The sequence below is a fragment of the Cyprinus carpio genome, chromosome B8 (genome assembly GCF_018340385.1).
Source record: "Cyprinus carpio isolate SPL01 chromosome B8, ASM1834038v1, whole genome shotgun sequence".
NCBI lineage: Eukaryota > Metazoa > Chordata > Actinopteri > Cypriniformes > Cyprinidae > Cyprinus > Cyprinus carpio.
The window spans coordinates 23,914,079-24,021,578 of NC_056604.1; the positions used below are offsets into that span (position 1 = coordinate 23,914,079).

Below are 107,500 nucleotides of genomic sequence, written 5' to 3' on the forward strand. Positions count from 1 at the left end.
AAACACGCCAGGGAAAACCTAGACCACAAATACACATCTTCCCCATAAACCACACAACCTACTACACTCCCACGTAACACCTCCCCACCAGAAAGATGCTAACAGGAAGTTTGTATCTGCTACACTGCACTACTGGAATTATTTTACACTTCAGCACCATAAACTCGAGACAGCGCATCCGCGACAATATTCTGCGAGCCTTTTTTATGTCGGATATCCAAATTAAACTCTTGAATTATTAATGCCCAGCGCATTAAACGTTGATTCGAATTAGACATCCGAGCCAAAAAAAACAAGTGGGTTGTGGTCGGTATACACCACAATTGGAAATGAACTTCCACCTAAATACACCTCGAAATGTTGCAACGCTAATAGCAACGCAAGAGCCTCTTTTTCGATGGTACTATATCTGCGTTGACATAACGTGAACTTTTTCGAGAAGTAACAAACTGGGTGATCAACCTCGAACTCACTCTCTTGAAGTAAAACCGCACCAGCTCCAGTAGCAGAGGCATCCACTTCCAACTTGAAAAAGCGTGCAAACTCTGGGGCTGCCAAAACAGGAGCATTACACAGCAAATCCTTAGCTGCTCGAAAAGCCTGCTCACAAGCAGGAGACCACACAAAAACTCGAGCTGTGCTGAGAAGATCGGTTAATGGTGATACAACACTGGCAAAATTACGACAAAACCCTCTGTAGTATCCGGCCATCCCCAAAAATCGACGCAGTTCTCTTTTATTCACTGGTACTGGAAACTTCATGACAGATGCAATCTTCGCGTCAACCGGACATACCTGACCTTGACCCACTCTTTTCCCCAAGTAAACCACTGTTGCCTTGGCGAACTCACATTTGGCTAGGTTCAAAGTCAAAGATGCACCACAAAAGCGTGAAAGTACTTCACGTAAAGAACTTAGATGTTCTTCCAAACTAGAAGAATATATTACCACATCGTCCAAATAAGCCTCACACTTCTGAACTCCATCTAGTACAATATGCATTAAGCGTTGAAATGTTGAAGGCGCATTACGCATTCCAAACGCCATAACAGAGTACTGCATAAAGTCATCAGGAGTTACAAACGCTGAAATCTCTGAGGCCCGAGGGGTAAGAGGAACTTGCCAGTACCCCTTAAGAAGATCTAGTTTTGTAACAAACTTTGCGGGACCCACTCGATCTATGCAGTCTTCCATACGTGGAAGCGGGGAAAAGAGTCAGGTTTAGTTACTGCATTGACTTTGCGATAGTCAGTGCAGAACCGAACCGATGAATCAGCCTTGGGAACTAACAAACAAGGCGAACTCCATGCACTCTGACTGGGACTTGCAAAATTATTCTGACGTAAATACTCGACCTCAGCTTTCCATTAACTCACGCTTCCTTGGATTAATCCGAAAGGGGTGCTGTTTTATGGGCTGCGCATTTCCGACATCAATATCATGCTGAAGCACTATAGTCTGAGATGGAATGTCACCAAAGAGTGAGTGATGACTTTCAATTAGCTCAACGATATCCTTCCTTTGATTCGGAGCTAAATAACTTAAGTGAGAGTCCAACTCCTTCAAAATCACAGAATTCGACAAATAACCACAAGGTACAGAAAAACTCCTGTTCAACCTCATTTGCTCCCGCTGACACAACAGCGGCACTCGGCTTGACAATAAGAGCAGACTCGTCTTGCATATAAGACTTCAACATGTTAACATGAACCATCCGCAATTTCCTCCGCCGTTCAGGCGTGCAAATCAAATAATTCGTATCACTCAACTTTTTCGTCACCCTAAAAGGACCTGAAAATCTTGGTTGTAGAGCAGACCCTGGCACTGACATTAACAGCAAAACAGAATCACCAGGCTGAAAAGAACGAGCAACACTCTTGCGGTCATAATGCTCCTTCATCTCACTCTGTGACTCAGCCAAATTTACCTTCGCCATCTCACAAACCCTACGAAGCCGTTCACGAATAGAACTAACATACTCTGATACGAGAACCAGCGGCGTATTATCAAGAACAAGTTCCTCGCGTAACAGCTTTAAAGGTCCCCGAACCGTATGTCCAAAAATTAGCTCTGCAGGACTAAACCCTAACGATTCTTGAACCGTTTCCCTTATCGCAAATAAAAGTAAAGGGAGATCATCAGCCCAGTCCTTACCAGCTTCTACACAGTGCGCCCGCATCATTGACTTGAGCGTCTGGTGAAATCTCTCTAGAGCCCCCTGCGACTGTGGATGATATGCACTTGACACTACATGATTAACGGAAACCCCTTTCAACATTTGCTCAAACACTTTAGATTTAAAATTTGTTCCCTGATCGGTCTGGATCACACGAGGTAACCCAAACGTTGAAAAAAATTTAATCAACTCTTTAACAATGGTTTTCGCTTTGATGTTACGCAATGGTATTGCCTCTGGAAAACGAGTCACCGCACACATTAACGTTAAGATATACTGAAAACCCGCTTTCGATTTCGGCAGGGGCCCAACACAGTCTAGAATGAGTCGCTCGAATGGTTCTCCCATCACTGGAATAGGCTGCAAAGGAGCCGGACGAATTGTTTGATTGGGTTTACCAGCGAGTTGACACACGTGACATGAACGACAATGGTTTGACACAGCAGATCTTAAACCAGGCCAATAAAAATATTTAGCCACACGCATGAATGTTTTAGTACTGCCTAAATGACCAGACAGGGGGTGGTCATGAGAAAGTTTAAGCACAGCCTTTCGATAACCAACAGGTAATACAATCTGATACTCTGGACTTAATCCAGCCTCTTTTGCTTTACGAGACAGCCACTCACGCATTAAGATGCCTTGGTCCCAGAAATACCGTACCCCATCAGCACTACCTCCTTCCCTTTTATTCTCCACGGCCTCAATACAGCACGTTAGAGAAGGGTCGGACTTTTGGGCTCTACCAAGTTGTTCTCTCCCCATTGTCAAAGAAGATTCTTTCTCAGGAATCTCATCATCTGCATTACCCACACTGGAAACAAACAGATAACCTTAACTCAGAGGGAGAATCTGGAGAAGCAAGAAAAGTGTCAGACAAATCAATCACATCCTCATTTTTTACGTGCCTGTGCACGAGTGACTGCACATACTGAAAATACTGAGGGGAATCGACTGGCAAGCTCCGCATCACAAACCGGAGTCTTCGCTACAATTGGGTGATGAAAAACTTTAGCACCGGCCAGGTCATTTCCCAAGATTAAACTTACGCCCTCTACAGGCAATCTGGAACGTACCCCTATTTTTACCGGACCTGAAACCAGATCAGAGGTCAAAAAACACAGTATGAAGAGGAACTTTAACACAATTCAATTCGATTCCACGAACTAACACATCAGTTCCAGTGTACGTCACCTCTGAAAATGGTAATGCACTTTCCAGTATAAACGATTGGGCTGACCCCGTATCCCTCAAAATAGAGATTGAATTCCTCGTACCATCCAGAGAAAAACTGACACACTCCCTTCAAATACAAAGGGAGTAAATACAGAATTGTCTGAAAAATTCTCAACCCCAAACTCGCGCTCAAGAACAATATTAGCCACACTTTTAGGCTTAGAGGCAGCATTTTCTATTCTTCCAGGCTTTACAATCAACAATAAGATGATTTGGGTCTAGGCAGTAAAAGCAAACTCTTTTATTCTCAACATTCTTGCTCTCTTCCTTACCCTCTACCGCAGAGTGCCCCATAGTTTTCGTTGAGCGAGTGTACATCAAAGGTTTCTGCACACCTGAAAACATTGAAGTACCATGATTCAGGCCAACCGCAGAAGAAAATACAGTCTTATGTGTCAAAATATATTCATCCGCCAATACTGCAGCTTCTGAAAGGGACTTAACCTTTTGCTCATTTAGGTAAATCACTAAATTGTCTGAGAAACAATTTTTAAAGTCCTCCAACAGAATCAGTTCTTGAAATTGCTCAAACGTAGTCGTTTTCGAAGCAGCGCACCACTTTTCTAACAGAGCTCTCTTATCGCGTGCAAACTGCACAAACGTTTGTTTAGCCGATTTAGTATAGTTACGAAACTTTTGCCTGTATGCTTCAGGTACAAGTTCATAAACCCGCAAAACAGCAGCTTTCACCAAATCATAATTAAGAGACTCCTCGATAGGCAAAGCAGAACACACTTCTTGAGCTTTACCAACTAAACTGCATTGTAACATTAACCCCCACATATCTTTCGGCCAGTTAAGTTTAGCAGCAATACGCTAAAATGCGATGAAATAAGCATCTGCTTCTGATTCTCGAAAAGGAGGCACAAGCTTAATATACTTACTGGGATCAAACAAATTAACAGCAGCAGGCTGAAGTAGGTGAAGGCATGCTTGCATGCACTGGAGTTACGACAGATGGACTAGCAGTAAACGCACGCGCTCTTTCCTTTTCCTTATGCACCATCTCTAACTCACGTAAATGCAACATACGATTCTCATGTTCTTGCCGCTTTATCTGTAACTCCACTTCTTTTACTTTTAATAAGAGCAACGGATCTGATTGAGATGTCAGATCAGTTTCAGCAGTCTCACACACACTCTTCTCAATTTCACCATCAGCAGACAAAAAAACCTTGCTCAACCAGTTTAGCATAAACTTCAGCTTTAACTACCTGCTTAGGTGCAGAACTTACTACAGAAACCTTCAAAATTTCAGCAATCTGTATTAGATCTTTTTTTTCGAAATGCATCAAACTGCTGTATAGTGGGTTTTGACATAAATGATCCAACATCTAACTCCATTATTAGTGTTCGTTACTGCTTTACACTAAATCAGCAAGACAAAAACAGGAGTAAATTTTACTCACCAAGACGACAGAAAATGGTACCACTTAGACTTGTTCGTTATCCACAAAAATTAACGAGCGGTCACTTCCACTTGTACTCAAAACAAGAAAGAGAAATTCATTCATTAAATTAACAAAAAACAAGCGGACGAGCCCCCATTTGTTACGAATGAGGTCAAATCTCTAGTCAAAGAGGATTTCAAAACCCATTCATAACAATAATCAGGGAGCCGATCAACAGACTCCCTGGAGTCCCCGCTCTCACTCCCAAGGCTTCAAAACACCAAAAAACACACTCTTTAAAGTGAAAAAAGTGAATTTATTAAACAAAAAGTAGATAAGGAGCAACATAAGCTTCAGGAGGGGGAAGAGCCAAAACAAATAACAAAACAAAGCTAACTCATTTTAGAGATACTAACCTAGAATTAAAAGAAACTAAACAAAAGTACAAAAGCTTCCCTCCCTAAATATCATAACCAGGAGAAAAAACGAATAATAAAAGAAAGGCACCCACCTCCCTACCATGCTCCAATTAGGTAAGGATCAGGATTTAACAAAAAGAGTCATAACATAGCAAAAGATAGTGGTTTACAACAAAGGTCTCATAACAAACAGTTAACAAACACTATGGGCACCATACTACATAGAAAACACATCTGTCTATCAGTCAAGGAAGCCATGAGAGCGGGGAGCCCTAGATCCATGGTTCAGGAGACTTAAATACAGCGCCAATCACTCCAGTCACCAATCAGGGCACTCGTTAGCAGCTCCACCTGTGAGTCATTGCAGTGAGAGTAACAAAAGAGGGAGGAAGAAAAACACGCCAGGGAAAACTAGACCACAAATACACATCTTCCCCATAAACCACACAACCTACTACACTCCCACGTAACATGTATTTATGTATGATAACCCCTCAGCTTTCAGTGGGCCGGACAGTTTTAAATTAAATGTATGCATTTAGCAGACGCTTTTATCCAAAGCGACTTACAGTGCATTCAGGCTATCAATTTTTACCTATCAAATGTTCCCGGGGAATCGAACCCCCAACCTTGCGCTTGGTAACGCAATGCTCTACCACTTGAGCTACAGGAGCACTTAAATTAAATTATTAATAAAGAAACATGGATGAATGACAGAGTAAAGAGTGGAATGTGCTTGATTAAAAAGAAACATTCCTATTGAAGCCGTGAAAGACAACTGATCACGGACAAGCATTGTGGAACGCAGAGTGGGCGAGGTCTTTAAACTGAACTGAAAGCATAGTTCTGCGCGCCTAAATGGTCAAATGCACACATAATGCACTTAGTGACGTCACAATGACGCGCATTCGAATGATTCGGGGCTCAGTTGAATTCTTTTTTGCACGGACTGTTGTCAAAATATCACTTGTGATTATTTACGAATTAAAAAATGGGGATAATATATTTTTACATGTTTTTTAAATTGTTGGGGGTTCCACTAATTACAGTGATGTTAGAATAAAAACACAAAAAAAAAAAAAACCAAAAAAAATAAAAAATAAAAAATATCAAAAACAAAAAACATAAAAAAACAATAATAAAAAAAAAATCATCTTTATAAAAACATTAAAAAAAAATAATACAATAAATATGAGAACATGTGATAAATAAAACTGCATTTAAAAGAAATATGTTTAGTATTTTGTATTTAACATTTTCACAGACTGTGAGAACAGTAACTACAACTCAATTTTATGTTTATGTTTTTGGAAATGGATCTTTTCTATCCCAAACCAGGTGTAGGATATTATTTAGTAGTTTAGGCTCATTTTGACAAATACTCAAATGAAAGCAGCACCCTCAGTTAAAGATGTAATAACCCAGCTCTCTAATATATTAGTGTTTGCACATCAGATGTTTCTATTTATAACGTATTCATGCAGCGTTGAGCAAGTAGCCAATCACAGAGAGAGCTGTTGATTTCTTGAAGGCAATAGCCAATCAGGATCATTTAAGTTAGAATAAGCTTACCGCTAAAAATGCTGTTTGTTTGTTTGTTTGTTTTCGTCCAAAGCATAGACACAATAAGACATTAATTGTGAGAGAAAAATATGACAAAAAGCGAGTGAGTAGTCACATAAAAATACACACACTGAAGAGGATTTATGCTCCTCAGGTAGTAAGTCAAGCTATTTTGAAAATAAATAAATAAATAAATCCTTAACCAAAAAGGAGAATTCATCACAAATGCATCACATTAATTAATCACATGATAAATAAGTTTGGTATAATATCAGTATGGGACCTTAAACACTAGACTTCTGTTACAGAGTAACTTTGGAGATGTTGCTAAAAAGCATGTTAAAGCACATAATTGGATGAGGAAGTTTTGGGAATAGTTCGAGAGAAGTTGGTGGAGGTTTGTCCCGGGGCAGGCTGACGTCAGAGGGGGAGCGAGGGCGTGTTTGTGAGAGGGGCTGACACTGGCTCCGGGGTCCGGGAGGGATTTACCACAGTCTGAGGAGAAGAGACAAACTTTCGGAGGACGGGACCCAGATTCCACACACAGGTAAGAGCCAGTTTCTTAAAACTCCCACAAACCATGTAGGCTATAAATGCAGCGATTTCGTACAAAAGTAGAAAAGCCACCGTAGTTGCTAAAAATATGTAGAATTTCAAAAGACGGAAGAAGCTGCCGCATTTATCAATGGAAACCCCATTCATTCATTCATTCATTCATCATTCACTCACTCAGTCGCTCATTCGGTCTGTTTAGCATCACATCAGTGCTTTAATGTGAATTTAACCTTCACACATCGTCTTCTGAGTGAGTGAAATGATATATATGACATTTATTTTGTCACATTTCACTTACATTTTGGCATCAGCGCGTGACACGTGCACGTATTTTGTAAACAGGTAACGTTACAGGCGCGCTCTCATAAATGCAAAAATTACTTATAAATGGGCCACTTTTAAACACTATTACTTAAGAGATCTAATCTAATCTAATATATTGTTAATAGAGTTTCCTTATAATTCATATCAGTGCTGGATTAATAATCACATTTCTCTTTTGAAAACACATGGGTACGCTACTTATTTAGCCTATACTGTGTTTGTATATACCATGTTATGTAATCCAATGATATTCAGACATTTTAAATGACTCTAAACGATTTAAATGATTTTTTGGGACAACTGTATGTTTTTTCATTTTATTCTTATGTGAGTCTTGCGTTTTTATGTGATCTACAGTAAGTGCACAGCTACTTTAAGTTAGTAGTTTTATGCACTGATGCATTTCTCTGTCTTCATGTCATTCCGGGTCATTTTGGGTTTGTTTTTGTCAATTATGAAATGAGGTGAGGGTGTGTTTTCTGAATGTCAAGGAAACAAAACTTTAAAATGCTGCCGGCAAAACAGTGCTGTTGAGATGCACTGCTTTAGAACAAAAGAGAGTTTTGCCTGCCAAGCAGAAGACTGGCGAAGCATTGCAGATGTTGTGCATGTGTGTGGCATGTCTAGTCATGCTGAATAAACTTGTGCTGGTGTAACACATTCCCACAAAATTCCAAAATCTAAAGGTTTGTTTTGTAGTCAGGTTGGTGTTGGTAGGGGATATGCTTTAAAATGACTCATAGTTTGAGAGTAACACATTTCTGAGCAGCACAAAAAGCCATGACGACAAATGTTGTGAGGTGTGTCTTCAGGATACCATTCTGATATTTAATATAGTGATATTGTGAAATTTTGGAATGAAGTAAAAAATGTATTTCCACTACAGGCTGACATATTTACCTTTCACTGTATATTACATCAGACATAAGGATGCATCACTGCTTTTCCACATTTCTCTTCCGCTCCCAGACAGTTAATTTGTCCGCTGTGATGCAACACCCTCCCCATTCCCTCTTCCCTCTCCTCTCCAAACCTTTTCAGTGTGATTCTATGTTCATTTGGGAATCACAGCCAGAGAACACCCGGGCCATTCTCTCACTCACCCCCTCCTTTATTCATTAACCATTGGATAGGTGTCTCATTCCCTGCCTCCTCATTATATTCCCTTTCAAATCCTCTGGAATGCCACTTCCAGAGTCCACTTCATGTGACATCATATCCTGTGAACCTGCTATTTCATCGGCTGCCAGAGGTACAGGTTTTTGCTCAAAGGCTGCTCGTTTGTGGCTTAGGAGACTTACAGTAATTAAGAGGTTTACATTTCAGTGATGTTTTTGCTAATAAAACCTATTTACAAATATTTTAATTGATTGAAAAAAGGCAAAAAATAAAATATAAATAATTGATGAAAAGGTATTTAAGAAAGCGTAAATTAAAATTAGAAATGCTGTATTTTCTGAAATAAGTACCAAAATTATAGAAACTGAAAAAAAGTAAATTAAAGATGAATAAAAAATAAAAACAAAACCTCATAAAAACGCAATAAACGCATAAGACATCACGTAAAATGATATAAACACAATTACTAAAACTAAGTTTAACATGAAAACTGAAAATATAAAACGTTAAATAAAAAAGCTGATACATTGAATATCAAATACTAAAATAATATAAAAAATAACTCTGATTTTTCTACTAAATTTTCTTCAAATAAAAAAGGAAATTAAAAGGTTTTCATTCCAAGAGTTTCAAATGGCTGAAACTAAAATAATAGCAAATAGAAATAAAAAGAGTTAAAAAAACAATAAAAACATGTAATATTTATTAAAAAACACATGAACAGGACATGACAAAGTTACAACAGAACACAATTACCAAAGTTAAAATAAAATATGAAAAAGCTAATTCAAAACAGTAAATAATAGTAGCTATAAACAATACTAAAATAACTATCTCAGAGTTTTTAACTTCTAATAACGTCTTTAAATTAAAAAATAAATAAATAAACAAATAAAATAGACAAATACATTTGTAGACGTATATAGCACAATAAAATGATACAGATATTCAATGACTTATTAAAATGAATGAATTTGTCACAGAGACATTTCTAAAACTCTAGAAGAGACACACTTTTTCTCAAGAGGTAAATTTGAGAAGCATTTGAGTCTTGATTTATCGCCATTGCTGTCAATGAGCAATAATTGCGAAAGATTAATATCAAAGATGTCGTTAAGGTTTTCTCTCCAGTGAGCTTATTCACTTCTTGTGATTCTCCATCCTCACACGACTGAACATTAGGTTTTTCCTCAGGAGCTCCTCAGAATCCGTACACACTTGGGAACTGATATTAGTCCTGGATCCTGAATGTCTTTAGTCTAACAATGTGCCTGTTGTTCTGAGGTTTTCTCAGCATTGCAAGAGCTAGGTTCAGACCATGTGTGTGTGACAACTGGGTTATAAATCAAATACAACTTTGTTCTCAGTTCCTAATGAAATAATAATTATCTGTTGAACTATTGGGTGATTGCCAGGGTGTTTAAAGAGAAGTTTAAAGTTGTTTTCAGCCTGTGGTTGCCAGGACTGTGCTGCTAAGATGTTCTGAGTAAAAGTAAATATAGCTTGAGTTCAACTTTCAGTGTAAGTTTGTTGAATTGTTTTAAATTATTTGATCATCCACTAGGCAAAACTGTCAGTCCGATCACTTAGAACAGCAATACCACACCTCTGAGCAATAAGACACCTGCTCTGAGGGGTCATTCAATCATGTTAGCAGCACAAACGAACCGTTTCTCCATTCATCACATTGTGTGTACAGGAGCTCCGCCTGAGGTTTCCTCTCTCAGCTACAGCTTATAATGTTAAGTGGGTGCAATTTTACGACCTAAAGAACAAACTAAAATGCCGTTTAACTGTTCCGCAGAGGAAACAACACCCTCCTGATATCACAACTGCAAAATGTATGCTTCCCGTGGCCCCATGAGACACTAATAATGCTCTTCAGTAATGGACCTGAGTCAGGGTAGACACCTTACATAACTGGACACGACTGAAAACAAGGCTGTGAGGGATGTACAGTCTCAGTGCTGTCTCAAGGTCAGGCATCACAGCTCTTTATTTCTGGAACTTTTTGGGAAGATATATTTTCACTGCAGAATATTACACACTAAGCGCCTCACAGCCTCGTTTTCATATTAAATATGCTTTAAAACTCTCCAATATGCTCAACTTTTACTGTTTACTCTCAGACAAAAAGGTACATTTATACCTTATTTACCCCTAACAGGGGCATATGAGTACCTTAAAAGTACATATTAGTACCTGAATTAGTAACAAAATGTGCAGATTAGTATCTAAAGTGTACATATTAATACAAAATGGTGCATATTAGTATCTAAAGTGTATCTGTTACATAACATGTATGTGACCCTGGACCACAAAACCAGTCTTAAGTCGCTGGGGTATATTTTTAGCAATAGCCAAAAGAACATTGTATGGGTCAAAATTATCGATTCTTCTTTTATGCCAAAAAATCATTAGGATATTAAGTAAAAATCGTGTTCCATGAAGATAAATTGTCAATTTCCTACCATAAATATATCAAAACTTAATTTTTGGTTAGTAATATGCATTTTCTCAGTATTTAGATTTTTTTGCGCCCTCAGATTCCAGATCTTCAAATAGTTGTATCTCGGCCAAATATTGTCTGAACAAACCATACATCAACGGAAAGCTTATTTATTCAGCTTTCATATGATGTATAAATCTCAATTTCGACAAAAAGTTGACACTTAAGACTGATTTTGTGGTCCAGGGTCACACATTAGTACCAAAATGTACATATTAGTACATACAGTGTTCCAAAAAGGGTATAAATTAGTACCTAAAGTGTAAATATTAGTATCCAAAATGGTACATATTAGTATCTAAAGTTAAAAAATTGTAACAAAAATTAAAATAACCAAAATTTAATTAATTAACAAAAAATGGTACATATTATTAGTACCTAAAGTGTACACTTGTCAACATTTGAAGTGGATCAAAGTTATCCTAAGACCTGAAACAGAATGTGTTCTTGTCAACTTTGATGAACTTTCTGATCCACTTCAGATGTTGACTACTAGATATATTATTACATAAAGTGTAAATATAGTACGGAAATGGAACATATTAGTACCTGAAGTGTACATAATTGTACCAAAATGTACATATTATTAATGGTACATATTAATACTTAAAGTATACATATTATTACCAAAAATGAAACATACTAAAGTGTGTATATTGTTACTAAAGTCTACAGTCCCAATGACAGCTTTTGTACCTTTTTTCTGAGAGTGTAAGTACATAACAGTACAGACAAGTTGTTTGGTTTTACAAACAAGTCAAAACAGTTTTTGTGTCTAGATAAACCTATAAAAGACACTTGTCGTCTCATCTCTGCTCTTTGTGAGTTGTTGATATCTGCCGTGCTTGAGTTTTCTTCAGCGACGGAGGCTGTAAATCTGTAGGCTTTTCTTTGAAACCCGCTTTAGTTCTTTTAGCAGCAGTTTGAGTAATAGCTTCTGTCGCTCTCTCCCCTCTTTGTTCTGTTTAAGTTCCCAAGTGAGTGCCAGAAGCACACAATGGTGCCTGTCTACCTCTGACAATGGCCCTTATGAATGAGGGAGGGAGGGAGAGAAAGAGAGAGGTCTGTCCTCATCTGTGATGCGTAATCATTTTCAGATGTCATCTCCGCTAAATCCATTTATCTCCAGCTTTTGTGGACCTGTGACAGAGAGAGGGATGTGAAGAGATGCTCAGATGAAAGGGATTTCCCTGTTTACTGTTGTGTTGCTTTAACCTTTGACTCTAAAGTGACCACATGGGGTTTAGTAAGACCCTTTCCAATTTAGAAAGTTTATTTTCTAATTCCTTGTTAATCTGAAAAAAAAAAAAAGCATGGCTCTACTGTTTAAAATAATTTTATTAAGCATTAAAGTGTCACATTAAAGAGAATGTCAAAAGTGTCAAAGACATTTATAAAGTTAGAAAAGGTTTCTTTTTCAAATATTGTTTTTCCTGCAAAATCTTCCTGAAAATATATAATGGTTTCCACAAAAATATTAAGTGCTACTTTTTTTTAGCCGGTTAAACACCAAATTGAGAATTATTTCTGAAGGATCAAGTGACTGAAATATATGAAATTATAAAAATAACATTTTAAAACATATAATGTATTAAATATACGAGAATGTATTATGTTAAATATGTAGTAAATCAAATATTTAAATAGATTAGATAAAAAATAATTTTTTTATTTACTTATTTACACATTTATTTAGTTTTGATCTGTGTTTTTATACAGTATAATGCAACAAAAAATACTGCAAATCTTAACAAATCCAGACTTTGGAAAGGTAGTGTGTATGTATCATATGACATCATATAACATTTTAAAATATACAATATATTGAAAAATAATAATAGTTTATATAATATAATATAACATTTAAACATGTATATACTAATATATACTAAATAGAATATAATAGAAAAATTAAAATAATTCACAATATTCCAGTTTTTACTTTGTTTGATCAAATAAAACTGAAAATACCCAAAATCTTTCCTGCCTCAAACTTTGTTGTTTATACGTGACATATCATATATTTATCATTTATATATATGAATATATATACATAAAAAAAAAACGTTTTGGATGTGTGCTGTTTGGAAATGTATTTTAATTATTCTAAATAGTACTTTGTATAAAATTGTATACATACATTTTACTAAAATTTAATGTTTAATATTCTTACCAACTACTGACTTTTCTCGGAAGTTTTAAAAAGGCTGATATGCACATGAATTAAATTTTAGTGCCAAATAAGGCTATAAAAAAAGAAGACTTTTTGAACATGACAGCATAGATTAATTAGGATAATAAACTAAACCTCTTTTGTTTGTGAAAATTGTATTATTATTATTATTTTATCAATGATTATGGTTTAAATTGTGACTTGAAGGTTTTGTGGTCTGGACACTCTGTCTTTAAATTTGAGTGTATCTTGAATCCATATATAATTATACTATTATTGTAAATATTAGTCATATACTGATATATATGTAAGTTGTCTTATGTCATTATAGAGTTGTATTGTGTGCATATCATCATCCGTGGTTATTATAAACCCCGTACACTGAGATGAAGTTGTGACGCTGGCTGGTTTCGGCGTCTCTAGAGTTAAGTATTCTGGAGACAAACATCACGGCACTTGCTGTGGTGGCATTTAAAGAGAGAGGAGGGAGGGCATTTTCCCTCTCTGTGGGAATACCACTGCAGGGCGAGGGGTGATGACGTCATCCTTTGTCCTCCTGTGCTTTTAATGGGGGGAGGAAGTGGGTGAGAGGTTAGAGAAGAGAGAGAGAGGCTGTGAATTGAGTCCCGGGATGTGAGCGTGTTTGGGTCGTCTCATTGGCAAACGTGTTCACACTGGGGCCTCCCAGTCACCCCATCTCAGCACCAAATCAGTGCGACTGTACTCGCTTCAGTGTCATCTTCTGCTGCGGGATGCCATTAAAATTCATTTGCAGCCTGTCAGTGAGAAAACACACCTCTCGTCATCTCCACCTGTCCTTCTGTGTGTCCTGCAACACTTCCACACCTGTGCTGTGTTTATGTTCCGGCTGCGTGTGTGTCCTGGCTCCTCGAAAATGGCCGAGAGTAACCCGAGCGCCTGTTGTGTGTCGGCCAATCATCATTACTTCCTCCTGGCATTCAGATGAGGCCCGAAACATTAGTTGGCTTCTCTAAGAGCTGAGTGCTTTTCATTCAGGTTTTGTTCTCAGACCTCTTTACAAGAAATCATTGAGAGCGGTTAGTAATTTAGAGTCACTGCACATTAATTTAATTCAATGTTAATGCACCAGATCTTTTCAGCATTGAGTTAGAATAGTGGACTATAATTCCTGGTGGTTTTTGTAATGATTATTATTATCTTTTAGCATATTGGAGTCGTTGGATTGTTATTTTTTAATAACAGTAGGTCACTCAAGGCTGTGCCTATACAGTGATTTGTACCTAGGGCTGCAAAGGGGTGGAAAATTTCCATAAACTTTCCAAAATTGTCAAAAAAAATCCTGGAAAGCTTCCTAAAATTCCAGAAATTTACCAAAAATGTTCTGCCTCTTTGCAACCCTAATTTTACAACAGTTAACTGCTCTTCTTTGTTTTGTGTCTTGACTTGATTTTCTATTCTAACAATTAATGAAATATGTTTTACAATAAAATGCAATTTTAGTTTTTCTACTGCAAAATGTCATGTGTCTCTGGAAAATAGCGATCCATGATATAGTTTTAAAGTTTGTTTGTTAATGAGTGGTTTGAGTGATTTGTGGACACACTATTGTTTTTGTTTTTGGTGTGAAAATTATTTCTGTTTACTTCAAAATAAAAACGAGCCCTGCCCAGAATTTGCACAGATGACGTGTTGTTATTACTATTATTTAAAAATAAATACTTTTTGTAATTGATGGGCTTGTTGTTCAGTATTTCAACAAATAAGATGTACATTTGAGAAATGTTTTTGCTTTTCTTTGCAAACTATAGACTAACTGAGTTAAATTATTTCATTTGCATTTATAATGTTGCTGTTATGACATATCTACAATTAAAATATGGGCAATTAAATATGTAAATATTCAAATGCCTGTACATGAATAATAGAAAACAAATTTCCTTATGATGAATGTCTTTTTACTGTCTGTCATTGTTATTCAACTAATACATAAATGTATAAAACAAATAAAATGTATAATATTAATAAGTATATAAACAAAAACAAATCAAAAACAATACACAGACCTGGCTGGGATATGTTTTAACATTCTGATCATATGATTCCCTAGCTTTTTTTTTCTTCTTTTTTTTAGCCTAAATAAGCTGATGAAATACCACACAATGTGAAACATTATGTAAGCTGAATACTTTTACTTAACATAAAAAAATCAACCACGGTTTTACTATTAAAATAAATAAATAAATAAATAGCCTCTCTCTCTCTCTCTCTCTCTCTCTCTCTCTCTCTCTCTATATATATATAAATATATGTGTGTGTGTGTGTGTGTGTGTGTATTATTATTATCATTATAATATAAAAATAAATACAAAAAATGTTTACTATGGTTAAACCATGGTAAGTAAACCCTGCTAACATAGTTTAGCCATGGTATTTGTACAGCTGTGGTTATACAATTGGTAATCAAAACATGTTTACTACATTTACTATAATAAAATCATGGTTAATTTTCGTAAACATTGTTGAGGTCCCCCTCTGTGGGCTGTGCGTTTCTATTTTTACAGCACGTTTCTGGTCGTGTTGTGAGTATTTGCAGCGTGTTGCTATATTTGGTTGTTTTGCGAGTATTTGCAACACATCTGCTATCAAACTGATGAAGACGTATTCTTAATTTGCTGGTGTTTTTCTATTTGCATGTGTTTTAGGTTGCAGCTCTCTTAGCCACCAGTTAAAAACACATTGGCTGATACATCATCATCATCCTGCATATGCAAAACTTATATCTAAATATGTTACAAATTGAAAGTAAATGCACATTATTCTTAAAGTAAGTGGGGCATCTTCCCTCATCTTACCATTAAAAATTTATAAATATATAAATTGTAAAGCGTGTCAGGGCTGGTGTTTGACTGCTCTGGTTAACAGCCATTTATTATCTTTGCAATTATATAGTGGAAAAATGGCACATTTCTAACAGCTTTAATAAGGGTTATTTGGCGAGCTGCTATTAAAAGGGCCAGTTTGGGAAAACTGCCATATTTGACATTAATAAATAGAATGACAGTGTTGTGATGTTCTTTGTCTATGGTTAAAGGTGAAATGTGTCATTTCTATGCCACTATAGTAGCATACAGAATAGTCATCCTTTTTTTTTTTTTTTTTGGCTGCTTGGTATCAGGTTTGCAGATCAGGATAGAAATACTTACAGTTTGAATCAGATTTTATTTTCCATTTCATTTTCATTTTAGTTCAAGTTTTAGTAGTCTAACTAATATCAACAAATGGATCCTTATTGTAAAGTGTTGCATATTCGACTTTTCTTTTGTGGAATATTAAATAAGATATTTCGAAAGATGCCTTTTTTAATGAATGTCAATATTCATAAAGCCGTTTGGTTACCAACAATTCTAAATGTCTTATTTTGTGCTCTATATATACAGAATATTGGTGAACAACAAAGCAGGCTTTTAGTTTGGGCTGCTTTTGGATCTAAATATGTATTTTGCTGCTGTGGGTGCGTAACGGCTCTCATCCAGTAGCCCTTGTCCTTTTTCATATAATGTGGAGAGATGTGGGAGACTGTGAAGTGTTGGACTCTTATGATGATGCTGATGGCAGTGAATCTGTGTGTCTCTCACAGCTATGCAGTTTCAGGATTGGTTACGTTCCTTGCGTTTCACTGGAGGAGATGGCAAGTCTGAAATGGACAATCTGAAGACGCTCCTTCCGTCTCTGCCCACGTCCTTCTCTCTGTCCTCTCTCTCCCTTTCTCCGTCCTCTATCATAGGCTTAGGAGCGCTAGCCTCTCTCACAACCTACTGGCTGGTGACCAGACCTCGACCAACCCAGCCTCCATGTGACCTACAGGCTCAGTCCATACCTGTGCAGGTAACTGTGTTGTGACTGCAAAACTAAAACTCACATCTATCCAATAAAATATAAATATTAGGTGAAAAAAATTAACTGGTTGCCAGTTGGTGGAAAACACAGCGTATTGCAGCCATGGAATCCAGTAAACGAACCGGGTCAGAGATCACAGATTACTACCCGGCCTATCCATCTAAAAACTCTATGACCAGAAGAATATTAAAACGAAGCGAAATTAATTAATCAACTTACAGTGTCATTGTCAGCTGGGCTCATTTCTGTTGCGTGTCCTCAATCTGGCAACCCATGTGAGCATCGAGTCTGAGGAGAAGGAGCCGGGAGAAACAAACTCTCCCCGATATTTTGACAATCATTCCCGCATCACACAACACAACTACAAACATTAAACAAAATTAACAACAATAACACAATAACAGTAACATTTACAGATATTACACATACTTATTTACAGGGAGATCAGAGCTGTAGACGCTCCGCTTTACTGACGGATGACAATCTGCTGGAGTTTTACTATGAGGACACAAAGACAGTGTACGACATGTTCCAGAGAGGACTGCAGATAGCAGGTCTGTGTGATTTCTGTCTGAAAGCTTTGAAAACAGTCTATAAATATACAGGAAAAAAACATTTTGAGTGACTGTTTCATCCGTTGAGCCCAGATGAATTCAATGGCTCTTTCTTTTCATTTACTGCAGAGCTCTGCAAGGCTTTCTCAGATCGATAATGCTTTTATCACACGCAGCTTCCTTCAGTGAATAAATTGTACAATAGTTTCTTGGTCGATTGCTTGAGTTTGAAGTATTTGTATTTTTTTTTGTACTTGGATTCGTGGAACGTAGAAAGCATAAAAATAAAGATGGATAGTTTTAGAACAGCAGATATAAAGCCAAAAAGATGTCATCAGCTGGTCGTCTTTATTTATATAGCACTTTATACAGTAAGATGTTTCAAAGCAGCTTGACAGTAATAAATCAGTGATGCAAACTTCATCAAATATGAGGCAAATCTGCTTTTTTTTTACAGCAGCTCTGAAAAGACAATAGTGTCATTATTCAGCTTCAAGACAATAGAAAGTGATTAATAAACAAGCTTAGACAAGATGATGTGAAGCACGTATAACAGCGGATCAGTCAGTTATACAGTTCAGTAGCTAGTAATCATTATTAAATATAGATTTGACCACAGTATCATATGTTTTGTGCAGGCAATGGTCCTTGTCTTGGCTTCAGGAATCCCGGAGAGCCCTATCAGTGGATCTCTTACACTGAGGTGAGAGCAATGCTTGTTATAACACATTTATTACTGTATAATAGTCATGTAATAAACTCTGAGTGATTTTAATGGCGCTGTGATTGTTACAGGTCTCAGAAAGGGCACAGGTGTTGGGATCAGGTTTGCTGGCGAAGGGTTGCAAACCAAACCCACAGCAGTTTGTGGGCATCTTTGCTCAAAACAGACCAGAGGTATATCATACGCAGATTAATATCTGATTTCCTGGTCTGTTTGTGAACAGTTCTTCAGTGCATGGCATTTTAAAAAAATATGTTCAAAGTTCTTAATCAAATTCACCATTATTTCTGCCTCTGAAATTATGTACGTAACTGCTGATGGAAGACTTAAGTCTTTATGTAGATTGAAAATCTGGGATCTTTTGAGTCATAAAACCATGACATTAAATGACTGAGAAGTACTTAAGGTTTAGCACTATCTCTAGGTCACAAATGTGTGATGTTGATCATGCTTCTTTGTACAAAAGGTCAGAAGAAAACTCTCCAGCGTCAGACTATATTAGTCTTTAACATATGTTTTATTGAAGTCTAATATTTCTGCTCCAAAATACTTTTGATGATACCTTTAAAAATGCAATATCTTGAGAACATTTCACAATACGGTCCTATTACCCTAACCCTAATTTTTAACATCAATAATACATTTTTAACAATTAATTAGTTAATCGTTGTTATTGTTAGTTAAAAAAAAAAACAGCTGTTCATTTGTTCATGTCAGCTCAGTTCAGTTATAGGCCAAATATTAACTATATTAATTAATTATATATTAACATATATATATGATTTTTAGTTCATGTTAACTAATGTTGTTAATAAAGGTGAAAGTGTTAAAGTAATCTTTAGTTTATTTTTAAAATTTTAAACTCAAGTATAGTGTTTGCTATTAAAATCAGATAAGAAAACATGATCTTGCAATTTTTCTCAAAGCAATTCAAAAAATCATAGCATAACTATATCATCATGTGTTGCTCACATTTTTCATGTGAACGTTTCACACAAATTGTTATACAATTTGTAATGAAATTAAGTATTCCATCAAATAAAAAATCAAAATAGAAGCATTTTCACTAATGTGTCTAATATAATAGTTAAATCAGTGAATGCCTGTGAGCAAAGTCACATTTCAGACACTTAGCAGCTGAGCAACTACCATTGAGATGAATACACAGTTCTCCAGGTTTATTATAACTGGATGTTTCTAATATGTTGCCTTTTTGTTTGTCTCCCCCTGCTGGCTGCAGTGGGTCATTGCAGAGCTGGCCTGTTACACCTTCTCTATGGCTCTGGTGCCTCTGTACGATACTCTTGGATTAGAGGCTATGGTTCACATCCTTAACCTGGGTGAGTAATAAAAATAAAGCCCCAAAACGAAGCTGTGATGCTATCATTTACATTTTAAACTTAATAGCACTTTCTGAGATTGATCTCTCTGTCTCGCATCTCTCTCCAGCGGAGATCTCTATGGTGATCTGTGATAAGGAGGATAAGGCAGAATCTCTATCAAAAAAAAAAGAGAATGAATCCACCCCCCCCCTCTCCTGTCCTTTTAACCCCTTCAGCGCTGCTCTGCTGGAGAGAGGAAGGAAGTGCGGTGTGGAGATACTACAGCTGTCACAGATTATGGTCAGGAATATTGTCACACAATAGCTAGTTAAAACAACTGAACATTTGTTGTCATTTTCTACAATTTTATGGCGTTTTTGTATCAATTTACATTTTCATGGCTCCTTTGCGTTTACAGTTAAACAGGCTTTTAAGACTATTGAATGCAAATGATCTTAATAAATTATTGTGATTGATTAATGTCTGTGTAGTGGATACTCAGTAGTTATTGGATGGTAAACATGGATGCCATTTTTATGACTTCTGAGCTTTGAGTTGTGATCCTGTTTTTCATAATGCATTGCCTTTAGAGTCCCTATTTGCTGGTCATAAAAACATTAACAAACTGCTGAAAAAAAAAAAATAGCAAGATATAAATTGCTACCATTTTCACTCAGTAAGTTTCACAAACAATTACAAAACAAACAAAACACCAGTAACACATTGAATTTAACGTTCAGTTTTTGAAGTAGAAATACTGAAATAGTATTTGCTTGTAATTAGTACTCTAATAATGTCTTATTGATAACTTTATTTTTCACAATGCAGTTAAGATATCTGTATTTAAATGCATTGCAGGATCTAGGAAGAGAAAATTTAAAGCCACCTGTGGTAAGAGCTCTTGCTTCTTTTGTCCTCTTTCAGATTAATTTTAATGGATATGACAGTCTTACTGTATTTATTCTTGTCTGACTTGATCTGCTATATGCTCTGCTGCTGTTATTATTGAGTATGGAGATGTGCTATTTCTAGTATGCAGACATGCTGCTGTGAGAATTTAATAGAAAATTCATGCAAAATGTGTTTTTGCATTAAAAATCATGAGAAATGAAACCGTGAGTGGTATGAAAAAAGTAAGGTTGAGCAATGCATTTTTTAAAAAGCTTTTAGACTTCCAAAACACTTCAAAAGACACAATTTGCAAGCATAACTGCCAAACACATCCATCTAGTGCATGTTTACATAAAAAAAAAACAATAACGAGGCAGTGCACTAGAATGAAAAAAAGCATTCTGAGTGAACGAGTCACAAGATTTATGCTGCAGCTGCACAAATAGATGTTCATAATGTTCCCTGTAGCACATCTAGACAGGTGGTGCTGGGGGAGGTGGAGGGTGTCAGATGAACGTGACCGCGTGATGCAGGGCCAGCTTACTGTGAACACTGAACTAGACTGTTTAAATGTGGAGTTTTAGATATTTTAATTTGTTTTATGTTTGTTTTTGTATTGGCTTTAGCCTCCTAAACCTCAGGACCTGGCTGTGGTGTGTTTCACCAGTGGGACCACAGGTACCAACCAGCAGACACTATAAACCCTGGACGGATTACGGGCCGTTTTTTGATCTGTTATTGTAATATACTGTATAACCACATCACACTGTATTTAGTTTATTGTGTTATAGTGACCTGTGAAATTAAATCCCTTTGGTACCCTAACATGACCATGATGTCTAAATATTAGGGTTTAGATGTGATTCTTTGTTTCATGTAGGAAAGCCTAAAGGAGCCATGATCACTCACGGCAACATCGCCTCCAACACCTCCTCTGTCATCAAGATCCTTGAGGTCAGTTCAGAGAGCTTTTAACTTCCTGTATCTCTGCTTTCTTTTCTTTCTTATCCTCCTTCAGCCTGTGACATTTCCCTTCTCTCCATAGCTTTCATCTTATCTTCTGTCCTGTTCCTCTTCCTTCTGTTTCTTCTTTAATAAAGACCTTGTGTTTCCCATGAGACCTCGTTCTCTTTCAAGTCCTGTTTATGAGGCTCTTTGTTCCTTTTATCTTCAGGTTGTGTATTAAAATAGCTTTATGCTGTTCTCTCAGAAATGCTCCTTAATGCAACTGCTACTGAGATTTTGCTCAGAAGTGAAATTCTAAAACCTTATCAACTTATCTAATTACAGCATTTATTGGCCATTTTAAAATATTATTGAAACTATTTGTCATATTTTGTATTCACACATGCCAGGGCTACTTTGTGATTCGTCAGGAGGATGTGTCCATCTCCTATCTGCCACTCGCTCACATGTTTGAGCGTATGATCCAGGTAACCCCTCCTATTTTGACACTCTAGTCAAACTCATTCTGACTCATGTATTATCATTAATTACCGTTAGTAAAATAGTTATTAACTTGTGATGTCAAATGATTAATCGCGATTAATCTCATCCAAAATAAATGTTTTGTTGACAAAATATATGTGTGTATATTTATTATGTATATATAAAGACACACACATATAGTATATATTTTGAAAATATTTACATGCATATATTTATATTCATATAATTTATATTATATATAAATATATTTAATATATAAACATATTTTTCTTAAAAAAATTATATATATATATATTAGATATATAAAAATATTATATATATATATACCGTACACAAAAAAAAAACATAAAAAAATATACCGTACACACACATATATTCTGTAAACAAAAATGTTTATTTTGGAATTTGCATGAATTAAATTAGCACAAAGTGTTACCTTTCATATTGCATATTTAGTGAATACAAAAAAAATGCAGTAACCATCATCCTCTGTTTAGATTCTTGTCCTTTTATGTACTGTAGCTCATTTGAATCCTCTTGTTCTCTATTGTATTGTGCACTCTTTCTCTCTTCTTCAGGTGTCGATGTTTTGTCATGGAGCAAGGGTTGGTTTTTACCAGGGTGACATCTCTCTGCTGATGGATGACATAAAGACCCTGAAGCCCACCTTCTTCCCCGTGGTTCCTCGATTACTCAACCGCATCTATGATAAAGTGAGTGCTACACATCAGTGTTGGACACAAATGGAGAATGATGACTGTTAAATCACTCTGTTCTGTGTGTGTGTAGATTGTGGGCTCGGTTACGTCTCCGCTGAGGAGAGCCCTTCTTCATTACGCCGTGAGGAGGAAACAGGCCGAGCTGAGCAGTGGAGTCGTGAGGAACAACAGCGTGTGGGACCGACTGATCTTCAATAAGATACAGGCACGTCTCTTTCACATTAACACCAAGCTGCAGTTATTGAAAGATCTGATGGAACGCTGTTGAACTGCCCCCTTGTGGATGTGTTATATGTGTGACACGAACTGTGAGCGGAGCAAAATAAAGTCTCTTCATTCGCTCATCTCTCTCTTTCTTCCTGAAGCCAGTCTGGGTGGAAACCTGCGATTCATCCTCACTGCATCCGCTCCGATCTCTCCGACTGTCCTGTCCTTCCTCAGAGCCACCCTCGGCTGTCTGGTGAGTCCCCTCCTAATAACAATTCACTGTCATATTAAAATACTATAAAGCGTTTTAATACATACACAAATGTGTTTACGTGTAGGTTAAGCAAGGCTTTCCATCATCTCTGACATCACACTGATTTTGAGGCGGTGTTGTTACTGTTAACTAAAACTCTGTGAAGAATCAGTTTTGTCATTGAAGTAAAGCTGAAATTAAATAAAGTGCGAATGTTAAATGAAAATCTGAAACTTAAAACTGAAATGAAATAAGTCTAAGATGAAGTATATAAATAACTGAAACTGATATAAAATAAAGCTAAACAGAAACACATTGGTAGTGCTTTACAATAAGGTCCCATTAGTTAGCATTAATTAACGCATTAAAATTAGCTAACAATGAGGAATTCATTTGTAACATTATTTATTCATCTTCGTTAACATGGACATGTTAACAAAGATAACAATGTTATAATGTTAATAATAATGTTATGCAACTTCAATCTTAGTTCCATATCAACTCAATTATGCTAACAGATACAACTTTTGATTTTAATAATAATATGGTGAAATAGACATTAACTAAGATTAGTAAATGCTTTAGAATAATTTTTCATTTTTTAGTTCATGTAAGCTTAAGTAGTTAACGAATGTTAACAAATGAAAACTCGTAGTGTTACTGACAAAAAAAAATTGTGACATTTTATTTTAAGGTGTCCTTGTTACATGTTACATGTACTTACCATTATAATAACAATAAATTATGCATAATTACAGGCAAGTAACCCTAAGCCAAACCCTAATCCTAACCTTAACCATATAGTAAGTTAATTACTATTATTCAGTACTTAAATATATAATTACACTGGACAAGGACACCTTAAAATAAAGTGTAACCATAAATAAGAAAAGCACAAAACAAAATTACTAATAAATACACTAAATTTGAAATAAAATAAAAGCCAACTCTAAATATTAGTAAACAATATAATACTATGCAAATAGCACTAAAATAGCACTACTTGGGTGATGTGTGCACATAGGAGATATTCACCTGTATTGATTGCAATGTTGACATTGTTTAATATGGTTTCAGATTTTCGAGGGTTATGGACAGACGGAGTGCACTGCAGGATGTACCTTTTCTATGCCTGGTGACTGGAGTGCAGGTTTGTGTTCATGTATCTTTATAAACCTGCTTTAGTCATGAATGATGTACTATTTAGTAGTTTTGAAAAAGTAGTACGTAATATGACTTGCTACATTCTCCAAAATGTGCAGTGGTTGACATGCTTGTTTCCAGTGTGAACAGACAATAAGCCAGATAATATTCATGTTCACCTGTGCTTCAGCAGTGTTTCTGAGGAGTCATGTTCGCTGTGTGTCTGATGTGTTTCAGGTCATGTCGGCGCTCCTTTACCCTGTGCTATGGTGAAATTAACCGACATCCCTGACATGAACTACTACGCCAAGAATGGAGAAGGAGAGGTCAGTATCCAGATCACTGTGGAAAATTAACCCACCAGCCAAACATGGATACATTTTATGCAATTAAGGGGAATTCTGGGTCTTATCTACCAGCAATTGTAGAAGGTGACCAGTAACATGGGCCTTACACACTACGTGAGGAACACTTGTCAGATCGATGAGCTGAAATGAATGGACTTCTCTGTCATTTAACACTTTGATTGTGTGTTATACGTGTCAGATCTGTATCCGGGGTCACAGCGTCTTCCGAGGGTATCTGAAGGATGAGGAGAGGACGGGAGAGGCGCTGGACGCTGATGGCTGGCTTCACACTGGAGATGTGGGACAGTGGCTGCCGGTGAGACCCTGCAGCTGCTTCACATCACTTTAAGTCATTATGGGCTGTTTCTATGCAGCACATGTTTCTCCTTTAAAGGGTTAATTAACCAAAAAAAATGGAAATTCTGTTCCCTTAAGTTGTTCCAATCTATGAGATTCTTTCTTCTGTTGAGCACAAAAGAAGAACATGTTTGCTGGTAGCCATAGACTTCCATAGTATCGAAAAAAAAAAAAAAAAAATCTTATGGAAGTCAGTGGTTACCAGCAACTGTTTGGTTACACACATTCTTCAAAATATCTTCTTTTGTGTTCAGCAGAAGAAAGAAACAAATTGAGGGTGAGTAAATGATTTTTAGGTGATATATCCCTTTAAGACTTTCTGAATGAGACCTTGTGTGAACGTTTGCTGTCTCTCTGGTCTTTCAGAACGGGACTTTGCGCATTGTGGACAGGAAGAAGCACATCTTTAAGCTGTCCCAGGGCGAGTACATTGCTCCTGAGAAGATCGAGAACGTCTACACTCGCTGTGTTCCTGTTCTCCAGGTCTTTGTGCACGGAGATAGTCTACAAGTAAGTGTAGACACTTAAAGGGTTAGTTCACCCAAAAATGAAAATACTATCATTAATTACTCACCCTCATGTCGTTCCAAAGTCATCGTTCTTACGCGTTTAGAACAACATGAGGGTGAGTAATTAATGATAGTATTTTCATTTTTGGGTGAACTATCCCTTTAAGTACAGCAGTTTTGGGCATCAAGCTTAAACGGTGTGTTCAGTGCAGTGACACTCACAGCAGTCTTTTGTTTCTCTGTGTGTTCAGTCTTATCTGATAGGAGTTGTAGTTCCAGACCCGGAGGTGTTTGTCGACTGGGCCAAAGAAAGAGGGATCGTTGGGTCATATGAAGAGCTTTGTCAAAATCCTGTGAGCTTTAATGCCATACACAGTGCACACAAATTGATCTCCCTTTTAGGGAACAAACTACATTTAAACATGCTCATATCACTTGTGCACACACTGTAATTTCTCAGTAGTTTTAAAGGAAAAGTTCACCTGAAAATTAAAAATTTGCAGAAAATGCACTCACCCTCAAGCCACCCAAGATGGCAAAAATTTTGTTTCTTCATCAGAAAAGATTTGGAGAAATGTAGGATTGCATCACTTGCTTGACAATGGATGCTCTGCAGTGAATGGGTGCCGTCAGAATGAGAGTCCAATCAGCTGATAAAAACAACACAGTTATCCACTCCAGTCCATCAATGAATGTCTTGTGAAGGGAAAAACTGCATGTTTATAATAATAATAATAATTAAAAAAATCCATCAGTTTTTAACTTCAAACCATTGCTTCTGGCTAAATTCATAATCCATAATATTGCTTTCTCCAGTGAAAAAGTCCTCTTGTATGAATAAGGAGACAAATATGCACAGATCAAGCACCGATTTGAAGTGAAAACAATCCAAAACAGTTCTAACCAAACGTACAAATTGTGGATTATTGTAATGTTTTTATCAGCTGTTTGGACTCTCATTCTGACGGCACCCATTCACTGCAGAGCATCCATTGGTGAGCAAGTAATGGAATGCTACATTTCTCCAAATCGTTTCTGATGAGGTTGAGTAAATTCTCAGCAGATTTTCATTCTTGGGTGAACTGTTCCTTCAATCTGAATGAGGTTTCTTTCCGTCCCGTTTGACCGGCAGGATGTGAAGAAAGCCGTGCTGGAGGACATGACGGCAGTGGGGAAGGAGGCAGGACTGAAGTCATTTGAGCAGGTAGAGGAGCATACTGGGTCGTTTACAGCGTCATGGATAGCATGTGTCAGTTATCACATACAGTATGATAAATGATTCATCATGCATTGTTTTTAAATATGTACAGTATGGAAATACATTTACAAAGGAAGTCTAGCAGGCCAGTGTTCATCAGGATTGGGCAGCTTGTACTGTTGTTAAAGCACTTGCATAAAATATTAAAATATGCATCAGTGCTGTTGAGAAGTCGAGGTTGGACTGCTTTTCGAAGCAGTTGAGTGTTTTGTTATGCATTGCCACTGTAATTCCTGTGGGTGGAGCTGGTTCCATGTTAACCAGGGGGATATGAATGAATAAAAGATTAAACAACTATTACGGAAAAGTCATGGAGCCTTTGGATATTGTTGTGGACACTTGAAGGCAAATGTTTTACACAGACATATAAAGCTGGATAGTTTCATTGATTTTGCTGCTGTGTGTTCATGTATATCAGAGCAGAGCTTCGGGTTCAGCTGTTTTCTCTCTCTTTCTCAGGTGAAGGACTTATATTTGCACCCTGACATGTTTAGCGTGTCAAACGGCCTCCTCACGCCGACCCTGAAGAGCAGGCGTGTGGATCTCAGGCGAGTCTTCAGCGAGCAGATCGCACGGATGTACAGGAAATCATCCGTATAGACCACATCACATTTACAAAGCCATTTTCTCTAAAACAGTAGAACTAACTTAAGCCAGATGCTACTGACAGGAAACTGTTCTCCATAATTTATGATAAATCATCTCGAAGACTCAAGTCATGTAGGGATCTAGATTGTGACAGACACTCCATCCTAATACATAGTTCAGGAATATTTAGTTGCATCTTCCAAGATTTGGGAACTGAGGAACTTATTTTAATGAATAGTCTTACGATCAGCGTCTTAGATATTTTACAGTTTTGTAAAGAACAATCTGTATGAATTGTAATGCTTTGTTTCATTTGTTGTGTCGACAGATGAAATGACTGTTGGACAGTCTGTAAATGAGTGTTTTCAAATGTAAATGTTTGACTAATTGCAGCTGATAGAGATTTTACTGTATTTTACTGACTGATGCCTTATTACAGTTTTTCTTTTTCATACCAATCACAGCTCTAACTGTTGTTGAAGCACAGATCTGATTGGTTCATGTGGATGTCACTCAGGAAACTTTGTACTATGGTGAAAGGCATTAGGATGTTGATCTGTTGCTTACAAGAAAACCTTACTGGTTCATTCCAGAGTAAATCACAATCCTGCCCAGACTACAATACGTGCACTAGACGTCATTTTGGATGAAAAAGGCGAGATAAATGAGTTGATTTCAATTAAAATCAAGAATTTTCAGACACTGAATATCCACAACCAATTTACTGTAAGAATGTTTGACAGGTTAACACAACAGCAAACAATTTGTTTAAAGGAAAACAATTTTACAGACGAAAAATGCACACATTTTTGGGAATCGTAAGGCTGTGGTCCAGAAAATTCTGTGGTTTTCGATTATTTCAGAAGTCAAACATGCATTTATTTTAAAAGCAAAGCAGTAAAAACGTTGTATAATGCTTACATTAAGTTGCTTGGTAGAGAAAGGCACTGAATTTGCTTACACTGGACTATAGTGAACAACATTTTAAATAATGTCAAACCGAACCAATAATCTTTTGTTTATACAATTAAGGCTTTTCCAGTTTAAAAACTTCACTACATCGTGATTGTCAGTAACTGATGCTATTCACATCAACGAGATGAAAATGTGTGGCTTAAATAATTGGCCCTTGTGTATTATGGCTGTAAGACTACTGGTTAATGTATATAAACCGGTCTTTCCTTCATTACAAACACAATGAGCACAAACACAGGTCAGACACAAAAACTGTAAAATGTTTCACGTGTGTCAGTAGAGGGAGGCAGAGTATCATTTAGATGCATGTATTTCATCACAGAATCCACACCAGACTAACATGATTTCTGTTACCTGACGATCGCACTGTAACATTTTTCCAACAATTCTCTGCACTATTCCAGTGTTACACTGTTTTCTGAAGATACTGTAAAAGCATAAAAAAGCTAAAGAACATACTATTGTAGTGTTTGAATGCTACAGAAAACATAAAATGTATAAAAAACTAAGCTTTAGCGTATTATGGTTTGAATATTAATTTAGCCTGTGGTCAATGGGAAAGCTTTAGGATACACATGTAAATGATCTGTTAAAAATTCAATTGTTGGTCAGTTATAGTGACTGTAATAACGAAAAGAAAAGACAAGACTAGAAAAACCAAAACACAGGAAGTCTGATCAACAGAAAGTGACTGGAAAAAAAGAAAAGGTAATTAATTCCAGCTGAGAATCTAAACTTCACGTTAATATGAGAATCTGAACATGTTTAAAAATTCCCGTTAAAAGGTTTTACTGTATCGTTGGTGTTTTCTGATGGCTTCATCTAACAACAAGATATTCAAAACAAGACTTCTACACCATCAACAAAAAAAATAACAAAATAAATTAAATGACTTCATTAAAACATCAGAGCAAGACCCGTGGGTAACAGGATGTCTCAGTCGTCGGCCACGATGGACAGCGCGCGCAACTCGTTCAGTTTGGCCTCGTTCTCTTGCTTTCTCTGTTCATCTGTCAAACCGCCCTGATCAATCTGATCCGTCAGTTCAGTGAAGATCTTGTGCATCTCTGTAAAATACACCACCTGACAGAAAACAATGGGAAAGAAAGGTCAAGTACACACATTTTTTTAACCTAAGAATGACATTTCAAACAGGAGTTTTTCAGAACGTTAAAATGTGATCCAGCATGCCTCTGAACAACTTCCTGTTTCTTTGTAACTTCACACCACAACACAAAGCTACTTATTGAATTATTGTGCATTAGTGGTGTAACTGGTCATTTTTATGTAACTTATCTTCATGTAGCCACAGGGAATGATGGGAAAAGCAGCTCAATACGGTCTTTGCACGCCGAGTCTGAAATTCTCCTCCAAAATTTTCGCACATTAAAAAATAAATCAGACCTCACATTGTGTCAATCACGTTTACACACTTGACTCCGAAACTTTAGTGTCAAAAAAAAAAAAAAATAGGAACAGGTTCGATTTTCTTTGTTTTCACATCTGTTGCAAGCATTTTGATAGGAAAGGATGACGCATACAAAAAAATACAAATAAAAAAATACGCATATGAAATTTTCAGACTCAGTGTGCAAGTACCTTTAGTCTAATCGGGCTTATTTAACAGCATTTTCTGGAAATCTTAATCACTATCACATGAAATGTGTACAAACAGTTAACATTCACAAATCCAGCAGCATATGATCAATGCCACCTATAATCTGACATGATTATAACAGACACGCCCCTAAAAGTCAAAGCCACTCCCCTTAATAATGACACACCCTTTGAGCTGGAAAGTCAGACTTAATAAAACCCCCAAGATTCCCTACTGCGATGGTCTTCATCATGTAATATGCTCATTCTGACAGGACACAGCCCAGTCGAAACTAAAATAGAAAATGACTGCATATCTGAGGCCTTAATTTGTATGTGAAATCACTTTATGCTAAATAAAGACCTTGACTTTTTCAAAGAAGGGATATTGTTCACTCCCGCTCGCACAGGAAAATGCTACGGCACAGAGATAACGCTCGTGGGTCTGTGGGTAGCAGGTGACCCTGATCTTCTGTGATCGCTGTGTGAGCGAGCGAGTGTCGACTGAAAGCTTTCTTGACACGTCCCGCCCCTGCTCTTCCCCCGGCCCGTGAGTCAGGGGTCCCGCGAGAGACGCTTTGATGATTAATAGCCTTTAATCACATTACAAGACTCCAGGAGGAGTGGGCCGCCATTGAAAGCGCTGGGAAATACAGCTGCTCGGCTCTCAAACCTACACACAGCACATTTATTCAAGCTGCTTACTGTATGTGCACTCGCAAACAAATCCACATCTACTATGGCCTTAAAATCCAGTGAGGAAAAAAACACATTCTCAGGACAGTACGAGTGGTGCAAAACTCATACTACAGTATGTGGCTGCTAAAGTTTTCAAAGCGGTTTTTAGCTTGTGGTTGCCAGGGGGTTCTGAATGGTTGCTAGGTGGTTTCGAACCCTGATGACTTTCCTTAAACAGACAAAACAAAAATACAAAAACTACAAAATAAAGGTTCGTTCAGATCACTGACCCTAAATAGAAGCAATAATAATAAGCAATACATCATTTAGCGATACCAGTATGAAGCTTTCTGAAAAGCAGAGCCTGTAAAAGCAAAATCTGAGTTGGAAAAGGTTTGTCTTTTACATGGGGCGATCAAACTGAAAAGCCATTTCCTCTTTGGTCTTGTTAGCTAGAGATATGCAGCAGAAATTTGATTGATGGACACAACTCAACTCCATTGTTCACACAGAAGCCATCGGGTTCAGACACCCACGGATTGCAAAGACACTTTTTAAGGTTTTGGTAGGGGAGATGTATAAATGCGGCACCAAACACTGTGATGAAGCACATCTCTTTTGAATAGATTGTGTAAACTGCCTCTGGGATTGCTCGAAATGACTTCAGACTCTAATCAAAGACTCCACGCTGGCCGTCAGTGGCACTCTGTGATCTATGAGAGGCCAGTTCCTGCCCAGTGCTGAATGGAAGCGGATACTGGTCTGTCCTGTTTATGGTGGTCTCACCACATGAAGAGCGGAGAGGGGATCTGTTTGCCGTGCAGCACGTGGGGCTGGAAGGAAAACTAGTTCAGAGGAAAATCCGCCTTGGACCTGTCAGAGATCAATCAAAACAACCAATGAATGATGCCGCCACACACAAGCTAAAACGCAGGTATGGCACCGTATTTATGTCTCAGCTTCAGGCGGCACGCCCACGGACCATTCATGAGCCTTGTGATACATGTTGGACAGACAGGAGCTTTCTCGAAATACCAAGCTCCAATTTGATTGGTTGGTTTTAAAGCAGCTTTTTGTAGTCAAGGCACACGGTCTGTAGAAGCTACTTTCCAAAGATTCAAGTTGGCATAGTTCATGACATCACAGGTTTCAGTAGTTTAAGGCAGTTAGTAGCAAGAAAACGTGGCATCTTCAATAACTGCCCAATCCTGCTTTCATTCAGAGTTAAGTCCATTAAACAATCTGTACTTATTACTTTCAGATGGAAGGATATTCTGACCGCAAAGTCAACACACATTTCCAATCATTCCTTTGCTGCTGTCTGTTTAACTTTTTGCGGAGACAGCTGTGCCATGATTCGAACGAGATACCACACCAATCTATTATTGTGGTTTCACCGATTTTAGATTTATCGCTCTTTAAAAATCACACACAGAAAAAACTAAATCAACTGTGGTCGTCGTTGAACACATCATCCAGACAGACCCTTCCTGTTTAAGCGGGTGATTCTTGACCAGAAAAAGCTTCAAAGGGAATTAGTATTTATGCTTCCGTCACACACACATTAATATATTCTAATCACACAGCTAATTAACTAATTAAACATATACACACACAAATTGTAACAGTCTACACTGTAAGCCACAGATGTCCAAAACTGAGTCTGTCTACACATTTAGCATCATGTCACCTCAGAATACTCAATAACCATGGACCAATAAGCTGTAAACAAAAGGCTACCTTTTAAGCAACAATAAAGTTAAAGCAGAATTTGGTAAAAATATGTCAGCTTTGTAATGGAAGTCCATTTGGAACAATTATTGAATTTGTAAAACTGTCCATTCATCCATTCTCCACACCACTTGTCCTCTACAGACCGAGGCTGGGAAATACTCCCTGGATGGATGGCCAGTACATTGCATGGCTAAAGTACAGCTAAAGTCTAGGACAACAGCACATGTGTGAGTAATTTGGGTGCTCAAAAACAAAAGGTAGTGTGAATACACACAGCGAGTCCATCAGTGCTCATGGTCGATAGAGAATACTCTGTTGGAGATGTAGGAGAACACAGAGAATGAAGTATTGCCAGGCCTTAACAAACACAGACTTACACGCATTCATATTCACACCTACTGACAATTTAGTGGGTTCCAATTCAGCTGACTTGCATGTCTTTGGATTATGTGGGAAACTGAAGGAAGCTGGGACTTGAACCTGAGACATTCTTGCTGTGAGGTGGCAGTGCTACACACTGAGGCACTGCGCCCCTTGTAAAGTTGTTGATATTGTAAAATTACTTAGTATCCCAGTAATCAATGGAACTGCAGGATTAGGTCTCAAGCTGTTCTTTAGCATTGTTCAATTTGACGCGCCACCTTTGGAGCACAAAGTATTTCTCTTCATTCCAGCACTCTGTCTAGCTCGGGGTTTCCAACCCTGCTCCTGGAGAACTTCCTTCCTTCCTGCAGGCTTCATTTCCAACCCTGCTTCATCACACTTGCCTGTAATTTTCAAGTAATCTCGAACACCTTGATTAGCTAGTTCAAGAGTATTTGATTAGAGTTGGAAGTAAACTCTCCATGATGGTATCCATCCAGGAATAGGGATGGCAACTCCTGGTCCAGCAGTTCCTGAATCCCAGAAAGTGTTATATGTAAATGCCTAGCAGGGTGACAATGTAATGATCTGTGTCATTCACTCTGAGTAATCTCCATGTGGAGCCAGCTTTTGCTCAATGCACCCAGTATAGACTATGCATGCATTGTTGAACAGGTTTAGACCATTTCACAGCACTGAAACTACGCTTATTAGAGTAACATATCGCTTGCTCTCGTGTGATCATGGATGCAACTCTCCTATTAGTGTTACTGGACCTTAGTGCTGTCTTTGAAAATATTGACCACATCATTCTCTTGGACAGGCTCAAAAATTATGTTGGAATTACTGTGATTGCATTGGCATAGTTCAATTTGTACTTATCAATTTACCATTATCAATTTGTAGCAGTAAATGAAGAGGTATCATATCAATCAATTCAGTATGGAGTACCGCAAGGCTCAGTACTAGGACCACCATTCGTTTTCACCATTCTGAAGATGAGGTTTCCTACTCATATAAGTCGTCAAGACTCAAAGCAGTGGCTTCTGGCAAACAAGTCTACATGTGAAAATTTGGCTCATTCCGAGGCCATCCAGGATGTTTGTGCATGCATCTTTCTTTAGGCCAAATTTCTATTTGTCCTCATCTCCTGATATAAGGCTGTGTGTGTATGTGTGCGAATGACTCAGCAGGATGAGGGACTCTCAGCATGACTGAATGTTCGATGAGTCAAACTGTGTCCCACTCCAGGACTACTGGAAACACAAACACACACTGCCTAATGTGACGTCCATCAGATACAGAGGGAGGCAGCGTCTCTACACCGCACCTATAGTAAGCGGTCTCGGGAGTCCACCTACACCCTCTATCTGACACCCTCGTCACAGAGAGCTGCTGTTGGTTGACTGTGTCTTGGAGTATGTGGGTGTTGGAGGTATGGCACTCCGGGTTACTGAAAATGCTTGATGAATGAGACTCGGTCATCTGCTAGGCCTCTCTCTCACTCTCTCTCTCTGCTGCCCATCTGTTAGCTGAGAGCTCGAGGAAAGACTGCATTTCAGGCCTGATCTATGATCAGCTTAATGCATTCATGTGTTCATTTATTTATAACCTTTATTTTTTTCCACAGAGCACCCACATCTGGTTTTCAATAGAGCAAATGACAAAAGCGTAGCATCACAAAGTGTTGTTATACAAAAACAATCACAAAAGACTGTTGTCTCCATAAAGTTTGCAATGGTTTTAGCTCAAGGAAGTTTGATGTTGTTCCATCCATGACATTTACAAGCTGAATTCAACTGCTGCTTACTAGTCCTGTCCATACTAGTAGACCAGAAGACAAAATCAGTTACTAGATGACTCCAGTTATTCAAATGCATATCCTGTAATCAAATAAAAAGTTCCAGTTCTGGATGCTGATTGGATAATACAGTGCTCTAGTCTTTCTAAAATACATGAGTGATGATGTATAATCAGATGGTAATCTTTGTGAAAAATAACTGACTGGTTCATCAGCCACTTTTTTGGCATTACCGAAAGGTGAAAATATTATCATTTTTTATTTTTCTCGCAGTGATGCCATTAAAGAAATATTTTTGGTTCCTTAAATTTTCAGTGAACAGTTCTTAAAAGAACCATTTTTCTTAGTGTGAACAGCACTTCATAATCTAAAGAAACTCTTTCCACTATAAAGAATGTATGATTGAAGGGTTCCATTAATGTTAAAGGTTCTTGATGGAACCATGACAACATAGAACCTTTATTTTTAAGATTGTGAGGATGGAATGAGATGCGATGCAGGCCAGATTCAAACATGCATGCCCTACACAAGCAGTACAAGCTACCAAACACTGTGTGTATGACGGCATTGTTTGTCGTCATGAAGGCTGTTTCCTGTTTGCTTAATCCTTATCAGGTTAATCAGATAACACAAAATCAAACCTATTAACACTTGACGCATTCACATTAAGAATCATCTCCTAAATTAAGTAAACGCATAAAACGAGCAAAGAAAAATCTTAACACTTCATTTAAACTTTCTAGAAAGTAATGATTGCTACGTGGGTAAATCTCAAACCCAGTCAGAAACATTTCAGATGTAAAATATTCTCATTTTGGTTATTGTAATATAGCATCATTTTTTTTTTTTTTTTTGTATAAATGTAGTTATTATTCTTCATTCTAATAAAATTTTAAATAATAATAATTTTAATACAATTTACTATGTAATTCATTGGTTATACCAGACCTATAACAACATGCATGTTCAAGTAGACAGTTAGGAGAGGCTTCCTCTCAAGATGGCATTTTTTGGGATCATAGGGCACTGGATCAGGTCCTGACAGACTCAGACCTGACAGATCTCGACTGCCCGCTCTGCCCTGAGCCATGAAGATTATGGCTTTTAAATATGTGATTAACCCACCAAGAAAAGGCCTGCTTGGACTATTCCACTTTAACACCAGCTCACAGTTAAGTCAGTGTTGTAAAGCACATTGTGTAAAATAGGTTATATACACCGTACTTACAGGATACGTTTGACTCAAGAGGCAGATGACAGCAGGGGTGATCCATTAGTTTAAAAATTACTATTGTTTATGCTTCTTAATGCAAGGGGCTCTGTACAGACACACATGCAAAATAACATCATGGCATGGGAATAATATTAACATCCTAACACTGTGAAAATGTCAGAGAGGGGGTAAATGCGTATGTCCTGAAGATGAGACTGTGTGTGTTGACTTGGCTTTTCCACTTTATCTAAATTCATTAGATTCTATTGTTTAGCTCTCTCTCACACACACTTTCCTTAAAATAACAGTCTGAGCTGTGGACATAAGCAGGCAGGATTGTGGGGGTTAATCACATTAGAGAGAGGGGAAGTGTGTAGAGTGAGACAGTGTGTGAGTGCAGCATAAAGGAGTGTTTTTTTTGTGTGTGTGTGTATGTGTGTGTGTGTGTTACTCAGGGTTAATCACATTAGATCTGGGTGGAGGGAGCGTAAGCTTTAAAATTTACTACTGTGCATGTGTAAGGGTGTTTCTTCAGACTTGATTTTTATTGATTTCGATTTTTGGCTTTTGATTCTTATTAAAAACAACACATTTTATAAATTAAACTTTTTGTTAAATGAATACCATATAACATTTTAACATGACAACTTTAAAATGGTCTTTTATGCATATATTTTGTTAAACCCTTGTCTCAGACTTTTATCAAACCAGCCGTAAATATTTAATAACAGCTACAACACTGAATTTTGTATTATTTCCTTATTTTTATATAAGTAAAATATGTAAAATATTTTTGTTTGTGTAGATTTAAAACTACATCATCCAGGTGTTAAAGCTTTCAAAAAATAACATTTTTATTGAAATCATTGCACTATAAAATAATCAATAAGACGTTTCAGTGTCTATCCAAACACCTTCATCAGTTGTAAAAACAGGAAATTACTCTGGCAATTATACACAGAAGTCACATGATCAACAGACCTATAGAGGTAACGTGACTACTATTTTTGTCGAATATGTTTCTTTTTCCAATATACATAATTTGCACAGTACTTGATCAGCATCATAAGGGCCTTTTGCACCACGGGAATCTTTTCATAGTACCAGAACTAATTGTGGAACTACCCACTTTTTGGCGTTTTCGCACCGCCGTAACTGGGTACGATTTTATTACCAGACTGCCTTTTTCGAGAACCAGATTAGCTCCTACTCCGGAGCAGGGTCTAACCAGCACAACTGGTACTACCCGTGATGTAAGTAGACACTGATTGGCCAGACGCAAAAAATGCCATCTTGAGAGGAAGCCTCTCCTAACTGTCTACTTGAACATGCATTCTTTGTTGATGATTAAATAGCGCATATATAACCAGCAGTGAAATGTAAGGAGTCAAATGTGAAATGTGAGTTTTCGTTGTTGAACGCTACGCACAAATGACGTCGCTGTCGACCGGGTTACGTCACTTCCTAGTACACACTGTCGTTGCGAATGCAACTCTTTAAATGGTACTGGGAAATAGTTCACACAAAATCGTCCCAGTAGTTTAGTACTGTACATTTAGATCTGCAAGTGGTGCGAAAGGCCCTATATATTGTACAGTGAGAGGTTATAGTATTTCTCCTACTTCATTCTTGATTGTCTATTGTCATACTTGATCTTCTACTTTTATCATATAAAAAAATGTTTTAAAAGCTACCAGCCAGCTCACCAGTTAGTCATCATTTGGAAGTTTGCAAGTATTAATTTTATCATCTACTTTTGTATGAGGTGAGGACTGAGGTGACTGAGGAAGGAATCTTCTGTGTTGTGTTAAACAAAATAAAGTATGTTCCCAGAAAATCCATGATATGGCCCACATAATCGACATGCTGTATTTTAGTTCGAGTTATTTTGCGTCTGAGCTGGTTGCATTTGAGGCTCACCTGAGCTCGTATCAGAGCCTCAAAGCTGGGCTGAAAGTAGTCGATGCGGCTGTTGTAGAACTTGGGCATCTCGTCCAACAGCTGCTTGTTCTTGGCTTCAAAGTCTTCCCTGACAGGCTTCAGTTCTTCCCTGGCCTAAAAGCAAAACACACACACATGTAATCCAGCAATGAATAAAACCAAGACTACTGCCTACTCCAGAATGACTTGCCAATTATTAAAGCATGCTGTTATGGTGTGTCATTAAAATAATAACTAAAAAATTGTATGAGGGCAGGATATTTTGAAGGGTGTGGAGGTGGGGAAGAGCATTGTTGATGATGCAATCACCAATCAGCACAGCGGAAGGGAGGGGAAGCGATCTATAAGTGCTGACCTCTGCTAGGATATGACCTGCTTTCTACGGTATAGATGACACAGGCCATGTGTAAATGTGATTGCACACACACTATCAGTTCTCCTATCCTCTATGGCCCCGCTGAGTCCTTCAGTGTGTGTGTGTGGGCGATGGGGTGTATATGTATGTTAAAGTTTTCCAGGCATCCGTCTCTATCTGTTTGCGCACGCACGGTCCTTCACGTGTCAACATACACATGCATAATGACCCAGAAGTGTGCAACAAAAAGAACAAACAATTATTGTTTGCTCGCGTTTGCTGGATCGTGTTACCTTGCGCGAGTGAGTGAGTGTGTGTGTGTGTGTGTGCGAAACCCAATTATCCCATAGTGTGTGTTGAACGCAGCCTCTTGAAAAAGTGCAGTGGAGTTGAGAGGCTGTTTCTCTTGCGTGGGTGAGTTCGCTCGCATGTATACATGTGCTCTGAATACTTCTGCGCCCATCCAGCGCAGCTTCCTTCACTTGTTGCTGCGTGCTAAAAAAATCCCGCCAGAACTGTACGCGAGAGGACGGATGATAACAAACCCGATGACTCTTAAGGTCCAGCATACTCGAGTACAAGCATCCACTACAGGAAGATGTATGAAGACTGGAGAAAAACTGTGCTGTGTGAAGTGTTTCATAGTTCAGGTGAAATACAATTAAAAAATACAATATGATCTCTGGTTATTTATGTGCTTAAATAGGGGTATGGCAGGACATAACATTGTGTGTTTATATGTGCATATGCAAATTTTTTAATAAACAACTGTACGGCAATAATAGTGATCTACTACAGCAAAAATATGGTGTTAACTCAATGCATATTATGTATTAAAAATAGCTGTATTTTGTCAGCAGTCATATGCCATATGACCTTTCTGATACATGTTTGTTGTGGATATGGTTTTATAATCTATAGCTCCTCATACACAGGGTGAATTTTAAGACAGAAGCTCAGAGATTAATTAAAAAAAACTTGTCCCAATGAATATTTGTGCTGAAAAGTCACACTCGGAACAAACAAGCCTTAAGATGTGAGATTTATCCCTATATAAGGAGCCAGAATAAACCTTGTGAAAATAAGCAACTGTATGTGGTCTATTAAGACAGAATATAGTGTGATGAAGGCAATGATGGTAAAGTATTTGCAACTCTCATTATGGTGGCAGAAGGAATCTTTGAGTTAAAAACAAAATCATCTTTTATACAGAGTTTATTTAGTGTAGATTATGCATAAGCATTAGCTGGGCAAGTCTGAAACATAATAATCTGTCATTTGATTTAAGGGTTACCTTGTATTTTAATGTGTCCTTGTTACAGTGTAATTACACAAATAAATACTGAGTAATATTAATTAACAACATGTACATACCAAAGGGTTAGGGTTTGGTTTTTAATTTATTGTTTTTGCTATAGTAAATAGATTTAATGTGTAACAAGGTTGCATTAAATTAAAATGCTACCGATTTTATTTCTATCTTTCCCTATTCAAGTAAGCAATTTGTATGTATTTTTTATCTACACAGTATGTTTTATCTACACAGAAAACAGCTACCTGGGGCGTAACCGACATGACCGCTGAGTGAACTAACTTGGGGAGAGTCGTGGCCTAATGGTTAGAGAGTCGGACTCCCAATCGAAGGGTTGTGAGTTCGAGTCCCGGGCCGGCAGGAATTGTGGGTGGGGGGAGTGCATGTACAGTTCTCTCTCCACCTTCAATACCACGACTTAGGTGCCCTTGAGCAAGGCATCGAACCCCCAACTGCTCCCCGGGCGCCGCAGCATAAAATGGCTGCCCACTGCTCCGGGTGTGTGTTCACAGTGTGTGTGTGTGTTCACTGCTCTGTGTGTGTGCACTTCGGATGGGTTAAATGCAGAGCACTAATTCTGAGTATGGGTCACCATACTTGGCTGAATGTCACGTCACTTTGAATTAAAGGATTTCTGGTATTAGTAGGCGATCAGTCACTCGTCGAAAAATGAATGGCTGAAATTGTGACGCTGTCAGAAAGGAAGTCCTGCCTTGAATGGAAGAACTGGTTGTACCTGATGGAGTTTGACCATGATGGGCCCCGTCTTCTCTTTTTCTTCATATTTCTCCACTTTAGACTGGAGTCTCTTATAATCTTGAAGAGCCTGTTCCCTGCGTTTTACCGCCATGTTCAGACTGGGAAACACACTGCTGTACCTGCGCACACACAGCACAGACAGAGAAAATTATCCATGTGCACATAACAAAGACATACATTACAAGGCAAATCATTAAAGGGTCAGTTCACACAAAACTGAAAATTCTCTCATCATTTTATGACCCTTATGTTTTTCCAAATTTGTTGAGTTTCTTTCATCAGCTGAAAACTAAAGAAGATATTTTAAAGAATGTGTGTTACCAAACAGTTGCTGTTCCCCATTGACTTCCATAGTATTTTTTTGTTCCATACTATGGAAGTCAACGGGGACCAACAGGTGTTTGGTGTTACACACATTCTTCAAAACATCTTCTTTTACAATCTATAGACGAAAGAAACTCATACAGGTTTGGAACAACTTGAGGGTGAGAAAATGATGACAGGATTTTCAGTTTTGTGTGAACTATCCCTTTAATAAGCCAAAGACAACGTTAACAAAGTCACAAGCAGAAAAAAAAATAGTATAAATTGTTAATAAAACCATCTGTGAATTGTCACATTCAAAGATTTACACAGATATTTGCCATGTTTGCGTTATGTTTTCTATGACAAGAAACTATTATAACCACAGCTCAAATGAACAAAAACAGCTAAAGGCTGCCACGCACTAAAAGATTAAAGGTGCTGTATGTAGGATTGATGCCGAGTGGTTGAACAAGGTATTGCAGTCCAAATTAAAAATATTGGAGAGGGGTTTTTTTTTTTCACCTGGCTCCTCCTCCTCAGTCTTGATGCAAACCAGGTTGCCAGATTGATGACACAAACAGGAACGAGCGCACTTGATGATGAATGAAATAAAATACGCTGTGGTCCGCCAACTTGCAATCCAGGATGCCGAAATACAATTGGGTAAACTGGCAATGGGCGGGTTTCACAAACCAAATAAAAGACATTCCGTGCCGACATTCCAGCACGGAACGCACATTTTCAAATGAGAATAAGTGACTGTAGCACTGTTTTCTGATAAACGAGTATGTTACTTAAATATCTGTAAACATATTATGGTATTTTTATGCTTTAGTAGAGTCAAAATCTTACATACAGCACCTTTAAAATCTTCTCCGATTTTCAAAATGTGAGAGACCATAAACATAACAATAAAAAATTCATAGATTTAACAGCTTTGTTCCTATTAGTGCGTGGAGACCTGCAATGTGACCAAGATGGCACACCAAACACAAACAGATTCCATTCACAAACAAACCAGAGTCCCGACTGTGAACACGGGAAAACATCTCGCGGTCAAACGTGACTTTAGAATAAACAAATGGCGGATGAAGAGCAAGAAGAAGGAGGACTGTTTTTTACAGAAAATTTGTGGCAATAACAGAGATGCATGAAAATGTTACAGCTTGAGCTGGAGGCAGGGTTGCCAGGTCCGAGAAACAAAACCAGACCAAAAGATATTAAAAACTAGCCCAATCGCATTTTTTCCATGGTTTTCCTGTCTATCGGGTGTCTGCTTCAATGTTCCGGGGAGAAGACGTCTACATCCTCCATCATCCGCTGGAATACCGCTCTCTTGTGAACGCGACAGTTAGAGAAAGCTAGGGATTATGGTTTATGAATTTTTAAATATGGTTATTTTTCTTACACAAATGCATAATTTCACTTCAGAAGGCCTTTATTAAAACCCGTAGCGGTGTGAAACACTTTTTATGATGGACCATTCACTGCCATTAAAAACTTGGAAGAGCCAGGGCATTTTTTTTATTATAACTCAGATTGTATTCGTCTGAAAGAAGAAAGTCATATACACCTGGCTTGAGGGGGAGTAAATCGAGTGAACTATCCCTTTAACACGTCTCTCACCACAGGGAAATCTGATAAAACAATCTGTAGAACCATCACAATAATTGGGACTAGGATTGTCAGAAGGGGAGATTTCAGCTCAAAATCGGCTGGATTTTTTTGTAGTGTGTGCACTGCTTAAGACCGTCAACCTCTAGCGGAATTTCCCCAACAAGTAGCTCCGTGACTTACAATTACTCATTTCAGTTTACCAGTTTTAAAAACGCAAATTTTGTTTTTCTGAACAACAACAACTACAACACTTGCCTCTCTGCTGCCCCCACCAGCTCCGGAGGAGCCACTGAATTTTCACAACAGGTTGATAAATATAAAAAACCATGTAGTTTGTATGAGGTATGCTTGTCTGAGGTTTGAATTTATTGTTTGATCTAAACATGTTGACCATTAAGAGGGATCGACCAGTCATAATGCATTTTCTAGGAGTATTCATCTTATCTTCACATCATTTTAAAAATATCTATTCATTCCTTTAGGTGTTAAACTTCCTTTAAACGAAACACTACATGGAGCGGGAAATCAATAGAGTGTGTTGAACACAGAACAAACGCTGTGGTTTGTTATGACAAAAATCATTTAACAATGTGAAGAGGAGGTTCATGCAGCATTAGCCCATTTTAACAGGATCACTTAATTACAGCCACACAAATGGCACGGAGGCAATTCACTTGGATTCTTTTATTGTTTCTATTCCAAATGAAAATATAATCTCTGGGTGAGAAGCCTGGTCTCGGGAAACTAAAAATAGGAAAACTCTAAACTGTAACTTAGCAACAGAGACGGCCGCTTTGGTTTGAGGCCTGACTGCGTTTCGACTTTGCATCGCCTGGGAGCACTGAGGAACAGTACAAACACATGACCCACACCGTTTTGTTCTTTGCAACTACTGAAAAAAGCGACTTCGCAAAAGCTACAAGCCTTAAAGTAGGAGGACAGTTTTAGGGTCAAGGAGCTATAAATGCACGTTCTTATGTGGATTATTTGGGGGATTTCGGTGAAGAAACTCTGTAAGGTGCATCTGTAGGTCTTCTGCAGTCGCCTGTGTGTGACGCATCTTCAGTAGGAGAAGATGCGATGCGTGAAGTGGCCTGCGGTTAAACTGAAATGGCCAACGATGCTGAATTGCTGATTTTATTGAGGTTTTTAACTACTGAGTCTACTTAAATAAACCACTAATTAAATTATTTGTCACATTAGCCGGATGTTTCAAGAAAATAATTATGAAAACACTGTGTGGGGGAAGAAAAAAAAAAAAAAAAAACAACACAAAAAACCTAAGAATATTAAACAACAAAAAAAAAAAAATAAAGATTTTTCCAAGAGATCAGCATTTGCATTTAATGCACTGCACTTCTGAAAGAAACAATATTCAGGAAGTAATGTAGCGGTCTGAATTTATAGAGATTTTATTGGAAGACAAATGATTTATGCTTTTGGTAACATTTTCTTCATGAGCACTGATGATAAAAGCCATTCAATAATTGATAATACTGGACTTGCAGTTAAAAAGATTAATAAGTATTTGAATAAGGATGTCAACATTTCATTATGAGAAAAATCATGATTCAATTCAATTCAAGTTTATTTGTATAGTGCTTTTTAAGATACAAATCATTGCAAAGCAACTTTACAGAAAATTAAGTTTCTACAATATTTAGCTTATCAGTGATGACTGTCAGTTTATGTGCATACGGCAGAAATGAAAAATCATGACATTAATAGTGACTATTTTATTCTACTGACAGCCGTATGCTTTAACAGTAAAAATAACTACCAAAAAAGTGTTTATTATATAATTCCAGATAGTTTTGATCATCTTCAGCTGCTTTCTGAAGGTTTTATGAGAATATTCTCCATAAAGCTACTTAGTAGCAATATTTAAGCCTATTACTCAATCGTTATACAAATTAATTTTTAATTAAATAGTGCGCAGAAAAAGATTTTTCTAAAAAAACATTCTAAAAAAAATCAATTAATTTAATCAACCATAAATAAAACAAAAAAAAAAAAATCCTATTACTTCTTTTAAAAAAAAACAAAACAAAACAAAAAAACAACAACTTTGTCTTCATAAAAATTACAAATAACAAATGAATCTCACACAATGTAAATGAGTCTTTAAACATGAAAATATACAGCCACATTTACATTTTAGGAATTACAGTGTCTTTGGCATCAAAAAGTCTGAAAATGACTGACTTAGTGGATTAAGATCTGGAACCGTAACCAAAGTTTTGCAAGTTTAAACCCTGCAAGAGGAGATCCATAAACTTTTGGGTCAGGTAAGACAAATCTGTCAAATTAGTAAGAAAGTGATGAGCTACAGGAGGTAAAAGTGAAGGAAAACTACAAGAGAAGAAGAGAATCACAGAGAGAGAGAGAAAGTGAGTGGCTTCACCATGCGGAGCTGTGTTAAGACAAGCCCTAAACTGTTTCCCACAGGAAGTAAAGAAGGGAGCGGCACAATATCACTGTGGCAACGTCACAGGACCCAGCCCCACAACCCACGCGCACCCTCTATTTATAAAACACCACCTTGGAGCGCAATGACTCTTTTCTATCTCTCTTCTTGGCACGAATGTCAAGTGTGACAGCTGGATAAAACATCATGCAAACATAATACTACTGTACCTTAAAATGAGAAAAACTCAAATAGATTCATAATATTATGGCCACTTAATAACACCAAACATGCAAAACAAATTTAAGAGAAAAAAATAAAAAGCATCAGAATTAGACTTAAAGATGACTGATGGATAAAATAATGTCCATCAGTCATCAGTCATGTTATTCCACTTTTTAAATTATTTTTTCAGCCATTTTTGCTTATTAATCAATAGTTTTTAAAATAATAAATCATTCAGTAATTTATTTGACCAATTCGAGAAAATAATTGAAAATAATACATTTAAAAAATAAAATAAAATAACTAGATTTGGCCAGCGGGATGCATGCATTATGTTTGACCATAAGATCAAATTTCAGTACGATGAGCATTAATTTAAGATGCATAAAATGTTTGTAGTAATTCACAATAAGCCAGCAACTTAAAATTTTTAAAAAATAAATATGTAAATAATATTTTAAGCCTAAGCTGTCAAATATAATCAAATAAAGACGAAAGTAATGTTAAAATAATACAAAACAGTTTAATAGATGGCTTTATCATCTGTACATTTCCTTAAAAATCGCATGCCATTAGTAGACATGGTAAAAACATTAAAAGGAATAATTTGTATAACTGAAAATTAAGTCAGAAAATCACTGAAAATCTTTACTGCAAATAAAACAAATTTAAAATTTGAGGAGCAAAGACCTGTCACATACGCACAGGCATCATTTATTTATCTATTCTACATCCAGCCACACTATGTTTGTGCAATAAAATCTTGATCATGTAACATGGAATATTACAGGTGTAATTTGCATCTTTTGTCCCCTAAAAGCAGGTTTAGTGCAGGTCAGTGCCTGCTCTGTCTATAATGACAGTTCACGGGTGTTGTTCTTGGAAATAAGTGATCTAAAAACACTCGCTGTAATCTAGATGAACGCTTCAGACGGACTAGAGGACGGCCCGTCTGACTCGGCACAACCCAAACACACGGTCATGTGCCTGGCTCGTCTAAAAGCTCTCTTGATGTTTCGCTGAACTTCTGCATGACTGCACACACACACACACTCCACCTCGCTGGTCGGCTGTATAATTTAACACCCGTCTAGTCTGGCTACGGGTGTGGTGGCCGCTTGACAGAGAATGACAGAAATAACAGTTGGACGAAATCGCAGCCGGCTGTTTGCAACAGCGGCAGACTCACACACACAGCTCCGTGAGCCAAACCAGAGTCTGGACGGGATGACCGCTGCAGCTACCCGTGCTCTGTCCACGGGACAGGGTGACAGTACGTCTGTGCAAGAGTTTACAGAGTTCACTGTAATGTGGGGTGTAACGCTGGGTGCTGTGTCACGCCTGAGAAGCGAGGCCTTTATTATAGATTTTCTGTTTCTATAAATCAGATCCGCGTGTTTGACCAGCCCTGCGTCTCTTTTAAGCGGCACAGGAGACACTAAACACAGCGTATGGCATCTCTCTGCTTGCGTTTGTCAGTGCCAGGGTGTTTGCTGTAGGGTGGTTACGTACTGGCCCAAGTCACAAGAGCCCACCCAAGTCCCTATGACATTCTGGTATTTAGTTATGGCTCAGGTCACTCCTTCAAATATAAGTTTATGGGAATGTTCCACCCATTTTATTGTCTGGAAGGTGAAAATCATTAAGGGATAGTGCAGGCAAAATGAAAATTATCATTATTCATTCATCCTAATGTCAGTCCAAACATTTAAGACTGTCTTCAGCACAGGACACAAAAGATGATATTTTGAAAAATGTTTACATTTTCTTGTTTTATGTTTTTGTGTTTGTGTGCATTCATCTTGTTTTTGCATAGTGTTTCGTTTGTTTTGATTTTTTTTTTTAAATTGCATTGTCATTTTTAGTTTAATCTGTTGTTTTTATTTATTTATTTTTATTTTTTATTATTATTGTGTCATCCTTTTTTGTTTTGTTATGCTTTTGTTGTGTTGTTTTTATTTTTGCATTGTGTTATTCTTCAGTTTTTTGGGGGGAAGGGGGGTTGCTTTGTGTTGTGTTTTGTTGTTCTTTGGTATTTTTGCATATGCTTTTTCTGTTTGTTTTTTTGCTTTTGTGTTTGTTTTGTTGAGTTGTTTTTTGGTTATTTTTGCATAGTGTTTTTTTTTGTTTTGTTTTTCTGTTTGCTTTTATTGAGTAATTTTTTATTTTTTGTTCATTTGTTTTTTGTGTTTGTCCATAATGTTATTTGTTTGTTTGTTTTGTTTTTATGTTGTGTTGCTTTTGTTTAAATTTTGCATTGTGAGTTGTTATTGTTTTGTTTGATGAGATGTGTTTGTTTTGTGTGCTTTTTTTTTTGCCGATTTGCTTCTTCTTCTTCTTTTTTTTTAGTTGCTTTTGTTTTGTTTTAGTGTTCTATTGCATTTTTGTCTGCTGTTGTCTATGCAATGAAAGTCAATGGGGTCCATGTACGTACAAAAACAGCTGAAACATTCTTCAAAATACCTGCATGTTCAGACCATGAGGGTGAGTAAATGATGACAATTTAAATATTTGGGTGAATTATCCCTTTAATTCGGATTACTTAAATGATTAAAACTGTACTAGTATCTCTCTTCAACAGGTCACATGATTTGAGGTATCGTATCGTCCATGTCTGCAGCACACTGCAGGATGAGTTAAGCACCCAAAGCTGAACACTTAGTTGGGATTTGAATAAAGCCTTACAGATGAGCAATAGTTAGTGGTGTTTGCTAAGACAAGCATCACTATTACTAAGAAATCTTAAAACATATCAGAAAAACAGCATTCCATCTTGATCAACAAAGACTTCAATGAACCGAATCAAAACAACCTCCCCTAATGCATATCGCCCAGCAGATATAATGGAGTGCTACTCGTTCGATTCAAAACTGTTGCTGACTTCTGTTAGCGCAGACAAAACACACTCAAAGCAAGAGGCACGCACTCACCTGGTTTAGAAATGAGTTATCACATTAAGAGATCTGACATCTGTCTGAAGCCATTAGAGTTTTAACAGCTTTTCAGAAGGATCACATTATAAATACTTTCCTCCCATGAACACTGGGAGAACAACGAGAAAGGAACGAGAAACGCTGAGCTATTCATGCACTAATGGAATCTTGCCTTTCATGGTATCTTGGCTTATGGCTGATTAAATGTGCTGTGGCGCAGCAGAAAACAAAGCATGTGTGTTTTAAGGATTCCACTGGAGGCGAGACTAAAAGAATGCTGTTTTGTTTAAAGCTAAACATGAGATTTCTAGCTTGCTTGATATGGATGCATACTATGTTTGAAAGAGTTGATGCTCTAAAACATCTGTGGGTGACGCTCACAAAAACATGCCCAGGTCATCTTTCACTGACAATTATATTGTGCATGAAGAAAAAAAAAAATTAGGACCATTAACATTTTTTGCATAGTGATATTATCCCGTTATCCCTTTTAATATAATATTGTTCATATTCTAAATTTTTCTTTTATTTAAATTATTATTTTAATTATTATTTAAATTCATTAAATGCAAATGTATATGATGCATAATTCTTCACAATTAAAACAATACATTGACATTTTTCAAAAAAATAAATAAATAATAATAATAAAAAAAAAAAAAAAATATATATATATATATATATATATATATATATATATATATATATATATATATATCACACTAAATAATTGAGCACCAATAATAATTTATTATAACTGAGCACCAAATAAGCATATTACATTGATTTCCAAGGGATGGTCTAAAATAATAAAATATTAATGTCCTAAAAACACTTTATTTCTTTAAAGCATAGTTATGTTCTTTTGGTTTTGAGAAACATGATCTAGATACTTCTCAAGAATTGTGAGAGTCAATCAAGAATTAGTGTTCAATATCTCCAGTTATGTTCAAGCAGTCATATTTGTTAGCTTGAGGAAGGGAAGTGGTCAGCTGTAAGTTTGTATGTGTATGAGCAAGAGTGTGTGTATGCTGAGCAGGGTTCACTCTGCTGTTTAAAGCCTCAACTGTGCTCATAGTATTTGCGTGTACATGAGAGTGTGTGTGTGTTTCTGGGCTTGAGGCCACAGTAAGAGCCTACACACACGTCCGCCACACACCCACCAGCCAGCGGAAATGAGAACCATTCCATCCTGCCACCAAATACACACACACACCACCAGAAAACACTTTCTATCCATCTTCCTCTGACTCGCTGTCTTAACACACACAACAGCTGACGGCTTCACCAAAGCTGACCAAAACCTCTTTGTGGTCAAGTGTAAAGTAACAAAAAAACAATATAATTATTTCTTATATAATTTAACACGAATCAGCACATCCTTCAGGAACAAAAGTGGAGTAAGAAGTCACTTCAAGAATCCTCAAACACACACACACACACACACACACACAGAGGCGTTTGTTAGGAGTGTCTCCGCACCCACTCCTCTTCCTAGTCGCTCGTTAAGGCCTGCTTCCTGTTCCGGCCCGTCCCACGAGAGAACGGAGGCATGGAATAGCACTCATGGGGGCGAGAGAGGAGTGGAGGGGCGGACAGCCAAATAAACTTTCCTCCAGACGCACTCTTTCATTCAGGACAGACCTGCAGCCGTCAGAACATTTCTCATATAACGCTTGGCGCTTTTAATGTGCACAGCTGAGAGGAAGTCTGGCGACCTGAAAGAGAGTCATTAACACACCTTCCACATATTCATTAACTGCAGCAGCCTGACTGTAGTTCTGTTATGCAATAAACATATCGGTTCCGACTGAAATAGAATAGCGCAGATTTTTTCCGCAGAGGACGCGCAGATTGATTCCAGGTGTTTAAAGACAATAACACAATTCCAGCCAGCATTCATAAATATCTTCAGATCACACATATATGGACTGTTAATGAACAGTGACTCAAAAGGCATAATCAGTTCCAGGACAGATGTCCAGTGGAAGATGATGCCTCAGATGGAAAATATTTGAAGTCCAACATCAATTTTTTTTCCATTAAAAAAAAAAAAGGATTGAAACAGACAGATAAAATAGCTCTGCTCCAAATCCTGAACTGCCTCATTGTCTACTCCCTACATAAGCAGCATACTTAACCCCCCCAAAAAAAGCACAGGTGACTTTTACATCAGTTTCAGCAATTTCACACAAGACACAAATCACTTTACTTGTGAGACTTAAAGAGATAGTTCACCCAAAAATAAAAATTTTGTCATCATTTACTCCCCTCAAGTTGTTCCAACTTTAGTTTTTTTCAGCTGTTGAGCACAAAAGAAAATATTTGGAATAATGCTGGTAACCAAACAGTTGACAGTAGCCATTGACTTCAACAGTATGAAAAAAAATAAAAAATACTATGGTATTTGGTTACCAACATAGTTTCGATTTTTTTTCTTCTCCCAAAGAGCAAAATTTGGCATTAGAAAAGGAAGACTAGAATATTATATGTCTGCGCAGTAGAGCTTCGTTTGGAGCCCGAGTCTGCACAGTAGTGAATCATTTGGAGCCCGACTCTGCGCAGTAGTGAATCATTTGGAGCCCGAGTCTGCACAGTAGTGAATCATTTGGAGCCCGAGTCTGTGCAGTAGTGAATCATTTGGAGCCCGACTCTGCGCAGTAGAGATTCGTTTGGAGCCAGAGTCTTGGCAGTAGAGTTTCGTTTGGAGCCCAAGTCTGCGCAGTAGTGAATCATTTGGAGCCCGAGTCTGCACAGTAGTGAATCATTAGGAGCCCGACTCTGCGCAGTAGAGATTCGTTTGGAGCCAGAGTCTACGCAGTAGAGATTCGTTTGGAGCCAGAGTCTTGGCAGTAGAGCTTCGTTTGGAGCCCAAGTCTGCGCAGTAGTGAATCATTAGGAGCCCGACTCTGCGCAGTAGAGGTTCGTTTGGAGCCAGAGTCTGCGCAGTAGTGAATCGTTTGGAGCCCGAGTCTGTGCAGTAGAGATTCGTTTGGAGCCAGAGTCTGCGCAGTAGAGATTCGTTTGGAGCCCGAGTCTACGTAGTAGAGGCATGGAGCCAGAGTCTGCGCAGTAGAGATTCGTTTGGAGCCAGAGTCTGCGCAGTAGAGATTCGTTTGGAGCCCGAGTCTACGTAGTAGAGGTTCGTTTGGAGCCCGAGTCTGTGCAGTAGAGATTCGTTTGGAGCCCGAGTCTGTGCAGTAGAGATTCGTTTGGAGCCAGAGTCTGCGCAGTAGAGATTCGTTTAGAGCCAGAGTCTGCGCAGTAGAGATTCGTTTGGAGCCCGAGTCTACGTAGTAGAGGTTCGTTTGGAGCCCGAGTCTGCGCAGTAGAGATTCGTTTGGAGCCCATGTCTACGCAGTAGAGATTCGTTTGGAGCCCATGTCTACGCAGTAGAGATTCGTTTGGAGCCCGAGTCTGCGCAGTAGAGATTCTTTTGGAGCCCATGTCTACGCAGTAGAGATTCGTTTGGAGCCCGAGTCTGCGCAGTAGTGAATCGTTTGGAGCCCGAGTCTGCGCAGTAGAGATTCGTTTGGAGCCCATGTCTACGCAGTAGAGATTCGTTTGGAGCCCATGTCTACGCAGTAGAGATTCTTTTGGAGCCTGAGGCTATGCAGTCCTATGCGTTTAAAGCAGTTTTTGCCCTCAGTGCACTTGCACAAAGTTTCTCAGGTAGCTTTACAGGTAGGTTTCCTGAAGCATCTTTGCATCACAGAAATAAAGTATATTTTAAATTATATTTACATATAAATCAGTTATTTTACACTGTAATAATATTTTGCAATATATATGCTTTTTTCTGTATTTTTAATCATATAAATGCAGCCTTGATGAAGAGATTTCTTAAAAAAATAAAAAAAAAATAAAAAAAAACATTAAATCTTACTGATTCCAAACTTTTGAACAGCAGTGTAACATATAAATTCATCCACTCAAGTCTATTGGATTAAAATCATGATGGCTGTATCTGATTTTTGGAGCTTTGATATTGTGGCTTCCCTTATATGGACTCACAGAGATGGATTATTTTTCAAAAAAAGAAAGTCATATACATCTTGTTTGAAAAAAGGGGGAGTAACTGATGAGAGAATTTGTGGGTGGCGTATCCCTTTACTCTGTTAAATAGCCTAAAGAATAAATTTGTCTAAATAGCAGGTTACTAGTTTTTGGAACAGAACCTGCTTTAAAATGTTTCAAAAAGAGCAAAAACAGCACTCACTTTTTCAAAGGGTCGATCACGGTCTTCTGAACCTGATTGACCTGCATAATCAGAAAAGAAAAAAACAAACACATTAGCTGAAAAAATAAATAGTTAATATCACAGCTGAATGACAACCATCAAAATAAATTACATTGATCATTATGGTCGAACACAACAAAACAATCAAAATAAATAAATAACAACGGCTCAGTGAAACTAATTGGCAGCAGGATCTGACGTGACCCCCACGTTTAAAAGATCAACAGCTGTCGCCGCTCCCTTTCCATGTGAAGAGCATTTGGCGTTCAACTGAGAAGTATGGAGAAAAAGTTTATCTTTATTGTGCTCCCGGCCTGAGGAAAGCAGCGAGAAAGACGTGAATATTAATTGTGCAGTGAATACAAAAGGCTGGAATCGTCGAGGGACGGCACATGAAAGCGCAGCCCCGGCTGGGGTTGAAAACGCTGAAGAGGGTGGGCCGCCGTTCGAGATGAAAGTTCTTTGCAAACAAACATTTTTAACAATAACAGTTTATATTCCCCTCGTTCCTCCATGTGGTGTCAGGGCTGGAGAGGAGAAGAGGAGGAGGAGGAAGAGGAGAGAAGGGGGGTGTTTGAGTTAAACGGGTGTAAACGAACGTCGCATTGCCGCCTCGAGCCCCAAACCAACAAAGTCTTAAAAGTTGCCACACAATTAAAACCTTAAACTCGCAAAACATCATTTACATTGCAGATCTGAGATGCCAATAGGATGTGGTTGGCTGACAGAATGCTAACCTAACCTGGCAAACAATGCAAGAAGAGAGCAAACAGGGAACATTAAACCAGAACACGAAGAGGGAAGCCAACACAAGCTGACAGGCCCATCAGAGGATCGTAGCTTATGGAGCTAATCAACAACTCACTCGCTATTGAGAGCAGAGTCAGTCACTGAGAGCAAATACAACGCGACCCCAGAACAGAGCGATTCATTTAAGATGAGATAGCCTGCTTCCAAATGACATCTTTAATCCACAAAGTCCAAAATAGCATTAACTAACTAATAGGGCTGCACGATTATGACAAAAATCATAATTGTCAATTATTCCCTTGAAATTGTAATAGTGATTATTAATTACGATTATCACAATTTACATTGAATGATGTTTATGCAATTGTTTGATGCAACAGCATGCTGTATTTTTATATGAAAATAAACAAGCTGAAAAACTTTTTGTGCTTTTCTATAGCATTAAGCCTCAAATATCAACTATACATCAGATTGGTTTCTTCTTTAAATTATAAAAAAGTAAAAATATGAATGGTATTATAATGTTATACTAAAAATAAATTAAAATAATGTGAAAAACACTTAAGATAACGTTTAGAAAGAAAAAAAATGCATCTTAAGCACGCCGAATAACTTAAGTGGACTTTGAACGATTAAGTAATTGTGGCATCCATAATTGTAATCGCGATTAAAAATTTGATTAATTGTGCAGCCCTACTAAGTAAAACGTGTAAGGAGGCTGAGTGATTCAAAATGCCTGCCAATGCAGCTCTTAAATAAATAAGTAAAGTGCCCCAATTTTCTTTTTTAATAAATGTTTCTAGTCTTGAGGCAAATTATTAAATACTTAGGGTAAGTTGTAGCTGTAAATTAACTCTAAACCTAACAATAAATAAACAAACAAACAAATACGTATATAAATCCCTAATTACTTTCTTAATAAAAGTTTCTAGTCTTAACGTAAATTGTTATAAACTTAATGTTAAATATAAATTAACTCAAATAAATAAATACATACATAAAAATCTAATTGCTTTCTTAATAAATGTTTCTAATTTTAATGCAAAGTATTGTAAACTTATGGTAAGTTGTATTTGTAAAATACCTCTAACCATAACAATAAATACATTAAGTAAATAAATACATACATACACAACTAGTGATATACATTTCCTATACAGATATACAGTGATATTTACCTTGATTTTTATTTTTCTGCACACGTTACATCTAATATTTCATCTCAAATATGCTCTTCATCAACACTGTTGTCCCCAGGTAGGAAAATACACTAATTTTACACACACACACACACACACACACACACACACACACACACACACACACACACACACACACACACACACACACACACCTTTTAAATGGATAAATTACTTAAACACATTAAAAACTGATGTTATATAGTAGTTACTTCTTTCATTTTATAATAGATTCTCATATTCAGGCATTTAGGCATATTATATTTTCATTCAGGCATTTGAAAAGCAGCAGGATTAAATTAAAACATAATAACCAAACACAGATAACTTTAAATCAAAGTTAAAAAAAAAAAATAATTCTCAGCTGAAAGAGGCAATGGATAGTTCAGGCAAACAAGAGGAGAAAAAAAGAGCGATACAGTAAAGATAGAGTAGATGGTGGGAATGATGGGGAAATATATCTATATGATGAGAGAACAGCCTGAGGAAAGCACTCCAGAGAGAGAGAGTGTGTGTGTGAATCAGAGGCCAGAGATCAACCACAAACACACACATACAATACATAACACCCAAAAATACATACAATGCATACCAACCCTGGAAAATCGATATTCCTCCACACCATAGCTGCTAGTTACTAACCATTAAAACTCTAAAAATACCCAGCGCAGGCCTAGAATCAAGCTACACTTATTACCATAACATTTCCCTGCCTATTCACATCCACCCTGGGGCAATCCATCTTTCCCTCGACGGAGTGGGGAAGACGACGGTTTGGTTATCTTTATAAAACACAAATATGATTTGCTTGGCTACCGTGACAAAACCTCTCAATCTGAAGAACAGGGGGAGTTTGTTGCAGGTTTGCGATGTGATTCATGGGAGTCTTATTAACCATTCAAGCATCCCAGGGTGGTAATTCACACCAGCACACTGCAAAATGCAGAGCTGAAAAATCAGCTGTGCTAACATCTCTCGTCGCCCACGGATAGAGCGCTGCTCGCTTGCCAAGTGCCCATACAGTAGAGTATGAGAAAACGGTGCTCAGGCGAAGAGGAGAGCGTTGTAGAAAGCATTTGGCTTTGGTGAATCTGACAGAGGGGTCAGCGGAGAGCAAGGATATTTGCATCAGGCTTCAATCTGCTATTTCTGAGATCTGCCGAGCTGTGGATTGCATTACAGCTAGAGGCACTCGTGGTGTATTTCGCACTGGCAGGTTTGTGCATGAGTGAATATCCACAACGTTTTTTACTGAGCAGCTATTGATGGCTTTGATTATCAGCTGAGGGCAACCATATTCAAAAATATGGAGTAAATTAAACCCTATCAAGACTACAAAAGGATCCATTTGCATTATGTAAATAGGGATCATGTAGTCAAACATAACATAAAAAACAAGCTTCAAAAACAACTAGGCCTAAAAAAAAAAAACACTCCGATATCAGTCTATGTGATTTTTGTGCCATATTGCAAACCAGAGGTTACAGATTATTCACACATAATCTTTCTCTCTAGTGAGTTTTTAAATAAAAAACCTGCGATCGAATAACTGAATCAGTGAATTAAACTCAAAAACTGGACCAATAAATGAATAATTCTTTTGAGTTGATTTTTTTAAATTAGTTCATCTGATTCAGACTGAACGATTACTCACAAATTAGACTGATTGTAGATTTAAAATTCCAGTTAAAGTGTTAGTTCACCCAAAAATGAAAAGTCTGTCATTAATTACTCACCCTCATGTCGTTCCAAACCCGTAAAACCTTCGTTCATCTTCAGAACACAAATTAAGATATTTTTGATGGAATCTGAGAGCTCTCTGACCCTCCATAGACAGCAATGGTATCGCCATTAACAAAGGTTTCTTAATTCTAAATAAAATGTAATTTACTCCTGTGATGGAGGCTAAATTTTCAGTAGCCATTACTCCAGTCTTCAAACTTATTTTCTCTGAAAGTCATTGGTGTTTTACAGAAAAAATTCAGTGTAGCTACTTGCAGAGAATCAGCCTCTCTTCCTTCATTTTTTTGATGTTTGTTCCAGCTCTGTCCACATAATACGTTATGAAAACTGTTCGGTAAACAATAGCTGAGCTTTGAATGGTCAGCAGAAAAAGTCAAAGTTCTGAAATGTCTGAACTTTGCGCATCATGTTACAATGCCTGACACTGGGAGTAGTGCTGTGGTTTGACGCTTCAGTACTTTGGGAAAGTTGAAGGGCCCAGTTTCCAGGGCGGAGGTTGTAGGCGATAGACCAGAAAAGATGAGCGCTACTCTTCTGACATGCAGTCAGTGCTAAGTGTATCGCTTAAGGGCTCTTAACCACTTTCAAAAGAAAAGACTGACTCCAAAGTGGGAAAATAAAAGGGAATAAGGGAAAAAGACAACAATCAGTACCACCAGCAGCAGGAAACAGAAGATAGCAGCGCAGAGATGGGATTCATTTGAAGATGCATGTGCACGCTGAGTGTGGAAGGGCGTGGGGTCTGCTGTGAGAAAAACTTACTCATACCCAATCTGCTGGAGGGAAGACAGAACGTACTTCTGCCAAAGTCAGAAACGCAACTATTTCTCTTGGCCAAAAGTAGAAAATAAACACGGGTTAGAAGGCGTTGCAAGGCAAAAATGAAGTTAGTCTATGGTTCATTTTTGAGACGTACTAAACAGAGTCAAGTTATACATAAACATTCGCCAACTTCATATGGTCATATGGACAGTTATTGGGAAGACCAATATAAACAGCTACTGGGGAATAAAAACATTGCACAGGAATTTCAAATATATGCATTTAAGTGGTCGCATTAACAAAGCTCTTGCAAAATTACACGGGCAACAGAGAAAAAACCCACTGAACAACAGTGAACACACCTTAAAACAACTTAAGTGTGTCTAGTATTGCTGTTTTTAAGCAACTCGCACCATGAGCACCACATTAAGATGTTAGATAAAGGTTAAAACAACCTCTGAAGGTGTTGTGGAGAAGTCACTAATGATTTGAATGGATAACCAAAGGCATAAAATGCTTGAGTTATAACCATTGTACCCTTAAACATGAAAGAGATAAGCTAAAATGGTTAACAAAACACTAGATGACTTGCAGCTGAGCCCATAATCTGTGTGTGTTCTGAGTGGAGATTCAGAAAGGCTGACACACACTTGTGGGTGTGTAAATGTGTTAAGCAGGATTTTATAAAGAAACATTCTGCATTTTCCTGTGCATTATCACTTGATTTGGAAAGTGGGATGAAGAAAGAAATGTATAGAACATCGTTGGTTCCCATTCCCAGTGTTTGAGAGACTTTAATGCATAATGTTGGTTTGTTTTAAAGCATGTGTGTGGACATTATTAAATATTTTTTGGGTATTCGATCATGCTTTCAACTACCAATACAAGTGCAACACATACACATTTTACCATAGTGAAATCCATTCTGCAGAACTCCACTGATCCCCACCCCACCCCACAATTAGCACAGAAAATACGGAAGGAAAAAAAGTGTACAGATTCTGTGTGGGCCTAGAGGTGAGTAAGCCAGATCTAGTGGCGGCAATATATGCTCAAAACATAAACATGTCTCACACCCACTTGCTTATTATGCAAATGAGCATCACTGCCTAATAAGATGCATCTTACAAAGCCTAAATACTTCTGGTCGAAGTGGGGGCGGAGCATATGATATTTAAAGATGGAAGAAAGTAACTTTTCCTCATTAAAAAGTTTTAGCCATACAGAAATGAGTATTAATTAAATGTGAACAATTAAATGCTCACTTGCATGAGATTTCGCTCATATTTTACATGGGAGCGAGTCGCCTCGTGGAAGCAGACATTTTCAGATCAGCTAAATATTACGCACTATTTGACACTTGCACTCACAGAATAAACAAATCCTGACTTGCTGCAAATTTTGTATGAAGATATCAGTAACTGAAAATATTTGTGTGATGCTGCATCCGCAGCACTAGGTGTCAGTATAAGTCTAAGACAACATATTGGCCAAAACAAAATAAACAAAAAAGTACCAAGCAATGATTACACTCTGCAGAGTTTGGCTGCCTAATCAAACACACCTGAATGGCTAATCAAGGTCTGCAGGATTACTTTGAATTATATGCAGCTATGTTTGATTAAAGTTGATGCTACACTTTGCAGGACAGTGGCCCTCCAAGAACAGAGTTGAATAGGTTTGATGTAGAATGAGGCTGGAATGGTATTTGGGGATATTTCACAGCTGTGATTATTGGTTGGTCAGACTTTGTGCTGCGAGGGCCAATTCAGCACCAGCCTGCCCAAGAAAACAATCTGAAAACATGCCTAAACCCACAACTGGCATTTCCAGCCCAAGAAGAAAAAAAGGTAACAGAATGGAGCACCAATGAGCCATCAAGATGGCAGATTTTAAATCGAATACTTTCACTGGGTCATGTGCCAGCCAAGCAACTGCTATTGAGATAAATGGGATTGTTTAGTATTTATAATCCAACATAATACCATTTCAATTAAATGTAAAAGTCATAAGAAGAATAGAAGATGTTTTATGCATTGGGAAACACTGCCATTTATAACTGAATCTAACCTTCTCCTGATTGAAGGCATCCATTCTCTTCATGGCTGTATCCAGAGCAGTCATGGATTCAAGGAAAGCCAGATCCTGCTCACACAACGGATTGCTCAACAAGTCCCCTGAGATCTTCACTCCTGCTTTAGACATTGCTGGAAAACAAACAAAACCAGTTATCATTCAGCCTAAAAACAAAAGAATGGCCAAAATAGCAGAACAATGTCTGGACAGTCAACTTTTTTACATGTCTGGAATTTCAACTCATCTACAAACAATGTATATTGGTTTAAAACGATCAGCAATCATCATCTGCATAGGTGCCAAGTACTTAAAGAGTGCTTAGTGGTTTCAAACATATGGCAGAATAGGACTCCTGTTTATTTCCACACTAAACCACAGAAGAAAGACATGCAGCAGATGCTGGAATTATTACTGTTAAAATGAAATAATATATAAAATGATAAAAATAACATAAAAAAAAAAAATATTGTAATAAATAAATAAAAATATTAAATAATAGAATAATAATAATTATCATTATCATCAGTAATAATAATAATAATAATAAAAATAATAATCAAATCATCATCAACAAAAAGGAGTTTGGAAAATTGATGGATAGACGCATTACAACACTTCTACTACTATAATAATAATAATAATAATAAAAACTCCACCATTCCTGTGACTGTACATAGGACAAGTGGTTTCAATAAGGGATATATGAATAATATACAAATGATAAATACTAAAAATAATGACGACAACTACAAAAAACAACAGTAACAATTTAAATAACTACAATAATAAAGTAAAATTATATTTACGACATAAATAATTATATGTATACATATTTCTCCAATTTAAAATGGAAGACATCCATATCCAGCATAGGGGGACTGAAATTAAGAAACTTTCCCCTTCTTTCTTGACTTTGCCCCAATTAGCTCAAGTAAATCAAGTCTTTCCTGTGTTTGGGCTGTGGGGTGTGGAGGGGTGGGTGTTTTATCTGGCTTCCTGCCTGGTGTGCGTCTGATCTGGATTGACGGTGACGTGCTCATCTGATCAGCATTCTGACTTTAAGCAGCTCTGGCAGGGAAGGCGACGGACTGTAATTGGCGTTGGCACTATTGAGGCATCAGTACACGATCAGAGCTCTTTAGTGAATATTCATCATCTCCGTCAACTCTCTAACGACCCCTTCCGACATGCACGGAACCAACTTGTGAAGCGGCTCTACAAATCTTTGTTCTTTCGCAGGTGTTTTGCCTCGCATCTTATGGATTGGAAAGATTTCTGTCCTGCCGGCAGCACAGAAAGCATTTCAATATTCTGAGGCTAAATATTTGGAACTTTTGTTAACTTATGGTTTCTGTCTGTTGATAAAGGATGCACGTTTGACCGCTGATGTGCCTCCATGTGGTGGAGGACTGATGCAGCAAGTGGAGCTCAGCTGTGTGGCGCACATAATCACAGCTACATGTTCAGCGCATCTGATTGACACCCAGCAAAATAATCTTCCTTGTCATAGCCAGGCCATGGAAATCCCACAGAAAATTCTATTAGAATTCTGTGGGAATCGGCATTTACTGGTTGACCCTTGTATAAATATTTTGGCACATTCCAAGGAATATTACAATATCAGTACAGACATTTGAGCCTTAAAACCACAGAAAATAATTATGACTCACGTCTGACTAATTCTGAAACATCAAAAGCCACAATACTTGTTAAAAAGATCACCTACCATCTTAAATTTCACTCTCTGCAAACAACACTCGATTTGAGGGAGTGTTACCTCTTGGAAAGGGAGTAAATGCCCACTGCTGTGATTGGCTAACTTCATCACACCGTATCCAACCTTCCTTTACGGCATGTTGTCAAGTCAAGTCACCGTTATTTATATAGCACTTTTTCCAATACAGATTGTGTCGAAGCAGCTTTACAGTATTAAACAGGAAAATAGTTGTGTTTTTGATCCTCGAGATCGCAAGCGCTGTGATAGAGCCATAAATGTTTGATCCCGAAGAAGAAGAAAAAAAAAGACACTGAAACCACTCAACGACAATGATTATAACAGTTTTATCATGGTAAATGCTTTTGCTTTCTTAACTGCTTAATTTTCAGTATATAGTGCTATTACTTATCATATTATGAAACATGCGGCATATACGCAGGTGTGTGATTTTATTAGTAACACTCAAACAATGAAACGGCCTTAAACGCTGGTTTGGTTTTATTACAAACACGCTGTAAGATTAAAAATAAAAGTACTTTCCTGCATATGCTTGGCACTGCGGTATCTTTCAATAACAGATTTAAAATACTTTACGAAATGTGAAGAACAAATGAAAACTTTATCTTTCAGTCACATCATTAAGGAGAAACTTTAGCGATGCATTACTAATGCTCAGATCAAGTGTTTGGATGTGCAGTTTCTTTACATCCATTGACAAAACAACGGTCTTAATCAACATCTTGTGATTGATGGACAGACTTGAGTTGTTCAGAACATGCCTCCTTCATTACATGCAGAGATGATGTGTGCTAAGGGCCGTGTCAAGGGGAAATCGTGACAAATCCTGGGGTTTCAAAAGAGTAGAAACAAATCATTTTAAAGTGGGAAGTTAGTTTAAGTTTTGAAACTTGTAGTATGTTTTTACTGCAGAATAACATCATGATTCTGCATTTCATGACCACTTAAAAACATTATATAATCCGTATTAAAATAGTATAACAGAATTACTTTCAGTGTAACTGTGATAACGGCAATACATTTTGCAACTTTCAACATTATGTGAAAAGATACCAAGAAAGGGACATGACATAACTGTCTGTAAAGCACCGTTTAAGGGCTGGAATATACCACATGGCCTGATTTTTGCCCTGATTTTCAGTCTGGATGCGCTGACACTATAGGTGGAAAAAGTCCGAGTCAGTCTGCAGATCCTGCAGTCAGAGTTGATAGATTTAACAGAAAAGTGTCTCATTTTTTTGCTTCAGACTATTATTTATTTATTTAGCTTCTATCCTGTCAGAGGATATTAAACATGTTTAGTAGTTTGAACTGATTTTAGAACGCACATTGTTTACATTTGTCACGTGTTTTCATCCGAGGCGCATGATTCCGCGTGAGTTTGTTGTGTTTGGAACGACTTGAAAAGTCTGGAAGTGTGTGATCTTCAGTCATTAAGTGTATGATGCACAGTTTTTCCTCTGTAATTATTTACAAAGTCAGCAAGGGTATGATGACTAGTGTTTTACAATCTGTTCAGGTTTTAAACTGCATCATGTAACCGCAGTTTAAATGATTTTCTGTTAATCAGCATTGTGCAACAAACGCTGTTTTACTAGATGCAGGACATTCCTTTAAAAATGCTGTCAGTGACCCAACGTGTATAACTTTCAGCTCTGTAATACATATTTAAAAATGTTTAATTAATGTTCACTGAATTCCATGGATTTCTGTTAATATCAGAGGAGAAAATACAAAAGTGACGAATGTGACAGCTCAGTGCAGGTCTAGTGTTGAGGGAAGCTCAATTTACAACAGTATATGGTTTCATTTTGACATTACAGCAGTTATATTTAGCGAAGAGTCAACATTAGCAGAGAGGAGAGGGGATCATCACAAACCTAAATCAGCCTCTGTGCTTTTCTTCATGTCTTTATGCAGCTTCTTTGTCTGTTCTTCCAACCTAAAACAAATACAAATAAAAAGCACAATATTAAACTTATTTTCAACATTAACATTTTTTCTTCTTTCTTTCTAATTATCAACACCACCTTCGGTTTGTCAAAAGTGACATTAGAGTTTCAAGTCCATTAACGATTTCAAATTACATGGCCAAAATTCCATTACATTACACATCTGACTTGTTTTTGATTCTTCTTAGATTACTTTGACTTAACTCATTATCACACTGACTTAAATAAAAATCTTGTACAATCTTGAAAATTCAAAGAAAAAGAAAATATATTACATTTGTTGTTGTTATTAACAACAACATTAAGTTAGTAACTGCAGAGTAATTACAAGTATTCAAAAATGTAATCTAATCTAATTACAATTACTTATTCTGTGGAATTTGATTTGTAATCCAGATTACATGTAATCAGTTACTACCCAACATTGTGTGTATATTTATGTGCATGATTGCTAGGGCATTGCTTTGCAGTTGCAAAGATGTAAAAAGCCCATCCTCAGTTGTCCATGAGATTGCGGTTCAGCATCAAATGCTCTTATCATATATAAATAAGAGATAAAACAACCTGAGTTATTTTACTACGCTCATCTGCGAGCATCCATTCATGTTTCTGTACAACAGTAATATTTCCAGAGAGGCAGAAGAGATCATTCACAGGGTCTTTCACAGTGTTGATCCATTCACACCCGCTGGAGGTGTTAACAACTGCAATTACCGCACTACTGCATCCGACTCGCGCTCACACGAGTGTGTGTTTGCGCCGCTGATGGGGGAGCTGTTCATTATAATCAATTAGGTGGAAAATTAGACATGGACTGGGAGACACCCTTGAGGCACCTCACATCGCACTTATTACAGCAATTAAGGAAACCGGAGATCTGGAGGTGAAACTGGTAATTTCATTTTTTATTTTTGGCTGTATGGCATTAGAAGAATAAAAAGGTGGAAAGAAAAGGGTGTGGGGAAGTATATCACCTTTATATCAGGATGCCGAAAGAATGAAGAAAAAAAAACAATTGAGAGATAAAGAGGAGGAGGTGGTGGGGAATCATGGTTAACTGGCAAGAAATGGAAAGAGAGACTCCTAACAAGATGAGATAAAGGGTCCATTACGGTAGGTGCTAATAGAGTAGCACTGGCCCAGCTGCTCCAGACGGCTGTCATGCGAACATGAAGCACGCCGCCTCCTTACATGTGAATGGCATTTAGAGTTAGCGCAAGTTACAAGCCAACACATTAGCACCAAACCCCCACATTCTGATGGAGGAATGCTGGGGGCAGAAGGAGGAGAACAGACAATGCATTGGGGGCTATGACTACATGTAAGTCCTATTGGCACAAAGTGTGAATTTTCTTGCCAAAATGCACAACGACGATGTTAATAAAGCAATGAGCCACTTGAGACAAAGTGGTTTTACTAGTAAAGAATATTCTTGGATGCTTTAACCCGCTTTCATCAGCCGCTTTAAATGCTTGAGCATCACCCGCTTTAAAAGCTTGAGCTCTTTTAAGCAGAATTGATTCTGACTGGCTCTCAATATTTTTGTTGTTCATCATTTCGTGGAAACAAAAAAAAAATTGTGAAAGTGATTCCAAGCAATAATATTGTTGCTCTGTGTCATTATCATAGTTTATCAATAGTTGTGGTGTCGACTGCTATTCTTTTACATTTTAGAATGATTTTTACAACTACATCATTATAGTTATTATCTATGTGAATGGACCTTTAGTCTTCATTCATCGCAACTGCATAGAAAACAATAACCAGCTCAATTTACAAAATATCTTCATTTGCATTCAACAGAAGAAAGAAGGTGATACAGGTTTGGAACAACATGAGGGTGATTACATTTTCATTTTTTAAATCTACAGTAAATGAATGAATGAATGAATGAATATGGATCAATGTAGTGCACTGACTTATCCATATTGCACTGACTGATCCCCCCCCCCGTACTATGTACTAAGTATTATGACCACAAAAGAGTTTCACGAAGACAACGGGCATCACGTACTCGGGGTGTGTGTGTTGTTGCGTAATCTGTGGTATTCTGATAGCAATCAAACCAAAGGAGCGGCCCTCTCAGACAAGAGTTCAGGCCCCTACATGTCCGTGCCCACACCACAAGCACTTGCGTGTGTGATATATGCCTTTTAACGCTTTGTACCGGGACTCCACCTACACAAGCGAAACTAAGGCGACAGAGTTAGGTCACTACAGGTGACCTTCGAACTTATACACACAAGACAACCGACATTAAAAAACAAGACAAGGGATACGACAAGCATGCAAAACAAGTAGTATGCAATACTACTTTCTACAATGTACACGATTTTCATGATTTTATGCGTTTTCCAAAGCCATACATTGTAAAAAAAAAGAAAAGTTTTTCTAAGTTGTAAATACATTGAAGTAATTGAAGAAAATACAGTTTCTGTTTTTCTAATTCATCATTGTTTAAGTCAATGTGTTACTGTTTAAATGTAATTGTTTGTGAAATTTACAAGCTGTTTTTAAATGAAAATACTAGTTTCTACACACAAAATTACATACAAGCACACACAGAGACATTATTTATTTCATGGGAATTCACATTACTGTAATGTTTTTTCTTGTAATATTCAAAATTTAATTTGTTTATATAAAATGTTAATTTTGATTTATTATTACCAGTAAAAATAAAATAAAAAAAAAATAATTAAAAAAATTAAATTTTAAATGTTTTTTTTACATTAAATATCAATTTAAATTGTTTAAATTATTTTACATTTATTTAAATCATTACTTTTTTGCATTGAAATTTCAAATATGTATACATACATAAGCATACACACACACACACAATATTGCATATATTGTATTGTAAATATATGCATTTCTTTTTCATTTTGGGGTGAAATATGACCTAGATATGTTCTTGACAGGTTTTGTGAGATTTACACATCCACATTAATCAAAACCCAAGGATTAAGTGGTCTATACAGTCCTAAAGTGTACTGGCTAGGTAGGTACAGGTCTGTGCGTGAAAATGCACATGGATTAAGGCTGGACGCATTTCAGTCAACCTTTCATTTAGAGCACTGAAACCCCCATAACCATGCTTCCATTGTGTCATATACAAGAATCACTTCACTTTTGTCATGATTGGGGAGAAACAAATGATGCATCAGGGTCTCGTCGACAACGTCGCAATCCTTTGGAACACCTCGACTGGCGCCATGGTTTTGATCAAAACAAAAGGTTCCAAATCCGATCTATTTTTAAAATCGATGTACTACTTGGGCTTGCTCTTGTTGGGAAAACAAATATTTTGAGAGCTTGTCTGCTGGGGAATTTCAGGCAAGCTAATGATACTCAGAAACATTCAAAGCTCTGTGGGCAACAGAACACATCGAATAAAAATAAAAACAACGACATCGGACATGTCAACTTACTTTTGGAGCTTCTCATATTCCCGCTCAAAGTCCCTTTCAACCTGTGGAGAAATGGAGGAGACATGTAGAGAGATATGAGAAGAACGGATAGAAAGTCTCTTTAAAGAAGTGTGTGGGCAAACTGCTCTAGTTTTCTACAAGCTCTCTTGGGTGTGTAATCATAAAAACAGGATCTACAGGGCTGCAGAACCTAAGAGCGAGTCAAGAAACCTAAAGCCAGTAGAGGAAAAAAAGCGAGCTGGATATCAGTTTGGGACGTTTTAGCTATTAGGCGAGATCTCTGAAGAACGCCAACGAGATCAAATGAAAAAAAAAAAAAAAAAAAAAAAAGATTAAGAAAACAGAACAAGCAGAATCTTTCATTTGGAAATCAGCAGTTGCAGGAGGTCCTGTAATTATTGCAGTGGCCTTCTGTTGCCACATTAGCTTGTGTCCATGCCACCCTACCGCTGTGTGTAGGGGGTTAATGATGCCATAATTGCAGCAGTAGGGGTTCCTGTCCTGTGGTTCGGTGGGCAAAGTCTGTAAATAAACAATATTTGGGAAGGCAGGCAGTAGGTACCCCGTTTAGAGCAATACGTCCGGCCTGTGGCCTGCCCACTCATGGGTGACCATGGAAGTGTGGTGTAACAGGAAAGGAGGCGAGTTAGGGAACGAGGTCATGAGGGGAAAATAAGAACAAAAAAAAAAAAAGATGTTGATTGACCTCCCCAAAACGAGGAAGAGATCAGGACGCCCACTCATGGACACACAAGTGTACGGTGTCCACAACAGAGAGGCGCTTATGAACTCACAGTTGATCTTTTCAAACAATGACTCAATCCCAGACCACAGCACTGGAGTCAAATGGACTAGAAAACTAGACATTTGCTGGAGAGAATGTGAGTGGCGTGTGCCTGAGAAAACCCCTTGTGCTGATGCTAGAGTGTTCGGAGGGGTTTTTAGCTTGTTGCTGGTGCTACGTTGCAGATGTTTGCATACAGAATCAACTTAAAAGAACACATTCTCAAGTTTCCATAAAATTATGCTCTCTAGATACAGCAAATATGTAAATGCTGTACAACAGTAAAAACCCCATTCATTTTCTCCACAGCAGAATTGATTTTTAACAATACACTTTCAACCTTTTAAAGACAGACCTACTGTGTGCTACGGGGTTGTTAATCGATAGAATATGATTTTGTTGAAGCCATCAGCCATATAATTTTAACTTTAAAGAATTGTGTTTAACAGCAGACTTCCCGGTGGAAAAAAATTTCCCATGATCCTACAATCAACAGTTTTAGGTCACACTTTATGTTAAGGTCCAATTAATTCGCCATTAATTTGTTAAATTGTTTAGGTATTGGGTATGGCTGGGGACATAAAATATTGTCATGGGGAATACGTGCTTTATAAGTACTAATAAACAGCCAATATGTTAATAATAGGCATGCTAATAAGCAACTAGTTAATAGTGAGAATAGGTCCCTATTCTAAAGTGTTACCTAGTTTTGTATTTCTACATAATTTTTAATTTGATTGTGTCTTTTGCATTGCTTTAAGGGATTGTAGCTCTTTCCATCATTAAAGCTGTTTGTAATGCTTTGATTGACCTTATAGCTTTTTTTTTTTTTTTTACTTTTACACAAAACTTATTTTTTAATCAAAATGGGAAAACACATCACTCAAATATGTAGTTATATTATTAAAACAATAAATTATATCAATCTTTTAAAAAAGTTTGTTTTTCAAATTTATTTTAAATGAAACTATTTTTTTTTTTTTTGTAAATATAAATATATAAAATTGCATTACTATCATTTTATCAGTGCTGTGCATGGGTTATATAAATTAAACTGTTATATCATATCTATCGGCTTTATACCGGCAAGATATTGGCATCATTAAAAATGTTTTAGAGTCTGGTTTGAAAACAATCATTATTTTTGCAATCACATTTTGTGGCACAGAATTCATCAGTACAAATGGAAGAGAAAAGTCCTGTGGATTTCTTACCGTTTTCGAAACAATCTGTTTCCTTGGTTGTCCAATTTTGAAAGGAATCCTAGAAAAAAAGAAATGCACAATTATAAGGTGGATCACATTTAGACAGAAAGAACGCATTTCATTTATTATCTTAAATGAACTTTATTTAACATTTAGAACATTAAGTACAACTTTATTACTACATGTTTACTCAGTCCATTTTTATTTTCGAAAGAAAGGCTGAATGCTTCATTTAAAGGTCATAGCATTTCATAGACAGTTTTGAGGTGCACTATGAAAACCCCAGCAGCTAATCAAATCATCTCATATGGGCCACATAAATCCATCTCAGAAGCTATCACAGGCGGATGTGCATAATTAGAAGTGGCTGTCGCCGCTGCCGCAAGTCTTCCTGTGGTCTGCCGGGGGGAGATCACTACATGTGCACATCTTACACACATGCACTTTCCTGTGGTCTGCTACTGCAAGCAGGCATTCCCTCAGAGCCCTGCAGACTCAGGTGTTCACAGGAAGCAGTCTCACATACACAAGTGTGCAACACACAGCAGCAAATCAATAGCAACCACAGGTCACCTTCACGAATGAACCCGAATAATGAGTTCACAGTCCTCCACGGATCGTAAGAGATCGTTTATACTCAGTTCGGTGGTGATTCCACTACATATCACGACCAAACAGTTCTGAATTTCTTTAAAGTCACAAAAGAACTAACCTTTTTAGTTCTATACTGATTCTTCATTAGGACAGTAAGGGTCAGATAAGCCTAGAAACGAGTTCAGATCTAATAATGTCAATCTTTTCATGATGTCTGACAATCAATTTTCACTTTTTAGCAGACCTCAACAGATCCTAACACTGACACCCAAGCCCTCTGTGGTGTGAAGGTATGTTAACTTCAGACTGGTTTTCTTCCAATTCAACAAATGCAAAAAAAAGAGATACGCCTACAGATCGTCCTTCAGTTAGGTCACAACGGTTGGTTTTGTCTCCTGATAAAATCTCATTCAAAGTTCAACTTGTTTAATTTGATACTTTGTGCCATTCTGTCTCACCTTTTCTAACTTATTTTATGTTGCTGTTAACTGTCAAGTTTAAAGAGAGGAATGTGTCAAAACAATGCTGTTTGGAATTGAAGAACTTCCTTCTGGTGAATTGATTTCTGACTTAAACAATCTCTCAAAATCAGGAGACTAGTTCACTTCAAAACTTCTAACGAAATCACACCAAAGGCCTCAAGCTAATGTAGCAGAGCCGTGGAGCTTCAACGAATGAAACTGTTCACATGGATGACCAAGGTTCAAGTCCAGCCTGCAACACGACCCAATCTCCAAATATACAGAAATATTTATCTACATATATGTATATGTATATATATATATATATATATATATATATATATATATGTATATATATATATATATATATATATATATATATATAATTAAAATGGAAAAAAAGTAAAGAAGGGATCTCCCTGATTATTTATGAGTGATGAAATCAAATCATGTCAAAGTTTTGAATTAATTCATGCAAAGCAGAGTTAGTGTTAGGACAAGGCCTTCTAATAATCACAATATTGCTTATCAACCAGCCCTAAACCTTGTATTATCTGCAGCCATATCAGACCAATCGTAAACAATAAACAAATAATATTGGTCAATGCTGATACGATCACATAACTGTGCACTCCTAATTGTGTGGGTTTGAAAAAAAAGAAAGAAACAAAAACAGCAGGATTGACACCCCATTCAACCCGTTTCTTTGGGAATGGCAGGCCTTCCAGTCAAACTTGTTAATGTACTAAAGCCGTGGCACAATAGGATCACATTCCCATCTCCTGTTCTCACAACTTCCCTTAAGTGAAGAGTAGCAATTAACCGTTCGGCCCCCTTCTTCTCTGTCTCATGCGTTGTTTAGTAATTACACCTGAGACAGGCTGAGGTAGACCTGAAGAGAGAGGAAAAAATAACACGCTTCCATGGGTGCCATTGCAGGCACCTCTCTCACGCACATCTACACACACTATTATTGATGTGACAGAAGTATGGCTGCAGATGATTGATGGACAGCTGGGGATGACAGGAACAAAGGTGTGTGAGCTAATGAGATAAGCAAAGGTAATGAGATGTGAGCTAGAGTGTGTGTGTGTGTGAGAGAGAACTGGAAAGAGAGGAACAGTGTGTATATAGAGAGCTGGGTAGATCTAGTGTGTGTGATTACATGAGAGAGAGTAACTTTGTTGATAGAGGACGTAAGAATGAAAAATTGAATTAGCCTAATCTGTGGACAGATACAAAGTATGTATGTATGTATACGTATGTATACACTGAATATGATTTTAAAAAAGCATATATACACACAAATAAGTTATAAATATATATATACAAAAAACCATATATATATTCACAGGTATATTGTATATGTATGTGGCTGCGTTCCCCTTTATTTTCCATTATCTTGTTGCTGATTATATGATATTCTACACCCCTCCCCTCTCCGCCGGAAAAAACTACGAACGTATTTTAGCGGCATTTATTATATATAAACGTTATATATATGATTTGTAAACAACTATTGTGTAAATAGTGCTGTCAAATAATTAATCTCATCCAGTAAATAAAAGTTTTATTAAATATAATACAAAATATAAGAATATAAATTGTGTACGGTGTAAACTATATCATATAATATAAATACAAACACATGCATATATACGTTTAAGAACTATATGTTACGTTTATATATTAAATATAATACAAAATATAAGAATATAAATATATAAAGAATATACATATAAATATTTACAAAAATATTACATATACTGTGATATATATTACACATACTGTGTATTTATATACAAATAATAAATATATATCTAAAAAACAAAAATACAAAACACACACATTATGTAAACAAAATTTTTTATTTTGGATATGATTTATCGTAATTAATCGTTTGCATTATATATATATATATATATATATATATATATATATATATATATATATATATATATATATATATATACACACACACACAAACTGAACTACTGAAATGCGATGTGCTAGTAAAACAAAACAAAAAAATTGTAATATATTATAAAATATTAAATCACATTTTTAAGATAAGACACAGCCCTGCTCCAAAGAACACAAAGTTCACCTTTTGTCATGCTGCTGTTATGCCTAAATCATCATGGAAAACTACAAGTCATTACACACACAACTTCCTGAAGTCCTACCGCTGACTCACCCCAAAAACAGTTTACTACTGACAAAATTACATAAACAGCCATCACTCAGAGCTCAGCAAGCAGAAAAAAAAGAGAAAGTAGACTGAAGTCAATTGTTTCATCTGTGTGATGACGTAGTGAGTTGCAACATCAAGTGATCTGTTGTTTCTCCTTTCATGACGTCAGAAAGGTGAGTTTATCCTCGTAAGCAGGTCACGCGTCAGTAAGGATTGCTCAACTAGATCTTCTATATGATTTGACAGAGGAAATCCATTTAACACTCAGAGAAGATGGGTTTTTGTTATGAAAAAAAAAAACTTGTCAGCAGTAGTTCTCATTTTCATACTAAATAACTAAAACCAATAAATAAAAATTAATAATAAATATTATTACTAGGGATGTGCCCAAATTTCGAATCCGTATTCGGAAAGGCACGGAAAACTAATAATGCGTTCTACAGAGCCACTAAAGGGACATGGTTAGCAACGTGCTAGTGGTTGCCTTTAACAGTACATAAAATTTCACTTAACACATAAACAGAGAGAGGTAATGAGAGATGACTGATGGGTCGATGACGAATGATTTGCACATCCTGAGCACCACTAACAAACATCTAATCTTGTGAAATGTGTGCTAAGTAGTGCCACTCCATAGTAGAGTAGGCTACGTGTGAACGCGATATATTAAAAATAAATCTAATTATAAGTGTTAACAAAAAGTGCAACAATATTAACAAAAATAATATTTGTACACACACACACACACACAAGTTTTAAATACTGGTAAAACCATTTTTCTCAAACAAATCAATACATTTATTTAGGTACAATAAAAACAATAGGTTCGGGCGTGTTTATGCAAATTATTAACATTTAGTACTTGCTTATTTAGAATACCACAAAAAAAAAAGAAAAACTCATTAACAGAGTTAAAAACAAATTAAGAATTCAGAAGTCCTTCCTGCACAATAAATACAAATCAACACAATTATTTATGAATAAGACTCAACGAGTTTTTAAATTAAAAACTATGAAAACCCTTAATTTCTATTACTTATTTATGCCCACTATCTTAACAATAACATTAATTTTTGTATTTATTTTGTATAAAGAAAAAGATGAGTGATTAACTCGTTCGTATGGCATAATGTGCCATAAAAATACAGCTCGGAAAATGAAAGCAATTTGCAAAATTCCTTCATTAACATTACAACAGACTTGTAGAAGGCTCTTCCAAAGTCACAACTCACATAAAGCAATGTATAAAGTTAAAAACTACTTGCATGTCCGTTTCACAGAAAGTTATTATTTGACTTCAGAAGATTGTGAATATAGCACATGAGTCATCTAAACTGATTTTACGGGTTTTTTTTAATGGTGCATTTCTGGATTTTGACAGCATCTGTCATCATTTACTTTCATGGTATGGAAAAAGAGAAGTACGAATGTGCTGACAAACGTCTTTTGTGTTCCACGAAAGTCTGTCATGAGCCAGAAAAACAGGGGAAATATATAATGACAATTTTCATTTGGTGATCAACTATCCCTTCACAATCTACTAATCAGGATTAGCATATTAACACCTGAGCTGTAGGGTAGTTTAAGCAGCCTGCTATAAGTCAGGATGTCAAGGCTTGACAGGATGTCAAGGTTCTGACAGGAAGGAAGAAATTCAGTGGGATGATTTTGTACTGTGGGAATCTGCAGCGAAAGTTCTTCGCATACAAGGCCATTTTTACATGCACCCTTATTTAAGCAAGTGGTCAAGCCATGAGATCCCGATCCCATGCTCTTGAAGAGGTCACATAAAAAGAAAGAAGGAAAAAACTGGACTTAGGTCTTTTTGAAGGTAGAATGTTTACAAACTTATCGTCTTATTGCAGACAATAAAATGGATTTAAGTTGGACCGTAAACTGCTCAGTTCTGTAAAAGCAAGCAGGCACTTGTCCAAATTTGTCCTAAATTAATAAATAAAATATTTGATAAATATTATACAATATTTTCAAAAATAATTAATGCATTTAAATAAATAAGTGACAGTTGTGTCTTTCTATGTATGCTTTTAGCATCAAACTTTCAAGTAATCTGACATCAGATATATTTAAAGAATTATGGGAAAATACCAGGGGTTTATTGCAGGAACTTCCTGTCTGCGGTACAGTGAGAGAGAATATGATATAATATTTTCACAATAGTATCCTGTCTGGCATTAGTTCATTTTGGTTTGCAAATTTGTGCATGATATCATTACAGGGACGCTGCTGCTTCTGCTGCTAAATACTGAGTTTATTATGTCAACCAATGGCGCCTTTTGGACATCAAAACAAGACGTAATGAGCGGTAATTAACCTTCCATTTTAATCGGTTAATTACAGTGTTGAACATCCAAACTCAGGGTAGAAACCATGGACCTCAGCTGCTGTCTGAAGAGATAACTGTCACATGATGGCTTCTGTCAGAGTATTTTTGGTAATGTTTTGTTTTAGTTTTGAAAATATAGAAACCGTAATTAAAACTGTGCAAGTTTATACAGTTAAAATATACTCTCTAACACTGTCCTATACTGTCATACAGCTATGAGGTGAAAGAACAGACAAACAGGACATATTTAATGCCTAATATGCAGCTATGTGGAGCAGAATTCTGGACCATTGAGTTTTCACTGTGGGCGGGATTTCCCAAGCCAACAAAGCGAAACATTCGTGTGCAACACAGTAGTGGCTGGTCAGGAAACTCGAGATTAACATGGAAGGGTGACGCAATTCATGGTGTCATGTCTGGTTATATTGTAAAATCCATTCCAAGCCAAAACAGAGAACGAACAAGACAAACCTCTGTCACAACAAGACATGCAGCTACTTCAGAGCTCAGTTATGAACTAAAGGAAAGCTACAATCAACAAATGCACATCCTTAGAAAATGTAACACAAGAACAGGGCTGTCAAACTCATTTTAAGTCACAGCTCGTACTGGACTGAACGTCTCCTTGTGGGGGCTGAATATTTAAAAAACTCGGTGTTCCCAATGGAGAGCACATACTCAATAGAGTCTTCTGCAGGTAGTGGAAGTCAACAACAACTTTATATTGCTTTAGTACTCAATATTGAGTAAAACAAAAAACAAACTGGAATTTATTATTTTCAGTCACCAAATGCCTTTAGATCACAATTGCAATTAGGTAGGGAATATTACCCAAACTGTTGTTCCCTGATTGATATTAATTGTTTAGTTAGGATTCCTGACCTAATTTCACTCGCATTTACAGTGGTGGCCAAAATGATTAGAACACTAGTATTTTCGCCAGCTAAAAAAATGGTTTTAAGTCAGTCAGTAAGTTTTTATTTCCAAACATTAATTCTAATAATCCAGTGAGATTTTTGTTTGCACAAGGAGTCAGACAGCAGCCAGTGCTCCACACAGAGATCTGATCTGATCATCATCAGTCTGTCTGAAGAAACACAACAAACTGAGACAGACTCAATCCAGAAGAACTGTGGCTTCAAGATGCTTTAAGAAATGTTTTATAGTTTATGCCCCAAATCCCAGATTCATAATTTCATCTGAAAAAGGAAGTCGTAGACATTCATGCTCAAGGCCTGACCTATTGGCCAAATGATGTGACCTTTAGTATTATGTGCATTATGTGACTGGCAATTCTGCAGAGATACTGAAGACTAAATGATTCCTGTTGCTTTCATGTCGACTTAAACAGAATCCTCTCCATTCACGGATACAGCAATTAATGAAAAGTGCCCTGTTCTGAAATCCAAGGCTTTACGCTATCAGCATGATCACCGACGCGCTAGTGACAGACGCGCGAACAAAGCTTCGTTCAGACTTGCAGCAAAAATTATGGCGAGAACAGGCCAACTTGACTCCCGCTACACAGCAGCCCGAGCGGAGAAGCCAGCTAATGGATGCTCTATCTGTCGGGACGGCAGTTTTACGCCGGGATCTTATCTACAAGGAGTACAGAGACTCGGTTGACGGCAATTGTTGTCACAGCGACCCCAGTGTCAGAGCGACCGCGTCACTCTATCTAGCAAGAGGCCCTGCATGAATGCAGCGGGTCAGCCTGGCTCATAAAGGATCCTTTCACCACCGGCTCATTCGGGCCTTCACCCCAACACTAAGCGTACTGGAGTGGAAGCATCCTCTGCCGGCCGCTGACCTTTCAGTAGGGCCTTGTGACGCTGATTCAATTTCCGAAGTCGAACCTCTGACAATGCAAATGGTGGAATGTTTAATATGTCAAAAGGAAAAGCCATAAAAGCAGTCCCCCTCTCTGCTTTGGATCAGACAAAGAATGACGTTTTGACATTCTGTGACGTAAAAAATGCTGAATCGTTTCAGCCAGAGTGGCCAGAGAATTGTGACATTATCTCATTTTTGCATGTAGCAGATCGCTCTAGTGTGGTCACAAAGCCATAAGCCAAAACAAATGCATGTCTGTTCATCTTCACCTCGGTTCTCAAGTTCATTCACATTATGTCAATCGTTCAGTCTGAAAACTGTGACCTTAACAAGCCAAGTCTGCTTTACTGCAAGCAGTGCAATTAAATTATGACATGAATGCTTAAAGTCAGCATGCCATCAGCCTATTTATTTCTTATATTCAGGGTTTCTGCAGGTTTTATAAAGGTATATTTAAGACTTTTTAAGTCTAAAGAAAATTTGAGGAATCAAGTGAATGGAACGCAATATGTCAATAATACGTTTAAATGTCTTGTAGCAATGCTTTAAAGTAGGAAAACACATCTTCCATCATCTCTCATTTTCTTTTTAATTAATTTTACAAACACACACACACACACACAGGATTATATAACTCTGCTTCCAACCACTGGAACATGGAAATAATCATAACTTTTACTAAAAAAAAAAAAAAAAAAAAAAACATGTTCGCTTTCCAGCGCAAACGTCCAAAGATTCTTAAATCAAGATGCATTAACTTGAGAATCAAAACGTCAAAACTCTTGCTTTCTGAGAAACTGATCAAAATGAAGTGAGTTTATGATTAAAATGAGAACAAATATCAGCTAATGGACTCAAAGGTAAACAACTTTTAATACCGCATTGATGGATAAACTCACTTCATTTTGTTCAGTTTCTCAGAAAGCAAGACTTGTTGTGTATATGACCGTATTTTGGTTTAAGGATGTTCAGATATTTGTACTGGAAAACAAGACAAAAATGCTGGGATAACATTGCCTTTTTTGCAATGCATGCAACATTTAATGCTATAACTTTAGGAATTTAAGGCTTTCTGGTCCGATTTGATACCTTTTTAGGCCTTAATTTGTAGAAGGGCATATTGAGAGTTTTTAAGACACGCAGAAACTAATCATCTATGCATAAAGTACAATTCTTTTTTGAACTTTTCAATCTAAATAATTTGGTGACTGGGTTTAAGTCCAGTCTCTCAATCATTCCGCCTCCTTAAACCCAGTCTCTTTCTTACAATCCACTACAAGCTCACAGTCACATACCTCCATCCAACCAATCAACCAACGAGATGCAAATCCCCACTATAGATAGATTCCTCATATTTTTTTCTTTTTTGATAATCTGCTTCACCCAGATGTACGTCAATACAAAAAAAAAAGGTTTGTCACTACTTTAGTTACATTTCGACTTTAAAAACAGACTTTTATATGTATCCACGTAACTCTGAATGCTAGATGTTACTGTAGAGGCCACAACGACTGCAATACAGCACTACGAATCGCATGATGAACATATAAGAGCAACCAACCTTAAAAACTGCAAATCATCACAAAATCACTTTGTGCATTTGTTAAAGCACCATGGCAAATCATTATGTTATCTACAAACAAATCCGCCAAACCTTTGTAGTTTAATGGCAATGTCTTTCCCGAGTTCTCTTACATCTTGACGAAAGCATAACAAACTGACAGGGCAAAACTACACAAGTCGACCGTGGCCCATTGTGTTCAGCCTAAAACAAATGCTCACAAGTCTCTAGTTTCCTGGAATCCAGTGAAAGACAGACTCAGAGACTGATGAAGGGAACTACACTTAAAAACAGGTTCTTCAATGGTTCTCTGAAAAGCCCTCAGCACAGAACCCTCTTGTTATCTCGAGCTGCTACTGTATATAGCAAGTTCTTTGGATTCAAAGTTTGTGATGTTACATTACAGGTTCTTCAGATCAGTCTAGGCTACTAATCTCTAGGACAAGAATACAGAATAAAAAATAAAAGTTCTAAAATGTCATGTAAACAGACTGAGATACATAATCTCTGTCAAACCCATTAGAAATGATTCATACATGCTACACGATATCACAGTGTGCCTACATGTAATAAATACGTTTTAGAATTACATTAGCTTAAAATAAAAATCAAATAACCTTTATTCATTATATAAACATGTATTAAAATATATTCAAAGTGAATCATTGGTACTTCAGACTGTAAACATAGCTGTCTCCGAGGGATTGTGAGCTAGCTACTGAGAGGGGAAGAGCTATGGGCTAACAAGCGAAATAAAATTATATATATACAGAAAACAGGATATTTAAAACATATGTGGAAATCTACACGTCGTTTTTAAGTGTTTATGCAGCGCTTAAACTCATTTGTTACCTCAAACAATGTTAAAATAGTGCTTCGCGAGCTCACTAGCCAGTCAACGGCTCTGTGTCAAAACTTCGCTCGCTGCCTAGCTAGACAGCAATTTAGGTGTACTCGACCGCTCGCAGTGCAGTCTAGCTAGGCGGCTCACTATGTTTTGAGACGCAGTCAGCGACACTTCGAGTCGTCCGAAAACAAACGCGTTATTATTATTTATTAACCCACATAAGCGTTGTGATACATACCAGCTCATCTTGAACTCAAATTCAATCCAAATCAATCGAAATACAATCCCTTTCCTTCAAAACCATCGCCTTTTCAGTCTATAAGACCGAGAGAGCGAGCAGGAAGTAGAGAAGTTTAGTGCAAGTCAGAGGTCGCGAGGATTTAAACTACGGCAAGCGGAGAGGTGAAACTACAGCCGCGCAACAGGTACAGCGGGACACATTCACACACACTGAGATTAGAATGCGTTTGTGAAGACTACGCAATGATACACGATTTCTTAGTTTCTCTTAATAGTTGATCTTCAGCATTATGTATTGTCCATTCTTTAAAGAAAACGTATAATGGCTGTCGAATACATTTAATGTCCTTTACCGATATGTTATTACTCGAAGAGTGGCAGGTATGTTTAATTTGAACTTTATTTCATACTTCTCCTGAAATCTTTAGCTGAAGTATGAATAAACACAAATGAGACAATGTGGATATATGGCTCTTGAGTAACTTGAGTAGGCCTATAAGTAACTTGATAAGAAATTAAATCTCTGATCTTTGTTAAAATCATTGTTGCTGAGGACAAATGAGATATTGAAGAAATCTCATTATCTCATATTATTTAAATATGTCAATGTCTTAAAGGGATACTCCACCCCAAAATGAAAAATTTTGTCATTAATCACTTACCCCCATGTCGTTTCAAACCCATAAAAGCTTTGTTCGTCTTCGGAACACAATTTAAGATATTTTGGATGAAAACCGGGAGGCTTGAGACTGTCCCATAGACTGCCAAGTAAAGAACAGTGTCAAGGTCCAGAAAAGGTATGAAAATCGTCGTCAGAATACTCCATCTGCCATCAGACGTGCAATCTGTGTTATATGAAGCAACAGGAACACTTTTTGTAAGCGAAGAAAACAAACATAACGACTTTATTCAACAATTCCGTTGTCAACAATCTCCTCTGTATCTCTCCATATCACCGTATGCTGCATATGCTCTTCTGTATCATCCGCGCCACAAGGATGCACTGTTTCTACGTGTATTTAGCTTTGATTTGAAAGAAAACAGCGCATCCTTGTGGCGCGGATGATTTCTTTGCTTACAAAAAGTGTTCCCGTAGCTTCATATAACCCAGATTGCACGTCTGATGGAGTATTCTGACGATGACTTTCATACCTTTTATGGACCTTGACACTGTTATTTACTTGGCAGTCTATGGGACAGTCACAGGCCTCCCGGTTTTCATCCAAAATATCTTAAATTGTGTTCAGAAGACAAACAAAACTTTTACGGGTTTGGAACGACATGGGGGTAAGTGATTAATGCCAAAATTTTCATTTTGGGGTGGAGTATCCCTTTAGGGCATAGGCCTATTCACATCAAGGACTATAAGGATAACAGTAACTAAAAAGTTTTAATAATCATTCAGATTCTATGAGAATAGCAGAGTCCACATCACAACTATAATGATAACAACGCAGATGAACAATATTATTGAAATCACTTTCAGAACATTTTTTTTTCTGCTGATAAAATTACAGCCAATCAGAATCCATCCTGCTTTAAAAATGCTCAAGTAAAGCAGCAGAAACAGAACAAATATAACAGAATGGTCCATTGGTGTGGCCGCTGATATAGTTATCAATCTAGATATTTTTATAATTACCGTTTTTTTTCTGAATGTAAAAGAAAAAAAAAAATCTAATTTTTCAAGAATAGATAAGTCCACACCACATCTATAATGATAACGAAACAGGGGAGTGATATTGTTGGAATAACTTTCAGGGCAATTATTTTTTTTTTTTTTTCAATTATTAGAACAAATTTTAAACATTGACAGCCAAACATAATTTACTGGACTTTAAAGAACTTCAGCATTCAATGCAGCAGATGACATAACAGTAGTACAAGCTGATAAAAGCTTTTTTGTCTGTTAGTTGCTCTGGGTGTGGTCTTCCAAGCCAAATCTTAAAAAGAGAATTTTTACATAGAAAAGTTAACAGTAATTGACTACCCTGTGGTAATAAAGCTGATTTATATTTATATACAATTGCTAAATATATTTTTATTCATACAACTTTTTTGTTGTTTTCAATTAGCCACCCACAATTTCAAATTTAGATCATTTATTCCATCTTTTCCAGTTTGTTGACATATTGTTTTTTTCTATATGTGCAACACACACACACAAAGACACATTGGATTCTGTTGTATTTTATTCAGGTGTGTATTCAAGTACGCATCAACTGGAAAACATTTAATTTACAACAAAATGAGAAGCCAAGTGAACATTTCCTCTCCACAAAAGGATAACATCAATTCATTTTTGAGAACAATTAAGAGATTTTACCACTGGGCCTTATTATAAGGCAATGGAAGTAACAGGAGGTAAAAACGTATCAAAACATCCTTTCTGCTAGTGAGTTAAATCCCACGCTTGTGTCCCTCATACGCATAAACGTGACCACAAACAACTCTAAGTGCCTCCATCTGATAAGAGACATGCAAGACATGCAGTAAGAGATACAGTCCAGTAGAAAAAGAATACAGATACCAAAATATTGGCCACACAACAAAGTATTTATCTGCACACTATAAACCGGAAACGTTATGAGAACGGATGAGCATCAGTAAAGATGACTTTCTTCTTTCGCTTGTGTTTTTTTATTTTTTATTTTTTTTGTAGAGGAGATGAGTCACTGATGGTGGACAGCGTCATGGGCCGATGCTGAATGTTTACTCTCAGTCTTTAATGACCGAGGGTTGCAGGGACTAGAATAATCAGGTAAACAACAGTGAATCAGTGTTGTGAAACAGGGCCTGCTTCAGAGCTGACTAGGGCCACATTTACATTTCTGTGCTGCCCTCTGTGCGTATTGTTCTATGGCAGCCAAGTCTGCAACCGAGTTTGGCTCAAACAAGGCTGTTCATCCTGGCTCTGATCCAAAGCCAGACAGTGAATAGTCATGCTGAGACCATGATGAGGGGGGGAGTTGAGTTGTGAGACTTGTCACGATATCCATTTGCCCCAAAAATGGCTAATATTGAGCTAGTTTCTCTGATACTGTACTCCCAGGGTCACAGCAATTTATTTTTGGCTATTCTAGTGAAATTGACTCACATACAAAAATGGAAAATATGGACATGGAAGCACTCCATATACAGGTTCATGCAAGCATGCTCGAAAACAAACACACGCACACAAGTTTTCCAGAGGTCACGATTGCTTGTTGCTTCACAGAACAACATTATGAAGAATACTACTACTTGTTAATAAAAAAATATTAATCACCCCATAATATTTTTTACTACATAATAACCAAAAAAAACACACTAGATAAATTAACTTCCATTCCATCTCTATAGCTTTTCAGCACGCAGCTCCTAACGTAAAATGTTCCCTTCAAACTGAAGAGACGCACACATTGCATGCACACAATTCCGCCGGGTATTGTATCTGATCAGTGAGAACTGCTTCGCTATTTTTACTGATGCAGTTTGGCCCTGCATTCTGATGTGTCTTGGCACAGAAAGAAAGAAAAAAGAAAATAACAGATAAAAAAATTGAGCCAGAAGCTGTTTTTGTATGTATTCCTATTTTAAAAAACAATACTTCTCATACCATGTGTGCTTCAGAAATGAAGATATTTCTCTAAAAAGAAAAGAGGAGAGACCTTGAACAGATCCTGATATTACAGAAACTGTTATAACTCAACATTTACACCCTCCTCCCAGGAATCTAATACGTAATATTCCCTTCTTCACTTACATTAAGAGAGAGGTTAAGAGGTACAAACCTACTTGTGTATACAATTCTGACATTAAGGGCCATATCGATGCATAATTCAAGACAATAATGCCAATGTATACATTCAGAATGCTTGTTTAGCTTTCGGCAGATTTCAGCAGTATGTAGATGAGTTTCTGGATCAATATTGGGTTTGTATCATTTCCGTTTTGCACCCCAGATAAATATTGCATTTATTTTTTTAACTCGGCTGCTAGAGCTGTAACCTGATGAGTGTTTTCTATTTTGCCAATAAGGAGCTGCATTTTTAATTTAAGGACTGTCACATTTTGGGAATTCATTTATTTCTGTATATTTAATTGTTCAAAATGTATTTTAAATATCACTATTCTATTAGTTATTCATGCGTGACCTCACCAAGAGAGAGAGAGAAAAAAAAGGGAATTCTGCCAGAAGATACGTTGCAGAAGTGGTTTGTCCAAGATGGTGAGAACGTGCCAAAAATATGGTATAAAATGTGGATGATTTAATTTTTCTGGGAATGAAAGCCAGGAGTGAGGAGTGCTTATATATGGGACCATATGGTCAAAATTGTTTAGAATTTTTGTTTCATTTTTGTGTAAGTTTGAAATGAAAGCTCAACTTTCTGAAATTAGTTAAATACAACTGTAGTGTTTTGTACGCATATTTTGCTTATAAGATAATGAGAACACAAGTTTTTGCTTTGAGTTTTTCACCAAATAATCTTACTGTTTATTTATTTATTAAACACATCATTCAGTGTGTCCGCAAGTCATCATTTGCAAAATTGCGCTAATAACAGATAATATTTGAAACTCTGAAGAAATGCCGGAGAATGCATCACATTTGACACTGTCAATAGTCGATTTTTCTTGCACACACACATACGCACACGCACACACACACACTTACAAAACATTCTGCACTATGTACAGTACACAATCACAATCTGAAAAAACAGAAGAAAGAAAGAAAACAAAAATGTAAACACACCCTTTGTTTCAACATTCAGTCAATGTAAAATCTGAGTATAGGGGTGTTTGCGTATGCATTAGCATACACGTGTACATACGCGCACACACGCACACACAGGTGCACGGACAAACATTGTAATACTGAAAGACACTGCTTTGTACATTCCAAGTAGAAAACATGTAGTAATATGTTTGTATAATTATCTGTACAAAACTCCCTCTCGTTCTCATCATTAATATTCAGAATCTCTAGGCATGATCCGGATATGAGTAACCGTGGAGATATACCACATTACGGTGCTGCCCCTGAGAGCAGTATAAATGTCGAAACTGTTCCCATCCAAAAACATCTTGAATGGCATGCATATAGCAGGCAGGCCTCAGCCGGTAAAAATGCAAAACAATGACTCCTAAGATCAATCCTGCCCAGTGGTGATGCTCGCAGGCAAGCATTACCATAATTTGGACTGATTTCATTTTTGAAAACCGTGTGTACATGTGTGTTAAAATGCGTGCTGAATATATAATGTGCATAAAAAGGGACCCGATGAAAATTATTGGATGATGAAAGCTGGAAACGCAACTGTCCAGTAAAACAATGACAATAAGGACAACAAAAGGACAATTGTCACATAAAAATAGTCATTTTTAAAGTAGTAACTCTTGTTGACACTCTGCGTGGTTTGAATCGGATGCATATTGCTGTGGGTCTTTAGACATGACTGATGCAATCTTTTTAGTACTAGCAAAGACGTGATACTAGATGCATGCAGGGATACAGGCAGCAAAAACAGAAAGGCAAAATGTTTGGATCGGATCACTGTATCTCACTCTACCAGAAGTAGATATGCAGAACTGCATGTTGGGCGCTTATGCGCACTAAAAGAAGCGAAACAGGTAAAGGCCACAACTGTGTCTTAATTTCAATCCCTACTGTAGAAAGCAAACTTGTGAAAGTGAGCCAGACTGTGTTTTACTGTCGTCGTCGTTGTTGTTGTTTTTCGTTTTTTTATTGCACTGAAAGTATGTTGCGGATAACAAATGCCATCTGCATCACTCACTTGTATATAAGGGATTTGGAAATAGTAAAATAACGCAACTGTATAATGCAACAGACCTTTAACGTCCACCTGAACTCAATCTCCTTGAGCCTTCATAGCTCGTAGGTTTTCCCCAAATCAACATTTGAAATGAAGTTATTAGGTTAAAACAAACAATATATATATATTTTTAATTGTCTGCTGTATTTAAATGCATTTGGCACATTCTGCTGAAAAACAACAACAACACAGAAACATTAAATAATTAACAATCATTTAAAAAGACTGCAACACATTAAGCAAATGAAAGTGCACTTTTTATCTGACAACTCACTGATAAACCAAAATACAAAGGGGAAAAAAAGACTAAAATCTCAAGAGATTGCTCTGGTCCCCAGAGCTGAGAGTTGAACCCTTATGACTGCGCTGTGTCTGCAAGTGCTCTTTCTGTGGATTGACCTGACTGCTTGAACCGTCGTCTTTGACGCCCTCTCCGTCCCATCCATGCAACACGAGTCCACTTACTCCCCACTCATTTGACATAAAACAATAGTGGCTACAGAAAAATGCCACCACAATCAATGAAAACCGTAGGAAACGGATGGATATAGTGAGAGGGAGCGAGTATAAGAGTCAAGTGTATATAAGAGGAGAAAGAAACCTTCTTTTTTTCTCCTCAAAGTCTTACTTTGCAAGTCCATCTCATGCACAAGTGGTGACGGTCATGATGTTGGCACTGCTGGGTCCCGCGCTCCCACAGGAGCTGGGAGGAGAGGTGTGGCTCCCCCCTGCCCCAGCACTACTGCCCTTGTCCGTGGGTTTCTTGTCTTTTTGTTTCAGGTGCACCTTGGCGTGCCTCTTTCGCTCGTCGCTCCGCGCAAACTTGCGTCCGCAGAACTCACAAGAGAAGGGCTTCTCACCGGTGTGCGTGCGGATGTGCGTGGTTAGATGGTCACTGCGACTGAAGGACCGCATGCAGATGCGGCACTGGAAGGGTTTGTGTCCCGTGTGGATGCGCAGGTGACGCGTCAATTCGTCTGATCGTGAAAAGCGACGGTCGCAGTTCTCCGCCGGACAGGCGTGCGGTCGCTCGTGCACGGGAGTTTTGCTCGGCCGGTTGGGGTACTTTCTTGGTCGAATGGGTTTGAGGGCAAGTGTCTGAGAGGGTTGATGGTGTTGGGAAACGTGCTGTTGCCCACCGAGAAAGCTGGGATGGATCTGTTGCTTATCCTTAAAGGCTCGAATGGTCTCGAGGGGAGTTATGGGAGGTGGGTTGACTCTAATAGGGTCCATGGTTTGGAAGGGTTTATGCTCCATCACCCCTACGTCCCCCTGGTGATGGAAGAGGTTGTAGTCTGGGATCATGGAAAAGAGACTTCCGTCCATGCCTGGTTTGGAGGTGGTGTGGTAGTCAGAGCTCGGGTAGGGCAGAGACGAGGATGTGGCCGGGCTGTGGTGGAACGTCACCTGTTCTGGGTATATCTCACCACAGGTCGAGTAGGCAGGAAGGGGTGGTGCGTATACTTGCTCCATGTCTGACGACTGGCCACCCATGTTGCCGCTCGACGAAGACGTCTGGGTGGTGATGTTGCCAGGGGACGGTGACACCCCCAGGATTCCCGCACTCACCAGACTGATGATATTGTTGTCGGGACACCAGCCGGAGCCTCCGATGCTGCCAGATGGAGGGGTGTCGAATGCAAACTTGCCCAGGTAGGTGACGGTTTGCCCGCTTCGACCAGACTGGAAACCGGAGCCATACTGAACTTCTCCACTGCCCTTCTCGCCGCCCATCCCCAAGTCCATGATATTATCTGTGTGACAGGGGGTCAGAATGAACACCGTCAATTCAGCATGCCACATGTTGAACAATAATAGGTCAAAGAAACTATGCATGGGAAAGTGACTAGTGGAAAGTTCTGCTTCTACAGAGAAAGCTTCTAGGAGAGTCTATGCTAGTAGGCACTAACTGACTATCACTTGCTTGTTTTAGAACTTTATTCTTAAGTTGGTCTCAGAAACAACATCTTGGCATACCTCTGTTAATCGCCTGTTCCAAAAAAAGAGAAGAAAGTGAAGCATATCAGTCCGAAAGAAGGCGTGGAAATTGACAAAATCAGAAATGCACAGTGATTTAAGATTCCATTCAATATCTCCCTCCACCCTCGCCAACTTATTGTCTTACTGTCACAAAGTCTAAACGGCTGCGTATTCAGTTGTAGGACTGGAAATTATTTGGCAATCAGGCTTCTCCGTACAACAGGATGTCACGATTGACATCACTGTTACTCTTATATGCACTCGATCTCGCTCTCTCTCTCTCTCTCTCTCCCACACCTTCAGTCTTTTCAGAGAGACACTTGACGGCTGCTCGAAAATGTACCAAACAAGGATCCAATGTATTGTAGTCACTTCAATCACTTTTAATATGTCTGTTGTTGAACACAATTCACTGCTGATCACAACGCATGTCTGTAAATTCAACATTTTACGACGGCTCACTAAGTTTAGTCTTGTACGTGCACTTACAGTAATCGCAGTGTGTACACCAAATTGTGGCTTACGGTAGAAACAAACAGAATGAAAATTACAGATGGTCCTCGCATCTGTTCAACACACATAAGGTACATGTGTGAAGAGATGCTGTGCTGCGTCTGAAGAGAAAGACTCATTCGGGCAGAAATCAGAGAGAAAGAGAGAAGCGTGTATTCCAGTGATAAATAAAAAACACTATTTATTTCATGCTATGCCTGTCATTACAGGATGTGTGTGGAGATGTATTTCACACACTTGTGGGTATCTTTTACAGGGGCGTTTGGTAGGACACTTTGTAAGGACAAGAAGGGTTTGTCACCTTGAAACATTGTGATAAGCAGTCCCACAGAGATAGGGTGCAGATTTAATAAAGTGTGCTTACAGAAAGTTCTCATGGATTCTAAAATCTATAAATACATCTACATAAAATCTATACAAAAAAGTAATTTATATATCACAATAGTGCGTAACGCTAACCTTTTATATATATTCTTTTTTATTCTATTTATATATCTATATTATGTAACTTTTATTTATTTATATAGCCTATTTTTTATTTTTATGATTGAGGAGAAATAATGTCTTTTTAAAATTAGAAGAAAAATCTAAAACGTTTGAGAATTATTGTCCATATTATTCTCAATATTTTCCCTTTTTCAAGAACTCACGCATTTGACAGGGACAAGCATTTTCGGTCGGAAGTTGGCATTCACATTTCGTATTCATTTTCATATTTAATAAACGAAACGAGGTCAATACTCTCCCGCAAGTGTGGGAAGCATAGCCTCTTTTGACCTGCAGAGTTAAAACCACATCAAGAGCTTTGTGAAACTCCTTCAGTATATACAATAAGAGGACGAATGATCTTATGCTTTCACTCTCGATAATAACTGCGATATTTGGACAACTCCTCACCTGATTTTTTTAAGGTCGCAAAATGATAAAGTTATAAGGCTAATGACGTTGCACTAAAAAAAACTGAGCTATATATTCCATCGTAGAGTGTGGGATTTTTAATTGATTTTTCTTGATGTTTATTTTTTAAATCAACTACTTAAGGTTTCAATGAAATATATTTGGAATTTCAAGAGCGAGAGAGGGGGAAAATACAGCGACATTAAGAAAAAAAAAAATAATCTAACAATTTGATGACCTGACTTGAAGGAATTCCTCAATATTCTGGCAGCATTATCTTAGCCAGTAGTCCGATTTAATTCATTTTGTATTGTTTCTAGGCGAAAATACTGCTCCAGAAAACATTTGTTTTAATGTGCGGAGAAAATGTTGCCTAAATTATTTTAAAAAGGACAAACAATTTAAAACGTGCGCGAGTGAAGTGGAAAGAATACAAAGAACACACAATGTGAAGTTCAGGTAATAAACCTAAATATATTTTAATTTAGGGATTTTACATTTCACGTGTTTTCACGAGTGGCCCGAGCTTTTTTAAGAGCAGCACGCATATAAACGCCCACCCACGCGAGTGGAGGGTCAGAAACAGGGTCAATACTGGGTAAAGCACTGACTAATCAAAACCTTTAAATAATAGAATAACTAAACATTATATATATATATATATATATATATATATATATATATATATATATATATATATATATATCACAGAACAGAATAAAGACCGGTGCAATATCATACAACGGAGAGAACTGAAATGAAGAGTTTCCGCGGAAATAAAGCGCTCGGTGAAAAACGAAACGGCTTTTCTCATTATTTGACAGGACTAATATTCAACAAATATACCTTTCACGACTGTGTATGAATTGGGAGTAAATAACGAGGTGTCTCCGCGTGTCCCGTGACGCGTGGGCTCGAAATGATACCTATTACCTGATATTACCTGTCCAGTTCACACTCATATCACGTGACTGGAACATTTGCAGCTACTTTCACACATCTTTTTCATAATAGGCCCTATACAATTTTCCACAAATTAAACGCAATTTCATCGCAGAATTCAATTAAGAAAAAGCGCAGTTGTAGGTCTATTAAATCATAGCTACATTACTTTAGCCTACTTTTAAGGTTCTCATTATAATCTTATGTCATAAATACATTTGATAATAATAACAATATTAGAAAATAACAAATCGTAAGCGATCTCGTACGTTAATTGTGCTACATATCCTATCCATGCCGTTCAGTAGGCTACTTAGGGAGCCTAAATACACTACAAAATAAAGCCTGCACAATCCGAATTGACAATAAAATTTGGAAAACTGTATGAGAGGAGTAACGCTGAACAAATTAGTTTCTAAAGTCTCCAATAGCAGCTGTAGCAGTATGAGGAGTTCTGTTACTAAACTGCTGTATAACTAGTAGCAGGCGCGCGTTAACAGGTGCTGCGGGGCTTCAAGACGACTGATGCCGCACGATAAAACTCTAACCAGCCGACACAACAGCGAACAACCTCCAGCAACAGCCAGCACAAACTTTTCGTCCTTACCTGGATTCATCTGCGAGTAGTGCGAAATAGATTCCGGGTTTGTGAAAATGTTCATAGAAGTGGGAATGTCTTCTTCTGGATAGAGACTGTCGGGGATGGTGTTGATTAAACTGCTCATGGTAATAGGGATCTTGTCCGCTAGTTTACCTGTCATAGCAGTTATTCAGTCTGTCATTAATGAGCACGCACAGGTGTTCCGTCCCGATCAGTCTCTATCAGTCTTCTGAAATCTCTCTAAAAGCGACAGAAAGAGATCTCAATCCCTTCGAAATAGTATCCGAGCGCGCAACGAGCAGCGCGCTGACGTCTCCTCGCGAGGATGATTGTCGACTGGTTTGTGTTTGAGTTCTGTGGAGTGTTATTGTCTCTGGATGAGCAGAGAGAGATGTTGTTGGCGGTGGTGGTGATTGCACAAGTGTAGCGCTGCTCGCTGTGTTGCGAGCGCAGGGAACTCCAACGCTTTCTTGTTCAACTGGGGGACGGAACAACTGCGTGACGTAGATGACCATATATGGACACACAAAGCTAGACGGCCGCTCGACGTCACATGGAATGGAAGCTCCTCATAGTGGAACATTAGAGTCGGTAGCAGGAAGATAAGTGCTTAGTGGAGCAGTGAAGGGGCATTTTCATCGCTTTGGAAGACAGTTGGACCCGGCGAAGAGTAAGAAGTGTTTTGTGAGCATGGATGTTGCTAATTCTGTGAGAGCGCATGACTGTGTAAACCGGGAAACTTTTTATTATTTTATTTTTATGCCAGCACTGCACCTGAAGCGACATATCTATAACATAAAGAGTGCGTTTACACATTGTTTAGTGCAGAAGCGGAAAAAAAATGCATTTGCAATTGCAGTAGCTAGGCAAATATTACTAAATTATTATTATTATTAATATATATATATATATATATATATATATCTTAAAAATTCTAAACATAGACATGGAATTATAAATGAAAAAATACAATTATGAAAAAAAATTAATAATCAATTATAAAAAATAAAATATGTACTCTTAAATAAGTCATTATTTGCACAAAAGCCGTATTTGATACTAAACCCAGTCACTTTTACTCAGCTGGGTAAAGATAGTAAGAAAGGGACTTTTATTAAATTCTCCTGTATGAGGGTTTAAATTGACTAATTCTGTTCAACTAAAAATGTTATATAAGCTAATGAATTATAATAGCCTATATTAGTTATTATGACTGGATACATTAGGTTACACCAACATATCCACTTTTTACAATTCAGAATGGATGGATAACACTGCTAGACTATTTAAATATGCAATTGCCTGTCAATGTACTATAGTGCTTTTTTTTTTTCGTTCTTTACCTTGTGTGTCATTAAATCAATAAATCAATAGTTCTGTCTGTCTATCCACATATAGAAACTCCTTGCGTCCTGTATCTTGATTGTAAAATGATTTCAAATGATAATTAAAACCTGTTTTTACTATATTCTCCATATGGTTAGTGTGGGCTGTCAGACTGCATATAAAGGTCACAGATCGGTCAGAATAGAATATCAATAAAAATAATAATAATAATAATAATAAGACAAAAATAATAATAATAATAATAATAATAATAATAATAATAATAATAATAATAATAATAATAAAAACCTTCAACAGTTTGTGTTGCGAGTTAAATAAAATAAAAATGAAAGCCCAAATGAATCATTTGTAAACGTCAGCTAAGTGGTTTAAGGAATTGACAGCAGCAGATGATCAAGCCCAGGAGAAGCACCAGTAACTGTGCCTGGGTTACACAAAGACTGTAACTGCCAGAGAGTTAATCGCGTGTAAATACTGCAGGCGCGCGGCAAATCTGTAGGCTTGGGTTTGGCCTCGAGCGCCAAGTTCGCCACTGAAGTGGAAACTCCAAATAAGGCCATGATCCGGCCACGCCCCTCGCTGTCTGTATTTGGTTAGCGAGGTTCCGGTTAAAAGCTGCAAAGTGGAAAAGCGATCGGAACCCGCAGCCATTAAAGGAACCGCAGAGGGCAAAACGTCATGGGTTTCACCAATTTAGAAACCAGGGAGAAAATATCTTATCTGAGACTTTTAGAAGAAAAAGAAGAAGAAGAAAAAAAAAAACTGTTCCTTTGTTATAAATGGTTGACTTTGTTTAGGGAGAATAACAGTGAAGGGGAAACACAGACCCTGCCAGCCGGTGGTTCACACAAACATGCTAGAGACCCCTGAAACAAAACATTTTTAATAAAATAAATAAATAAAGAATACATTAATAAATAATTATTTTAGATGCTTGTTTAATTTAAAGTATACTATACATGGCATGGTTACAATGCAAAACAAAATAAATAAATAAATAATATTTTAGATGTTTAATTTAAAGTATACTATACATGGCATGGTTACAATGCAAAACAAAATAAATAAATAATATTTTAGATGTTTAATTTAAAGTATACTATACATGGCATGGTAACAATGCAAAACAAAATAAATAAATAAATAATATTTTAGATGTTTAATTTAAAGTATACTATACATGGCATGGTAACAATGCAAAACAAAATAAATAAATAAATAAATAAATAAATAAATAATATTTTAGATGTTTAATTTAAAGTATACAATACATGGCATGGTAACAATGCAAAATAAATAAATAAATACAATTTTAGACGCTTGTTTAATTTAAAGTATACTATATATGGCATGGTTACAATGCAAACAACAACAACAATAATAATAACAATATAAAAACATTAATAAAAAGCAACAACAACAACACACCTCGCTATATATTATTATACATAGAGGAAAATAGAAAAAGATGACATACTTGTCTGTATGTAATCTTATTAGGAGGCCAGGGTGGCCCATGAGATTTCCCACGTGTCCAACTAAAATTCCTCACCCCTCATCCCAGCCAATCACAGGCACAGTGCTCCTATTACCCAGCGAGAGTAGAAATCCAGCCTGCCATACATGCGCTGAAATGCTCAGAAGATGCTGATGCAACAGACAGAGTGATGAGGTAACAATTTGTACCCGAGACCCGGTTGACATGTGTACGTTGGCCTCGAGCCTAATAAATGATGTACCAAAAATGTGTTCAAAATAATAACTTCATACCCCCCCCCAACACACACACACACTCCAAACCAGATGCCTACGATGCTGTTATAAACAGACACTAAACAAGACACAAACTTTAGTTATATCGCCACATAATCTATTATCTATTTCGAACAAAGTGTATCTACAATTTTATAATTTAAAACCTCAAAAAAAAAAAAAAATATAATAATAATAAATAAACTTACAAACTTAAAGTATATACAAATGGCATTTGATATTGTATTATTGAACACCCAAAAATAAAAATTCTGTCTTCATTTACTCAGCCTCATGTTGCTGGACCCCATTGAATTCCATAGTAGTTTTTTCCATACTATAGAAGCCAATGGGTACCGTCAACTGTTTGGTTACCAACATTTTCAAAATATCTTCTTTTGTGTTCAGCAGAAGAAAGAAAATCACACAGGTTTGGAACAACTTGAGAATGTTCATTTTGGGGTGAACTGTCCCTTTAAGTGTTGAAATGCTTTTTGGACCATATGCATATATCCATATAAAGACAATTCATCGACTGCATCCATCCATCCAGTGAACAACTCCCTCAGTTAACCTCATGGCGTCCCCAGTAATCCCCAACAACCGTACGACTGCCAAATCAACAACACTCCATCCTGAACTCTGGAATTATCCGCCTTGGCAATTGATACATAAACAGTGTGCTAGTATTAGCTGACAGATATGGCCTAATGAAGTAAAAACGGGGTGTGTGGGAGGGGGTCTGAATCATGCTGTGTGTTCTGGGGGCCACGATAAATAAACACACAGACTGATACACACTCGAGGGGATCTCCAAAGGCTAATTTCTACTCAATGGGCAAGATGCAACGTGTGTGTAGGTGAGCTGCTAAAATGACGCTGTGAATCTGTCACTGGGGGAATCTGAAGGGGATCTCCCCCACTCCCACTTTATATCCCACACGTGAATATATGATCTAATCCAATCAGGATGGGAATGTGTCATTGCTCAGGGAGCCAAGAATGTTGACAATGCATCAGGCCGTCTCTGAGGTACACTTGATATCTGGTGTTGTCACATTAAATGGCTGTGAATCAGTACTCTTGAAAGATGTGCTAAAATAAGGTCTCTCTATTCAGAGACAAATTCTGTAGCATCTGTTAAAGTAAGCTTACTTTTCTAAATGAGAACTCTGTCATTCATACCAAATGAGGAAATACACACATACTTCATTAGCATAGCGGCAACAAGCACTGAAAAATAGAATGGAGACTAAGTAATTTGAATATTACTTTTTTATAGACCAAAATAGAGGAAGTAAACACTCTTTTCCACTGACTGAACCCGTGACGTGTGATGAGGCTGTCAGTGTTCATTCAACAGCGCGAAACAGAAATGTGCAAAACAAACAATCATTTTCATATGGCTGATATTTGGAAACATAACCTTAACCGAGTGCTTCTCAACCTGTATGACCCCAAGGCCCTCCATAGTTTTAATACTTCGTAACAATTAAGGATAACAATTTTTCTAAATATTTTTTTGCTACTCGCTTAAATATTTTACAACTTGGCATAGTTAAGTGTCTGCTGGTTTCATCATGAAAACGGAGATTTGATCTGAAAAACAGAACTATTATTTTAAGTACTGTACATCCACACATAGCTAGTGCAGAAAAGACAGAAAAATACAAAATTAAAAGTCAAGCATAGAGAGTTTCAAAGTATTTCATTATAGAACTGATTGCTGCTATCCATATAGCTCTATAATATCTTAAGAAGCAATGTAAGGTAACACTTTATTTTAAGATGTCCTTGTTACATGTACTTACTATTATAATGGCAATAAATAATGCATAATTACATGCAAGTAACCCGAAACCAAACCCTAACCCTATAGTAAGTACAAGAACACCTGAAAATAAAGTGCAACCCAATATAAATCATGCTGTACTTACAGTGACACAGACATTTTTCACAAATTTTCACAGCAGTCCTCCTGAAATACCAAACTGAATCTCCAAAGACCTTCAAGTTAGGTGACCACAAATAAACAAATAAATACATTTCTAAATGTTCATCCTTACGTAGCCGTTGACACTTTTCTCCTCGGTGCCTGATCCCAACTGTTCTTTCAGGGATGCAAAACAGACGAGGGAATTCCCTTAGCATAGGAAAAGCTTGGTCTGTCAGGGCACTTTCCTAAGGGAAGCCTTTTCATGGAGTCCAGACTGGAAAAACTGCCCAACACCTGTCGAGCTCCGCTGGTGTTTATATTTCCGCTACTATTATGAGCGAGCACGCTGTACAATGAATTATTGACTGGAGTTTGACTATGGAACTCTTTTCCAGGTTGCGGTCTGAAAAGGACTCCCCTCATGCATTTTGCATGTAGGGATTCCAGGGAAGCGCTCGCTTATCCTAGATCTTGATCTCGCTAATTTCAATATGTGGCGGAAAAATACAAGGCCGCAACGGGTGTCTAATCAAATTAGTTGTGTGTGTTTCCAGGCTGCGCGAGGGACATTACCAGTAGCTGTTCCTCATTGCTATTATATCCTAGAGCCGAGGCTTATTCCTACAGGCTGATGGGAAGATTATTCTTATAAATAATGGAACACTTATTCAGGGACTGTCAGATGGGACAATACATTCTGTACTGTACAGTGCTTATGGGACAGGACAGCATGCAAAGCAATGGTAAAAATTGTGTAAAAAAAGTTAAAACTATAATAAATGGGATAGAAAAGTCATCAATGTTATTAATTGTTAATTATGAACAAAAAAACTCACTTGAAAGACTGCAACACACACAGACATATTTGTGAAACTGGAGGCAAAACCAGTCATAAGTATCACAGGTATTTTTTTAGCAAAAAGCCAACAATACATTGTTCGGGTCAAAATTATAAATTTTTCTTTTATGCCAAATATATTGAGTAAAGATCATGTTCCATGAAGATATTTTGAAAATTTCCCAAACATATATCAAAACTTAATTTTTGATTAGTAATATGCACTGCTAGGAACTTCATTTGGACAACTTAAAAGGTGATTTTCTCAATAATTAGATTTTTTTGCACCCTCAGATTTTCAAATAGTTGTATCTTGGCCAAATATTGTCCGATCCTAACAAACCATACATCAACGAAAAGCTTATTTATTAAATGATGCATAAAACTCTGTCTCAATGTGTGTGCGTTTGTGTAAATATATACATATATATATATATATATATATATATATATATATATATATATATATATATATGATATATATGGATATATATGTATATATATATATATATATATATATATATATATATATATATATATATATATATATATATATATGTGTGTATGTGTATATATATATGTATATATATATATATATATATATATATATATATATGTGTGTGTATATATATATATGTATATATATATGTGTGTATATATATATATATATATATATATATATATATATATATATATATATATATATATATATATATATATATATATATATATATATATATACACATATATATATATATATATGTGTATAGTTTTTTAATTAAAAACCATTTGAAACTTATGAAGTATGGACAAACACTTGTTTATATTTTATTTTATTTTAGTAATGTCTGCTGTTCAGATTAGTCTAAATGTAGATTAGTTCCACTAAAATGCAATCAAATATATATTTAATAATCTATATATGATAAATACAGTAATATTCTGTTAAAACTTGTTTAAAACTTGTATGTATGTATGTATGTATGTTATGTATATATATATATATATATATATATATATATATATATATATATATATATATATATATATATATATATATATATATACACACATAGTAGAAAAACTATATGTGTAGTATTCAGTTAATAAATAAATAAAAAAGATAAAATCACCTCCAGAACCTTTAACCTTTATAATCTGACTTTTAACCTTAAGTGGTTACAACACATATCTCATGGCTGATCTACTTTCACTACCTGCTGACCTTTAAAAGTATTAATTAATCAGAAAATATTTATTTATATGGCTAGTGTAGCATCTCTGACCTTTCTGTTCTGCCGATCCTTGAGAAGCTTGAGGAACTGAGCTTGGATTTGGTGTGTGTGTGTGTGTGAGAGAGAGAGAGAGAGAGACCATTGAAGTCTGAGAAAATAAACAAATGCAAACAGGACAAACTGATCAATGCTCTGCTGAGTTCATGCAGGGGACATGCTGAGACTCACCAAAGACTGGCTTAACCAGCCGAGGCACAAAGACCTGCAGGAGCCCTGCGTGTGAGTGTGTGTGTGTGTGTGTGTGTGTGTGTGTGGCGCTAGAGGTCGGGGTATGTGAGAGAAATGATCTGCCCGTCTGTGAAAGTATGAATGCATGCGAGAGCGTGCCAGAGCGTGTGTGTGTATGTGTGTTAGATGAGACACTATTGCCTGCTCAATTAAACTACTAACTTACATTGATCATACCCACATCAAAGTACCTTCCCTAAATCCTAGCCCTTTTTTCCAGACATCTGGTGTATTGATATCAAACTGTCCTCTGAGACAGAAATGCTCAAGTGAAGCCGATAGTTATTTTTTCCAGAGAGGAGCTTTTGTGACCCAGCCTCACACACCGGAGTGAAGCGGAGAGGGATTACATGCTATAAACATTTTGAATCGGTTACAGACTTCACACAGTTCAGCTCTCCAATGCACTGTGATCATGTATTATGATGAACAATACAACAATTAATAGTTTGTGTGATTTGTGATGAACTATTACTTTTACATATAGATTCTGTAACAAGTGAAGAGGGATTACATACTATACATAAATTCTATAATAAAATAAATGAATAATAGCAGAAAAATCATCATATGATACTGTAACAGAAAAAAAAGTACATTTATTAATATAGAGTATATCATATTTAGTTATTTGTTTAGTCATAGTTATTATATTTAATATTATTCTTTTAATAATGATCAATACAATAGTATTAATACAGCTGTAAACATACAGCGTAATAATAAATAATAATAATAATAATAATAATAATAATAATAATAATAATAATAATTCTGTACATGCCACAATAAATAAATGAATACTATTTTTCATTCTGCATTAACTAAACTTCATTATTACTACTACTTTATTACTTTTACACTTCTCCTTTTGGAGAATATATTTAATATTATTATCATTATTATTATTGAAACACACACACATATACACACACACGTGTTTCAGTAAATGTGTATAATTATTATTGCAATTATTATAATTATTAAGTGTCACTCTTGTTATATGAATTAATATACAAAATTTAGATAAACAGGTCTGATCCGAATATTACCGTACAGTATGTCGTATGCATGTTATAGTACTGCAGTAGCTGTGCTATTGTAAACATATGTCTGAGATAAACTGAAACTAGTTTTTTCGGAATCGTCTGCCTTTTATTTTGCATGTCTATAATTATTACATAAGCCTGCTCAGAAATAGCGCTCTATGAAAATGCTTTGCCCAATATAAACTAAACTTTACTCAGGCGAGACAAAACCTGCCTGTCTGAGAAACCCAGAGAGGTGAATTTATAAAAAGTTTCTTTTGCTTTTATTGTGAACGTGTGCATACGTAAAACCACAATAATAAAAAAAAGCCTCGGCGTGAACCCGTGCCCCTTCTGTCTGTCCCGAAGTAACACGCGCAGAGTATTTTGGTCATAATTCCACTGCGGCTTCCGTCTGAGTTGTGGCCTTGACACCCCCCCCACCCCCCTTTACTTCCTCTATTGGCCATGACGTACTTCCTGTCTCCAGTTTGACTCTTTCCACACTCTCTTTCTAAACTGTGACAGCGCTGAAGCTACTTTACCACCTCTGTTTCTGTCCATCTTTTATTTTTCATCATCTCGATCTTTCACATGCGGCCTGCAAATTTGCATGAAGTCATGATGTTGAACCTCCAGTGCATGTCTGACCTCAGAGAGCGCACACAGCATTACTGCTGGTTTGTGTGGTGTTGAGCTGTCTGGAAGAGTCCGGGCCTGCTCACGCTGCCAAGAAAACAGGAATGTAACACAAGTGAGGGTGGATTATGTAAGAAAGAAATAGACTGTCCATTTCAGGCAGAATCAGGCAGGCAGGCCGTGGGATAGTTTGCCGACGAGCAGCCATAGTGGTATGTGTGTGTACACGTGATTTGACTGTATCTTGTCTTTGTGATCTGGAAGTATTGAGTTCTGTCTTCAAATCTGTTGAGCTGCCCACTTAGATGGCATTTTAAGGCATTATAGTTATGTTGTCGAAATTAAGGCTGTTCTGAAAGTTTGAAGGCTGGATGTTGCTTCCTCATTTCAACCAAAGCTTGCATCACATGTCCTTCGAGGACAACCCAATCCCAGAATACACCGCAAAAACTCCATCCAAGATGGTGAATGAGTAGAAGACAATGCAGATTATAAATATATTTAATTCAAGACTCAATTGTTTGCTTGTACCACATATTTTTATGCTTATAAAAGTAACATTAGCTTAGCAACTTGCTACCATCAAACTGCTCCCAGACAGCAACATAGTGTTGGCCCAGATCCGGCCCACATCTGGCCCACGTGAAATCCAAGTGGGCCAGATGTGGGCCATATCTGGGCCGAAACTGCTTGCTGTCTGGGCTGGAATCACTTGAGGAGCACATTGTTAAAAAAAAAAAAAAAATACATTTAAAGGCATAGTTCATCAACAAAATGATTTACTCACCCTCAAGCCATCATAGGTGTATATGACTTTCTTCTTTCAGATGAATAGAATCAGAGTTATATTAAAAATGTCCTGACTCTTCCAAGCTTTATAATGGCAGTGAATGGTGGTCGAGATTTTGTCCATTGTCCAAAAAAGTGCATCCATCCATCGTAAAAAGTGCTCCATACGGATCAGGGGGATTAATGAAGGCCTTCTAAATCGAATCGATGCGTTTGTGTAAGAAAAATGTCCATATTTAAAACCGTATAAACCATAAGCTCTAGCTTCTGCTAACTGTCGTTCGTGTGTTGGATGTAGGATGTAGATGTAGCGTAAACTCTGCTAGTTTCAAAAGAAGCAAGTTTTGTTTCCAGCAAAGGAAAACCAGTCTCCTCTTGGCTGGGCCAAAAAATTAGACTACAGCTAAAGTGTGTGAGAGAAAATAACTCTCCACACCAGTAGGTGGCATTAGTCTATATTTGTCACTTAAAAATGACTGCCAAAACTAGGACTGCATATATACAAAGCATAAACAAAGCACCTCTTGCTTACCATTTCGAATATTAATTGTATCGATCATTTTCTTCATTACAGACAGCCTTGTTGTTATGAAAATATTTTTGTATTGGCATTCTAAGGTAAGATGAAGATGTAAAATTATAACAGGCTTCTCTCTGGGCACCTTTAACTTTAAGTACCTTTTAAAAGTAAATAATTGTCACAGTTGTTATGCACATAAAGGTCCATTTTATTTTGTGGAGTGCTACATAACGGTCATTTAGGAGTTTCCATGTTACGATGGCGGCTCTCTATGTAGGCTGCACACTACAGCAGGTTTTGGAACAGAGCTAGAGTGTGGGAGAATTTCCTAAAATACACTTTGTGGGATAGTTGTTTTCTTTCCCATTAATATTTATAACATTTTATAAACATTGTGCTCACATTCAGAGAGAGGAGTGTTGATATGACTATGACCTTTATTTAGATTCTTATGAACAGGTGAGATGTGTTATTACATCAAACACATTCCTACAATTTACAATTCAGACATGAGGAAACAACACAATTCATCTTTTATAACGATAGTTTAATGTTCACTTTAATATTAATGTGCCTAAATAATTCATTAATTCTTGATATAATGTCAGAATTGGGACAAAAATGAGCCACAGAGTGTGTGAAGGCCAGAGGTCAAAGTTGAGCAGCAGGCTGGAGGTGTCCTAGTCCTTGTGGTTTTGGGTGAGGAACTGAACTGAAGCCACTGGTCTAGCCAGACCAAACCTCTCAACAAATGCCTGCAGATCCCAGTTTCCTAGAAAACCAACAACATGCCTGTCATTGCTCTTGTGTGTGACTGCATGCTACTGACCCACTGTAACATAAACTGGCTACATGACAATAACAACAACCTTTCTATATGACCCACTCATGAGAAAATCAACACAGGAAAAATATGTTTCATGAGTTCTTTCAAACATATGTGCCATATATATATATATATATATACACACACACACACACACACACACACACACACACACATATATATATATATATATACATTATTAATTATTAAATTATTTATATTTATATATATATATATATATATATATATATATATATATATATTAAGTAATTTAATAATTAGTTGAATGAATGAATGATGACACTAACCTTAACAATAACAAAAATCAAAATTAAAAATATCAACTATAAATAATCTTCTAAATAAATATAAATAATATAATTATATTATTATTTATAATTAAAAAAATTATTATTATTATTATTATTCATTTGTTTTTTAATATTGCTATTATTTTTATTTATTTATTGATATAATGTACATAAACAAATCACTAAAACTTTTTTGTTTTATATTGCTACTGTTATTTATTTATATAAATAAATAAACATCATAACATTGTGTTATTATTGTTACTTTGGTTTTTTGTTCCTTTATTGCTGTACATAAAAAAATGAATAAACAAATGAAAAACAAACAAACAAAAAGATAGATAAATAAATGTGATTAAATAAATCAAATATTTTGTCTCAGGTGTTTGCTATTATGTATTTATTTATTTGTTCATTGCTGTAAATTGAATAAATAAATCCAATTTATCATTATCATCATTACTGGATTTTGTTATTCTTGCTATTATTACATTTTTGTTTCTTTATTGCTGTAAATAAATCAATACACAGCAAAATAACTCAAATTAATAATAAATATCATATAATAATGTGTCAGGTAGCCTTCCTGTAACTCTACAGTAGAGCATGGTCCTAGCAACTCCAGGCTTATGGGTTTGATTCCCAGAAAGCATGAACTGATAAAATGTGTATGCAATGCAAATTGCTGTGGAAAAAAGCATTTGTCATAAATGTAAATGTAGCTAAATGTATTATTATTTTTTAATATAAAGAAACAACATGAAAAGTGCTTGGCACTATAATAGATTTTATACTGATGCAGGCGTTCAACTCACTGTCATTTTCATCACGTGTAACAACCTGTGTCCCTTTTACTATCATCTGTACTTTTGATGAGTTTTCCAGTGACTGAGCTTCCCCGGCTAAATGTTTCAATGTAGTCATTACAAACGGTAACTGAACGTGTTTAATGGAGAATCTTGTAATGGCGCACGTGTCTCAGGGCCTTGGTGGGCTGTGAATCACTGCGAGCATCTCATCTCTAAATAAAACACACAGCCTGTCACAGTGCTGGAGGTGGCAACATGAGAGAGAGCGTTTTGGCAGGACAACCAGATAAATACCAGACGTAACTCCGGCTGCTATGACAATATCACTTCTCCAATTCCGGCAATAACCACATTCCTAAAAGCAAATGTGAAATCACATTTGGAATAAAGCGCCAACAAGCTGCGTCCAAGACTGAAAATGTAAAGTTCTGAATTTGGAGGCTCTTTAACTGTTCTTTTGTGTATATCAAGCAAAGTCTATGAGATATTTAGAGATATTTGTAAAACAGACAAATAAATAAATCAAATAATACTTTGTCCCTTCAATCAATCAAATGTATATTGCAGAACAAAAGCAAAGAAGCAACAATACCCATTTAAAATGGCAATTTCTTCCGCTAGCTGTGTGCACAGACAAACACGCGGCCGAGGCGGATATGCTGTAGTGGCGAGGAGGGAAACCCCGTCCGTGCACACAGCACATGAACCACATCCTGGAAAGATCAAATGTGACTGTGTGTATGTGTGTGTGTGTACTTGTTTGTATGTTTGAATGCAAGTGGGTGTGAGAGTTTGCAAGTGTGATTTTAAAGGAAAATGTCATAGTTGCTTTCCACCGCTTCTTGCGGCTCTATAGCTCACCAGACACTGTCTATGAACAACTATACCCATTTAACCCTACATTTAGGCAGATGCTTTTGGCCAAAGCAATGTCAAGGTACGGTAAATACACTTTAGCAAGTTTGTTCCCTGGGAATTAAACTCGTGACCACGACCTCGCGTTGCACTTGTGAAAAAGAAGTGTGCTTAAAGTGATGGTTCACCTAAAAATGAAACATCTGTCATAATTTACTCACCTTGAAGTTGTTCCAAACCTTTATAAGTTTGTTTCTTCTGTTGAATATAAAAGAAGATCGCAAATTTTACTGGTAACCACACATTTCTTGGTAGCCATTGATTTCCATAGTATGGAAAAAAGTACTAAGGAAGTCAGTGGGGATAAGAAACTGTGGTTACCCACATTCTTCAAAATATAATTTTTCGTGTGTGTGTTCAGTAGAAAAAAAGAAACTCGTACCGGTTTGGAACAATTTGAGGGTGAGTAAATCATGACAACTTTTATTTTTAAGTGTACTGTCCCCTTTAAAATATTCAACGTGCACTTGTTGTGTAGTTTAAAATGATATTTTTTAAAAGAAAAAAAAAATCTGTACTTGCAGATACAATAATATTAATGAAATAAAAGGCTACTTAAGACTTTAAACGTAGAAGTTTTTAATAGTAATGGCATTAAAGTATATTTTAGTTTACAAACAAATGCTAGTCAGTATATTCAGCAGTTACACCTTAACCATAATTAGTCAAACGTAATAGAATTATAAACTTACATAAAGATCCTACTTAAATGGGTCAAAAAAAAAAAAAAAAACACTTTTTAAGTTCAACTAACTGCATTCAATGTACATGCAGACTATAATACAGTTTCATTTAATTGTAAATAACATGCAATGTGTCTGAAAACATTACATTCAGTTTACACTTATGTATATTAATTTAAAATATATTAACAGTTCTAACAGTTTTTGGCCACCACTGTATTATATATATATATATATATATATATATATATATATAATATATAAATATATATATATATATATATATATATATATATATATATATATATATATATATATAATATATATATAGATATATATATATATAAGTTTTTCGTCTATTTCAGTAATTCAACTCAAACTGTGAAACTCGTGTATTAAATAAATTCAATGCACACAGACTGAAGTAGTTTTAAGTCTGTGATTCTTTTAATTGTGATCATCATTTTTAGTAATTTGTTGGCCTTCTGGAAAGTATGTTCATTTACTGTACATGTACTCAATACTTGGTAGGGGCTCCTTTTGCTTTAATTACTGCCTCAATTCGGCGTGGCATGGAGGTGATCAGTTTGTGGCACTGCTGAGGTGGTCTGGAAGCCCAGGTTTCTTTGACAGTGGCCTTCAGCTCATCTGCATTTTTTGGTCTCTTGTTTCTCATTTTCCTCTTGACAATATCCCATAGATTCTCTCTGGGGTTCAGGTCTGGTGAGTTTGTTGGCCAGTCAAGCACACCGATACCATGGTCATTTAACCAACTTTTGGTGCTTTTAGCAGTGTGGGCAGGGGCCAAATCCTGCTGGAAAATGAAATCAGCATCTTCAAAAAGCTGGTCAGCAGAAGGAAGCATGAAGTGCTCCAAAATTTCTTGGTAAACGGGCGCAGTGACTTTGGTTTTCAAAAAACACAATGGACCAACACCAGCAGATGACATTACACCCCAAATCATCACAGACTGTGGAAACTTAACACTGGACTTCAAGCAACTAGGGCTATGAGCTTCTTCACCCTTCCTCCAGACTCTAGGACCTTGGTTTCCAAATGAAATACAAAACTTGCTCTCATCTGAAAAGAGGACTTTGGACCACTGGGCAACAGTTCAGTTCTTCTTCTCCTTAGCCCAGGTAAGACGCCTCTGACGTTAACAAGAGGAATACGACAACTGTAGCCAAATTCCTTGACACGTCTGTGTGAGGTGGCTCTTGATACCTTGACCCAGCCTCAGTCCATTCCTTGTGAAGTTCACTCAAATTCTTGAATTGATTTTGCTTGACAATCCTCATAAGGCTGCGGTTCTCTCGGTTGGTTGTGCATCTTTTTCTTCCACACTTTTTCCTTCCACTCAACTTTCTGTTAACATGCTTGCTGGATACAGCACTCTGTGAACAGCCAGCTTCTTTGGCAATGAATGTTTGTGGCTTACCCTCCTTGTTAAGGGTGTCAATGATTGTCTTCTGGACAACTGTCAGATCAGCAGTCTTCTCCATTATTGTGTAGCCTAGTGAACCAAACTGAGATACCATTTTGAAGGCTCAGGAAGCCTTTGCAGGTGTTTTGAGTTGATTAGCTGATTGGCATGTCACCATATTCTACTTTGTTGAGATCGGTGGGTTTTTGTTAAATGTGAGCCAAAATCATCACAATTAAAAGAATCACAGACTTAAACTACTTCAGTCTGTGTGCACTGAATTTATTTAATACACAAGTTTCATAATTTGAGTTGATTTACTGAAATAAATTCATTTTTCAATGACATTCTAATTTATTGAGATGCACCTCTATATATTCTATAACTGTTTTATGAACTAAAAAAAATGATACAGTAACATCTTTTGTGTTCTGCTCATGAAAGAAAATCATACAGGTTTCAAATCCCTTTAAGATTTGATCAGTGAAGATTTGTGCATAACTAATAGAAACTGATGTACTGTAAGTGCTGAATGTGAGATACAGTAGAGATGTGTGTGTGCATGTGACTCGTGTATTGTGTGTGAAGATGTCAGGTTTGTCTCTAATTGAGTGTTAGAAATGGAGTAAAGTGACCCAGCATTATGAGGTCATGTGACCTTTAGGCCTCTGGACCTGAGAACATGAGGAGATAATGTTCCGCCTCTGCAGATCACAACCCCTGCTTGACCCCACTACAGCCAGGGCATCACACACACACACACACACACACACACACACACACACACACACACACACACACCTGTACCTGGCCAGTAGCAGACACTCGTCATCAGATGTAACACATAATCAACAGTCCTCATGTAAAGGAGCCTGAGGCTATGCACTTTTTTAAAATGTTATTTTTTCAATAACAACACTTAAAAAAAAAAAGAAAAAAAGCTTAGGCAACAGTAGCCCTGAGCAGAATGAAGGCATGCCTAGTCACATTTTAAACATTTTAATACACAAAAATGGCAAATAGTAATGCAATGGTCAAAGACATACAAGTTCTGTCACAAAACTCTAGATGGCGCAGGCCGAGGTTCTAACTCAATAAGTTGAGATATAATTGCATCATCATTCACATGGCACAGCTGATTGGTTTCTTTTCGCATAAGCAGACAATGAGCTTGCTGCTCAACATTCAAATACTTGGCTAGTGCAGCTGTAGCACTTCAGAAACCCTCCAGCTCCCCAGCTTCACCTGTATAGATCTGCTACAGGTGATTTCCTGTATGTTATATATAGGGTTATTTCATATATGTTATATGTTCAGCAGCAGTACTTCTGTGGATGTATTAGCAGCAACAAGTCTCGGTACTTGCTCTGCTGCAGCAACGTAGCAGATCTATTCCGCCAAGACCAAACAAGGAGAAGGACTGAAATAGGATTTTCTTGTAAAACATTATCAAGTGACATTTATTTGTTTGTAGGTGAGTATGGAAAAAAAAATACTATGGCTGTCAATGGAGACCAGAAACTGTTTCTCATACTCACTCGAGACATTACATCATTACAAGACAATTTCTTCACCTGTTTTTTCTAAAAGGTGAAAATTATAAGTCTAATTGTTTTGAAGAGAAATAGCAAACTTATTCTTAACAACACAGCTGATTTACGGTAACACTGAGGTCTGCAGGACAAAAATATGCAGGATGAGTTCATACTATCCGTACGTATGAGCAACAGTATGACAGTGGTAGCAAACATCGCTAATGCAGACAGATCTAGATCAGGAGTACGAGTCTCCAACAACCGGACTGAATCACAACCAGTGAGTCACAACTAAACTATCTCTGGATTATGACAACGTGACATCAGTTCAATCCAGCGAGTAGGCAAGTGTTTGGTTGACCTGTTTATACACTGCTATAAAAATCGAAACATCATTCAATGTATACAGCTCATAGTTTATTCAGGACTCAAAAGTATGCTGGCGGGGAAACCCCGATGTAAGCTGTGGTTAACTGGGGAAATAGCCCATCAGTTTCGTCCTCTGGCCTCTGCTGGTATTGGTAAAAGGTTGTTGACACCTCTCACTCGATGTCATCATGGAGTCAAGGGGGTGGAGAGTGTTGGCTAATGCGATGATTTACAAACGCTCTAAAAATAGCGCGCCTCTTTGTGTGTTTGGGTTAATTTCATCTCTTTCCATTCCTCAAACTGTCGACTCATGGAAAACAGAGATAGGAAGTGGGGAGTGATGCGGCACTTTCTTCCTCCACTCAGCTCCACCCTTTCTGGTCTGTCTTTTGATTCACGCAGTACAGGAAACGCAGTCTGTAAGCTTGGTGAGATATCTTGAGGCACACTTAAGGTATGCACTGTCGACAATACGGCTGGACAGCATTAAAGGAAGAGTTCACCCAAAAGTGTACTCACCCTAAGAGGCCGTTCAAGATGAGTTTGTTTCCTCATTGTAACAGATTTGAAGAAATTACATCACTTGTTCACCAATGGATCCTCTGCAGTGAATGGGTGCCATCAGAATGAGAGTCCAAACAGTTGATAAAAACATCACAATAATCCACACCACTCCAGTCCATCAGTTAACGTCTTTTGAAGTGAAAAGCTGCATGTTTGTAAGAAACAAATCCATTATCACCGTTCTTCTCAAATCAAAATTCACCAACCTATATGTTTAAAACCATTTTGGACTGTTTTTACAAAAAGGTGCTTTATCTGTGCATATTTTTCTCCTGATTAAGACGAGACTGGAGTAAGCTATATTACATATTATGGACTAGTATTATAGTAAGCTAAAAATGTCTTGACGGATTTGTTCCTTACAAACACACAGCTTTTTGCTTCACATGATGTTAATTGATGTGATGTGGTGGTGTGGATGGATTGTGGATTATTGTGATGTTTTTATCAGCTGTTTGTACTCTCATTCTGATGGCACCCATTCACTGCAGAGCATCCATTGGTAAACATGAGATGAAATGCTACATTTCTCCAAACCTGAAACAACTCACCTACATCTGGGATGGCCTGATTGTAAGTAATTTTCAGCGTACAGTATTTTCATTTTTCCTTCACTATAATATTAATGCAATATTAATTAATTTAAAATAAAATAATAATAATAATTTAAGGATTTTAGTCATTTTTATTGATGTTGCACGTCAAATTGGAGCCTGAATTTCCCACATAAGCTCCACAGTGGTCTACAGTATGTGACAACCACTAGTAACCACTAAATATATATTGTGACTTCATAGAAACTGTTTTTGAATGACTCAAAGGGCAAATATGTTTTATGGTGTAGTTACAGCATCTACCGGCAGGGGCTAATGCTATTTCCAACAGCTTGCTTTATTTTCACCAAAGACTTTTTAACAGTAAGTGGCCGTATAGTGTGTAATATAATGCCAATAGTTCTAGTTCTGAATTCTGAATTATATAGTTCTGAAGTCCTGAGTTACTGTGCATCACTCCAACCCCCAGTTTTGAAATTTAGTTTAGGATTATTTTTGTAGTAAAAATTTGTAGTAAGATTCCACAATATTACTGTTTTACTGTTTTAATATT

At 37.0% G+C, this 107,500-nt stretch overlaps 4 protein-coding genes across 7 annotated transcripts in view; 1 reads left to right on the top strand and 3 right to left on the bottom strand.

The window, feature by feature from the left end:
* Window positions 1-7,191: 7,191 nt before the first annotated feature.
* Window positions 7,192-29,503, top strand: LOC109098962 (long-chain-fatty-acid--CoA ligase 6-like). 2 transcript variants are annotated; one of them, XM_042730189.1, is made up of 21 exons: window positions 7,192-7,332; window positions 17,085-17,332; window positions 17,784-17,898; window positions 18,537-18,601; window positions 18,694-18,795; window positions 19,863-19,962; window positions 20,072-20,244; window positions 20,803-20,835; window positions 21,462-21,513; window positions 21,716-21,789; window positions 22,191-22,268; window positions 22,863-22,997; window positions 23,074-23,208; window positions 23,368-23,463; window positions 24,541-24,613; window positions 24,844-24,932; window positions 25,153-25,269; window positions 25,677-25,820; window positions 26,071-26,172; window positions 26,952-27,023; window positions 27,537-29,503. In XM_042730189.1, the coding sequence occupies exons 2-21, from the start codon at window positions 17,087-17,089 to the stop codon at window positions 27,675-27,677; spliced, it is 2,142 nt and encodes a 713-aa protein (XP_042586123.1). In that variant the 5' UTR covers window positions 7,192-7,332; window positions 17,085-17,086; the 3' UTR covers window positions 27,678-29,503. The 2 variants fall into 2 exon arrangements, with proteins under 2 accessions (XP_042586123.1, XP_042586122.1); XM_042730188.1 differs by lacking the exon at window positions 7,192-7,332 and adding an exon at window positions 8,248-8,916.
* Window positions 28,373-77,998, bottom strand: LOC109113397 (bridging integrator 3). 2 transcript variants are annotated; one of them, XM_042730190.1, is made up of 9 exons: window positions 77,833-77,998; window positions 67,770-67,818; window positions 65,772-65,812; window positions 62,266-62,327; window positions 58,645-58,781; window positions 52,100-52,140; window positions 40,370-40,511; window positions 37,946-38,080; window positions 28,373-29,723 (listed from the first exon to the last, which is right to left on the bottom strand). In XM_042730190.1, the coding sequence occupies exons 1-9, from the start codon at window positions 77,838-77,840 to the stop codon at window positions 29,577-29,579; spliced, it is 762 nt and encodes a 253-aa protein (XP_042586124.1). In that variant the 5' UTR covers window positions 77,841-77,998; the 3' UTR covers window positions 28,373-29,576. The 2 variants fall into 2 exon arrangements, with proteins under 2 accessions (XP_042586124.1, XP_042586125.1); XM_042730191.1 differs by lacking the exon at window positions 65,772-65,812.
* Window positions 77,999-82,281: 4,283 nt separating this feature from the next.
* LOC109067068 (early growth response protein 3-like) lies at window positions 82,282-89,038 on the bottom strand. The gene is made up of 2 exons (XM_042730192.1): window positions 88,593-89,038; window positions 82,282-85,407 (listed from the first exon to the last, which is right to left on the bottom strand). Exons 1-2 carry the CDS (start codon window positions 88,744-88,746, stop codon window positions 84,296-84,298), a joined length of 1,266 nt encoding a protein of 421 aa, XP_042586126.1. The 5' UTR covers window positions 88,747-89,038; the 3' UTR covers window positions 82,282-84,295.
* Window positions 89,039-99,375: 10,337 nt separating this feature from the next.
* LOC109049248 (phosphatidylethanolamine-binding protein 4) overlaps window positions 99,376-107,500 on the bottom strand; it is a 107,592-nt gene continuing 99,467 nt past the window's right edge. For both annotated transcript variants that reach the window (XM_042730194.1, XM_042730193.1), the window contains one exon: window positions 99,376-99,730. In XM_042730194.1, the coding sequence (XP_042586128.1) occupies window positions 99,639-99,730 (92 nt within the window). In that variant the 3' untranslated portion in view covers window positions 99,376-99,638. The remainder of the gene's footprint in view (window positions 99,731-107,500) is intronic.

Excerpts from the sequence above, each read along its gene's own strand:
- LOC109098962 (XM_042730188.1), top strand. The coding sequence starts at position 8,847 with ATGCCACTTCCAGAGTCCACTTCATGTGACATCATATCCTGTGAACCT. Across the intron at positions 17,899-18,536 it reads GAGAGGACTGCAGATAGCAG|GCAATGGTCCTTGTCTTGGC; the intron begins GTCTGTGTGATT and ends TGTTTTGTGCAG. Across the intron at positions 18,602-18,693 it reads AGTGGATCTCTTACACTGAG|GTCTCAGAAAGGGCACAGGT; the intron begins GTGAGAGCAATG and ends TGATTGTTACAG.
- LOC109113397 (XM_042730190.1), bottom strand. Across the intron at positions 40,512-52,099 it reads GTGATCGACCCTTTGAAAAA|GTACAGCAGTGTGTTTCCCA; the intron begins GTGAGTGCTGTT and ends GTGTGTGCGCAG. Across the intron at positions 38,081-40,369 it reads TCATGGTCAAACTCCATCAG|GCCAGGGAAGAACTGAAGCC; the intron begins GTACAACCAGTT and ends TTTTGCTTTTAG.
- LOC109067068 (XM_042730192.1), bottom strand. The coding sequence starts at position 88,746 with ATGACAGGTAAACTAGCGGACAAGATCCCTATTACCATGAGCAGTTTA. Across the intron at positions 85,408-88,592 it reads CTACTCGCAGATGAATCCAG|ATAATATCATGGACTTGGGG; the intron begins GTAAGGACGAAA and ends CCTGTCACACAG.